Source organism: Coenobita brevimanus, chromosome 90, assembly GCF_032717465.1.
Source record: "Coenobita brevimanus isolate Jiangsu-jjx chromosome 90, ASM3271746v2, whole genome shotgun sequence".
Taxonomy (NCBI): domain Eukaryota; kingdom Metazoa; phylum Arthropoda; class Malacostraca; order Decapoda; family Coenobitidae; genus Coenobita; species Coenobita brevimanus.
In genome coordinates, this window is record NC_137043.1 from 18,577,389 (window position 1) to 18,721,567 (window position 144,179).

Genomic DNA, 144,179 nt, shown 5'->3' on the forward strand with positions numbered 1-144,179 from the left:
CTGCATGTTTGATCACGAGCGTGTTCTGCCTCAGTCCCCCCCTTCTACCGTTATAGTAGAGTAAGTCGTTCTCTCTGTTGTCCAGAGCGGGATTGTCAACTCTATGTCCCCATGGCTTCATTTGCGCGTCCTTATTACAAGTTGTATCAAGCTCTCCTGGCTCCTATATAATGAGCTCAGTCTCTGCATCATTGCCACTTAGATCTGCTCCTCATTTTGTTCACATCTCTGTCCTCCCCTGTACAGATATTATTATTATTGTGAGTGCTCAAGAAATCTCCAAACATCTAGCAGCTGTGTGTAATTTGAGTATAACTGTTGTTGCATTTTTTCTTGTACTGTATAGCATAAGTTTAATTTGTAGGCCTAGTGAAGTTTTTGTAATTCGTGTGGGGTTCTTTATGTCAGTCATTTTTGATAATAGTTTGTATCTGTAATAATTTATCTGGCATTCACTGAGTATTATCTGGTATCTCATTTCATCAGGGCTGACTTAGATAAATTTACTCTTGCTAATTTCGTGTTAATAGAGGCTATTGCAGTTAACCATATATTTAACCTGTTTATTTGCCATTACATTATCCTTATGAGTTCTGAATGTTTTGTTGTTAATTTAAGCATTAAACTTTAACTTGTAATTTTACCTAACTCTTTTGTTTTGAACCTGGAACTTTACGGGACAGTAGTGACTCTTCGTATTCTCACTTAAAGTGTACATTATCTTTCTCTGTTCCGTAACACCAGCAAGAATCGATAATCATGAAAGCCAAAATAATGATATGAAATATTTGCATCTATTTCATACCAATATTAAGTTATTATTCATGATTATGAAACATAAGTACTAAAGAATACATCAGTATACATGGATAGTACCAGGACAAATACTTCCATCTATACATCACATGTAGACTCATCACTATATTACTACAAAATAATCAAATAAATATCAAATATATATATATATATATATATATATATATATATATATATATATATATATATATATATATATATATATATATATATAAAGGAACTATTACAAATTTACTGGTCCTGAACAAAAGAAAAAAAAATACACATTTATATAAATGTAACCTCCTCCTGCGATTTACAAATATATAAAAGTGCATTGACGTATATAGATATGTACAAAATCCGTATCCCTACATACAAAAAAGTGGAATATATATATATATATATATATATATATATATATATATATATATATATATATATATATATATATATATATATATATATATATATATATATATATATATATATAAACACTCATACATACATACATATACATATATATACATACATATATATACACACATACACATACATATATATACAGGTGTATACATATATATACATATATACATACATACACGTATATAATAAATAAGGAAACCACAACCAAGTTCATAAAAGAAATCACAACTCTCTGAGCAATCTGGTCTCTTTCAGCAAAGTCATCAATTTATTAGTCACACCAACGTCCCCATCACCCAAGACAGAATCAAGTGCGAAAGGGAGTGCATTTGTCCTACAGTATGCAGCCAGAGAAGTACGTTCCCCAGCATACCTACTGCAGTACAAAAGGATGTGACTAATAGATAACACCGCGCCACAGGTGGTTCAACGCGGTGGAAATTGTCTGTTAAAATATGGTAACATATATGGCAGTAGGGTGGAATTCATGCGGAGGCAGGCTAAAACCACCTCCTGCCGCCTGTTTCCTCGGGAGGAACTGGACCAGCCACATATGGTCCTTTTGACAGATGGAATTGCCAGGTCGGTCCACTGACTTTGCCACAGAAGATTAATTGATTTCTTTCCGAAAGAGAGACTAGACTGTAGCTCACGAGGAACGTCCCAAGTCTCCTCGAGTTCTACAGCCGATTTAGCCTGCTCATTGCTGTAAATACCGCAGTGACCAGGCACCCAGATCAGAGAGAAGGATTTAGCATACGTGTGCAGCTTATTGATAATGCGGCCAAGGACCTCATGTGAATCAGTCCTACATGAATGAATTGCCTGAAGGGCGGACTTAGAGTCCGAAAAAATGACAAAACTGTCGTGATCTGAAAACAAAGCAATGTCTATAGCTTGATCTATGGCAAATAATTCAGCAGTGAATACGGACGTATGGGGGGGGCAAGCGAAAACGGATGCGGCACTCCGTAGACCACACACTTGCACCCACACATTCATCCATCTTAGAGCCATCGGTGTACAAGTGGAATGATGGTAGGTGTCTAATGAGGATCATCCGGAACAACTGTCGTACCTCCATCTCCGGCGCCTTGTACTTTGCGATGGGGAGCCAGTCAGTATTAAATGTGGTAGCAAGAGATTCCCAAAGCACTATTTTTGATGTTAAAACCTGATCCCCATTAAAAAGGTCGTACCCTAACGCCTCACAAAGGAAGTGAAGTCTCACAGCCACTGGCTTGAAGGCCGCATACAGCAGGTATTCCCACTGTAGGAGGATCCGACAAGTCGGAAAGCCAAGCGAGCGTTTACGGTGGGTGGTGATGCCGTAAGAAAATAGCAGGTGGTCACGTCGTAGACATAGGGGAGGCACATTAGCCTCCACTTCCAACTGCTTCACAAGAGTACATTGAAGGGCTCCAAGACATATGCGTAAGCACACGTTCTGAAGCACATCCAGACTACGGAGAACAGTATCCGATGCCGACCCATACACTTGTGAGCCATAGTCAAGCTTTGAGCGGATAAGGGACTTATACACCATCAATAAAGACGTTCTGTCTGCTCCCCATGATTTACCAGAGAGAAACAAACAAATGATTAATATGTGTTCTCCAGCTGAGCCTACCGTCAAAATGTAGACCCAGGAATCTTACTGAATTTTGAAAAGATATTGGCTGATTATCTAAAGTCAAATTCAAAGAAGGTACGTTAAGTTTAAAGGTAAAAACAACACCAACACACTTAGGGACGGAATATTTAAATCCCCACTCCAGGGCCCAAAGCTGAACAGATTCAAGTGCCAGTTGAACCTGCCCTGCTGAGGATTGTGCATAGCAGGAAGAGTGCCACACTGCACAGTCATCAGCATAGAGTGAGTATCTAATTGTCCTGGGGACGGAAGCAGACGACAGAATGTCATTAATGGCAATGCTGAACAAAGTAGGGCTAAGCATACTTCCTTGTGGTACCCCGTTCTCTTGGACAAATATGTTCGAAGTTACATTACAGGGTAACCTGACAGAAAATGTTCTGTTAGTAAGGAAGTTCTGAAGGAAAATGGGCAAATTACCTCTTAAACCATAAGCGTAGAGTTTACGTAGTATTCCATTTCGCCAGGTCATATCATTAGCCTTATGAATATCCAGAAAAATTCCTATCATGAATTCACAAATGGCAAAAGCCTCGGCTATGCAATGCTCCAGGTGCACTAAATGATCCAAAGAGGACCTGTACTTACGGAATCCACTCTGTTGATCATTTAACACACCCTTCGCCTCTAAAACAAAAAGTAACCTTTTATTAACCATACGTTCAAAGACCTTACATAGACAGTCAGTCAGCGCAATAGGTCGAAATGAACTGGGACTCATAAGGCGACCGTCCCGGTGAAGTATTGGTATGATATGCACGTAGTGCCATGAGTTTGGTAACGTGCGAGACACCCAAATCTCATTGTACATCGCTAACAGCTTACTCAGGTTGGCCTGAGTAAGATGCTGGATCATACCGTACGTAATAGTGGATGGACCGGGACTGGAGCCTTTACAGGATTTAAGGACAAGGAGAAGTTCATCTATAAATTTGGAGTTGTAGTTGGTATCTCCGTCTTCCGTGGCTAAGTCGATATTTTGCAGCTCAGCCGTATCCTTATGGTGGGGAAAGCAGGATCGTAGTTTGCTGAGCTGCTTACCTGGGCAAAATGGTCGGCAATAGTATTGGCAATGTCCAAGGGATCGTCAATGACATTCCCGGCAACCTCAAGTGTGGTGATTGGTGACTGGGTGTACTTGTTGTTTAGTACATTTATGGTGGACCAGACCTGACTTAGTGGGGTGGAGTGATTCACCGTGGACACAAAACTACGCCAGTTAGTCCGTTTTGCCACTTTAATTGTCCTCCTTGCCTCAGCCTTAGCTGCTTTGTAGGCAATAAAGTTTGATTCTGTTGGCTGTTTCTCAAAAATCCTGTATCTCCTATTGCGCTTTGTGAGTGCTTGTCAGCAATCTGGTGTCCACCAGGATACTCTATGCTTGTTTGGAATTGTAGATGTCTTGGGAATAGCAGCCTCAGCTGCGTGTATTATTGAAGTCTGTAGGTGTGAAACTTTCTCTTCAAAGTTACCTCCCGATATATGTAGACTGGCGACCCGTGAGTAGTACCCCCAATCTGCTTTCTTAAAGTTAAATTTAGGTAGTGGAAGAGGCCAAGAATCGTCGTGTGTATAAGAAAGACAGATTGAAAAATGATCACTACCCATCGAGTCATCATATGGATTCCAAGAGATGTTAGTGTGTATATCAGGAGATGACAAGGACAGATCTATACATAAAATGTTGCCAGTGCGGTCGTCTACATGAGTTACTCAACCATTGTTTAGAAGACAGAGGTTTGACTGTAATATTAGGTCAGCTACTTGCTCCCCCCTACCATCACTCCTCAAGCTTCCCCATTGACAATGATGGGCGTTAAAATTGCCTAAAATTAATTTATGACCCGGAAGTTGATGAACTAGTGAAGTGAACACATCACCATCAATGTGACCACGGGGAGGACAATAGACAGAACAAATAGACAGATACGTGTTATTAAATTTTACTCTGCACGCGACAGCTTCCACAGTAGAATTCAGAATCACTTCCGTTTGTGGGTGTATATGGCGACTCCGTGACCATCATATCTTCTATACGAACCGTAGTGTTAGAACTGTGGAGGATCAGGGTGATCCACCAAGCACGTCTCATGTAAACAAACAACGTCTGGCTTGTGTATACATAGCAAAATTGCTATACTGTGAAATTTATTCCCAAGAGTCCTACAATTCCATTGTAACGCAGTGAATGTGGTGGTTTAAGATTTACAAGTGGGGCCAGTGTGCTTAGCTTTTTTATGCCGCCCGCTGCCAGGCGAGTTGCTACCGGGGGACCTATCCCGGTGCTTACTAATGGAAACCTCCATACATTGATCATCAATAACTAGGCTCCCAGAGCCCCCCGAGGAAGAGCTAAACTTTTTCTCCCTCACTGGACCAGGAGCAGGAAGGACATGAGGACGTGGCTCTTAACAGAGTTGTCAGACTTCTGTTGAGGCTTTTCTGACTGAGAGGCAACAGCAACCTGAGAGTAGGAAGTTGCCATGGGGATGTCAGATTGAGAGTTGGACTGGACAGGAGGCTGAGATGGTGAGGTAGAATGCATGGCAAGAGGAACTGGTTCAGGGTCAGTCTGTGTTTCAACAGAGCACATCACGGGATGGGACATCACCACCGAAGCATAGGACCTGTTCGGCTTGGGAGTTGCATGCAACTCCTTCACCTTTTTCCTTGCTTCGTAAAAGGAGATACCCTCTGTTGCCTTCACTGCGCAGACCTCTTTCTCCTCCTTCCACTTCGGACAATCCCTAGAGGAAGTGGAGTGACCACCCTTGCAATGAAAGCAACAGACAGTAGTCTGATGTGCAGTATTCAGCATCGTGACCCTGTGTTGCACATTTGGCACACGCTGACTTTGAAGCCCGACAATGCTTATCATTATGTCCATTTACTTGACATCGCAAACACCAAAGATGATTAGGGATATATGGCCTGACGTTGATAATTTCATACCCGACTTTTACATGGGCTGGGAGATTCACTCTACCAAATGTCAAAACGTTAGTTGCAGTCTTCATCCTTCCGCCTTCCGTAAAATGAGTGATGAATTGGGCCTCAATCTCATCTTGCTGAGCAAGTTCACGTACGATCTCGTCCTCTTCCATGACCATGAGGTCCCTGCAAGTGATGACACCCTTGCAGGAATTCATGGCATGTGGGATCCTCTGCTCGACATCGTAACAATGAAACTTGCGCAGTTTCATCAAGTCAAGAACCTGGGAGGAGTTGAGAGTTTTAATCAAGAGGTCACCATTGGCAAGTTTTTTTACTTGTTCCACTTCCTCTGCCCAGTGATCAATCACCCTCTTGATAAGAAAGGGATTGAGACTGCTGAAGGGAGTGGATCCGAGAGCATGTAAGGTGACAAATTTGGCATTATTTACAGGTATGTCCATTGTACGTGTCTGGGACTGTTCAGTCTGGGGATGATCAGTCCGTGTTGATGTCTGTGGTTCCTCAGGAGCGTCCGGTATACTGACCACTTCCCCCTAACAGGGGAAGTGGGAAGGAGGAGGAAAACGAGCAAGGGAAAAAACACACCAGGACCAAACACCTAAGGCTGAAATCGCTCTCTCATACCACTCCAGGGAGGCCCGACCATGTTAATTCATGCCCCAGAGCAATCAGTGGCGGGGACCCTCCGTGGGCAGCAAGCAAAGGCAATCTCAGTATATTGGAACAGACACCTACTGTTCCTAGCTATCAGGGAGGGGAGGAAAGTGAGAAACTAGCTAGCCTAACACGCACCAGAAGGGTGAAAAAAAAAAAAAAACTAATTGCCGATGAGGCAGCCCTAGCAAGCTAGAGGAGATCTCAGATGCACACAACCTCACTCTCCACAACCATGCAAAAAAGTGCAAGGTAGTTCTGCTCGTTCCCTCTTGACCAACTCCCACTACAAATCTGTTCAGAAATCAAATGAGTCCGAACTCTCAAGCCCTGGATCCACAACCCTTGTGAACATCGCAAGTGTGCTGTAGCATGGTCCAGTTGTTTGGTCTCTGTCCCAAATGCATTCCGAGATCACAAGTGGAGGTGGGACATTACGAGTGATGATCAGGCACTTGTAGATGGTCGGGTGAGCCGTGCCATGTCATTGCCACTCACGTAACGCCTACCTCCTAAAAAGAGAAAAAGTATTAACTTTTTTTTTTTTTTTTTACCAAAACCCATAAATTCTATTATTTCATGGCTATTCTTCTCTTAGATACTTGTTATACATACCATCACCAGGAAACCAAGCACACACATTATCTTAGGGAAGGTACTGGGCAAGATTAGGTGGTCAACTGAAGAGGAAATCTTTACATAGATAACAGTAATATTGATACCTATATATTTTTTTGTTATTTACAAGCTATTTTCAGTCATTATCTGGCCTATCCTCTGGACAAAACATCAACCACGATATTTTCTTTTCCTTTTATGTGGTTAACCCTTAGCCGCTGGGGGGTTCCCGGCCACCCGCACACTCCTCCCTACGGGCGATTTCCGAGATTTTGGGAAAAATACCCTTACTTCAAACCCTTATAGCTGACAAACTATAATAGCTAGAGATCCAAATAAAAGTTCATAAGTCTCAACATCTCTTCCTCTTTCCAATGAAGGTATCCCGAGGTCTCTAGGTGGTCCCGTCGATGAGTAAGGATCAGTTGAAGACGAGTGGTTTTTCATGTTTTGGCGAGCTGCTCCAAGCACTGGCTGTGGCCTTGGCCCGGCCGGCTAGCGTTGGCAGCTCTGCCTGGAGTGGTGATTGTTACACTGACCGTGCGTCCTTGGATGGAATGCGGAAGATTCCACTCGTTTTTTCTACTCTTTCATACTCACTGCCGTGAAAATGAGTCATCACCCGGTTCATGTGGCTCACCTAAGGATTTGTGTGGGAAAGGAAATATCTCGTCTTGGAAATATCTCGTCGTTTTTCTGTACTCACTTCTTCCGTAAGGAATATTTCTCCTTTATCTCGTTTTTTTGTTCTCACTTCTTCCGTAAATAATCATATTTCTCCTTTACTATGACAGAACTACACTGTACATCACCAATACGCATAATTACACTTTGACAAGTAATGTTGTTGCTCTTTCACGCATTATTGTAGAGTACGAGGTAATTATTTGTACTGTAAATCAGACTGCTTTGTACCAATCAGGGTTGTAGTGAAAATCAAATAAATGTTTCACACAACTAACATTATTTGTACTTCACATCACAGATACACTGATGCTCATATTTGACACAATCTCCCTGAGTACTGAGTGAAATAATTTAGGTATAGCCAAGCAGGTAGGAGACTGTAAGGAGTAGACTGTAGCACCAGTCGAGCAGGGCAGTACTCCCGAGGTGGATGGAAAGCTGATGACAGGGAGTGCTGGAGCTCCCGTTTCATCAGCCCTCAGGACTAGTTCCTGACCATCCCCCTTTGCTGAACTTTTTCAGTGTCTCAGTTACACAGAGAGTAGGCCAGCATGCTCTCCAGTACAAATTTCTCTAACTATCTTCATCAAACTACATGCACAGTACACACTACACTTCCTATTCAAAATTCACCAAAAATGGCGTCGATTCATCAAGCCTCGGAGTCCCCAGGGGGGGGGGGACCATAAATGCCCCCGCCATCTGCCCCTCTCCCGGTGACGACTCGAGGTGCCTGGAACCACTGTCTGACTCTCTTCTTCCTCATTTCTGCAACATTCGCGGCCTTTCATCTAACTTTCGCTCTGTTGAGCACCACCTCTCCTCCTCTAAACCTCACCTTCTTTTTCTAACGGAGACTCAGCTGTCTGAGGCAACTGACAGCAAACCCTTTTCTGTATCCTCCTACTTTCTCTATACTCATTTCAAAGCCAAAGGTGGCTGTTGTGTATACATACGCAACGACTTATCTTGCTCTCGTGTTCCTGAACTTGATTCTTCTGAATTCTCCACACTCTGGCTTCGGCTTTCCTGTCATTCTCTGACTAAATATATCTGTGCTGTTTACTTATCCCCTAATTCTACTGACTATCAAAAATTCTTCGACTATCTTACTTCTGCGATGGAACACATTCTGTCCATTTCTCCTTTCTCTGAAATCTCGATTCTTGGAGATTTCAATGTTCACCACCACCTTTGCTCTCCTCTCCTTTCACTGATCCACCTGGAGAACAAGCCTACATCTTTTCTATCCTTAATGACCTAGAGCAGCTTGTACAGCACCCTACCCGTATCCCTGACTGCCTTGGAGAGACCTCCAACATACTTGACCTCTTCCTCACAACTAATCCTTCTGCTTACTCTGTTAATCTTTTCTCTCCGTTGGGCTCCTCCGATCACAACCTTATTACCATAACCTGTCCTATCCCTCCGGTACGGCCTGTGGACCCTCCAGGGAAACGTCGTCTGTGGCATTTTGGAGCCGCGGACTGGGAGGCCCTCAGGCAGTACTTCTTTGATTTTCCCTGGAATGATTATTGCTTCCATGGCCGTGAGCCATCTGAGTGTGCCTTGCGCATTACGGAGGTTATTCTCTCAGGCATGGAAGCATACATTCCTTTCTCATATCCTTTGACTAACGCAAGAAAGCCTTGGTTTAATCAAGCTTGTTCTAATGCTGTCCGCAACAAAGAGAAGGCCTACAAAAGGTACCGGAGCCAACCCACCCCTGAATCACATCATCTTTACGTTTCTGCCCGGAATTGTGCTAAGTCTGTTCTTCGCTCTACTAAAAATAATTTCATCCATACTAAATGCTCTCAACTCTCCAACTCGAATTCTTCCCGCTCCTTCTGGCACTTTGCCAAAAATCTTTCTAACAACTTTATCTCATCATCCTTTCCTCCACTTTTCTACTCTGAGGGTTCTGTAGCTATTTCTTCTACTGATAAAGCAGATCTCTTCGCACAGACTTTCTCCTCCAATTCCACCTTAGACGATTCCGGTGCTGTTCCTCCATCACTTCCCCCCTCTGACTTCCTCATGGCTGACATTAAAATTTCTTCAGTTGATGTATTTTCTGCTATCACTGGCCTCAGTACTAACAAGGCATATGGGCCTGATGGGGTCCCTCCTGTTGTTCTCAAGAAATGTGCTTCTGTGCTTACTCCCTGCCTAGGCAAACTCTTTCGCCTTTGTCTGTCAGCTTGTACCTTTCCTTCTTGATGGAAGTTTGCTCTCATTCAGCCAGTCCCAAAGAAGGGTGACCACTCCCAACCCTCCAGCAATCGTCCAATTGCTTTAACGTCCTGTATTTCAAAAGTTTTCGAGTCAATTCTTAATAGAAAAATTTTAAGGCATCTTTCCTATCACAACCTTCTTTCCGATCGTCAGTATGGGTTCCGTCAGGGACGCTCCACTGGCGATCTTCTCTCCTACCTTTCAGACTCCTGGTCCTCCTCCTTTCGGGACTTTGGCGAAAGCTTTGCTATTGCACTTGACATCTCAAAGGCTTTCGATCGAGTCTGGCATAAATCTTTAATTTCCAAACTGCCCTCCTACGGTTTCTATCCTTCTATCTGTGCCTTCATCGCTAGCTTCCTTTCTGGTCGTTCTATAGCCGCTGTTGTAGACAGCCATCGTTCTTCTCCAAGATCTATCAACAGTGGTGTTCCTCAGGGCTCTGTCCTATCACCAACTCTCTTCCTTTTATTCATCAATGATCTTCAAAGCTGTACATCTAACCCTATTCACTCATACGCTGATGACTCCACCCTTCACCTTTCCATTCGGTTCCAGCAACGCCCATCTCAACAGTTACTTCAAGAAACAAGGGATGAGGCTATGGCACACCTAATGTCTGACTTGGCTCATATCTCTGACTGGGGTAAAAATAATATGGTTGACTTTAATGCATCTAAGACTCAGTTCTTACACCTATCAACCCGACAAAATCTTCCACAGGTATACCCACTGATGTTTAATAATATTCAGCTTAATCCTGCATCATCCTTGAACATGCTTGGGGTTTCATTTACTCGGGACTTATCTTGGAAAGGTCATATTACATCTCTTGTAAAATCTGCTTCCAAGAGATTGGGTGTGCTAAGCCAACTCCGCTCTTTCTTTACCCCTGCACAATTGTTGACTCTATACAGGGGTTTTATCTGCTCCTGTGTGGAGTACAACTCTCATGTGTGGGAAGGCTCCCCACATACAGCTCTTCTCAATAGGGTGGAGTCAAAGGCTTTTCGTCTCATTAACTCTCCTCCTCTTACTGACTCCCTTCAACCTCTGTCTCTTCGCCGCACTGTTGCATCTTTATCTCTTTTCTGTCGCTACTTTAATGGTCACTGCTCCTCTGAACTGTCTGCTTGCATTCCTCCACCTCTACGACGGGCGCGTAGCACCCGTCTGGCAGCAAACTCTCATCCCTTTTCTGTCCAACTCTCTAATGCAAGAGTTAACCGTTACTCCCAGTCTTTCATTTATGCAACAGGTCAGCTTTGGAACTGTCTTCCTCTGTCTGTATTTCCTGCTGCCTATGATCTCCAGTCTTTCAAACGCAGTGTGTCCAGGCATCTCAAAATGATCGGATCTTGAATCTGGCTCTCTATTGTATTTTGTTTTTCTTTTGGAGGGAACTGTTACTGTGGGCTCATGGCCTTTGGTTCCATCTTCCTCGCATAAAAAAAAAAAAAAAAAAAGGTATTGTTCTTTGTGGCCCGCTCACAAATGGTTTTCTTTCAGGTAACACGTAGGCAAACGCAAAGTATTTCCAATAATTTTCAAACCAATATCCAATACACAGTATCAATTTCTGTATTGCACTTACTCTAAATCACTTATTTGCGCTTGTAGAACTTATTATAAATGACTTACATCTTAGCACTTACTATACTTCACTTATACTATCACAGTTATCACTCATTTATGAAAATACACAAACTTGTGCATTTCTGTGCATTATTTACACTTCCCCACACACCTGCTCAGTACTCACGCTCGGAGTGATACTCTGAGAAGCATTTGGGGCATAGGGGGACCTTGCATTCTGCACATTGGTACGAGGTCTCTTTTCGTGCTGGGGGACGGCGTTTGGTTGTGCGTCAGACGTGGCAACGCCTGTTTGACAGACGACCTGCTGCTGTTCTCCCGATCTCCACAACCTTGTGCCAATAGAAATACTCAGCACAGCTGAGCCTGTCTGCTGGAGCTGCTGTCCCCTGCCTAGCACCTGTCACCTGAGCAGTTGAATATTGCTCAAGGAGTTTGTGTGCAAGCTCTCTCTCAAGCTCTCATAAAGAGAGAGGTTTCCTGACAAGCTCCTTGAACAGTATGAAACTGTTCAGAACGGCGATATCAAGAAGGTGTAAGAACGCCTTCTTGAACCACCTGCAAGACTTACGTAGGCAATCGACCTCACCAATTTGCATGTCCGATTTATCAACCAACCGCATGTTGATACTGTAATCGTTGACTGCATCTGGCTTTACCACGGGATCCCTGGTCCTGTAGTCTGTTTTACCAGTTTCCTCCAGCACATCCTTATGAACTGTAGACATCATGTTAACCCGTCTCTTGTCATGCCTGAGAAGGGCTCCTTTCTCAGTAATTGCCAGAAATACTGGGAAATTCTTTCTGTTGGCCCTAACAGTTCCACAGGACCCAGTACCATGGTCAAGCAAATACATTTTCAACAACGGGGTTGTGTAATAATTATCGGTATACAGAATGTGGTGCCTGTTGAAATACCTTTCCATCAGCACTTTCACTACTGATGCAGAGAATCCATGAGGATCATCGCTAGGTATATCAACATCTGTTGCCGAGTAAACTACTACATCCAGCACATATCCAGTTTTACAGTCACAAAGTACAAAGAATTTGAGGCCAAATCTGTGATGCTTTGATGGCACATACTGAAAAAATGCAAGCCTGCCCCTGAATAACACCAGCGACTCGTCAATAACCACTTTCTGGAACGGACAGAAAACCCTGGAGAATGATTCTGTCAGCATTGTCAGGATTGGTCTTATTTTCCATAACCTGTCGTTTGGCTCAGGCCCGTAATTTCGATCGAAATGTAGGAACCTCAGGATTGCCAGGTACCTATCATGGGCCATGGACTTGCCAAAGACAGGTGTGCCAATGAGTTCATCCACCGACCAATAGTCGTGGAGCTCATGTTTTTTTATGTGCGCCATCAGCATGGTCAGGGCGAGCCACACAAACATCTCCTCCACCTCAACAAGTATCCATTCACTCATGTGCGTGCTCTCGCTTGCAGGTACATCCAGCCAACTCATGCACATGGCCTGGTGGAAATTTATTTCATTTACCAGGTATCGAATAATTGCAGTCATGAAAATTGCCTTGAATAGACTACTAATAGTCCAGGGCCTGGGGGGAAGTGCATCCTCCTGCACACCTGCACCCTCCTCATCAAATGCCGGCACAGACGGCTCAAAGCCGGCACCATTCTCCCACACAAATGTATCCACTCTACCCACTGCATTTTCCCATCACTCGCCCACGATCACGTGCACGGCCACGGGCAGGGGGGAGGGGAGGAGAGGGAGAGGGAGAGGGAGAGATAGAGGGGGAGGTGGGGGAGTAAGCGGGTGATGACTCATCTGACGCGGAACTTTCCATAGAAGACACTCGGCGCTGCGTATCACCACGTGGCTCCCGTCTAGGCAATACTACTCCTGAAGGGCCTGGTTGAGGTGATTCTGCCCTTGAAGTGGTAGGCTGAGGTGTGGGGGAGCAGTGGAGGAAGATACGTCGGCGTGCAGGTGGGGAGAATGTCGGGGAAATGGCTCTGCAGCGTTTTTTCTGCAGATGTCCGCCAGGTCCACGGTCACTTTCCCGATCTCCTGAGTCATCTAGCGCCTTCTCATCACCAAAATCATCGCTCTCATAGGCTGTCCCTTCCTCCTGTAGAAGTCGGAGAGCCCTCTCTGACGTCGCAGAGCGAGTAGGGGATGGAGGGCAAGAGAGCTCGCTCCCCATGCGGTAGCTCTCTTTACCCTCTGATGACATACTTTCACTAAGTGTCCTAGGTGACATAGTTTAGTCTAGGGCACGTCCTATGGCACTACCACTAAGCCCTTTCCCTGGCATAAAGGGCATGACTTTGGCGGGGGTCGATGAGGCGATTGGCCCTTCATGCGGTGGAACGGAATCGGACGACGTCGAGGAAGATGACATGGCTCCTCTCGCTACCACTGCCGAGTACAGATTGAACCACGCAACCACGGGGTACCTGTGGGTCCTACCTACCCTGTAGGTATCACAGAAAATGGTTCCGTGCTCAAACAGTGGCGGGAAGGTGAGTGTGGTATAGCAAGTCAACTGGCGGCCCTGCGCGCCCTGAATCCCATCGTGCATACACGTCAACCGGCGGATAAGGGTTAATATCCAAATTTTACTTTTGCAGTTCTAAACTCTATCTTAAAATCCTTTGGTTCTTCCCACTCATCTTTGCTATGAAAGTTAAAGGATTATGGTCAGTATAGATCTTCATGGGTTCTTGTGCAGGTTATAACTAGATCCAAAGTGTCTCAGGGCTAGCATCAGAGCTAATGCCTCTTTCTTTAATGTAGAATAATTTTTCTGGTGCTTATTGAATTTCTTAGAGAAATAACACACTGGGTGATTAACACCCCTGCTGTCTGTCTGACATAACACTGCTCCCGCACCAGCATCAATGTCATCAACATAAGTATAAATCCCTTTTAAAAATCAGGAGAGCTAAGAATGGGTGAGGATACCAGCATAGCTTTGATTGTCTTGAATGCATTTTCACAAGAATCTGACCAAATGAACTTGACATTTTTCTGTAATAAATCAGTTAATGAAGAAACTACATCTGAAAAATTCTTAACAAATCATCTGTAATAACCAACCATGCCAAGAAACCTCATCACCTCTCTCTTTGACTTTGGTACTGGAAACTTGTCAGTGGCATCAATCTTGCAATGTAGAGGGATTACTTGACCTTGACCCACTATATATCCCAGGCAGGTGACCCGCGCATGGGCAAAGTCACTCATAGCAAGGTTTACCGTTAGGTTTGCTCCCTTGAACCTCTCAAACAGCGCCCGCAGTCTGACCAGATGATATTCCCAGGTCTCGCTGTAGATTACTTTATCATCCAGATTAGCTTTACATCCATCTAATCCCGAAGTTAGACCATTAATTAGACGCTGGAAGGTCACAGGTGCGGTTCTCAAACCAAAAGGAATTACACAGTACTAAAAGAGACCATCTGGAGTCACAAACGCAGATATTTCTTTTGCCCTTTCCGTCAGGGGAATCCGCCAATAGCCTTTCAGCAGGGCCGCCTTAGTTACATATCTTGCCTTGCCAACTTGGTCAATACAATCGTCAATACGTGGTATGGGATATGAATCATCTCTAGTCAAAGTATTCACTCTCCTGAAATCTGTGCAGAACCTAATCCCACCATCAGACTTAGGTACCAGTATACTGTACATGGTGAACTCCGACCACTTAACTTGGCTCTATAATCCCGTTTTCTAACATGTACTGGACTTCATCCCTAATACTGTATGGATGCTGCTTCACAGGAATCATTTTTGCCAACATCAATATCATGATTAATTAAATTTGTGTGACCTGGAACATCAGAAAACAGGCAAGTAAAGTCTGATTTTAATTTAGCCAGCAGCTGCTGTTTAGTTAAATCTAGATGTCCAAGTTTTTCTTGCAGATTATTTAGTATGTCTGAATTAACTAACTTGGAGTGAGGTACAGCCGACAGCAGAAGTTCGTCCCTCTTAGCGTGCGTGATACGAGCCTGTTGATCTGGTAACATTGTATGAGATAGAGTTGACAGGTACGCTTTAAATGGCTAATATTAAAGAAATGTGTTCGGAGATAAGAACACATTCTCTAATGATAATATTAATTTGCAGCAGGTGGGATAATAAAGTTATTGTGAAATTTTTGACATTGGTGTATGAAGATTCTTCGTTACGGACACAGACGCCTAGGATTACTTGGACTGGACTGATGTTGCCAGCAAGTATTATATGAAATATTATATAACGATTGCAGTCCTAAAGGTGAGGTTGCAAGAAAACACTAATTACGATGTCAGTTACACACTAAACAAACACAGAAACTGCCAGTTCGTGTTTCGCCAGTAGCCTATACCATTTTGTTTTATAAGTTAAGTCACTTCCCTTTCCGACCTCTCTCCACACCCGTCTCTCCTCTTCCAAGTCATGCTCTGCCATCATCCACGTTTTATCGTTAATGTTGAAAATCGTATGTCTGTAGGTAAACTGTGGGAAATAATATAAAAGTGTCAATGAGCTTCTTTTCCTCCATCGCTTGAAGTGTTATCAATGACTTGAATATAAATGTTAGTAACATGAATAAATAGTCACTGTGGTGGTTAGGAGACATTTCTCGTCATCATTTATGTAACACTTACCTAACTATCGTTCTTACAGTGCCCAAAATACACTCCCTCTCCACCTTCCTCGCCGTCTCCTCCCCTCCCCCTTCCACTGTTTCCATCACTTCTCCCCCCTCCCTCCGCCCCCATTTCCAGTAACCTTTGTTTCTAGCCTGCAACACTCCGAATCCCTCCCCACCGTGTTATTGTATTGACCCTGCCCAACTTCTCTCCCTTGTCATTTCAAATGTCTTTTTCTCTCCCTTTTTCATTTTTGTCTCGGGAATCGAACAACATAACGATGTTTGGGTCATGTTTTTGTATAGTATCCTTTAATAATGTGTAATATTATAATGACCGTGACAATGGCGGTCAAGAGCCATTAACTGTTCAAAGGACGGCAGTCAGTGCCTCAGTTTAATGTCATTTTATTTCTCCTCCTCTAGCCATTAATATCTTGCTTACACTTATTTTATAAATCCCAACATACATAAAATATGAAGCACAAACGTCCTTCTTTTCACCAAAGAAAGTATAAAATGAAAAATAATCATTGCGTATGTTGTATGACTGAGGTGGTTTGGACATGTGGAGAGAATGGAGAATGAAAGACTGACTTTTTTTTTTTTTTTTTTTTTTATGTGACCGACTCTGGGCATAGGCTTCACAGCCTGCTTTCAAGGCCCAGTAGTCCTCCATACCATACACCTCTACATGTCACCACTTCGGCGCTAACACCCACCGTCCATATTGAATACATGCTAGGGCTGTCTCATACAGGACTGGTGTATTGGTATTAGCGGGGGTATTTTTACGACATGTCGGCGGGCCTTCTGGTAGATCAGTAAAGTCTGCTTTTATGAAATTCAAATCCTTAAACTGTTCCCTGCCTCAGCGGGATTTGAACCCGGGTCTGTCAGGACTGCAGGCCAACTCTCTACCGATTGAGCCACTGCCTCCCCCAAAGAGGGTGTATGTAGGTGAGGTGGAGGGAGGGAGAGGGAGGGGTAGACCGAGGATGAGGTGGAGGGATGGAGTTGAGAGGAATATATGGGGGAGGGGGGGTTGAGTTGGGGGGAGGGGGGGGTTGAGTTGGGGGGAGGGGAGTCAAATGGTGGGTGACAGAGCGACTTGGAGGCGTTTTGTCTGCGACAACCCTTTCGGGATTAGGGCGTCGGGCTATAGATAGATAGATAGATAGATGTTGTATGATCTACAAGCATCCAGAAAATATTTTCTTAAAAGTACTGTCAGTATTCTTGGTGATAATTTGTAGATCTTCAGTTACGATTAAATATAGCAAAATAGATGATAGTCACAAAAGCTGTGTCCTCATACATTTGGCTACCATAATCATCGTAATATACGATGAAGGGGGATTATACCCCTCTGGATGAGTAGATTAAGCCCTTATCGGAATATGCTTGTCATGAGCCCGGACAGCAGGCAGATGTAAGTGGAAGTATGAGATTGTCGCGGTGTAAGGGTGGAGTAGACTGTAGCACCAGTCGAGCAGGGCAGTACTTCCGAGGTGGATGGAAAGCTGTTGACAGGGAGTGCTGGAGCTCCCGTTTCATCAGCCCTTAGGACTAGTTCCTGACCATCCCCCTTTGCTGAACTTTTTCAGTGTCTCAGTTACACAGAGAGTAGGCCAGCATGCTCTCCAGTACAAATTTCTCTAACTATCTTCACCAAACTACATGCACAATACACACTACACTTCCTATTCAAAATTCACCAAAAATGGCGTCAATTCACCCAGCCTCGGAGTCCCCAGGGGGGGGGACCATAAATGCCCCCGCCATCTGCCCCTCTCCCGGTGACGACTCGAGGTGCCTGGAACCACTGTCTGACTCTCTTCTTCCTCATTTCTGCAACATTCGCGGCCTTTCATCTAACTTTCGCTCTGTTGAGCACCACCTCTCCTCCTCTAAACCTCACCTTCTTTTTCTAACGGAGACTCAGCTATCTGAGGCAACTGACAGCAAACCCTTTTCTGTATCCTCCTACTTTCTCTATACTCATTTCAAGGCCAAAGGTGGCTGTTGTGTATACATACGCAACGACTTATCTTGCTCTCGTGTTCCTGAACTTTATTCTTCTGAATTCTCCACACTCTGGCTTCGGCTTTCCTGTCATTCCCTGACTAAATATATCTGTGCTGTTTACTTATCCCCTAATTCTACTGACTATCAAAAATTCTTCGACTATCTTACTTCTACGATGGAACACATTCTGTCCATTTCTCCTTTCTCTGAAATCTCGATTCTTGGAGATTTCAATGTTGACCACCACCTTTTGCTCTCCTCTCCTTTCACGGATCCACCTGGTGAACAAGCCTACATCTTTTCTATCCTTAATGACCTAGAGCAGCTTGTACAGCATACTACCCGTATCCCTGACCGCCTTGGTGAGAGCTCCAACATACTTGACCTCTTCCTCACAACTAATCCTTCTGCTTACTCTGTTAATCTTTTCTCTCCGTTGGGCTCCTCCGATCACAACCTTATTACCTTAACCTGTCCTATCCCTCTGGTACGGCCTGTGGATCATCCAGGGAAACGTCGTCTGTGGCATTTTGGAGCTGCGGACTGGGAGGCCCTCAGGCAGTACTTCTTTGATTTTCCCTGGAATGATTATTGCTTTCATGGCCGTGAGCCATCTGAGTGTGCCTTGCGCATTACGGAGGTTATTCTCTCGGGAATGGAAGCATACATTCCTTTCTCATATCCTTTGACTAACGCAAGAAAGCCTTGGTTTAATCACGCTTGTTCTAATGCTGTCCGCAACAAGGAGAAGGCCTACAAAAGGTACTGGAGCCAACCCACCCCTGAATCACATAATCTTTATGTTTCTGCCTGGAATCGTGCTAAGTCTGTTCTTCGCTCTACTAAAAATAATTTCATCCATACTAAATGCTCTCAACTCTCCAACTCGAATTCTTCCCGCTCCTTCTGGCACCTTGCCAAAAATCTTTCTAACAACTTTACCTCATCATCCTTCCCTCCTCTTTTCTATTCTGATGTTTCTGTAGCTATTTCTTCTACTGATAAAGCAGATCTCTTCGCACAGACTTTCTCCTCCAATTCCACCTTAGACGATTCCGGTGCTGTTCCTCCATCACTTCCCCCCTCTGACTTCCTCATGGCTGACATTAAAATTTCTTCAGTTGATGTATTTTCTGCCATCACTGGCCTCAGTACTAACAAGGCATATGGGCCTGATGGGGTCCCTCCTGTTGTTCTCAAGAAATGTGCTTCTGTGCTTACTCCCTGCCTAGGCAAACTATTTCGCCTTTGTCTGTCAACTTGTACCTTTCCTTCTTGCTGGAAGTTTGCTCTCATTCAGCCAGTCCCAAAGAAGGGTGACCACTCCCCACCCTCCAACTATCGTCCAATTGCTTTAACGTCCTGTATTTCAAAAGATTTCGAGTCAATTCTTAATAGAAAAATTTTAAGGCATCTTTCCTATCACAACCTTCTTTCCGATCGTCAGTATGGGTTCCGTCAGGGACGCTCCACTGGCGATCTTCTCACCTACCTTTCAGACTCCTGGTCATCCTCCTTTCGGGACTTTGGCGAAAGCTTTGCCATTGCACTTGACATCTCAAAGGCTTTCGATCGAGTCTGGCATAAATCTTTAATTTCCAAACTGCCCTCCTACGGTTTCTATCCTTCTATCTGTGCCTTCATGTCTAGCTTCCTTTCTGGTCGTTCTATAGCCGCTGTTGTAGACGGCCATCGTTCTTCTCCTAGATCTATCAACAGTGGTGTTCCTCAGGGCTCTGTCCTATCACCAACTCTCTTCCTTTTATTCATCAATGATCTTCTAAGTTGTACATCTAACCCTATCCACTCATACGCTGATGACTCCACCCTTCACCTTTCCATTCGGTTCCCGCAACGCCCATCTCAACAGTTACTTCAACAAACAAGGGATGAGGCTATGGCACACCTAATGTCTGACTTGGCTCATATCTCTGACTGGGGTAAAAATAATATGGTTGTCTTTAATGCATCTAAGACTCAGTTCTTACACCTATCAACCCGACAAAATCTTCCACAGGTATACCCACTAATGTTTAATAATATTCAGCTTAATCCTGCATCATCCTTGAACATGTTTGGGGTTTCATTTACTCGGGACTTATCTTGGAAAAATCATATTACATCTCTTGTAAAATCTGCTTCCAAGAGATTGGGTGTGCTAAGCCGACTCCGCTCTTTCTTTACCCCTGCACAATTGTTGACTCTATACAGGGGTTTTACCCGCCCCTGTGTGGAGTACAACTCTCATGTGTGGGGAGGCTCCCCACATACAGCTCTTCTCAATAGGGTGGAGTCAAAGGCTTTTCGTCTCATTAACTCCCCTCCTCTTACTGACTCCCTTCAACCTCTGTCTCTTCGCCGCACTGTTGCATCTTTATCTCTTTTCTATCGTTACTTTAATGGTCACTGCTCCTCTGAACTGTCTGCTTGCATTCCTCCACCTCTACGACGGGCGCGTAGCACCCGTCTGGCAGCAAACTCTCATCCCTTTTCTGTCCAACTCTCTAATACAAGAGTTAACCGTTACTCCCAGTCTTTCATTTATGCAACAGGTCAGCTCTGGAACTGTCTCCCTCTGTCTGTATTTCCTGCTGCGTATGATCTCCAGTCTTTCAAACGTAGTGTGTCCAGGCATCTCAAAATGATCGGATCTTGAATTTGGCTCTCTATTGTATTTTGTTTTTCTATTGGAGGGAACTGTTACTGCGGGCTCATGGCCTTTGGTTCCTTCTTCCTCGTATAAAAAAAAAAAAATTATGGTAAAGGTTCGCTTCGTATCCATCTGAGTCCTTGTCACTCCTGTATCGATAATATCGGCAGTTGCAGAACAGATGTTCAGGGCGCTGACGGACAGCCATGCCGTTACCTTTTGTTCTAACCATGCAATGCAGCTATGGGAATGGAATGATAGGGATAATCTTGCTGACTGCATTCTCTGACCTTGTAAGATCATGCGTTGAGGGAGTTCAGATCAAAGTATGTCCATGGCATATTGTTTTAAATTATAGATAAGTAGACGTATCTCATAGGTCTCACTTTAGTGCGGAACACAATGTGTGGGGGGGGGAGGGGATTATGGAAGCAGGAATACTTTGGGTGAGGGAAGGGATTACATATATTACAAGCTGGGACACAGATAAATATGTTATAACGTGAAGGGAGGAGTGAGGGATACAGAAAGCGGGAAGGAGGCGAGGAGGGAAGGAATCCACAAGGGGGGGATGGTATTGAACACTGATAGTTACGATGGACATATTGGTATGGAAGTAATTTGGTTACTTGTGTGTAATACAGTTAGCAATATAACATGCACGAGTATTGTGTTTATAATGTCATTACAATTAAGACTCAAAGTCCTGTAAATGGTAATAACTGTATTCAAATGATGAAGAACCGATCTAGTTAGGGAGGTAAACAGAAGCAGAGTCAGTTAAATGAAATCGTTGGGAAGGGTTGGGGGTGTTGAGGGAGAGAAACAAGGGGTACTGGTAGAGGGGGACGGGAGGGGGGAGAAGTGATGGAGACAGTGGAAGGGGGAGGGGAGGAGACGGCGAGGGGGTGGAGAGGGAGTGTATTTGGAGCACTGTATTAACGATGGTTATATAAATGTCATATAATGTGACGAGTAATGTCTCCTAACCACCACAGTGACGATTTATTCATGTTACTAACATTTATATTCAAGTCATGGATAACATTTCAAGCGATGGAGGAGGAAATGAAGCTCATTTGACACTTTTATATTGTTTCCCACAGTTTATCTACAGACGTACGGTATTCATCATTAACGATAAAACGTGGATGATGGCAGAGCATGACTAGGAAGAGAAGAGACGGGTGGGGAGAGAGGTCGGAAAGGGAAGTGACTTAACTTATAAAACAAAATGGTATAGGCTACTGGCGAAACACGAACTGGCAGTTTCTGTGTTTGTTTAGTGTGTAACTGACATCGTAATTAGTGTTTTCTTGCAACCTCACCTTTAGGACTGCAATCGTTCTATAATATTTCATATAATACTTGCTGGCAACATCAGTCCAGTCCAAATAATACTATGCGTCTGTGTCCATAACGAAGAATCTTCATACACCAGTGTCAAAAATTTCACAATAACATTATCCCACCTGCTGCAAATTAATATTATCATTAGGGAATGTGTTCTTATCTCCGAACACATTTCTTTAATATTAGCCATTTAAAGCGTACCTGTCAACTCTATCTCATACAGTGTTACCAGATCAACAGGCTCGTATCACGCACGCTAAGAGGGACGAACTTCTGCTGTCGGCTGTACATTAGCTACAGGATCCTCTTTCTCATCTTCATCATCAGTCGTATCCCTTACATCATGAAGCATGATTACATCTTTACAGTTCTCTGCAGGCTCTTCATCTCTACGTTCTATATTTTTCTTTATCTGGTTGATATGACAGAGCCTTGACTCTTTACCTTTATCCGGAGTTTTAACCCTTACACCGCGGGCATGTTTCCCAATGTTTTGCGTCTCCAGCGGGGTTATTCGGGCTCCGACAGACTCTCAAAAAATATTTGCCAAAAGTCAGTTATTAGTCCTAGAGTATTAAAATTTTATATGCATATGGCACATACCTTCAGCTTTCTCCTGGGATGTTTGTTGAGCCTTCGTCGATTACCGTAGGACTTGTGGAGACCTCTGAAGTTGGGTAACGAAGTCTCCACTTTACACTTCCCGACAACCCGTAATATGATTACCACAGCCAAATACAAACACTATAAACAATACTCTATGATTATCAAGTAGTTTGGGATCCATACTCCAAATAAAAACCACTGTGAAAGCAATGAAAATTACGAGCGCGTATGACCTTCCCACTTGCGCTAGTTCGCTGTTGGTATTCTGTCATTTATTATCCATAAAACCCCTCACACTTTATATTTCTATTACTATATAACACTTATATATATCTACAGTCTTTATCCATAAGTTTCCTTGAGTAGTATTAGTTTATTGTCACTGTAGGGATTCAATTTCTTTCAGTAAAATACGTAGCATTCACTTTCTCGTCCTGTATACTAGCATTGAGAGTGAATGTCACTTTCACCTTCACTCTCATAACTCATAGTATTCAGACATGCTAGGGTATATACTCTATCTATCTATCTATCTATACCCCGACGCCCTAATCCCGCAAAGGGTGGCCGCAGACAAAACGCCTCCAAGTCACTCTGTCACCCACCATTTGACTCCCCTCCCCCCAACTCACCCCCCCTCCCTCATATACCTCTCAACTCCATCCCTCCACCTCATCCTCGGTCTACCTCTCCCTCTCCCTCCCTCCACCTCACCTGCATACACCCTCTTAGTCAGTCTTTCATTCTCCATTCTCTCCACATGTCCAAACCACCTCAGTGTATTTCTCCTAATCTTTTCAACCACATCCACATCTACTCGTACCCCACAACGTTCCTTCACTTCTTCATTCGTCAACCTGTCCCTCCACGTCACTCCACATGCTCCTCTCAAGTAACTCATTTCCACTGCTCTCACTCTTGACTTGTTCCCCTCTTGCAAGGTCCACGCCTCGCTTCCATACGTCAGGGTCGGGATCACAATACCATCATGCAGTGACTTCTTAACTTCCATACTCACCTCCCTATTTCTCATCACTGCTTTCAGTGTACCAACAACCTTTCTTCCCTGCTGTACCCTTTCACGTACTTCATCCCCCAAAGTTCCATCCTTACTCATCACACTACCCAAGTACTTGAATGCACTCACATTCTCCATATCCTCACCATCCAATCTCACTGCACACTCTGTGACTTCATTCCTCTCAAACACCATAACTTTACTTTTGTTTACATTAACTTTCAGCTTCCTCCTCCTACACACTGTCCCAAATTCATTCACCAAACCTTGCAACTCCCATTCATCTTCACTCAACAATACTGTATCATCAGCAAACAGCAACACCGGAAGCTTCCAAATCTCACCCTCATTCATTAGGGCCACCCCACATCCACTGCCCTACCTTGCACCTCCTTTACAACCCCATCCATATATATATATTAAACAGCCATGGAGACATCACACACCCTGTTTCAGTCCCACATTGAGATCAAAGAACTCACTCAGCTCACTATCCACTCACCGTAGCCCTAGCTCCCTCGTACATACTCTTCACAGCACTCAACAATTTCCCCTCCACTCCATATATTCTCAATACCTTCCACATACCTTGCCTATCTATTCTGTCATAAGCTTTCTCCAAGTCCATGAAGGCAGCATACACTTTCCTTCCCTTCTCTAGATACTTCTCCACTAAACATCTTAGAACAAATATCTGATCTACACACCCTTTTCCCTTCCTAAATCCCCCTTGTTCTTCTCCAACTAGCTCCTCTGTCATATGCCTAACCCTATCAATGAGTATTCTACCATATATTTTACCAGTCACACTAAGAAGGCAAATACCCCTATGGTTACCACATACTTCTCTCTCCCCTTTTCCTTTGTACAGAGGAACAATTATACCTGATTTCCAGTCTTCTGGAACCCTTCCCTCTTCCCAAGCCAATCTACACAACATCCATATCCACTCCACAACAATCTCACCCCCATACCTAAGCATTTCACCACACACTCCATCAATTCCTGGGGCCTTTCCCGGCTTAATCTTCTTCATCGCTTCCACTACTTCCGCCCTACTGATCTCTTCCTCCCTCCTCTCATCTCTTCTTCTCCCAGCCATTCCCCAACCACTTATACTCACACTGTTCTCACTCTCTACATTCAACAAAACCTCAAAGTGCTCCTTCCATCTCCTCAATTTCTCTCTCTTCTCCACCAACAATCTATTATTCCTATCTTTCACTCCCCTACTATTTCCCCTTTCACATTGCCTTACTTTCTTTACCTCCTTCCAAAACAATTTCTTACTCTCCCTCCATTTCACACTCAGATTCCTCCCAAACTCTTCATCCACTTTCTTCTTACTCTCCTTCACCAGTCTCTTAACCTCCCTTCTCCTGCTCACATATACCTCTCTCTTCTCTCTCTCATCTTCTCCCCTACCTCTACTCGCCAACCATTCACCATATGCCTTCTTCTTTTGTTCCACAGCTCGTTTCACCTCATCATTCCACCATGCTGTTCCTTGCACACCCTTGCATCTCCTCCTCACTCCACAAACCGCCTCACACGCTGCGCTTATCTCTTCCGTGAATATCTTACATATGTCTTCCACCCCTTCCATCTGCTCTAGCTCATACCTTCCCAATCTTTCTTCCACTATGCTCTTATACTCTGTCCTTTTCTCACTATCTTGCAATTTCTCCACTCTTCTCACAGGAGCTGCTTCTTCCTGTCTTCCCCTTCGTCTCCTCAACCACTTTCTTTGCAGCTCTACCTTGGCCATCACTAAGTGATGGTCCGAGACTCCATTCCCCCACCATCTCCACACCCTTGCATCCAACACTTGTCTTCTCATTCGCTCATCCACACACACGTAGTCTATCATTGCCTTTCGTTCAACAAGTTCACCATCCATCCTCCTCATTACTCTCCATGTATACCGGTGGATCATCTTATGACGAAAGTAGGTGTTGGCTATTGCCAACCCCTTACCAGCACAGATGTCCACCAAAGCACTACCATTCCCATCTACTTCAGCTGGCACACCCCACTGACCAACCACTCCATCCACTCGTACATTCCCAACTTTGCCATTCATGTCTCCAATCAACAGCACTCTCTCGCTCCTCTCAAACTTGTCCATACATGCTTCTACTCTCGCCCAAAACTCATCTTTCACTCTTGCCACTCGATCCTCTGTTGGAGCATACACACATACAATCGCCCATGCTTGTATACCTACTTTCATCCTCACCCATACAATCCTTGCACCCACTGTTCCATACTCTCTTATATTCTCCTTCCACTTCTTGCTTATCATCAGACATACTCCCTCTCTTGCCCTCTCATTCTCACTGACTCCCGCACATATACCTACACCGTATTCCCATTCTCTCATCCTTTCACCTTTCCATTTAGTTTCAATCAATCCACATATATCCACTTTTGCATCCTCAAGCACCTGGACAATCTCTCTCTCTCTTTCACTTCATCATTCACTCCTCTCACATTCCACGTTCCTACCCTCAGAATGTCCTTTGTCCGTTCCTTAGTCGTCAACGTATGGTCCGTCCGGGTCCGAGGCGCTTTATTTCCTTTTTTAGTTAGTTCTTTTTACGGGGTGGGGCACTAACCCACCACCAACCCTTTTAGTCGCCTCAAACGACAAGCAGGGATACTGGGGGAGTATTCTTGAAGCCCCCCTACCCCCAGGGGTATTCTTATAATACTACTCAATTACATTTCTATTTACGTTTTCTAATTTATTTACGTTATTTACATTTCTATTTTATTTACATTGTGTTATGCACTGTCACTTCTATCTATCTATCTATTGCCAGACGCCTCGATCCCGTTTGGGGTGGCCACAAACAAATCGCCTCCAAGTCGCCCTGTCCCCCGCCATTTCACTCCCCTGCTCCCAACTCACACCCCCCTCTCTCATATACCTCTCCACCCCATCTCTCCATCTCATCCTCGGCCTCCCCCTCCCTCTTTCCCCCTCCACCTCACTCACATACACTCTCTTCGTCAGTCTTTCACCCTCCATCCTCTTCACATGGCCAAACCACCTCAGTGTGTTCCTCATAACGCTTCCTATCACATCCACATCAACACCACAACGCTCCTTTATACCCTCATTCGTCAGCCTGTCTCTCCATGTGACTCCACAGGCTCCTCTTAAATAACTCATTTCCACGGCTCTCACTCTTGACTTGTGTCCTTCCATCAACGTCCAAGCTTCACTTCCGTACGTTAGAGTTGGTATCACAATACTGTCATGTAGTAACTTTTTCACTTCCATGCTCACTTCCCTGTTTCTTATCACTGCTTTCAAAGAACCAGCAACCTTTCTTCCCTGCTGTACCCTTTCAAGCACTTCACCCTCCAAACCTCCATCCTTACTCATCACACTGCCCAAGTACTTAAACGTACTCACATTTTCCAATTCCTCACCATCCAACCTCGCTGTACATTCACTGACTTCACCTCTCTCAAAGACCATCACTTTACTCTTCCCTACATTCACCTTTAGATTCCGTTTCTTACACACTCTCTCAAACTCATCCACCAAGCCTTGCAGCTCCTCTTCGTCTTCACTCAACAACACAGTATCATCTGCAAACAACAGTACGGGGAGTTTCCAAACACTATCCTCTCTCACCAGGGCCACTCCAACATCCACTAACCAACCTCGTACCTCTTTTATTACCCCATCCATGTACAGATTGAACAACCATGGAGACATGACACATCCCTGTTTCAACCCAACTTTCAAAGAGAAAAATTCACTTAGTTCACCATCCACACGCACTGCAGCCTTCGCACCATCGTACATACTCTTCACAGCATTCAACAACTTCCCATCTACTCCATATATTCTTAACACTTTCCACAATCCTTGTCTATCCACCCTGTCATATGCTTTCTCCAAATCCATGAAAGCCGCATACAACTTCTTTCCCTTCTCTAGAAACTTTTCCACTAAAGATCTGAGAATGAATATCTGATCGACACAACCTCTTCCCTTCCTAAAGCCTCCCTGTTCTTCTCCAACTAATTCCTCTGTTCTTTCTCTAACTCTGTCAATAAGTATCCTACCATACACTTTTCCTATTAAACTAAGAAGACAAATGCCCCTATGATTACCACACACTTCTTTTTCCCCTTTTCCTTTGTACAAGGGAATAATTATACCTGACTTCCAATCCTCCAGGACTCTACCTTCCTCCCAGGCCAATCTGCACATCTTCCACATCCATTCTACTACTATCTCTCCCCCATGCTTCAGCATTTCACCACACACTCCATCAATTCCTGGGGCTTTCCCTGATTTAACTTTCTTCATTGCTTCCACAACTTCTATCCTACTGATTTCTTCCTGTCTTCTCACCTCCCTCCTTCTCCCAGCCATTCCCCAGCCACTTATACTCGCATTACTTCCATCCTCTGTGTTCAACAATTCCTTAAAGTGTTCTCTCCATCTGCTCACTTTTTCTCCCTTCTCCACTAGTAATCTACCATTTTTATCTTTCACTCCCCTGCTTACTTCACTTCCACCCTGTCTTACTCTTTTCACATCTCTCCAGAACATTTTCTTACAGTCCCTCCACTTTACACTCAAATTCCTTCCAAATTCCTAATCCACTCTCTTCTTACTCTCTCACTAATCTTTTTCACCTCTCTCTTTCTTTCTACATATAACTCTCTCTTCCGCCTCTCAACTTCTTCCACGCCCCTATTTCTCATCCATTCATTGTATGCTTTCTTCTTTTATGCCACAGCCCGTTTCACCTCTTCAGTCCACCACGCTGTTCCTTGCACCCCCCTCCGTCTTCTCTTCCTTCCACACACCACATCACATGCTGCACATATTTCTTCTGTAACTATTCTACACACACCTTCCACGTCTCCCATCTGCTCCAATTCATATTTGCCCAATCGTTCCTCCACTTCTCTCTTATACTCTGCCTTTTTCTTATCCTCTTGTAACCTTTCCACTCTCCTTGCAACTACTCCTTCCTCTTGTCTTTCCCTTCTTCTATTCCTCCATCTTACTTGAACTTTAATTCTGGCCACCACCAAGTAGTGGTCAGAAAGTCCACTCCCCTAACCTCTATAAACTCTTGCATCCAATATACATCTTCGCATCCTTTTATCCACACACACATAATCAATCATTGCCTTCCTTTCACTCAGTTCACCACCCACCCTTCTCATCACTCGCCATGTATACCTGTGGATCATTTTTTGCCTGAAGAGGGTATTGGCTATCACCAACCCCCTCCCAGCACAAATGTCCACTAACGCACTCCCATTCTCATCTACCTCAGCAGGCACACCCCACTCACCAACTATTCCATCCACCTTCACATTCCCAACTTTACCATTCATAACACCAATCAAAAACACTCTCTCATTCCTTCCAAACTTTTCCATGCACACTTCTACATTTGTCCAGAACTCTTCTCTCACTCTTCTAGCACAATCTTGCGTTGGCGCATACACACACACAATCGCCCACATTTGTATTCCAACTTTCAACTTTACCCACACAATCATTGATCCAACTGATCCATACTGTCTTATGCTCCTCTTCCATCTTTTACTCACAACTATACATACTCCTTCCTTTGCCCTCTCATTCTCACCTACTCCTGCACATATACCCCATCCATACTCCCATTCTCTCACACTTTCTCCTCTCCATTTTGTTTCAGTTATTCCACGTATGTCCACTTTCGCATCCTCAAGCACCTGGACAATCTCTCTCTCTTTCACCTCATCATTTGTCACTTAAAGTAACTTATAAAACTATTTTCCACTGTTCACGTATATTTACATTCATTACTTTCACTTGCTGTTTACACATTATTTATACATTATTTACAATTCCACTTGCACTGTTTTACTCAATAGAAAGATCGTAGTCACTCTTTTATCAATTGTCAGCCCTTTACCTCTTTCCACACGAGGTTTAGTAGGGGGTAAAGGTCACAGGGCCCTTTGCATGGGGGTGAAAAGTCCCTGAAGTCAGCAAGAGCAAACAGACGTACCTCCACATTGAAAGATGAGAGTGAACTGATAAGGGTGGGCTGGGGTGGTGGCCTACCTAGGGAAATGCATTACTGCCAATGTTAGCCTCTTGACAGCAGCTAATAAACAGCAGTGAAATGACTGGCAGGAAATCTAGACAATACATTATAAATTAGGTAGTTCCAGGTGAATGTAAATATCACTTAGGCTTCTCCTTTCCCTCCTTATATGTATATTTATTACAAAAATAGATTATACGGCATATTTCAAGCGGAAATAAACAGCGAAAATTAGCGAACGAGCGCACGTGAGGTGTTGTCAGGTGATAATTAGCCAATTCCAGGTGTATGGCACTCTCACTTACCTTATTTCTTTCTTGTATATATTATTTGGTATAAGAATAGGGCATAGGGCTTATTTCAATGGATGAAATCAGTGAAAAATTCCAGGGAAGATTTACTTAGCGAAGCACAGCTGGGCAGGTGAGAGGACAGGGTAATGGAGGGGGGTAGGGAGGGGAATCAAGAACGGGGAGAAATGGCTAAATTGTCAACAATGGATGGGAGTACAGATGAGATTAGGAGTGCTGACTACTGTTGGACATTGGCAGTACTGATAGATGATACAAGCCACCACTTGGAAGCCCGGGTGAATTCAAAATAACACAGAATCACAAAAGCGACGCCCCGCGGTATGATCCCTTGCTCCCAAGCGTCACGAAAGTGACGCCTCACGGTTAAGGGCTTAACAACATAATTGAGATCACTTAGCTTTTTCTCAACCACATAGGGTCTGAAATAGCGAACCTTCAGTGATTGCCCAGGGATGGGCAGGAAGATGAGTACCTAATCACCAGGCTAAAATGTTCGTGACTGAGCATCTTTGTCGTACCACGTTTTCATCCGTCTCTGAGAATCACCGAGGTTCGCTCTTGCCAGCTCCCACGTCCTGTCGAGTTTCATGCGAAAGTCCATTACATGTTTAAACACATTAGTTTCAGAATCATCACTTAACCATTTCTCTTTTAACATCTTAAGTGGACCTCTCACTTCATGCCCAAACACCAGCTCAAACGGGCTAAACCCCAGTGTATCCTGCACTGATTCCCTGACAGCACACAACAATAATGGTATCATTTCATCCCACTGATCATCCTTCTCATGGCAGCAAATTCGCACCATATTCTTTAGAGTTTGGTGGAATCTTTCCAATGCACCCTGCGACTCTGGGTGATATGCACTTGACACACGGTTCTCTATCCCCATCTGTTGCATTGCTGACTGGAACACTCGGGAGAGGAAGTTACTGCCTTGATCAGTCTGTATTACTCTGGGCAGTCCAAACATGCAAAAGAATTTGGTTAGTGCTTGGACAATTTTGTTGCCACTGATCTTAGGTAAGGAGATCGCCTCAGGGTATCGCATGGAGGAACACATAATGGTGAGGAGATAATTATTACCAGACTTAGTTTTCGGAAGTGGGCCAACAGTCTACAATTACATGGCTAAAAGGTTCAGAAATAGCAGGAATTGGGTACAAAGGTGCAGCAGGTATTTTCTGACTGGGTTTTCCCACAACCTGACATTGGTGACGCGATTTACAATATTTTCCAACATCTTTCCCTCACCCTGGCCAATAAAAATGGTTCATTATTTTCCTACATGTCTTGTTAACTCTCATATGACCTAACAACGGTGAGTCATGTGCAGGGCTGAGAACCTGGGACCTGTATGGTGTGGGGACCACAACCTGGTGTATGACATGCCACTCATATCCTGAGGCCACTTGACGAGGGCTCCACTTACGCATTAGCACGCCTCCCTTCTTATAGTACCCTGTAGGGACACCTGACACTTCCTCTTCTGACAGAGCTAATTCAGCAATCTTACACAGTTCTTCATCACATCTCTGCTGATCTATAAGCCTGCTTTTTTTCAGCAAGAAAATTACTTAACTTGGTGTTATCACTGTCAGTCTCGTGATTAAATAATGAGGCTATCTCGTCACCTTCCACATTTCCAACTAGTCTACATACCTTGAATGGATAGGATGCACACTGACTCACATGGGCTGCCTTATTGGCTTCATGGTCCAGTGGATCGGGTCTGACATGCTCGGCCCATTGCATGACCCTCGTGACTGCACAGGCAGGGAACACCTCCGTGGCGTCCGCTTCCTCCGGCTCACCGCTGCTTAGGTCTGGAGTACTTAGAACAGCTACCTTCAATTTGGGGTTACCAATTACCATATCTCTTGCCAAGCCATTTGCCAATATAAATGATACACCTTCCATTGGTAATTTAGGCACCACTGCTACAGTTACATCTGCATCAAGGAATTTACATTCGAGATGTACTTTATATAATGGAGTAGTCATGTGCCCACACTCAGTGCCCACTAAAACAACATTAGCATTAGAATGTTTCCCAGATAGTGGTAACACACCTTCCAAGAGCAGTGATTGCACCGCCCCTGTATCTCTCAGTATAACCACAGGCTTTTTACCACTTTCATCGTCACGCAGGGACATACTTCCTTCTGAACATAATGGCTTAAATTCATCCCTTACATTACCCATCTTATATGTATCCTCTACAAGCAAATTGACATCTTCTGGAATTTTTACATCGTTTACACTTTTAATACTGGCAAGAGCTGTTGGAACATCCTTAGACTTTTTATCTTTTAAGAACCTGCAATTATTAACAGTATGACCCAGCAACTTGCAGTTAAAACATCTTACTGGCTTCCTTTTATCACTAGTAGGGTTATGACTAGGGCTGGCGGTCTCTCTTTTGTCACTTGTGAACTCATTCTTACCTGTCGGTGGTGTAGGCTGTGGTTCTACAAAGTTTTCAGTACCTTCAACACTATGTATTTTATGGATCAAGGCATAATCCTTCGCCATTCTGGCAGCATCATTCAACAGCTTTACCCAGTTATCATTGAAATATACCTTAATTCGGTCAGGTAATCACCTTTTAAATTCTCAACCAGTAATATCTGGCACAGCTTATCATAATCACGACCCACATTTTCACTCTCACACCATCTACCAAACAGACTTTCTTTTTCTCTTGCAAAATCCAAGAAACTTCGATCATCCCTTTTCATCAGATTTCGAAGTTTCAGTCGGTAAGCTTCAGGCACCAATTCATACCCTTTCAACACAGCACTTTTCATTTTCTCATAATCACGGCAGTCATCAACAAACATAGAGATGCATATTTCTTGGGCTTTGCCAGTTAACACAGACTGGAGTAGCGCTGTTCACTGTTTCTTCGGCTAACCAGAACTAACTGCGACTTTCTCAAAATATCTAAAATAATTATCCACTGCATTTTCCTGAAATGGCGGAACCAATTTCGCATTGCTAGATGTGTTAAAAGGAAGCATGGATGGTGCTGTTGCTCTAAGCTCTAACTCTTTTAATTTAATTTCTCTCTGAATCTCTAGTTCTCTCATACGGTACTGATTCTCTAGTTCGTTCATACGGTACTGATTCTGTAGTTCTAGTTCCTTTATCCTCACCATATCATCATCATGCTCTATATATCGAGTGCACCCTTATGGAGCAATTCTTCACCCACCATATACTTTATCAATTCATTCCTAATTTGAAATTTGTTCTAACTTTTCCTTAAACTAAAATCCAACTTTTCAGCATTTTTCAGTAGGTCTGCCTTCTTCAAATCAATTAAAACCTCCACTGTAGGTGACTGAAGGAATTGCTCAACATCAGAAGTCATTTTGAAAAGTTACTACTACCTCCTTTAAAATTTAAATACACATTAAGTCAGCACAGAACTAAAATAGTGCAGTAAAGTACCAAAAAGAGCAAAAGGATCCCGGAAAGGCCCCCAGTTTTGTCACGTAGCTTTAGTTCTGAGCAGACACTGACTGATCCCGAACAAGGTGCGTAACATAACCCACAAAACAGATTTAGCATCAAATAAATGGTTAGTAATCCTTGTGTTCCTTTTCCTTCAGACTACAGTAGTACCCGTATATTGTTCATCATTGTTTACCACCGATCGTTAACCAGTTTCCTTATATCACACTCACTCATCGCGTTTTCATTCTCATGTATCACCATATATGTCAAACAGGGATTTCTTGAATGAATTTGCTTACTGTGGAGTACTGTAAGATAGGGAGTCTAAAATTCCACATTCCCTAAAAGCTGTATTTACATTCACCAACACAATATACCACAATAAAGTATGAACCACATTACACACCGAATAATAAACATAACACCCTAATAATAATCACAACATAGAAATATAAATAGTTCTGCAATATGGGTCAGCAGATAATATCACTCACAAATACAAATATATAGATAGATAGATAGATAGATATAGATGTAAAACCACAACCCGGCTCCGCCGACCACCGACCAGCCCTCGTCACCTTCCCCCTTCACAGTCCAAGGTAGTTCTGCTCATTCCCTCCTCACAAGCTCCCACTACAAATCTGTTCAGAATTCGAATGAGTCCGAACCTTGAAGACCTGGATCCACAACCCTTGTCAACATCGCAAGTGTGCCGTAACATGGTCCAGTGGTTCGGTCTCTGTCCCAAATGCATTCCGAGATCGCGAGTGGAAGTGGAACATTACGGGGTGACGATCAGGCACTTGTAGATGGTCGGATGAGCCGTGCCGTGTCATTGCCACCCACGTAACATGGGTGTTGTCTATAGCCAAACGGTGCCATGTTCCTGTCACACCCAATGACCCGTGCTGTCACTTCACTGGAGCCGGGTCATTGGCTCGGCACACATCACACTGCTTCACAACTTCACGCACCTAAGTCTGTGTCACCAGTCAAGAGACCTCTCGGCACACAAAAAACAGGACGCACCAGATGCCAGGATGACCAGCGCATACATGGACGTCAGGAATTCTAGGCTCAGCGGTGTCTTGCTCGTCCATTGCTGCTGCACCAGCTACCAGTTTTTCATTCCGCACCCACTCCTCTGGGACACGCATAGGGACATCAGCATGATTTTCTGTAGACTGGACAAGCCTCACAGACAACGTCAGTCCCAACTCATTCACCAGTTGGTGAATAATTCTGACTCGGCAGTGAATCAACATCTCTCCATGAGCCTTCGTTCAAAGTCGTGCACGACCACTCAGTGCATCGTCAATCCAACGATATACTGTGGCAGAGTCTGTCCTTAACTCAATGTTCTTCATACCCCAAGCAATTGCCAAGGTCATTCCATGGACTGCTGTGTCCAGCTCCACCATGTCGATGTGTGAGCTGTCTTCCTGCCGCAGCCAGCATGCGTCTTCAATTATATCACCTTGTGGCATCTCTAAACAACTCCAGCAGCTAGAGCACTGGTGTCTGTCCACATGACTGCCCGGTCACCATACACACACCAGAGGCCATGACACAGATCTTCCCTCACCAGCTGTGCTGCCACATACTCCACCTGTTGAAGCAGGGAGTCGTCATCCACGATGTCATCCCAGCCCTGTGTCACTGCATTTGCTCAGTGTTTAATCCAAGCAGCTGCTGGCCAGAGCCACCCTCCTATTGGCAAGTACGCAACTAACTGTCCGCACCATGTGAACACAGCACAATGCGTCACTCTTATCAGTGGTGGGTCGACTGGATTGTCACGTGTCCACTTCAACTGGCCATCTGATGACTGCACGTGCAACCCTAGCAGTCGTGCCCCATCAACTGCACGGTCCAGTGGCTTGCATTCCAGGCCGAATGCAGCAAAATGTGCAGCGACCTGCTCTGCACTGGCTAGGCCCTCACTTACCAGCAGTTCGTCAACTTAAGGCAACACTGTATGCTCAATATCTGGGTCCTGAACCAAGATTTTTCTTAACAACAACCTTCATGACCAACGGAGCTATGTTGAGGCCAAAGCCAAGGGGCGTTAAACAGTAGTGCTGGCCTTGTACCATCACTGTCTGAAATGGCCATAGTTGCTGATTGACAAACACCTGGAGATAAGCCTTGCGTAGGTCCAGAACAGCCACATTACCTCTGTGTTGGCGCCACTTGCGCATTTGATCAGCACATACGTCGCTATCAGCAGTAAAGACAGTTACATAGTCATTTAGCTTGCGGTAGTCTAGCACTGGCTGTACTTTACTGCTGTTATTCTGACAAACAGCCATGAGTGGCACAAGCCCTCGTGGCGCCCCATGTTGCTGTTCGTAGTAGGGTACCAACCAACCGTTCTTGATCCATGACTCCAGTTCCTGGTCAAACTCCTAGCGCATGGATGAGGATATGTTGTACTGTGCCACAGTATTATGCAGGCACTCAGATGCTGCTCCATTCATCCATTTCCATGACACCGTCCACGTTCGATGCCTTACATCAAATCGTACACTGAATTCAGGTGCATCCACTGCCAGCAGTGTCAGAATCGATGACACAGCTCCACACAACCTCCCAGTGCCACAGAATTGGACTTCTGATGGAGACTTCGCTATGACGCCGCCAAGTGTTGAGATGCCAGTGATGCCGAGCACAACATCCACACCCAAAGGCTGCTCATGCACCACCAGCACGGTCACTCTGACGCCCTCACCATCAGGAGTTTCCACTTTCACACTGCCTGTCCCAGTGCACTGGAAAGAATTTCCACTAATCGTTGTGATGCTGGTCGTCTGTGGGTGCCACTGCATGCAACAATGGGCATGTACACCCACGCACCAAAGTTTCTGTACTCCCCTCGGTGGAAGGAAGTGGAAGTCAGGGTTAGAGAGAAGGCAGGCGAACGGACAACTGTGAGTGGTAGTTTGGAACTGAGCTACAAGGCGAATAGTGAGAAACCTAATGACATTAGATTCGAAACGTTTCCACGCTATTCACCTACAAACATTATGCGTTCGTTACATACATACCATACATTATAACATAGACTAGAGTTTTTCCTAATGCAACATGTGAGGGAAACCACCAGAAAAAGAGGACTTGATGTACCTTCAATGCTAGATCTCATATTTACTAGGCAAGAAAATGATATTGGCAGTTTCATATATCACCCTCCACACAGCAAAAGCGATCATGCAGTAATAAATTACAACTTCAGGATAGCATATGACATAGTTAACAGCAATGAAAGTTACAAAAAGAGCCTAAACTATAAAAAGGGAAATTATCAAGACCTAAAGAAGTATTTCTTAGAAGTTGATTGGGAAAATGAGCTTAGAGGACAAGATTTAAATGCTGTATATAAAAAATTCTGTGAATTTTATGAAATAGGAGTCCAGAAGTACATCCCACAGCACAAAGAAGCAGATAAGAAAATGCAGAAATGGTTCAATACAGAATGTAAAAAAGCAAAAGAAAGAAGAGATTTGTTGTGGAATAGATACAGAAGACACAATAGTGAAAGGGCATATACTAATTACAAACAGGCAAGAAACGATTATAAAAAAATAAGGAGGGAAGCCTAAAAACAGTTTGAGGAGGATATAATAAATAAAAGTAGTGATCAACCAAAGCTATTTTACAGCTACATCAGAAGCAAAACCAAAGTAAAAGATATAATACAATCCATTACGGACGAATGAATCACCTATACACAAGAGAAAGATATTTGTGAAGCACTAAATAAGAATTTCCAATCAGTTTTTACGGAAGAACAAAATTGTGAGAGGGACTATGTGGAACATGCATGTCCACACATACTACCAGATATACAAATATCAGAAAAAGTAATACAAAGAGGAGTTAAGTAAATTAGACAGAGGAAAAGCAAATGGTCCTGATGAAATTTCATGTTGGGTGCTACGAGAATCTGCAAAGGAATTAAGTAAACCATTATTTTTTATTTTCAAGAAATCCTTGAGTCAAGGTAAACTACCTGATATTTGGAAGAAAGCAAATATTGTCCCTTATTCAAGAAAGGGAATAGACAAAATCCACTCAACTACCGACCAGTATCACTGACCAGTGTTGTAGGCAAGGTATTAGAAAAGCTTATAAGAAAAGCTTGGGTAAACCATCTAGAACACAGTATGATAACAGAAAGACAGTTTGGTTTCAGTGAAGGAAAATCATGTGTTACTAATCTGTTCAGCTACTATGACAAAGTAACTGACACAATACAGGAAAGAGAAGGATGGGTGGACAGTATCTATTTAGATTTCAAGAAAGCATTTGACACAGTACCACACCAAAGACTATTATGGAAACTGTACCATCAAGGAGGAATTCGAGGCAAACTGTTTTGTTGGATGCAAGATTATCTCATAAAAAGAGAAATGAGAACAGTACTAAAGGGAAACTACTCATCATGGAAAGAAGTGACTAGCGGAGTACCACAGGGTTCAGTGCTGGCACCAATCATGTTTTTAGTGTATATAAATGATATAAACAGTAACACTGGAAATGAAAGCTATCTAAATATGTTTGCAGATGATGCAAAAATACAAAGGAGAATTACTAACACAGACTTTTGTAAAGAGCTACAAGAAGAATTAAATAAACTTAATGAATGAAATAATACATGGCAAATGGATTTCAATGTGGACAAGTGTCATGTAATCAAGTTTGGTAAAAGTGGAAAAAAACCTGATTGGGATTATACATTAGGAAATAAAACATTACACACATCAGAAAGAAAGAAGGACCTAGATGTGATTATCAATAACAGACTATCTCCGGCTGACCACATCAGTGAGAAGGTACAGAACATGTATACACTGCTTGCAAATATGAGAATAGCATTCACATACATAAATGAAGACATGCTATGAAGGATAATAACATCTTTCATCAGACCAACCCTGGAGTATGCATCAATAGTCTGGAGTCCTCATCTCAAAAAACACATACAGTAGTGCACCAACTTTCGCTACAGCAGGATTCGCGGAATCCACTTTCGCGGCATGCACCAAATATTCCCTAACTTCACCTTTCGCTTGAAAAAAATCGATTTTCGCGCACAAATTTTGGGTTTGGGACAATATTTTGAACTTTGAATTTCCTGCACCTCCCGCCCGCAACCCATCGCCATCTTGAATGACGTCATGCCAACACTCTGTCCACCCATTCCCGCCATTGTGTACGAGCGTGCTAGCTCCATTGTGTTGGATTCTCACGGTTCAATGGCCTCTACTATACCTGGTAGTGTGGGGAAAGGGCCTGGTGGTGTGGGGGGAGAGCCTGGTGGTGTGGGGGGAGGGCCGGGAGGCAGTGTTTGTGATAAAAAGTGGCCGGGACATTCAAAGTCGGGAGGAAAGGCCAATACGTCTGGCGTGGCTAAATAAGCCCGCCACGCGCCTCGGATACTTACCCCCAACATCCATTAAACACCTCAACCTGGTCTCTGTGGTATGTTTCTCCTCATATAATGTGTACTGTACAGTTTTTATTGTTTGTATCTCACAATGCAATGTACAATAGTGATTTGATGTACTGTATTGCAAGTGAAAATGAAAATCTGATGTTACTTTAGGATAACCGGGAACCAATTAGCCTTTTTGCCATAAAGACAATGCCCCAACTTTCACTAATTCCACTTTCGCGCATTATTTTTGGACCCAATTAGGCGCGAAAATTGGTGCCCCACTGTATACAAGATTGAAAAAGTTCAAAGGGCCGCTACAAGATGAATACCAAGCTTAAGGGATCTAAGCTACGAAGAAAGACTAAATAAACTGAATCTACCAACATTACAGGAGAGAAGGAAAAGAGGTGACATGGTAATGCTATATAAATGCATATCAGGGAAGGAGAAAATAGACATAAATGATTACTTAACCTATGGGGAAGCATCAGCATGAGGACACTGCAAAAAACTGCATAAGAAGAGAGGTGATAAAGACGTAAGGAAATTCAGTTTCCCAAACAGAGCAATTGATCAATGGAATGCACTATTGAATGAAATAATGTGTGCCAAAACAATTCACAAATTTAAGGATATGAACGTTAATATGGTTTAAGACACGGGACAGTACGAGCTTGACTCATTCCTGTAAAGATACAATTAGGTAAGAACAATTAGGGAAGAACACTCATCATGGAAAGAAGTGACTAGTGGACTACCACAGGGTTCAGTGCTGGCACCAATCATGTTTTTAATGTATATAAATGATATAGACAGTAACACTGGAAGTGAAAGCTATCTAAATATGTTTGCAGATGATGCAAAAATACAAAAGTGAATTACTAACACAGATTCTTGTAAAGAGATACAAGACGAATTAAATAAACTTAATGAATGGAGTAATACATGGCAAATGGAATTCAATGTGGACAAGTGTCATGTAAACAAGTTTGGTAAAAGTGGAAAAAGACCTGATTGGGATTATACGTTAGGAAATAAAACCCTACACACATCAGAAAGAGAGAAGGACATAGGTGCGATTATCAATAACATACTATCTCTGGATGACCACATCAGTGAGAAGGTACGGAACATGTATACACTGCTTGCAAATATGAGAATAGCATTCACATACATAAATGAGGACATGCTAAGAAAGATAATATCATCATTCATCAGACCAACCCTGAAGTGTGCATCAGTAGCCTGGAGTCCTCATCTCTAAAAACACAGACAAGATTGAAAAAGTCCAAGGGCTGCTACAAGATAAGGGCTGCTACAAGATGGGTACCAAACTACGAAGAAAGACTAAATAAACTGAATCTACCAACACTACAGGAGAGAAGGAAAAGAGTTGACATGATTATGCTATATAAATGCATATCAGGGAAGGAAAAAATAGACATAAATGATTACTTAACCTATGGGGAAGCATCAGCAAGAGGAGACTGCAAAAAACTGCATAAGAAGAGAGGTGATAAAGACGTAAGGAAATTAAGTTTCCCAAATAGAGCAATTGATCAGTGGAATGCACTACCGAATGAAATAGTGTGTGCCAAAACAATTCACAAATTTAAGGATATGTACGATAAATATGGTTTAAGACACGAGACAGTACGAGCTTGACTCATTCCTGTAAAGATACAATTAGGTAAGAAATAGGTGAGAACACACACATGCACACACCATTGACAAAGACATAGATAATATGACATTGACAAGTACATGCCATTGACACACATAGATAACATAACGTTGACAAATACATAGATAACATGACATTACAGATCTTTAGTGGAAAGTTTCTAGAGAAGGAAAAGAAGTTGTATGAGGCCTTCATGGATTTGGAGAAAGCATATGACAGGGTGGATGGAGTAGTTGGGAGGTTGTTGAATGCTGTGAAGAGTATGTATGAGGGTGCTAAGGCTGCAGTGCATGTGGACAGTGAACTGAGCGAGTTTTTCTATTTGAAGATTGGGTTGAAATCGGGATGTGTCATGTCTCCATGGTTGTTCAGTCTGTATATCGATGGGGTTATGAAAGAGATACAAGTTAGGGCAGTAGATGTTGGAGTGACCCTAATGAGAGACGGCAGTGTTCGGAAACTCCCTGTATTGTTGTTTGCAGATCATACTGTGTAGTTTGAAGATGAAGGGGAGCTGCAAGGCTTGGTGGATGACTTTGGTAGAGTGTCAGAAACGGAATCTAAAGGTGACTGTAGGGAAGAGTAAAGTTATGGTCTTCGAGAGAAGTGAAGTCAGTGAATGTACAGTGAGGCAAGATGATGAGGAAATGGATAATGTGAGTACGGTTAAGTACTTGGGTAGTGTGATGAGTAAGGATGAAAGTTTAGAAGGTGAAGTGCTTGAGAGGGTGCAACAAGGAAGCAAGGTTGCTGGTTCCTTGAAGGCAGTGATAAGAAACAGGGAAGTGAGCATGGAAGTGGAAAAAATATTACATGACAGGATTGTAATACCAACTGTAACGTATGGAAGTGAAGCTTGGATGTTGACGGAGGGACACAAGTCAAGAGTGAGAGCAGTGGAAATGAGTTATTTGAAAGGAGCCTGTGAATTCACATCGAGAGACAGACTGACAAATGAGGATGTGAAGAAGCATTGTGGTGTGGATGTGGATGTGACAGGAAGTAGTAGGAGAAACACACTGAGGTGGTTTGGCCATGTGGAGAGGATGGAGAGTGAGAGACTGATGAGGAGAGCGTATGTGAGTGAGGTGGAGGGGGAAGGCCAAGGATGAGATGGAGGGATGGAGTGGAGAGGTATACGAGAGAGGAGGGTATGCAGTGAGAGCGGGGCAGTGAAAAGGCGGGGGACAGGGGAGACGATTTGTTTGTGGCCACCCCGTATAAGGGATTAAGGCGTCTGGCAATACATAGATAGATAGACACTCGTGGCACATTTCAGAAACATTTCACATAAACTATAAGTTTTCTAAAAATGACTGAGCACGGTACAGTACCTGTTCACTGACGTCTGTGGTTGCCTGGCGTCCTTACATCCCCTGCCCTCCTTCCGCTAAGGTTCTGCTAACACACACTATACACCAAAAATATTTCTTCACGAACACTCGTGGCACAGTTCACCAACATTTCACATAAACTATAAGTTTTTTATTAATCACTGAGCACAGTACAGTACCAGTTCATTGACATGGTTGCCTGGTGTCATTACGTCCCCTGCCCTCCTTCTGCTAATGTTCCACTAACACACGCTATACACCCTAACTTTTTCTCCACGAACACTCACGCCAAATTTCACCCACACTTCACACTAAATCATAGGCAAATACATGACTATCACAATGAATCCATCCCTACCTCCACAATAATTCTGCTCCTGACTACGACGTACCATGTGACGCAGCTTCGCCTTCAGAGTACGATGCACCACTATCTGGCACACACCACACTTCCACATGAACACTCACAGCATATTGGACATATATTTCACACTAAATCTATCGATGTATCTACTACCAGATGCCTTAATCCCATAAAGGGTGGGCACAAACAAATTGCCTCCATGTCACCCTGTCCCTCACCATTTCATTGCCTTGCTTCCAGCTCACACCCCCCTCTCTCATACATCTCTCCATTCCATCCCTCCATCTCATCTTTGGCCTGCCCCTCCCTCTCCCACCCTTTACCTCACTCACATACACTTTCCTCGTCAATCTCTCACTCTCCATCTCTCCACATGTCCCAACCACCTCAGTGTGTTTCTCCTAATGCTTCCTATCACATTCACATCCACACAACAATGCTTCTTCACTTCGTCATTTGTCAGTCTGTCTCTCCATGTGACTCCTCATGCTCCTCTCAAATAACTCATTTCCACTGCTCTCACTTTTGACTTCTGTCCCCCCAACAAGGTCCGAGCTTCACTTCCATAGTTAGAGCTGGTATCACAATACTGTCATGGAGTAGCTTTTTCACTACCATGCTCACTTTCCTGTTTCTTATCAGTAGCTTCAAGGAACCAGCAACCTTCCTTCCTTGTTGCACCCTGTCAAACACTTCACCTTTAAACTTTCATCCTTACTCATCACACTACCCAAGTACTTAGATGTACTCACATTTTCCATTTCCTCCTCATCCAGCCTCACTGTACATTCACTGACTTCACATATCTCAAAGACCATAACTTTTCTCTTCCCTACATTCACCTTTAGATTCCGTTTCTTACATACTCTCCCAAACTCATTCGCCAAGCTTTGCAGCTTCCCTTTGTCTTCACTTAACAACACAGTATCATCTACAAACAACAGCACAGGGAGTATCCACCATTGCCCTCTCTCATTAGGGCCACTCAAACATCCACTGCCCTACCTTGTATCTCTTCCATAACCCCATCCATATACAGGTTGAATAACCATGGAGACATGACACATCCTGGTTTCAACCCAACCTTCAAATAGAAAAACTCACTCAGTTCTCTATCCACACGCACTGCAGCCTTAGCACCCTCACACATACTCTTCATGGCCTTGAACAACTTCCCATCTACTCCATATATTCTTAATACTCTCACAATGATTCCATACCCAACTTCTCTAATAATCCCTTCCCGACTACGGCGTACACATGATGCCTGCCCCATTCCCAACTACGGCTATGTCGTATGTAACGCCTGCTAATTTAATTATTTCACTAAGCCAGCCACTATATCTTTCACACAATATACAGTTTAGGCACTGGGTTCACTATATACATAATATACTCACAGCATTAGCAGCAAAGTGAAGCAGAGTGGCGAACCCTGCTATAGTGAACATGAGTCCTGCCCCTACGCCTAACAACTGATAATGGGACCCACTGCTTTACGAACAATATATAAATGTTCTATCAACAAAATTGCTTCACTGTATATTCATAGACAATATCCAATCACAATCTGTCAATAGGGGCTTCAGCCTCGGGCAGGAGGGGCAGGAATTAGAGGAGTTAAGGGGACGAAACACGCGGTGCAACCCTACAGCCTGGTTGGTCGTGACATAGTGAGATTTACTGCTGTGCACTGTCTCATAGAAGGCATGACAATGTTGCCAAATGTTTACCTCGAAGGGGAGACGCACCCGCTAGAACACATCAAAATATGACGCAAATTGGCTGAAAACTTAATTTTTGGCATTTTTTTTCTGCTTCACGCAATTTGCGTCAATGTGTGTTTACCAAGACACATGAGATGCGAATTGCGTCACCGTGCCTGAGAGGGTTAAGATAGATCCCTGGCACTGAAAGGGTTAATGAAGACTTTTATCTAATTCCTCCAGTTCAGATAATATCCAATAAATCACATGAAATTATCAGTTAATTAAGAGGTATCAACATAGTGAAGGGAACAATATTCAACAGGTTCAGCATTCTTTTATGTTTATTTCTTAAGAGATGAACAGAAATCTAAATATCGAGGTACTGACAGACATGACCCAAAGATAGGTTAACCCCTCCGTGGCCGCCAGAGTCGAATAACGTTTAGCCGATAAATGGTCACAGGTGTCATTTGAGTGCGGCCTACAAAAAATGGCAGAAATTTTTGGGAAGTGAAGAAACATTCTGAACATTTTCAGTCTGACCTACCCAACAGTCCCATGCACCCCATGCATCAGTACACTATGCACTGCCATGATGAGTGGACGTTCAAGTTCCGCTTATCTCCCTGCCCCTACCCCCACCCAGCACTGCCCTTCCCAGCCCCATAGACTGATCACCAGCCCCGAGATCAGGGTGGAGCTTTTTCCCCATGGGGATGAGAGTGGTGAGGACTGAATTGGGTCTGACCTGGAGGTGAAGAGTATGGTGGGGAGTAATGACAAGAGTGGTGATGAGTGGTATCACTCCCCTACTACCGAGGAGGATGACTGCAACATCTCCTCGGCGCATGAGGAGAAGCCACTACCATCTCGCCGTACAGCTCCACCACCACCGAAGAGACTGACTATGGTGTAGCGGCTCTTCACTGAAGGAGAAGAGGGAGGAGGAAGGGAAGGCTGGAATGCAGGTGCACTCACCCCGCACCGCCTCACCACCACATCACACCACCACGTCCACCACCTCACCACCACCCTGCACCACCTTTCGCGCCACCTCACCACGTCCTGTCACTTCACGGGCAGTGCAGTGTATATAGTGCATATAGTGTAGTGTTATGAAATAACAAAGAAGTGTAAGACAGTGGTAGTGTGTAAAGTAGATTACGTTTTGTAAGTGACTTTTGTACAAAGACTGTTTTTCCCAGACAATGACTTATCTCTATTGAATTTTGACCTGCTAGGGGAGGGTAGAGATGAGTAAAAGTTTACCTGCACTGATTCCTGTCATCGCATCATGCACTTGATGCGAGTTATTCTGCTCTGTATTTATTTCTCTGATGCCAGCCCCCATGTATTTCCTTAAATTCTGACCATGTGAAATGTAGGGAAAAATATGGCTTTACCCATTTTCCTTATCCAGGCAGAAAATATCAGTTTCCCACTCACGACACACAGACAGCGACACATATTGCGAAAATAACAAAGTGAAATGATAGAGAAATGTAAACTTGTTATTACGGAAAAAATACTCTTTTTCCCGTCTGTATACGTATTTATTTCTGTTTTGTCTCTCTGTTCCTAATAATTTGACTTCTTCATAGTTTTGAACCTGCATTACGATTCTATATATTGCAAAAATAACAAAATAAAATGACAGAGCAATGTAAACCTCTATCATTCAATTGCTTTAACATCCTGTATCTCAAAAATTTTTGAGTCAATTCTTAATAAAAAATTTTTAAAGCATCTTTCCTATCACAACCTTCTTTCTGATCGTCAGTATGGGTTCCATCAGGGATGCTCCACCGGCAATCTTCTCACCTACTTTTCAGACTCCTGGTCATCCTCCTTTCGGGACTTTGGCAAAAGCTTTGCCATTGCACTTGACATCTCAAAGGCATTTGATCGAGTCTGGCATAAATCTTTAATTTCCAAACTGCCCTCTTATGGTTTCTATCCTATCTGTGCCTTCATCTATAGCTTCCTTTCTGGTCATTCTATAGCTTCTGTTGTAGACGGCCATCGTTCTTCTAGATCTGTCAACAGTGGTGTTCCTCAGGACTCTGTCCTTTCACCGACTCTCTTCCTCTTATTTATCAATGACTTTCTGAGCTGTACATCTAACTCTATCCACTCGTACACTGATGACTCCACCCTTCACCTTTCCATTCACTTCCCACAATGTCCACCTCAGCAGTTACTTCAGCAAACAAGGGATGAGGCTATGGCATACCTAATGTCTGACTTGGCTCGTATCTCTGACTGGGGTAAAAATAATCTTGTTGTTTTTAATGCATCAAAGACTCTGGTCTTTCACCTATCAACCCGACAAAATCATCCACAGGAGTACCCATTAATGTTTAATAATATTCAGCTTAATCCTTCATCATCCTTGAACATGCTTGGGGTTTCATTCACTCGGGACTTATCTTGGAATGATCTTATTACATCTCTTGCAAAATCTGCTTCTAAGAGATTAGGTGTGTTAGGCCGACTCCATTCCTTCTTTACCCGTGCACAGTTGTTGACTTTATACACGGGATTTATCAGTCCCTATGTAGAGTACAACTCTCATGTGTGTGGAGGCTCCCCACATACAGCTCTTCTCAATAGGGTGGAGTCACAGGCTTTTCGTCTCATTAACTCTCCTCCTCTTACTGGCTCCCTTCAACCTCTGTCTCTTCGCTGCACTGTTGCATCTTTATCTTTTTTCTATCGCTACTTCAATGGTCACTGCTCCTCTGAACTGTCTGCTTGCATCCCTCCACCTCTATGACAGGCGCGTAGCACCCGTCTAGCAGCAAACTCTCATCCCTTTTCTGTTCAACTCTCTAATGCAAGAGATAACCTTTACTCCTAGTCCTTCGTTTATGGAACAGGTCAACCCTGGAACTGTCTCCGTCTGTCTGTATTTCCTGCTAGCTATGATTTCCTGTCTTTCAAACGCAGTATGTCCGGGCATCTCCAGATGATTGGATCTTGAATTTGGCTTTCTCTTGTATTTTGTCTTTCTCTTGGAAGGAACAGTATTCCGGGCTCGTGGCGTTTGGTTCCTTCTTCCTAGCATAAAAAAAAGTGTAACTTTAGGAAAAATACGTTTTTTCCCATCTGTATATGTAGTTATTTCTGCTTTGTCCCTCTGTTCCTAGTAATTTTACATATTCATAGTTCTGGACCTGCATTACGATTCTATTTTAGCCACGCAGGGGGTTTGGGAGCGGCTAAAAGCACCTCGCTCCCCTACCCCTAATCGGAGCTGACCAGGTGCTAATCCACCAGACCCTGCACTCCCCCTACAGTGCTCCCACTTCTGGGGATTTTGTCCCCAGATTGCAACTTTTTAGTGCATCTAGGGATAAATCTGGGGAAATAAGCTTTCTGGGGATTTTCTGGGGAATTCTGGTCATGCTTAGTGACAATTTAGGGAATAATGCCTAAAATGATGAATTAATTTCCACTGAAGGGCAGCACATATATGGGAGGGAGGCAATCGGCCAAGAGTTTAGTGGTCAGCTGTTTTGTGAGCTATATTTTGTATCGAGAATTTTCATTGGCTAATGAAGTCAAACATTTTGACTTCTCAGCCAATCACAGTCTATCTCTGTTCTCGGCTCGGCCTCGGTGCCGGTTTGTTTACATTGATCCTCCACATATTGGACTCCGTCATATGCTAAGTGCATGATTTATTATTGATATTATTTTGAGTTATCATCAAGGGTGATAAGTATGAATGTACTAGCTTTAGGGATATAAGTCTGTTGAGTGTTGTAGGTAAGGTGTATGGTAGAGTGTTAATTATGAGAGTTAGAGAGGGTACAGAGGGAGTGATTGGTGATGAGCAGTGTGGCTTTAGGAGAGGGAGGGGATGCGTTGATCAGGTGTTTGCTGTGAGACAAGTGTGTGAAAAGTATTTAGCGAATGGCAAGGATGTGTTTTGGGCATTTATGGATTTAGAGAAAGCGTATGATAGAATTGATAGGGAGGCTTTGTGGACTGTTTTAAGATTGTATGGACTTGATGGTAGGTTACTAAAAGGGGTGAAAAGTTTTTCTGTAAATAGTAGAGCGTGTGTAAGAGTGGGAAATGCTGTGAGTGATTGGTTTCCCGTGAGAGTGGGGCTGCGACAGGGATGTGTGATGTCGCCTTGATTGTTTAATATTTACATGGATGGTGTTGTAAGGGAGGTGAATGCAAGAGTTTTAGGTAGAGGTCTGAGTCTGGTGAATGTTGATGGTGGAGAGTGGAATCTGAAGCAGCTGCTGTTTGCAGATGATACTGCACTGGTGACTGATTCAGAGGAGAGATTGAGACAGTTGGTAGAGGAGTTTGGAAGGGTGTGTGAAAGGAGGATATTGAAAGTAAATGAGAATAAGAGTAAAGTGATGAAGTGTACGAGGTTGATAGATGGTAAGGGGATGAATATAGTTTTGAATGGTGAGTTGCTTGAGGAGGTAGATTGTTTTAAATATCTAGGGTCACATGTTGCTGTGGATGGAAGAATAGATGCAGAAGTGAAGTTTAGAATAAATGAAGTAGGAAAGGTGCTGGGAGGAATGAAAAAAGTGTTTAAATGTCGTTTGCTTAGAATGGCTGTAAAGAGAAGGCTGTATGAGGGTGTTGTGGTACCGACTGCGTTATATGGGGCTGAAACATGGAATATGGGTGTAGCAGAGAGGAAAAGTTTGAATGTAATGGAGATGAGGTGTCTGAGGAGTACGTGTGGAGTGATGCGTATGGATCGGGTGCGAAATGATAAAGTGCGAAGGAGAACTAGAGTTGTTCGGGAGATGGCTGGTAGAATTGAGCAGAGGGTGTTGCGATGGTTTGGGCATATGGAGAGAATGGATAATGAGCGATTGGTGAAAAAGATAACTAGATCTGATGTGAGAGGTGTAAGGCTGAGAGGAAGACCCAGTTTTGCTGTCGGGCCCTGCTGCAGATGTCACTGATTGCATTGCGCAGTTGACCCTTGTGCGGTGTGGTGCGGTGAGGATCTGTCCGTTCTCCCCTTTGGGGCTAAGATGCGAATGAATGTGTTTGAATGGATGAGTAAATGGGCAGTGTGTCGTCCTGTCTCGGCTACCTCCCTTTCCTTGGGAGAAGCAGCCTAGGTATATAGATAGATAGATCAAATATAGCTTCATATCAGTCCTGCATAAAAGTGAATAGAGCTTGTATGTTAAGTGTAATTGTAACAGGATGTCATGTGGTAATAGGATATCAAGAAATAAACCCACGTTAAAATGAAAGGTGTATTGTACAGCCATACACCATTTCTACCCGGCTTGGGGTCTCTCACCAGGTAGGCTAGTGACAAACTAAGTACAAAAACAGCTTATATATAATATGAATGGGTAGGTGGGGGGAGTGGAGAGTAAGGGAGGAGTTGTGGCGGCCGTTAGTAGTTGCTTCGAAAGCACACAGTGGATATTATATTTGTATTATTATGTATCTGATGATAGAATGAGCTGAAACGAAAATTACATTCGTTTCCCCCTTTTTTTTTTTTTTTTTTTTCGGGATGTACGGTGCATACAAAAACAAATTATTGGAATGCCGGGATAATATATCGTGTCGACAGCCCATTCTTCTATCAAAGAAACCATTAGTACTTTATATTAATCCATTTTTGCGGAGAAGCAAAAATATGAAATGCGGACAAAGCATACCTATATATATATATATATATATATATATATATATATATATATATATATATATATATATATATATTGTTACAGAACAGAGAAAGATAATGTACACTTTAAGTGAGAATACTAAGAGTCACTACTGTCCCGTAAAGTTCCAGGTTCAAAACAAAAGAGTTAGGTAAAATTACAAGTTAAAGTTTAATGCTCAAACTAACAACAAAACATTCAGGACTCATATGGATAATGTAATGGCAAAAACAGGTTAAATATATGGTTAACTGCAATAGCCTCTATTAACACGAAATTAGCATGAGTAAATTTATCTAAGTCAGCCCTGATGAAATGAAAACACTGGGTAATGCTCAGTTAATGCAAGATAAATTATTACAGATACAAACTATTATCAAAAATGACTGACATAAAACCCAACATTAATCAAAAACCTCACTAGGCCTAAGAACTAACCTTATGCTACACAGTACAAGAAAAAATACAACAGTTATACTCAAATTACACACAGCTGCTAGATGTTTGGAGATTTCTTGAGCACTCACAATAATAATATCTGTACACGGGAGGACAGAGATGTGAACAAAATGAGGAGCAGATCTAAGTGGCACAGATGCAGAGACTGAGCTCATTATATAGGGGCCAGCAGAGCTTGATACAACTTGTAAGAAGGACGCGCAAATGAAGCCATGGGGACAAAAGGGATGACAATCCCGCTCTCAACAACAGAAAGGACGACTTATTCTACTATAACGGCAGAAGGGGGGAACTGAGGCAGAACACGCTCGTGATCAAACATGCAGCATACTGTGTGTTAAAATTACACAAAGGATGATGAAATCATAGGCTATGTAACACCTCCCCGCAAAGAAAAAAGAAATTTACAAAGGAAATTTCTTATTACTCTAAAACAATCTGTATATGGGATTACAGAACATGCAAAAGTCTTTCCTAATGCTACAAAACATGAGATCTCCCTTGCACGTTCAGTCATAGGTACTTGCCAGTATCCCTTTAACAAATCAAACTTACTTATGTACCTAGCCTTTCCGATCTTGTCTATGCAATCTTCCACGCGAGGGAGAGGGTGTCTGTTTTGGTTATCTGATTAACACGTCTGTAGTCGATGCAAAGCCGCTGTGACCCATTTGGCTTAGGGACTAGAGTGACAGGAGAACTCCACTCGCTCTGACAGGGCTCAATCATCTTGTGGTCCAACAGGTAGCCAAGCTTCTTCTCGATGAGAGGAACTTTCACTGGGTTCACACGGTAAGGAGGCAATTTAATTGGCTTTGCATCTCCAACATCGACATCATGCATCAACACAGTGGTTCTTCCTGGAGTAGCACGGAACACTTGCGCGTACTCCTGCAGTAATGCCGAAAACTCCTGCCTTTCCTTGGGTGGTAGATGAGAAAGCTTAGTTTGGAGATCATTCATGATATCAGGATTCTTCCCCAAACTATCACTCAGGCTCATACTGCATGGGAGAGCTTCACTTGCAGACTCGGGTGGAACAGCTACAGTGCAGACTGGATTATTTTCGTCCCGCCTGTGATATAACTTTAGCATGTTGATGTGACATAGTTGCTTGTTCTTTCTACGATCTGGTGTGGCGATGACATAGTTGACATCACTGAGTTTCTTCTCCACGAAATAAGGACCACTAAACTTGGCTTGAAGAGGTTGCCCATGAACTGGTAGCAGAATCAAAACCTGATCTCCTGGCTGAAAGTGGCGCAACCTGGACTTCTTATCATACCAAGTCTTCATCTTCTCCTGAGCAGCTCCTAAATTCTCTCTCGCCAGCTGTAAAGCAGTGGACAGCCGTTCTTTGAACTTCATCACATACTCCAGCAGGTTGACGTCATCTTCCTCCGACAGCCAGCATTCCTTGAGTAACTTAAGGGGTCCTCTTACTTCATGGCCAAACAGTAGTTCAAAAGGTGAGAAGCCCAGTGATTCATTTGGAGATTCTCTTGTGGCAAACACAACGAATGGAAGACCTTTGTCCCAGTCTTTCTGATGTTCCAAACAGTATTTCTTGAGCATCGATTTGAGTGTTTGATGATATCTCTCCATCACTTCTTGGGTCTGGGGATGGTAAGCTGAAGACGTGATCTGGGTGATGCCCAACTCTTTCAGAGACTGCTTGAAAACGTTTGACATGAAATTACTTCCCCGGTCGGACTGTACCTCCTTGGGCAGACCAAACTTTGTGAAGAACCCTAGCATTTCCTTAACCACGTTCTTTGCTGAGATGTTTCTAAGTGGAATGCCTTCAGGATAACGAGTAGCCATATCAATCATGGTCAACACATAAGAAAATCCTGAAGAAGTCTTAGGAAGAGGGACCACAATATCCACCAACACACGGGTGAATGGCGCCTCAAAAGGAGGAATGGGAACTAGAGGTGCAACCTTTTCGGTCTGATTACACTTCCCCACAACTTGACAGGTGTGACAAGACTTACAATACCAGGAAACATCCCTGAAGATACCTGGCCAGTAGAAGTGTTTCAAAATGCGTGCCACAGTCTTCCTCACTCCAAGGTGTCCTGCCAAACTGGAATCATGAGCCACTCTAATGATATCCTGCCTACAAACACGAGGGATGACAACTTGATGTACAACCTCCCATTCACAGTCGGCTGAAGCTGCTGGGGGTCTCCACTTCCTCATAAGTACTCCTGACTTTACATAATAACAAATAGAAGCACCGGCTGACTCTTCTTCACTGTAAGCAGAGTTAGCTAGACCTTTCAACTCAGGGTCAGCAACCTGCAACTCAACCAACTCTTGACGAGACATATTATCAACACTACGGGGTACTGCCTCATCTGGTGAGTGGTCCAAATTAGCAAGAAAAGTGTCAGCTAGGGTAACATCATCATCATCATCATCCTCTAAATCACCAGTAACTTTAGACTTAGCCCTAGTGACAGCACATGCAGGGAACACATCAGGGACATCACAATCCTGGGTCGCAGCCACTGGCTCACCAGACAACTGAGGAGCTGGACACACTTGACTTCCACCAATATCATTTCCAAGTAAGAAAGTTACATCTGACATTGGGAGTGTCTCAACCAACCCAACCATAACGGAACCATTAACAAAACCAGACTCTAAATTCACTCTGCACAGAGGGACAGAGAAGTAATTATTCCCTACACCTTGTAAGATTACAGTTTCATCAGAGGAATTAACATTAGAGCCTAGAACACTGGTCAGCATAAGGGATTGGCAAGCACCTGTATCACGATATATTTTAACTGATTTCCTGTCATTACTGTCCAGAGGACTGACAAAACCATCAGACAGGAAATTAGCACATGAACTCTTGAGAGTGTCACCCACGTTACTGCTCAAAAGAGGAGCTCCATCATGAGAATTTAAGTTACCCCTCAAAGCAGGTTCAGTTAACTCAGTTAAAGAATTCTGGGAACTCTCAAGAATGGACACTAGACCAATTGACTGAATATTTAAAGACTCCTTTTTGTTCACATCACGCTGTCTCCTGAAACATTTCTCCGTAGTATGACCAAGCTTACTACAATAAGTACATTTACTTTTTCTGAAATCTAGAGGTGAAGCTGGTATTTACTTCCTGAGAAACATCATCTTTATTCTCTTTCCTGTTACCTGTACTCTGAGTAGAGGCAACGTACTTACTCTCAGCGTTCCCTTTTTCTCTAGAATATCTCTTGTGAGTGAGAACATATTCATCAGCTAAAACTGCAGCATCAGACAAATTATCTATTCTTTTCTCATCAAGATATAGGCTTACATCTTTATAAATACACCTCTTGAAGTCCTCCAGCAAAATCATCTGCTTAAATTTACCAAAATCAGAATCCACATTCTTAGAATTTAACCACTGCTCTAACAGATCTTCTTTGATTTTTGCATACTCAACATGGGATTGCTTATCTTGCTTATAAGTTGTCCTAAATTTTACTCTATAGGCTTCAGGAACAAGCTCATAGGCCTTAAGAATCAAGCTCTTAACTACATCATAATTATCAGATTGATCCTGAGGCAAAGATGCATAAGTTACTTGAGCTTTACCGGTGAGAACAGTTTGAAGGAGTACTGGCCAATACTTTTTAGGCCAATTAAAACCTGTAGCTACCCTCTCAAACAACTGAAAATACTTTGTTAAATCAGATTCATTAAAAGGAGGGACAAGTTTAACATTTTTAGCCACATCAAAATCATCAGAGCTAGATGATCCAGTTCCACCTTGTTTCATGCGATACTCATGGTCTGCCTGAATCCTAGCAAGTTCAACTTGTGCGTGAAACTCAGCCTCCTTAACATCAGCCTCCTTAGCACGTGCTTGAAATTCAGCTTCCTTCACACGAGCCTCCTGCAGGACTAGCTGTAACTTAGCTAATTCAATCTGCGTTTGCTCATTTGGAGGAGTTACATTAAACAAGCTTTCATTAATCATGTCAACAATTTGATCTTTAGAATGATGAGAGCGAACAGCAATTCCCAACTGTTGAGCAACAAGCTTAAGTTCATTCTTTGTTCTCTTTTCTACATCACACACTGTTTGCACATTTGACAAAAAATCTTTGGCTTCATCAAGTGTAGAAATAGTAGACATCATGAATAAATCACAGTCACAAAATATCAAACAATATCCTTATGATAATATCCTGAATATCCTGATAAGAGGTCGCCAAATTTATGTTACGGAACAGAGAAAGATAATGTACACTTTAAGTGAGAATACTAAGAGTCACTACTGTCCCGTAAAGTTCCAGGTTCAAAACAAAAGAGTTAGGTAAAATTACAAGTTAAAGTTTAATGCTCAAACTAACAACAAAACATTCAGGACTCATAAGGATAATGTAATGGCAAAAACAGGTTAAATATATGGTTAACTGCAATAGCCTCTATTAACACGAAATTAGCATGAGTAAATTTATCTAAGTCAGCCCTGATGAAATGAAAACACTGGGTAATGCTCAGTTAATGCAAGATAAATTATTACAGATACAAACTATTATCAAAAATGACTGACATAAAACCCAACATTAATCATAAAACCTCACTAGGCCTAAGAAGTAACCTTATGCTACACAGTACAAGAAAAAATACAACAGTTATACTCAAATTACACACAGCTGCTAGATGTTTGGAGATTTCTTGAGCACTCACAATAATAATATCTGTACACGGGAGGACAGAGATGTGAACAAAATGAGGAGCAGATCTAAGTGGCAATGATGCAGAGACTGAGCTCATTATATAGGGGCCAGCAGAGCTTGATACAACTTGTAAGAAGGACGCGCAAATGAAGCCATGGGGACAAAAGGGATGACAATCCTGCTCTCAACAACAGAAAGGACGATTTACTCTACTATAACGGTAGAAGGGGGGAACTGAGGCAGAACACGCTCGTGATCAAACATGCAGCATACTGTGCGTTAAAATTACACAAAGGATGATGAAATCATAGGCTATGTAACAATATATATATATATATATATATATATATATATATATATATATATATATATATACTTTGGAAGTGTACTGTACTCTTTAGTTACTCATGTCAAAACTCTGAAATCACTCAGGAGTATATTTTATTAGTTTATTGTATACCAAAGCCTGATTGAGTATTGACTCTAGTCAGAAAACAGGGTTTCATTTTACTTTACCTCTTTTTTAGTTCATAGTGAATTCACTCTGGTCAGAAAACAATGCTTTATTTGTTTTTACTTATACCAAAGCTATGTAAACCAAAAGATTACTGTATAATGAAAAATAAATGTCATAAGTATAAACCACCCATTTCGTCTTATGATTAAAAAAAATATATGATTTTTCTATTTATAAGTACGTTTAAATATGTAATTTTAATCTAGGGACTTTTTGTCCAACCTAGGGATTTTTCAGCCCAAGTCTAGGGAATTACTGATCTCTTGTGAGAGCCCTGCCCCTGTGGGAGAGCCTACCCTCGGGGGATTGGCGATTTTCTCATTTAGGATTGAATATTCAACCCTTTCACTACCTCTTCCACCCATACTCACAACGCTAATATGGAAAATAACTCGAAACTACCATAAGCATATTTCAATATAAAAAATGTGAACAAATATTCATAATATTATTTTTTCGAGGCAATCCTAACATATGTAATGAAATAATTTGATATCATCATATCTAACATATGCACAACATTTTAGCACCATTCATGTTGTTTTGGGGGGTAAAAAAAATAATAGCCTAACAACACATGTGATGTGCTGCGGCAATACACCACTGTGGCGGATATCCATTGCTGATATTTTTGCAACTTACGTGCTCTATTGCAAGCCACAGAATGGGTCTAGAAAGCTGGGATTTGCATTATTAAGTGCATCTGAACTTCCTCTTCAATATGGCAAGGAAAAAAAAAATTCAAAACTTCAGAAAATGGACCCAGCGTCAGCCAGGAGCACACGTAAAATTCCGGACCTACAGCCACGGAAGGGTTATATCCTTGAATCATGTCGGTTATCTTATTTTTACAATTAGAAGCCTCTCATGATAGAATCTCACCACCGGCATAGCCGGGAAATTTTTCCTCCCCACATAACTTGCACCACCATTTCTGATTTGATGCAAATTTGGGATGTAAAACACACACAAACAAAGCCAACCAGCCAACCTCACGACTGAAAACATTACCACTTCACTTGCTTTGCATCTCGGGTGGTAAGCGAGAGGAGGGATAATGTTTTCAGTTTGAGGTTGGTCGGCCAGCTTCTTGTCTGGGTAAACAAAACAACTCAAGAACAGCTTGAGCTATCAACATGAACTTCCAGGGTATCAAGATAGGTCAAAATCTTGGATGAGTTCGAAAATGGGCACTTGGGGTCAAGGTCACCAAAAGTCAACTAGCTGACCTTTGGGAGCCATTTTGGTGACCTTGACTCCAAGTGCCCATTTCTGAACTTTTCCTAGATTTTGGCCTATATTGATACCCTGAGAGTTTCATGTTGATAACTCAAGCCGTTTATGAGATATCTTGTTTGACCACACATACAAAGCCAGCCAGCCAACCTCACAACTGAAAACATTTCCACGCAGCCCGCTTTGCAACATGGGTGGTACCCAGGTGCTGGAGAGGAACCCTTTCACATGGTGACACCAATATAGCCTAAATGATCAGCTCCACTGCCCGGTTGTACAAACGCCCATCATTTCTCTCGCTATCCTCCTAATAATGGATGGTGGATTGCAGAAAGAGGACAACTTCAGTTTGTAGCCCATTGGGTTCACGTTTCAGATGAACTTGAGGCTACAAGAGCTACTACTAATCCTACTTCCACAACCATCACCACCACCACCACCACCACCACTACTACTACTACTACTACTACTACTACCTTCAGACATGTTTATATATGTTAGAAATCTTTTGTAGTGAAGGAGTCGAAGAAGGCTATGTCTAACCCTTCCAGTGCGCAAAGTCTTCCCGAAACTAAAAAAGGTCCTCAAAAGGTAGCAAGAATATATATTGAGTGTGTTGTCGTAGACAAATGGTTGACATCTGCTTCTTATTGTCTTGTACTATCTGTGTCAGAAGCTGACTGGTTATTTCAAATTGTCACCAAAAAGCCCACGTGAAGATATAACAATATTAGAACTGAAGGAGCTACAGTAAATACAGCCTTAAACACCCCCTTATTTCGAGAGACTTATATATACTGGAGAAAATCGTCTGGTAGCAATAAGAATAAACTAAAAAGACGTCACTCGGATGCAAGAGGTTGATTATATTGCTGGATAAATTTCTGTGAATGTAGCAGTAATAAACGGAAGAATACCTGAGCTAACTTAATCACCTCTGGACAGATTGGGAAGCGAAGGAGTCGTGCGATGGACCTCTCTTTCCACTACATCAGCCTCGGTCTCCTTGTGTCTACTGTGGTTACCGTGGCCTCCTTCTACGCTGTGCTCAGGGGCAAGATAATGTTTGGCAGCACCTTCGCAATGTTCTTTCTCAGTGGTATCTTCATCGTGCGTCTCTGCTACATGGGCAACAGGTTCAACAGAAAGGTGCGGGGAGATGATGATGATGATGATGATGATGATGATGATGAGGAGGAGGAGGAGGAGGGGGAGGAGGAGGAAGCGGAGGAGGAGGACACCATTACTTATTACATTAGTAACAACAACATCATCATCATCGACAGCATAAACAACATAACACCGAAAGCAGCAATAATAACAATAATAGTAATAATAATAATAATAATAATAATAATAATAATAATAATAATCTACCCAATGAATGGCTCTTCACACACACACACACACACACACACACACACACACACACACACACATTACTTAACATATGGAGAAGCATCAGCAAGAGGACACTGCAAAAAATTGCATAAGAAGAGAGGTGATAAAGACGTAAGGAAATTCCGTTTCCCAAACAGAGCAATTGATCAATGGAATGCACTACCAAATGAAATAGTGTGTGCCAAAACAATTCACAAATTTAAGGATATGTACGATAAATATGGTTTAAGACACGGGACAGTACGAGCTTGACTCATTCCTGTAAAGATACAATTAGGTAAGAACAATTAGGTAAGAACTCACACACACACACACGTAAGACTGAATTTATTTCTTATTTAAGGTAAAAGAAGTGACAGACGCCTTGAGAGATCTAAGATGCTGCAACAGACGCCAAGCCATCAGGACCAGGGTGAGAGTTTGGGTGAGGGTAGGGATAAAGGTGAGGGTGAGGGTGAGAGTGAGGGTGAGAGTGTGGGTAACAGGGAGGATGAGGGTGAGAGTGTGGGTAACAGGGAGGATGAGGGTGAGGGTGAAGACTGAGAGTGAGGTAGAGAACTGAAGCAGTAAAACTCAGGGTAAGAGGAGGTGTGAGAGTACGACTGTGGAAAGCAGACAAAACGTTCTCTATTGTATGTCTGTCTCAACAAAATGCACACATCTAATAGTCTCAGTTAATATATGGTCCTCTTCACTTGCTGGGTTCCGTAGAAATGATATTCCACTATGATTTTTGTTGATTATCATAACAGTTCCTCACTAGGCTTTAATATAGTTTCGAGACATTGCAAAAGTAGCCTATATATGACCGGAGCTATAGCTGTTAGAAATTCGTATGTATCTTAGTAATACCAAGTCGTCAATATTCTTAGTAAAGAGCACATTCAGCAATGAGATTTTAGACTTATTTTCAAGTATTTGCAGCAAACAGTGTAATATTCCATTACTTTTAAATGTAATATGAGACTGAATTACTAATGATTTGGGAGTCAGGTGAGCACAGGTGACTGATAAATAGGTGTCAGGTGAACACAGGTGACTAATAAACAGGTGTCAGGTGAACACAGGTGCCTAACGGAAAGGTGTCAGGTGAGCAAAGGTGACTAATAAACAGATGTCAGTGACTAATGAAGGAAAATCAGGTATACACAGGTGGCTAATGAACAGATGTTAGGAAAACACAGTAACTAGTGGACAGGAGTCAGGCGAAGACGGGTGACTAATATTCTGGTGTTCCAGATAAGTCAGGTGATAGCGTGTGTGGAGGAGCTGCAGAGGTTCAGTGTGTGTGGATGGTACGACCTTGACTACTCCACACTGATTACGGTAGGGTTATGGCCTAGGTACATGAGTATTTTTCTGTGTACAGTAGTAATGATTGTAATTATGCACGGTACCTAACAAGATGATGGTGAAGACAAGGGTGTTAATGATGATGATGGTGATGATGATGGCGATGACGATGAAAAAGGTAATGATGATAAAGATGATGATTAATAACAGCATAATATCCACTAACAATTAACACCTTTAACCCATTCCAATTATCCCTTTTCAGATCTTCAGCACTGTGATCACTTACCTCGTCATTCTAGTGCAGATCGGAGGGTCGCCCACTTCGAGGAATATTTAAGGGTACTGTAGATGACCAGCCTACATCCTCTAGTGGCATTACGTGGTTGACAGGCTTCTAGGTCACCTCTTAGGGATTTCACTACTGTATGCAAGATCATCACTCTGACTGGAGTGTTGTGACTGTTAACCACCAGGATAACAAAACCACTCAACTGCCTTGGCCACAAACTCCCAGAAGTTGCTAATTCTCACCTGATAATTGAATAAGTTGAAAGTCCGTCTGCTAAACTACTTTCTTTTATGTGCTTCAAGTATCACTATAGTCACAAGTACAATATTATTGACATATTTACTCATTACAGTGAGGAAAAGACCCTCCATTACGATAAGTAAAAGGAAATCACCAAAGTACGTTAGCACACTGTCTCATTTCCGGGACCAACCTTGTTCTTAGCTCAGTCCAACCATGTTCATTGTCTCATTATTTGAATGAAATGACTAATTCATATCCATCTATCTGCATTACAGTATATATGAAAGTAATATAGTTTGATTGCAAAATGTTAGTAGACCTAAGGTGATGACCGTATGCAATGACCCGTTCATCCCACGACTGAGGGCCCGGATTCACTAAAGGTGGCGTCACACTAGACCAAAAGTGACTAACATGCGAGCCAGTTTTGAGAGCCAAAACGGCTAGCACAGTCGAGTGTCCGTCACACTCGTGTGTTTTTGCGAGCCGAAATGGCTAACAATGTCGTCGGCCTTGGATCCTCGTGGTTAATTGTAGACAAGCCACCACGGAGTACCCACTCCCTTTTCCTCAGCTTCTACAACCTCCTAACGTACTTTAGCAACTCCAGAGCCACAAAGCAGTCTACTAGAGTTTTCCTTGCCAAGGATCCATATCGAAATCTGATTTCTACTTGTTGTTTGGAGACAAAACAGACAGCCTCCGCGGGCTGGTCACCCGAGTGTCTGAATATTTATTTCATGTTACAAGAAAAAAATAAAAGTGAATAAAAACCACATGAATTAAATTGTACTAATGTAACAATTTTAGTTAAAGTTTCCTTCTGTGAATAACAGAATATTTTCTCACCAATTACAAAATTAATACAGGCTCATTTGATTTCTAATCTCACCAACAAGCTGCGAGAATTGTTATCCATTTCGCCTCATAAGCAAAATCTCGCTCACCGTGAGTCAGCTTGGCTAGCGGGTCGCAAAATTGGCTAGCATGTTTGCCACTTTTGTCCCAGTGTGACGCTGCCTTAACGTTCACTGGGCGATAGCGATGCACGACGTCATACGGAAGACAACAACCATTCCTCAAGGGCTATTCACCAACGCTGTGTTTGGCTCCCTTCCAAATCTCATTTGCGGTGAGTAGGAATTTATTTCGGAGAAATTTGCTCGACCAGTCAGCAGCAACCAATCTATTACGTGACTGAATTTAAGCAGACCACACCCTCCCCCTTTTTCCTCCCTTCCCCCTCCTCCTCTCCCTCCTGCTCTCCACAGAAGAAGCACTTAATTTACATAAATACATACAGATTCATTTAAGCCCGGTGTCACGTACAGTACGTCCTTTGGGGCAAGTGTATTCTGAGAGGGATTAAAGTATTTACATACATAAGTGTTCATATACTTACCCACGTACGTAAGTGAATATTTCCGTACTTATGTAAGTACATATATACATACATTTCCAAGTACAGGTGCGTACGTAAGTACGTTCGTGAACGCGTAAGTACGTGCATAGGTGTATATCTATGCACTTAGATGCGTATGTAAGTACGTGTATAGATGATACGTAAGTACTTGCATAGATGCGTACATAAGTACGTACATGGGTGCATACATAAGCATGGACATACGTTCATACGTAAAGGTGCGTACGTAATTAATGTACGTGGATATGTATAGACGTCGGAAAAAGTTCGTTTCCTTTTCCGTGTTTGTAACACTGCTCGATAGAGGTATCCCCTCCTCCTCCCTTCCTTATAGTTCCACACTCCCACCCAACCTCCCCCCCACTTTTCTCTCCGACCCCATAACCCCACCCGGTACTCTCCATACTCTCGCTCACAGCCAACTAGGGGTTTCCATATTCTCATATTACATGCAGTCCGAACACTTAATAAAGGATTAGTACAGTATATATCATAAACCAAGTTAGGACAAGGTTTACTACACTCTGTGTGTGTGTGTGTGTGTGTGAGAGAGAGAGAGAGAGAGAGAGAGAGAGAGAGAGAGAGAGAGAGAGAGAGAGAGAGAGAGAGAGAGAAGAGAAATCTGCTGTGATTAAATATTGGGGTAATAGACACCTCTTTTACGCACACACACACACACACACACACACACACACACACACACACACACACACACACACACACACACCTCCTGGCTCAGTGGTAACGTTCTCGCTCGCCATCTGGTGGACGGGAGTTCGCGCCTCGCTCACTCAGGTTGCGAAAGTTTCATTGACGAAGTGGGTGGTTACTGTCCCCATTGAGCAAGGGAACGGGTGTGTGCGTGTGTGAAGGTCAAAGCCTTGCCCTTAGATGGACTATATGAGCTCTCAGCTCCCTTCCGGGAGTGTAAAAGCTGACGATCACGACCATCAAGTGATCTTGACCAATCCAATGAATTACAAAGAGAGAGAGAGAGATAATAAATCTGTTGTGATTAAATGTTGCGATAATAGACATCTCTTTTACAGAGAGAGAGAGAGAGAGAGAGAGAGAGAGAGAGAGAGAGAGAGAATAAATCTGTTGTGATTAAATATTGTGGTAGTAGACACCTCTTTTAGAGAGAGAGAGAGAGAGAGAGAGAGAGAGAGAGAGAGAGAGAGAGAGAGAATAAATCTGCTGTGATTAAATGTTGCGGTAGTAGACACCTCTTTTACACAGAGAGAGAGAGGGGAGTTACAAGGAAAAGTTAAGATCTTAATGACTATGTAGCCCATACTGTGGAGATACTTCTTGTTTGCCTGGGAATGCATATCCAATTCACATTTATTCTAGTGTAAGATCCTGCCGATAAATCCCTTAAACTACTGTAATGTAGTGTTAACAACGTCCATGTTGAGTCAGGTCCATGTGGAGCAGATCTTGCACGTGAAAAATTTTTCACGTAATTCTGCTGGTAAATTTTCTCATTTACAGCTTCCAACCATGGTTGTGTGCCGAGTCCGTGTTAAGAGTAAGCAACTTTGTATGGAATGATTGTGAAACCCATTCAGATTTTAAACACTTTAATGAGCTGACCTCGTAGTCTACGACTTTCTACTAAAAAAGTCCCACAGCCCTAAGGCAAACCTGATACCTTAGTCTCCTGAACTGTTTTTAAGTCGACGTATATCTTTTTCAAACAACCAAAATTCCACAGCAGCTCAGGAAGTGGCCGTATTAAGGAGATATACAGTAGACTGTGAGAACAATCTCTTTATTCCTAGAAAGAGAGAGAGCGAGAGAGAGAGACTAGGAATGGTACGAACAATCAGGAGAAATACTGATTTAAAAAGTGAGTGAGAGGAGAAACAGAAGCAGAGAAGATGAAAACACACAGGTGAAAAAATGGAACAATGTTATAGAAGTGACACAGGGACGGAAGCATGTGCGCGCGCGCGCACACGCACACACACACACACACACACACACACACACACACACACACACACACACACACACACACACACACTTTCTGAATATTTGTCGACGGATCTGTCTGTGCCTGTCTGTGTACTGTCCCCTCCCCCCACTCTCTCTCTCTCTCGGATCCTTTGTCTCATCCCCAGTTTCCTTTTCCCTCCTTCCCCTTTCTTTATAGGTATCTGCCCATGCCTTACCTTTCTCCCTCTCTCTTTCCTTTCCTACGTCTCTCTCCCCCTCTGTCACTCCCTCCTTACCTCACTCTTCTTTCTCCCTTCCTGTCACAACTTTGTCTTATTTTTTTCATCTATCTCATGTGTTACCTTTTTTTCTCCATTACTCTCTCCGTGTTTCTTTTTCTTGTACTAAATCCATTTTCTTCATTGCTTCTTTCCCCAGTAATAACTGCATGCTTTTTCTCTCTCCTCTCTCCGTCTCTCCCTGTCATCCGAAATCTCTTCTTTCATTCCACTCTTCCCACTGTCTTTCCCTCCCTTCCTCCCTCCCTCTCCCCCTCTTGTCTTCCCTTCTTAACATCCCCCTCCTCTTTCTTGCCCTAAAAATAAAACTATTTTCTTCCCATCCTTAATCTCTACTATCTCTACTTTCTCCAGATTTCTCTAATTTCTCTGTTTCTCTCCCTCCCTTTTTACTTGAATCTCATTTGTTCTACTCAGCCTCGATGCTCTCGTCTTATCCTGCTTAGTTCTTTCCCTGCGTCCTTGCCAGAATAACACACTTTCTTCCTCCTCCCTGTTACCTTGCCTCTTTTTCTAATTTTTCTCATTTTCGTTCTCTGTATTACGTCCCGTAGCTGTCTTTCTCACTTTCTCCTTTTGTTATCCCTATTTCTATGTTTGCACCATTCTCATTTTCTCTCAGCTGTCTCCCCTTGTCTCTACTTCTCTGTCTCCCGGCCTGTCGATTCACACCTCCCTTTTCTCTTTCCCTTTCACATTGCTTGTATCTCATTTCACCTCTCACTGTCTCTTCTTACTCTGTCTCTTTTACCCTCCGTGGCCGAAGGCTCGGAATTTTCCGTGCATGCCAGGCCGACACCGGGGCCATTTTTTGACGTTTTGAATTTTTTTTTCTTGCCATATTGAAGAGAAAGTTCTGATGCACCTAACAGTGCAAATCCAAGTTTCCAAGATGCATTTTGTGGCTTGCAATGGAGCGCGGAAGTTGCAGAAATATCGGCAACCGATATGCCGCCCAGGGGTCTGCCACAACGCAACTGGGCAGGTGTTATTTTTTTTTTTTTTACCTCCCAAAACAATGTGAATGGTGCTGAAATGTTGTGCATATATGAGATATGATGGTATCGAATGATTTTAGTACATAATCTGTTAGGAATGGCTGGAAAAAAAAATTGTAATGAATACTTTTTCACCCTTTTGATATAAAATATGTTTATGGTAGTTTCGAGTTTTTTTTTTACGTTATCGTTGTGCCCATGCTTGGAAAAGGGAGCGAAAGAGTTGAGTTTTAGGTCCTAAATGAGAAAGCTGCACGTCTTCAAAGGCTAGGCTCTCCCACGGGAGAATAAAGTGGTGGGTCAGATCCGATTAGCAATACGGAAGTTGAGTAGCAACTTCGAGCCCCCACACCACGAGCATGGCTAAAAATAGAATCGTAATGCAGTTCAGAACTAAGAATAAGTCTAATTATTACGAATACAGGGACAAAGCAGAAATAAATACGTTTACAGACGGGGGAAAACGTATCTTTTCCGTAATAACATGTTCATCTTTCTCTATAATTTTACGGTCATCTTTATCATTTTACCTTGTTATTTTCGCAATATATATTGCTGTCTCGTAAAAAGGGTGGTTGTGTGTGTTTTGCAAGGGAGGTAAAGGATTGTATTTTCTGTCTGGGTCGAGATATTGGGTGTAACTGTGTTTTTTAGGAATGGCCACGAGCGAAAAAATCATACTTCCACTCATCACGACAGCAGGTGGTGAACTGACAGACAGTGTGCCAAGTTGCCAACCAGTGACAACCAAAATTCCCTACAGCTCCAGGCTAAAATTCCCCAGAATTCCCCATTCAGTAGTAACATATAATCTCTAATTATCATTGTACATGTTCAGTATAATAGACAGAATATTGTAAACATATCAAGAAGAAATGGTTATTCACAACTGACTGATTAAAATACAGGTTTTTCTAATTGTGTATCCTATTATTTTGAAGGAAACAAAATCAGTGGCTATAAGAGTAATCTACTTTTTGAGTTATGACGAACATTAAGCATACAGTACCAACAGTATACTCTTGGGTAGTATTACACTTCATTTAATGGTAGAAACAATATCACCCATATTGCTTCTGGGTTAGCCTTGCAATATGCAATCTAATGCTTCATCACGGTATCCTTGAATTAGGAGGTAAAACATTACACAGACTAACATCACTCAAATTACTCTTAACTCAGGGTATGTCTAATTTCATTTTCTGTACAGTTACTTCTGGACAGAAAAAAATAATAATGGTTACGGTTGGTGAAGGCATCTTTATCATTATTATTACTCAGTTGATCTCTGCTACTGCTGCTGCTGTTGTCACCCATTTTCGTTCATTCGAATGCACACGAAATATTGACTTTATTGATGAAGAAAAACAGATGCACTTTTTTTTCATGTTTGAAAATATAGTCACCCTGAAATTAGGAAATATATATATATATATATATATATATATATATATATATATATATATATATATATATAACCTATTTCAATTTCTACAGCTCAGTTTATGGGTTACGCATCCTGCCATTGGCAAAAAATCCCCAAACTGAAAACCAATTTCCCCATTTCCGCATTTGTACCCCGAATTCCCTATATCTGGGGATAATTCCCCATGGTTGGGAACACTGCTGACAGATGATATGTGAGAGGGTGAAGTCAAGGTCACTCTCATGTCCCAGATTTTCGTTCACTTCCCGAAAGTTTTCACAGTTTTCTACAAGTTGCACTGCATCAAATGATCCAAGCCATTACAGCAAACCTGAGCAAATAGGTAAAGATACCAAGAAAAAAATGTATTTTTCACTTATTATCATGTCTTTTTTGTATGTGCCTGTGTTACTTTATAATCGCAAATAGGTGGTTGTGTGTTTTGCAAGAGAAGACAAAAATGATATGTTCCTAAGTCTACTAATACCAAGTCAGATCACTTCCATCTAAAACGGGTCCAAGCTGGCGCAGGGGGCGGAGCATCAGAGTGACGTCAGCTGGCACGAAACCTAAGTTTAGTTGACGCCTGACCGTGGTGGTGAGTGGATGTATGCTCCACTCTCCAGATCATGACACATTTTCAGTCCAAAATGAGGGAAGGGACTCAAATGTGTGAGGGAAGGCATAGGGGTGTAAGGGAACCTACTGTTATGATATATGGTTAAACGAGTCCGCACTTCTTCCCCTTCTTCATTTTCCCTTATTATAAATGTTTAATTTGAGTCTGCCCTTTTATACATTTTCTGTTACTTAAGCCAACTGACGTCACACACAAGCCACGCCTCCCTGTACCCTGAGGGAAAATGAACCGACTTGGTGTTAGTACACTTAGATATGTTCTGCCTGCGTCGAGATAATGGGTTTAGTTGTGCTTGTTTAGGCATGGCCAGGAGCGATAAAATCGAAAATCCACTCATCACAGCAGCAGGCTCTGAACTGCTTGATGAGGTATATGGAAGTATAGTGTAGGTCAGTGTGATGACATTCAGAACGTTCGTTCACTTCCCGAAAATTTTTGCAGTTTTTTATAGGCCACGCTCAAATGACGCCTGCGGCTATTTATCGGCTAAACCTCATTTGACACTGGCGGCCATGGAGGGGTTAACTCCCGTTGTTCTCTCCTTGCCTCTCCCCTTTTTATTTTCTCCGTAACTGCCCTCTCATTTCTCATTTTTCCACTCGCTCTCCCTCTCCACCTGTTGCTCCCTGTCTTTTAACTCTCTTTCTCTCTCTCCTCCTTTCCTCTTAGTTTACATCCTTCTACCTCCTAGTCCTCCTTCACATTACCTAACACGATTAAGTTAATTTCTTCCTTAACCCTAAGACGATGGGAATTTTCTTGTGGTCTCTTTGATCGTCTGGATCAAATTCAAACCGTAATTTATGGGTTGCTAGACTTTATCAAACCTTTAGCCTCTGGACATCACTAGTGCTTGCGTCACTCGAGAAAAATCGTCTAGAACTAGTCAGGAAAAATACAAAAGATGTCAACCATTTTCTAAGTGGTAACGATGGATTATGGCTGACATCTTTAAGAATTCTTATAATTATCTCATACATAATAATAATAATAATAATAATAATAGTAACATTACTAATAAAACACCCGATGTGCCAGTTACCATCGCCACAGGCTCCCTCCAGTCTCGTTGCCTCCCTACCCCTCTCACTCTCCATCTCAACCCTTCTCCATTATGGCGGACGAGTGCTGCACCCTCTATGGGCTAAATTTGAAAACATATGCCTGCCAACGGCTGTCGGCGAACTTTTGCTCGTGGGTATACTTACGTAGATGCGTACATAACTACGTATCAGTGTTGCCAGACGTACGATAATTATCGTATATGTACGATAATATTGCCCCTTGTACGATGTATGATACCATTTTCTAGTATCGTACGGTTTGTACGATAATTCTGGGTTGAAAGCTAGCATGGTAGTAAATTTTGTGGCACACATAGTTGATTATGTGTGTGTGGATGAAAGGATGCGAAGATGTGTAAAGGATGCAAGAGTGTATAGAGGTTGGGGGAGTGGACTTTCTGACCACTACTTGGTGGTGGCCAGAATTAGAATGCAAGTAAGATGGAGGAATAGAAGAAGGGAAAGACGAGAGGAAGGAGTAGTTGCAAGGAGAGTGGAAAGGTTACAAGAGGATGAGAAAAAGGCAGAGTATAAGAGAGAAGTGGAGGAACAATTGGGCAAATATGAATTGGAGCAGATGGGAGACGTGGAAGGTGTGTGTAAGATATTTACAGAAGAAATATGTGCAGCATGTGATGTGGTGTGTGGAAGGAAGAGAAGACGGAGGGGGGTGCAAGGAACAGCGTAGTGGACTGAAGAGGTGAAACAGGCTGTGGCACAAAAGAAGAAGGCATACAATGAATGGATGAGAAATAGGGGCGTGGAAGAAGTTGAGAGGCGGAAGAGTTATATGTGGAAAGAAAGAGAGAGGTGAAAAGATTAGTAAGTGAGAGTAAGAAGAGAGTGGATGAGGAATTTGGAAGGAATTTGAGTGTAAAGTGGAGGGACTGTAAGAAAATGTTCTGGAGAGAAGTGAAAAGAGTAAGACAGGGTGGAAGTGAAGTTAGCAGGGGAGTGAAAGATAAAAATGGTAGATTACTAGTGGAGAAGGGAGAAAAAGTGAGCAGATGGAGAGAACACTTTAAGGAATTGTTGAACGTAGAGGATGGAAGTAATGCGAGTATAAGTGGCTGGGGAATGGCTGGGAGAAGGAGGGAGGTGAGAAGACAGGAAGAACTCAGTAGAATAGAAGTTGTGGAAGCAATGAAGAAAGTTAAATCGGGGAAAGCCCCAGGAATTGATGGAGTGTGTGGTGAAATGATGAAGCATGGGGGAGAGATAGTAGTAGAATGGATGTGGAAGATGTGCAGATTGGCCTGGGAGGAAGGTAGAGTCCCGGAGGATTGGAAGTCAGGTATAATTATTCCCTTGTACAAAGGAAAAGGGGAAAAAGAAGTGTGTGGTAATCATAGGGGCATTTGTCTTCTTAGTATAATAGGAAAAGTGTATGGTAGGATACTAATAGACAGAGTTAGAGAAAGAACAGAGAAATTAGTTGGAGAAGAACAGGGAGGCTTTAGGAAGGGAAGAGGTTGTGTAGATCAGATATTCATTCTCAGATCTTTAGTGGAAAAGTTTCTAGAGAAGGGAAAGAAGTTGTATGCAGCTTTCATGGATTTGGAGAAAGCATATGACAGGGTGGATAGACAAGGATTGTGGAAAGTGTTAAGAATATATGGAGTAGATGGGAAGTTGTTGAATGCTGTGAAGAGTATGTACGATGGTGCGAAGGCTGCAGTGCGTGTGGATGGTGAACTAAGTGAATTTTTCTCTTTGAAAGTTGGTTTGAAACAGGGATGTGTCATGTCTCCATGGTTGTACATGGATGGGGTAATAAAAGAGGTACAAGGTAGGGTAGTGGATGTTGGAGTGGCCCTGGTGAGAGAGGATAGTGTTTGGAAGCTCCCTGTACTGTTGTTTGCAGATGATACTGTGTTGTTGAGTGAAGACGAAGGGGAGCTGCAAGGCTTGGTGGATGAGTTTGAGAGAGTGTGTAAGAAACGAAACCTAAAGGTGAATGTAGGGAAGAGTAAAGTGATGGTCTTTGAGAGAGGTGAAGTTAGTGAATGTACAGCGAGGTTGGATGGTGAGGAATTGGAAAATGTGAGTACGTTTAAGTACTTGGGTAGTGTGATGAGTAAGGATGGAGGTTTGGAGGGTGAAGTGCTTGAAAGGGTACAGCAGGGAAGAAAGGTTGCTGGTTCTTTGAAAGCAGTGATAAGAAACAGGGAAGTGAGCATGGAAGTGAAAAAAATGGGAGAAATGGAGTTCCCCTGAGCTAAGCCCTGTATTGGACTATATAGCCCCGCTAGGGTTACAGGAGGGAGCTACCCTCCCGGCACGGCAGCCCGGGCGAGGCTCGAACTTGCAATCCCCCGATCACAAGTCCAGCGCGCTACCACTGTGCTACCGCGTCCCCCACATGGAAGTGAAAAAGTTACTACATGACAGTATTGTGATACCAACTCTAACGTACGGAAGTGAAGCTTGGACATTATTGGAAGGACACAAGTCAAGAGTGAGAGCAGTGGAAATGAGTTATTTAAGAGGAGCCTGTGGAGTCACGTGGAGAGACAGGCTGACGAATGAGGATATAAAGGAGCGTTGTGGTGTGGATGTGGATGTGATAGGAAGCGTTATGAGGAACACACTGAGATGGTTTGGCCATGTGGAGAGGATGGAGGGTGAAAGACTGACGAAGAGAGTGTATGTGAGTGAGGTGGAGGGGGGAAGAGGGAGGGGGAGGCCGAGGATGAGATGGAGGGATGGGGTGGAGAGGTATATGAGAGAGGGGGGTGTGAGTTGGGAGCAGGGCAGTGAAATGGCGGGGGACAGGGCGACTTGGAGGCGATTTGTTTGTGGCCACCCCAAACGGGATTGAGGCGTCTGGCAATAGATAGATAGATAGATAGCATAGTTAATTATGCACAGTTGTTCCACAGTTTGAAAGATGAGTGATCTTAAAGGCTAATGTAATGGTGATCACTGAAAATACTTCTTTTATGGTCTTGCTGAGTTATCATCTGGAAGAGGAAGCACATTTCTAAGAGTTATCTATTAAAGTTCTATGGACCGCATTCTGCTGCTAGTCAGATTGAGTTTCTAGAGTGGCGCAAAGGGTATTTCTTCTGTAATTATATTATTATAATTATGAGATTTTCATGGTATGCCCTAATTCTGATACAAAATAAAGTGACAAAAATACACCACAGAAAACATCAGTATCTTACAAAATTACAGTATTGATGAAGATATTTGTAATGGGTAAATGTTCAGTAATTACACCAAGGTATCGGCGACAATTTTAAAATACTTCAGATTATTAAACACTGTAAAAATGAATTTAATAGTGTACGATAATTCCGAAGAAAAAAAAGATAATATTGAAGAGCCGGTACGATAATTCCCATTTAAAAGGGTGGCAACACTGCTACGTACACATGCGTACGTAAGTGCGTACTGTACATAGGTGCGTACATACTATACATTAGGAAATTCCCTCCACGTCGTAGATAACTCACCATTTTGGTCGGGGATCATTTAATCGATATTCTGTACCTCTATTTACGAATCACGATCCTGTAAGGATGGTCTGTAGGTCCCTAAGTGAAAGGGAGACTCTACGCCACAAATAGACGGCCGACACAGGTATTGCATGTCAGTGTCTATTCTTCGGGCCTTGAGTAACACCGAAAGGGATCGACGCGGCCGATAAGGGCGGTGCCGAGAGCGTGCTACTGCTTGTCAGTCTTTGCCTAGGGAGTTTCAGATTCAAAGTGCCCTCACTCTGACCTAGCTGGCAAGATTGATAGTGAAATATTACCATACCGTCTCATTTTCGGGACTAATAATTTTCTTAGCTTAAACGCCAGTTAATTACTCTGTCTCATAATCTTTCCCTACTACTGTATTTCACTATGAGAACAATTTACATTTATATTTACATTCTTATATCTATATATAAAAGTAACAGAAAGGCGTTTGAATGCAAAATATTAGTATAAACAAGTTTAAGATCATCTGCACCGACCTCAAAATGATGCCCGCGATTTCGGCAGGCGGTTTCGTCTTCCCGTGTTTCCAGTTTTGATAATTATACCGTTTTCATAAGCAAAGCTGGGAATAGCGCCGCTACTATTTTAATAGCGATGGTGGTAACGCCATTACTTTTTTTAGCCAGAGCGGAACTGAAAGCGCCGCTACTTTTTGGCTGTACTCACGCGTTACCGCGCTCCTCACTACTCACTGGACGAATATAGGTCCAGAGTCGGTGAGTACATATAGATATACCGACGGTTTGGTTGTATTTATTAATGACGAAATTAAATACTTTCATCAGTTCTGTCAGTTAATGATGTTTGTTCTACATTACATCAAGTTTATTAATTATAATTTATAAGTAATGTGCAATAATTAGACAGGAATTTGCTAGTTAATTATCAATCATTTAAATTAAGTAAAGATAAATAAGGATGTTAGCTAGATGTAGGCAACACACACACACACACACACACACACACACACACACACACGTCTAACTATCCCCATCTCTAACTCCCACTCTCTCTCCCACTCTCTCAGAATAATTCTTACTCACTACGTTATTATTTCGTAACAGTATGTTATTTTCAGTTTAAAGTAATGGAAAACAAACATTGCTATTGTATAAATAGCCTTTAAAAGAAAATCCCAGTTCATTTTTACTTTCGTTTTCGTATCTTAAATAGGTATAATTGAAAATATAATAAATCTATATACAGTAATGTGTATCAATGGTAGGCCCCATTTTTTTGCCTCTTGTTTACGTATGTTACTTTCAGTAGGTATACTAGATAATATTGTAGAACATTTGTTACATTTTACAGGAAATAGCTTTTTCCTGTACCTTCGGCTCTAAGCTTCATTAAAGTGACACCGACATGTATATGATTTTTTTTTTTTTTTCAGTATAAGTATATACTGACATTACTGGTACACAACATAACCACTCACACTGACTAATATTATCGAAAACAGTATATAGTGTATTGCTATAATCACATATTTTTGTTAATCTTTCCTTCGTCTACCTTTTTCTTATCCAAGGTAGCCGGAGCGGGAGCGCCGCTACATTTCGTATCAAGTAACGAAATCAGTAACGCCACTACTTTTTCAAGCTAGTAACGGGGATGAGAGCGCCGCTACTTTTTATTAGTAGCGTTCCCAGCATTGTTCACAAGTAACATTCGATATATTCACTTCAGCATTTGCCAGATGTAGTATTAATCTGTTTCAAAACTAACTGGTAGGCGTTCAAAATAAACATGCAGCGAGACTTGTACCATTAAGTGACGAATGCTATCACTCCACTTATCGTTTTACGTATTTTAGTAACAGTTCTCCAATATTTTTCCCGGTAAACCATGTCTAGAAAATTGGTATAATAACTAATGAGTACATTATTGAAGAATTTATGTATTGTTCACTAATAATTACAGTATAATGGAAAGGATTTTGGAAAGTACGCAACTGTGTGAGCTAGGAAGTGGTGACTGACTTCATTATCAGGTGAGCATTGGCAACTTTTGGGAGTTTGTGGCCAAGGCAACTGGGTTTGAGGTGCAGAGCAGTGATCTGTGTGAAATAGTACTTGAAAGGTAAAAGCAATTTGGAAACCGGTGAAGTAAGGCTACTTTCAGAGAATTAAATTCAGCCTAGTAATGTGTGATTTTATTTAGCCTAGGAATGTATGATTTTTTTAACGCTAGGAATGTGATTTTATTTAGCTTAGGAATGTGTGATTTTATTCACACTAGGAATGTGTGATTTTATTCAGCTTGGGAATGTGTGATTTTATTCACGCTAGGAATGTGTGATTTTATTCAGCTTAGGAATGTGTGATTTTATTAAGCCTAGGAATGTGTGATTTTATTCAGCTTAGGAATGTGCAATTTTACTCAGCTTAGGAATGTGTGATTGTTTTTATTCAGCTTAAAAATGTTTGACTTGGATTTAGCTTAGAATTTATTTAGTTGTGAACCACTTGGCCTTGTCATAACAACACACATCAGTAGCTTCGTCCGTCACACACACACACACACACAAAATGATATCTGGCAAGGACTGGTGACTAATGTTATGCTTTTTTGCTTTTTCTTGTACATAATTAATTATTGCTTTATTCTTAATGGGTCGAGACGCGCTTAATACATGACCTTGTGCTCTAATACTTTCTGAACACTTTTGTGGCCGCTTTCTTATCTCGATATTGTATGTTTCAAATGCTGGAGTAAAAATTAAATAATTTTTTTATAGTTTGTAGTTCATCTTCATAGTAGTACTGGAAACACTGGCGTCGCTTGGCTAATATCATGGCGATAACCGTATTAGTTCCATAATAACACTCTGTTTCTTCACTGCACTGTTGCATCTTTATCTTTTTTATCGCTACTTCGATGGTCACTGCTCCTCTGAACTGTCTGCTTGCATCCCTCCACCTCTACGGTGGGCGCGTAGCACCAGTCTAGCAACGAACTTTCATCCCTTTTCTGACCAACTCTCTAATGCAACGGTTCACCGTTACTCCCAGTCTTTCATTTATGCAACAGGTCAACTCTGGAACTGTCTCCCAATGTCTGTATTTCCTACTGCCTATGATCTCCAGTCTTTCAAACGCAGTGTGTTCAGGCATCTCGAAATGAACGGATCTTGAATTTGGCTCTCTTTTGTATTTTTTCTTTTCTTGGAGGGAACGGTTTGCTGGCTCCAGGCCTTTGGCGGCTTCTTCCTTGCATTAAAAAAAAAGAAAAAAGAGCCAAATGAATAATAGTACTGTAAATGTAAATCAACTGACAATAATGCACGTAAAATCAGCCTTAATAAGACTGTTACTTGCATACCCATTTTAAGCTAAGAATTGAGAAAAACAATTTAGTTCTGTAGTCGCAGCACAAAGAATGGTGTACAGTTTGACGGAAAACAAGATCCTTTACAGTGCCTTCCTCCATTAAAAGTCTTTCCCCCATCTCCGGCATCCTACACCCGCAACACAGAAGACATCATTTTACTAATTGACGAAACACCAAAATCGGGTTATAATACAGTACCTCCAGTAGCTACAGTACTGGTCTGCCTGCCTTCTACCGGGACCAAGATTCCTGAAGATGCCTACCTAATGTCTAGTGCCTTGTACGGTCACAACACATTAGTTTACTTGTTGACAGAGGACCAAGATCCTTCAGTCACTTACATAGCTCTACATTGAAACCTGAAATGTTTCTGATAGTGGGTATGGAAATTATGTCCTTACGGAATGCACTGAAAAAGCCTGTAGGGGTTCAGTGAATCTATGAATAACTGCATAAACTAATTCTGCTAATTGGATATTGCTTCTTTTATATATCTTTAGGTTTACCGCACACTCCATGAGTCTCATATCGAGGAGTCGACGGATGAAAGTGACTCAGAGCTGCTTCATACTGACTACTGCATCTAATGAAGCTATTGTATGACGTGGAAGAATTCTTTATTTTTGTTTTTTTAGTGTTATTATCTTATTCCTATGGGATAACTGTATTTTCTGCGTTCTCTTGGTAGACAACAAATGGATTTTCTGGTTTAATGACCTTAGCTTGTGTCATAACTGAGACACACACACACACACACACACACACACACACACACACACACGCATATGTATCTATATATATATATATACATATATATATATATATATATATATATATATATATATATATATATATATATATATATATATATATATATATATATATATATATATATATATATATATATATATATATATATATATATATATATATATATATATATATATATATACAGTATATATATATATATATATATATATATATATATATATATATATATATATACTGTATATATATATATATATATATATATATATATATATATATATATACAGTATATATATATATATATATATATATATATATATATATATATATATATATATATATATATATATATATATATATATATATATATATATATATATATATATATATATATATATATATATATATATATATATATATATATATATATATATATATATATATATATATATATATATATATATATATATATATATATATATATATATATATATATAGTATATATATATATATATATATATATATATATATATATATATATATATATATATATATATATATATATATATATACAGTATATATATATATATATATATATATATATATATATATATATATATATATATATATATATATAGATAGATAGATATGTATATATATATACAGTATATATATATATATATATATATATATATATATATATATATTGTTACATAGCCTATGATTTCATCATCCTTTGTGTAATTTTAACGCACAGTATGCTGCATGTTTGATCACGAGCGTGTTCTGCCTCAGTCCCCCCCTTCTACCGTTATAGTAGAGTAAGTCGTCCTTTCTGTTGTTCAGAGCAGGATTGTCAGCTCTTTGTCCCCATGGCTTCATTTGCGCGTCCTTCTTACAAGTTGTATCAAGCTCTGCCGGCCCCTATATAATGAGCTCAGTCTCTACATTATTGCCACTTAGATCTACTCCTCATTTTGTTCACATCTCTGTCCTCCCCTGTACAGTTATTGTTGTGAGTGCTCAGGAAGTCTCCAACCATCTAGCAGCCGTGTAATTTGAGTATAACTGTTGTTGCATTTTTTTCTTGTGCTGTGTAGCATAGGGTTAATTCTTAGGCCTAGTGAGGTTTTTTTGTGATTTATATAAAGGTTCTTTTTGTCAGTCATTTTTGATAATATTTTGTATCTGTAATAATTTATCTTGCATTAACTGAGCATTACCCAGTGTATTTTCATTTTATCAGGGCTGACTTAGGTAAATTTACTCTTGCTAATTTTGTGTTAATAGAGGCTATTCCAGTTAACCATATATTTAACCTGTTTTTGCCATTACCTTATCCTTATGAGTCCTGAATGTTTTGTTGTTAGTTTGTGCATTAAACTTTAACTTGTAATTTTATCTAACTCTTTTGTTTTGAACCTGGAACTTTACGGGACAGTAGTGATTTTTAGTATTCTCACTTAAAGTGTACATTATCTTTCGCTGTTCCGTAACATAAATTTGGCGACCTCACCAGGATATTCAGGATATTTTCATAAGGATATTGATTGATATTTTGTGACTGTGATTTATTCATGATGTCTACTATTACTACACTTCATGAAGCCAAAGATTTTTTGTCAAATGTGCAAACAGTGTGTGATGTAGAAAACAGAACAAAGAATGAATTTAAGCTTGTTGCTCAACAATTGGGAATTGCTGTTCGCTCTCATCATTCTAAAGATCAAATTGTTGACATGATTAATGAAAGCTTGTTTAATGTAACTCCTCCAAATCAGCAAACGCAGATTCAATTAGCTAAGTTACAGATAGCCCTGCAGGAGGCTCGTGTGAAGGAAGCTGAATTTCAAGCACGTGCTAAGGAGGCTGAGTCTCAGGCTAAGGAGGCTTGTGTTAAGGAGGCTGAATTTCAAGCAAATGCTAAGGAGCCTGAATCTCAGGCTCGGATTCAGGAGGCACAGATACAGGCACAAGTTGAACTTGCCAGGATTCAGGCAGACCATGAGTATCGCATGAAACAAGGTGGAACTGGATTATCTAGCTCTGATGATTTTGATGTGGCTAAAAATGTTAAACTTGTCCCTTCTTTTAATGAATCTGATTTAACAAAGTATTTTCAGTTGTTTGAGAGGGTAGCTACAGGTTTTAATTGGACCAAAAAGTATTGGCCAGTACTCCTTCAAACTGTTCTCACCGGTAAAGCTCAAGTAACTTATGCATCTTTGCCTCAGGATCAATCTGATAATTATGATGTAGTTAAGAGCTTGATTCTTAAGGCCTATGAGCTTGTTCCTGAAGCCTATAGAGTAAAATTTAGGACAACTTATAAGCAAGATAAGCAATCCCATGTTGAGTATGCAAAAATCAAAGAAGATCTGTTAGAGCAGTGGTTAAATTCTAAGAATGTGGATTCTGATTTTGGTAAATTTAAGCAGATGATTTTGCTGGAGGACTTCAAAAGGTGTATTAGTAAAGATGTAAGCCTATATCTTGATGAGAGAAGAATAGATAATTTGTCTGATGCTGCAGTGTTAGCTGATGAATATGTTCTCACTCACAAGAGATGTTCTAAAGAAAAAGGGAGAGCTGAGAGTAAGTACGTTGCCTCTACTCAGAATACAGGTAACAGGAAAGAGAATAAAGATGATGTTTCTCAGGAAGTAAATACCAGCTTCACCTCTAGATTTCAGAAAAGTAAATGTACTTATTGTAGTAAGCTTGGTCATACTACGGAGAGATGTTTCAGGAGACAGCGTGATGTGAACAAAAAGGAGTCTTTAAATATTCAGTCAATTGATCTAGTGTCCACCCTTGAGAGTTCCCATAATTCTTTAACTGAGTTAACTGAACCTGCTTTGAGGGGTAACTTAAATTCTCATGATGGAGCTCCTCTTTTGAGCAGTAACGTGGGTGACACTCTCAAGAGTTCATGTGCTAATTTCCTGTCTGATGGTTTTGTCAGTCCTCTGGACAGTAATGACAGGAAATCAGTTAAAATATATCGTGATACAGGTGCTTGCCAATCCCTTATGCTGACCAGTGTTCTAGGCTCTAATGTTAATTCCTCTGATGAAACTGTAATCTTACAAGGTGTAGGGAATAATTACTTCTCTGTCCCTCTGTGCAGAGTGAATTTAGAGTCTGGTTTTGTTAATGGTTCCGTTATGGTTGGGTTGGTTGAGACACTCCCAATGTCAGGTGTAACTTTCTTACTTGGAAATGATATTGGTGGAAGTCAAGTGTGTCCAGCTCCTCAGTTGTCTAGTGAGCCAGTGGCTGCGTCCCGGGATTGTGATGTCCCTGATGTGTTCCCTGCATGTGCTGTCACTAGGGCTAAGTCTAAAGTTACTGGTGATTTAGAGGATAATGATGATGATGATGTTATCCTAGCTGACACTTTTCTTGCTAATTTGGACCACTCACCAGATGAGGCAGTACCCCGTAGTGTTGATAATTTGTCTCGTCAAGAGTTGGTTGAGTTGCAGGTTGCTGACCCTGAGTTGAAAGGTCTAGCTAACTCTGCTTGCAGTGAGGAAGAGTCAGCTGGTGCTTCTACTTGTTATTATATAAAGTCAGGAGTACTTATGAGGAAGTGGAGACCCCCAGCAGCTTCAGCCGACTGTGAATGGGAGGTTGTACATCAAGTTGTCATCCCTCGTGTTTGTAGGCAGGATATCATTAGAGTGGCTCATGATTCCAGTTTGGCAGGACACCTTGGAGTGAGGAAGACTGTGGCACGCATTTTGAAACACTTCTACTGGCCAGGTATCTTCAGAGATGTTTCCTGGTATTGTAAGTCTTGTCACACCTGTCAAGTTGTGGGGAAGTGTAATGAGACCGAAAAGGTTGCACCTCTAGTTCCCATTCCTCCTTTTGAGGCGCCTTTCACCTGTGTGTTGGTGGATATTGTGGGCCTTCTTCCTAAGACTTCTTCAGGATTTTCTTATGTGTTGACCCTGATTGATATGGCTACTCGTTATCCTGAAGCCATTCCACTTAGAAATATCTCAGCAAAGAACGTGGTTAAGGAAATGCTAGGGTTCTTCACAAAGTTTGGTCTGCCCAAGGAGGTACAGTCAGACCGGGGAAGTAATTTCATGTCAAACGTTTTCAAGCAGTCTCTGAAAGAGTTGGGCATCACCCAGATCACGTCTTCAGCTTACCATCCCCAGACCCAAGGAGCGTTGGAGAGATATCATCAAACACTCAAATCGATGCTCAAGAAATACTGTTTGGAACATCAGAAAGACTGGGATAAAGGTCTTCCATTCATTGTGTTTGCCGCAAGAGAATCTCCAAATGAATCGGGGGGCACGGTAGCACAGTGGTAGTGCGCTGGACTTGTGATCGGGGGATTGCAAGTTCGAGCCTCGCCCGGGCTGCCGTGCCGGGAGGGGTAGCTCCCTCCTGTAACCCTAGCGGGGCTATATAGTCCAATACAGGGCTTAGCTCGGGGGAACTCCATTTCTCCCATTTCCAAATGAATCACTGGGCTTCTCACCTTTTGAACTACTGTTTGGCCGTGAAGTAAGAGGACCCCTTAAGCTACTCAAGGAATGCTGGCTGTCGGAGGAAGATGACGTCAACCTGCTGGAGTATGTGATGAAGTTCAAAGAACGGCTGTCCACTGCTTTACAGCTGGCGAGAGAGAATTTAGGAGCTGCTCAGGAGAAGATGAAGACTTGGTATGATAAGAAGTCCAGGTTACGCCACTTTCAGCCAGGAGATCAGGTTTTGATTCTGCTACCAGTTCATGGGCAACCTCTTCAAGCCAAGTCTAGTGGTCCTTATTTCGTGGAGAAAAAACTCAGTGATGTCAACTATGTCATCACCACACCAGATCGTAGAAAGAACAAGCAACTTTGTCACATCAACATGCTAAAGTTATATCACAGGCGGGACGAAAATAACCCAGTCTGCACTGTAGCTGTTCCACCCGAGTCTGCAAGTGAAGTTCTCCCATGCAGCATGAGCCTGAGTGATGGTTTGGGGAAGAATCCTGATATCATGAATGATCTCCAGACTAAGCTTTCTCACCTACCTCCCGAGGAAAGGCAGGAGTTTTCGGCATTACTGCAGGATTACCCGCAAGAGTTCCGTGCTACTCCAGGAAGAACCACTGTGTTGATGCATGATGTCGATGTTGGAGACGTAAAGCCAATTAACCCCTTAACCGCGGGTATTGTTTTGGTCTGACTGTCCTCTCCCGCGGGGGTTTCAGCCAAATGTAAACAAACCTTTAAACCTTAATAACTCTGCACAGAATAAAGCTAGAGAAAAAAATAAGGTACCATTAGAAAGTACAAACCTTCAGCTTTCCATTGATGTAGGTTTCATGACTTCGTTGACTTTCACAGGACGGGGAGAGCCGTTAGAAGTGAGAGGTGTGAAATAACTATTTTACGCCCCACACACCAGTACCAAATGCCAACCACTCTCTCATAATAGTAATATAAACATATATGAACACTGTACATACGATAAACACCCACTCTGTGTTCACTGAGGTAGGTAAAAGGCACTTCCCTGCGGCTGCGCCCGCTCTTCACTGCGGCTGCGCCTCACTTCACTGCGGCGGCACCCGCTCAGTGACGTTTCCTGCGATCTTTTCATTATTTCTAACTTCTAATATTATTTTACATATAATATGGGCAATGTACATTATATTTACAATGCACTTATTACTATATTGCGTCACTGGCGCATCACAGAATTACATAAGTGCCGCAGAATTCCACAAGTGCCGCAGATTCTCTTATTACAATATCACTTATTATACTGGCCAATATTTCCTTTATTTTCTAGGCAAAATATCCCTTATTACTACATTATCCATTATACAATTATTGGCAAAGCACGTCACTGTCGCATCACTATATATCACTGTCACTTTCAGTATTTACTCAGAGAGTGGTACTCGGCAAAGCACGGAGTTACACATAGAGCGACTTGGCATTCAAGGCACTGGTGTGTGCTCATTTTTCTCGTCGTAGGCCTTCGTGTGGTGGTTGAACATACTCTGCAGCGGCCCTGTGACAACCTGCCGCCTGCTTTAGGAGGCAATTTCACAAGCTGGTGCCGGCTCATGTAATTGCGGCACTCAAGACGGTCAGGTTGTGTGTCAGAGTGTCGCCTCGGGATCAATGCCGTCACCTGACCAAATCGTTCAAGTAGCTGCTGAACGACAGTCTTGGAAAACTGTCTCAGTGATGGTTGCCTTATGCCCCCGACTTGTGTCTTGTAAAGAATGAAGGCATTGAGCATGCACATATCGAGCATGTGCAGGCAAGCCTTCCTGTACCATCGGGTGTTTCTCCTGAGACAGTCTATTTCGCCAATCATCATATCAGACTTATCAACGAGTCTCATATTTACATTATAATCAATGACGGCATCAGGCTTCATGATTGGCTCTCCCGTCCTGTAGCTGACCTTCCCAGTTCTCTTCATTTCCCCCTTGTGGATGGTGCTGATCATATTGACAACCTTCTTGTCATGCCACCTGATCGCAAGAAGCTTTTCTGACTTCTTCAGGTGAACATCTCCCCTGGATGATGATGATGCTTCGGGGAAACTAGGCCACTCTTTCCTATAGCTCCGTACAGTGCCAACAGTGCCAATGCCGTGTTCAGCAAGGTATTTGGAGAGTTTCGGTGCTGTGTAATAATTGTCTGTGTACAGCACATGATTACCACCAAAATACCTCTCCATCAGCACTTTTACAACGGAGCCAGAGAAGCCAAGGGGGTCTTTCCTGTTCACATCCATTGTGCTAGCCGAGTAAATGACAAAATCCATTATATACCCCGTCTCACAGTCACACAGCACAAAGAACTTTATCCCAAAGCGGTGGCGTTTGCTGGGGATGTACTGCCTGAATTTGAGACGTCCTCTGAACAATACCAGGGACCCGTCTATGACGACTTTCTGCATAGGCCTGAAAAATCGCATAAATCGATCCCTAATCTTGTTGAGGAAATCCCTCACTTTCCACAAAGGGTCAGTTTGGGACGGGTTGTCATTATCAGCGAAGTGCAGGTATCCAAGCAGCTGTCGGAACCGATCCCGTGACATATACTTCCCGAATATGGGGATAGTAGTTATGTCATCCACGAGCCAGTACTCCTCCAACTCATGTCTCTTTATATGGGCCATCAAAAACATGAGTGCAAAAAAAACATACAGCTCTCTGATCCCGACAGGCAACCACGACACTTGCTTTGGCGAGCCAATAGGTCCCAGCCCTTGTGCTGCACACTGAGTTGCATACCTATTGGTCTCATCGCTGACATGCTGCACAATTTCATCATCAAGGAAGGCCAGGAAGTAATCAACAAACTCATCACCTGCGTTGCATGGGAAGGCAGGCTGTATTCCAGCATTTGTCATATCAAACGGTGGATTGTGTGGCTGGAAATCTCCACCGTCAGTCCAAACAAATGCATCAACTTGCCCTGTGCGTGGTTCAGTGGCAGGGGCATGTTGCATTTCACTCGTTTCCCCGTGAGGAAGGAGCTGGTGTAGAGGCAAGGGGTGGGGGAGGAGGTGAGGCCGGAGGCACGCGGGGGGTGGGTGAGGCAGGAGGCAACAGGGAGGGGGTGAGTGCGGGGGCGGTGAGTGGGGGTGGCGCGGGTGAGGGAACTGAGCGAGGGGCAGGCGGGGGGTTTCTGACCTGGTGCGTGGTGAAACTTGACCCTTTCTACCCCGCTTATCACCTCGCTTATCGCCTCGCTTATCGCCCAGCTTTGCCCTCCAACTGCCACGCATCCCCTTTGTTCTAGGCCTGCCTGCACGGCCTGCACGGCCTGCCTTCCCTCGCTTTGCAGGCTTTGGTAATTCGTACTCCTCAGATGATGTAGACTGAGGAGAGGGCACGACAGATGATGATGATGATGATGTGAGGGCAATTGGGCTAGGGGAACGGGAAATTGATGGGAAATGCGTACTAGGGCCTGGTGTGGGAGACGTGAGCCTGCGCTTCACTCCCTTCCCACGTGCAATACCAGATTTGCCCATAGGAGCCTTTCCTTTCCCAGAGTAAGTTGGGGGTGGTGGGGGGAATCAACACGATCACTTTCATCACTGTCACTATCAATGGAAAATGGTTCACCACCAATCACTGCCAAATCATCACTGCTTGCTGTGAGTGTGTCACTTTCACTGCCACAATCAAGAGTAGTACTTACTGTTTTGTCCAGCTCAGTTCTAATTTCAGGAGTGCTCAACCCCTTCTGCCTCGCCGTCGGCAGTTCCTTTACCGGTGTAGAGGTAGAGGGAACACTAGCACTAAACATTGTAGAGGAGGAAGCGAGCGACGATGAGTCGGGACGGAGCGCCATTATCACGCAGAGCTGGACAGATACTGACTGACGCGGGTCAGGGCAGGGGTGGGGGGGGTCCCCTCGGGGTTGGAGGAGGGAGGTGTGGGATGGCTGGCGTGAAAGAACTCGACAGCTACTCTTGCGTGAGAATATTTGCGCGCCGGGAAAACGCACGGTGTTCAAAATATTCACGATCATTCCAGAATGCCACCCGCGGTTTGGTCCAGTTTTGTCGCCGTCATTCTGGAATGACACCCGCGGTTAAGGGGTTAAATTGCCTCCTTACCGTGTGAACCCAGTGAAATTTCCTCTCATCCAGAAGGAGCTTGGCTACCTGTTGGACCACAAGATGATTGAGCCGTCAGAGCGAGTGGAGTTCTCCTGTCACTCTAGTCCCTAAGCCAGGTGGGTCACAGCGGCTTTGCATCGACTACAGACGTGTTAATCAGATCACCAAAACAGACACTTACCCTCTCCCTCGCGTGGAAGATTGCATAGACAAGATCGGAAAGGCTAGGTACATAAGTAAGTTTGATTTGTTAAAGGGATACTGGCAAGTACCTATGACTGAACGTGCTAGGGAGATCTCATGTTTTGTAACACTAGGAAAGACTTTTGCATGTTCCGTAATGCCATATGGTATGAAGAATGCACCAGCCACATTTCAGAAGCTCATGAATGTTGTAACAGAGGGTTTGGCAGGGTGTGTTGTTTATATTGATGATGTATTAATCTTCAGTGACAACTGGAAAGATCACCTATGCCATGTCAGTAAATTTCTTGAGCGTTTGGTTCATGCTAATCTTGTAGCTAATTTATCAAAGTGTGAGTTTGGTCAAGCTAAAGTTCAGTACCTTGGGTACGTAATTGGTGATGGACATGTTGCACCACCAGGAGCTAAGGTTCAGGTTATAAGTGATCTTCCCAGACCTAAAAGTAGGAAAGAGTTACAAAGATTTTTGGGAATGGTAGGTTATTACAGGAGATTTGTTCTTAACTTTTCAATTCTTGTATCACCACTTACAGACCTACTGAAAAAGGGAGTTAAATTTGTCTGGACCGATAACTGTGAATCCTCTTTCAACAAACTTAAAGCTATTCTATTAAGTCAGCCAGTGCTCGCTACTCCAAATTTTGCTAAGCCTTTTAAGATGAATGTTGATGCAAGTGATACAGGAGCTGGGGCTGTTTTGCTGCAAGAGGATGATCAGGGTATTGAACACCCTGTATCTTATTACAGTAAGAAGTTCACTCCACCTCAAAAGAACTACTCCACTATTGAGAAAGAGCTCTTGGCCTTGATTTTGGGTTTACAGCATTTTTCATTTTATTTGTGTTCTGGTTTTGACCCCATAGTCATTTATACCGATCATAACCCACTGAAATTCCTTAGTAAGTTTAAAGATAAAAATCAGAGATTGACAAGATGGAGTCTACTTCTTCAGGAGTATTCATTAGACATACAACATGTCAAGGGGAAAGAAAATGTTATTGCAGATTGCTTATCTAGACTTTAGACAGATTGTTTTAGAGTAATAAGAAATTTCCTTGTAAATTTCTTTTTCTTTGTGGGGAGGTGTTACATAGCCTATGATTTCATCATCCTTTGTGTAATTTTAATGCACAGTATGCTGCATGTTTGATCACGAGCGTGTTCTGCCTCAGTCCCGTTATAGTAGAGTAAGTCGTCCTTTCTGTTGTTCAGAGCGGGATTGTCAGCTCTTTGTCCCCATGGCTTCATTTGCGCGTCCTTCTTACAAGTTGTATCAAGCTCTGCCGGCCCATATATAATGAGCTCAGTCTCTACATTATTGCCACTTAGATCTACTCCTCATTTTGTTCACATCTCTGTCCTCCCCTGTACAGTTATTGTTGTGAGTGCTCAGTAAGTCTCCAACCATATAGCAGCTGTGTAATTTGAGTATAACTGTTGTTGCATTTTTTTCTTGTGCTGTGTAGCATAGGGTTAATTCTTAGGCCTAGTGAGTTTTTTTTGTGATTTATGTAAAGGTTCTTTTTGTCAGTCATTTTTGATAATATTTTGTATCTGTAATAATTTATCTTGCATTAACTGAGCATTACCCAATGTATTTTCATTTAATCAGGGCTGACTTAGGTAAATTTACTCTTGCTAATTTCGTGTTAATAGAGGCTATTGCAGTTAACCATATATTTAACCTGTTTTTGCCATTACATTATCCTTATGAGTCCTGAATGTTTTGTTGTTAGTTTGTGCATTAAACTTTAACTTGTAATTTTATCTATTTTGTTTTGAACCTGGAACTTTACGGGACAGTAGTGATTTTTAGTATTCTTACTTAAAGTGTACATTATCTTTCGCTGTTCCGTAACAATATATATATATATATATATATATATATATATATATATATATATATATATATATATATATATATATATATATATATAGATATACATATATATATATTCGTTTTCGTTTTTAAAGGCTCCAACATGCTTGCATGTGTCGGCCTTGGTCACCTAATGGCGGCTCTCCACGCTGCACGATCCATTGCAGCCTCCCTGTTCAGTCCCTTAACCCTAAGGTCACACTTAATGACCTCGTCCTATGTCTTTCTCGGTCTACCCCTCATAACCCCACCCCCAATATTAACACTTCTCACCTTCTTCACCCAATTATCATCCCCCATCCTCTCCACATGTCCAAACCACCTCAATCTACCTCTCCTCATCACAACACCAATACACTCTAGTCCCATCCTACCTCTCAACTCTTCCATTGTAAACCCAGTCCATCCAGGCCTTGGACGCAGGGACGCACTGCACATCCACCTAATCATTGTCGTTTCTATACGTCTGAGCCGGCGAATATCTTCCTCCTTCACTGCCCAGGTCTCACTGCCATACAGCATTACACTCCTAACACATGCTGCATACAAAGACCCTTTAGCACGTAGGGAGAGCCCTCTCAATGTCAGGAGAGGCAAGAGCTCCCTGAACTTCTTCCAACCACTTCTCACCCTAGCCACAGAGCTAGCTCCAGCCCCACCTCCAGCACACAACATGTCTCCCAAATAACAAAACTCTTCCACACACTCAAGAGATTCACCAGCAAGTTCAAGCCTTTCACGTCTGACAATGTCCACCTGCTCACCCCGGCACGCCGTACACATAAAATCAGCATTATCTCGCAGTCTACCTCTGATACCACTACATCTCTTATGCACCCATTTATCACACACACCGCACAAGATGGAATTACTTCCCACGTCTTTGTGGCAAACTACACATGGCCATTCTCCCTCGTCTTTGACAGTACTGCCACCAACCCTAGATATCATCACTTTTATTTTATCTGCATTTACCCTTAAACCCTTTTGCCCCATACCATCTCTCCACTTCCTAAACCTTTCCTCCGCCTCCCTTTCATTCTCTGCAATGAACACCAAATCATCAGCATACAACAACTCCCACGGGAGTCCGTTTCTAAAGTCACGTGAAAGGGCTTCAAGTACCATGATAAACAACATGGGACTCAAGACTGACCCCTGATGCACACCAACATTCACGGAAAACTCATCACTCAAATCTCCATTCACTCTCACCTGGGTGTGAGCACCCACATACATGGCCATAACCACCCTAACCAGCCACTCCTCTAAGCCAAGCTTTCTCATTGCCCACTTCACCACCTCTCTAGGGACTCTGTCAAAGGCCTTTTCCAAATCAACAAAAACAAAATAAAGATCCCTTCTCCTACTAATATATTTTTCCTGAAGCTGTCGAACAATGAATATGGCATCAGTGGTCCCTCTACCTGGCATAAATCCAAACTGCATCTCATCAATATTCACTCTTTCTCTAATCGTACCTTCTAAAACTCTCTCCATTACCTTCATTATCTCATCTAAGAGCTTTATACCTCTATAATTTCCTCTTTCCAGGGCATCACCCTTTCTTTTATACACATTTACAATTACACTCTTCAGCCAATCTTCTGGGACAACACACTCATAAATAATCCTATTTATCAGGTCAGTGACTAAACTCACCCCTATATCGCCTGAGGCCTTCAACATTTCGGCAGTCAACCCAGACACACCTGCTGCCTTCCCCACCCTCATCCTCCCTATTGCCTCACTCACAGTAGTAGTATCAATCAAAGGCCAAGGGCCAGACACTGGATCGGCTGGCTCCAAACCTTCCCTGTCCCAGTCAAACTCCTCATTCAACAACCGACTATAATGCTCTCTCCATGCATCTTTAATATCCTCACTGTTCACCACTACCCTTCCTTCATTATTATTCACACACTGCTCACCTATGATATCCCGATTATCCCTCTTCACCTGACCTGCCACCCTAAATATATTTTTCCTTTCCCCATGATTTAGGTTATCAAGTAATTGTCTCTGTGACTCAGACTTTGCCCTTTATACCTCTCTTCTAGCCCTACGCTTGGCAGCCAAATATTCCTCTTTGCTACCACCCTTCTTCCATTCCCGGAAAAGCCTTCTTTTGTCCTTAATTGCAGCTTCTACACCCTCATCCCACCACCAAGTTACTTTATGTCTTGGTGGTCCTCTTGTCCAGCCGCATGTTACGTCAGTAACTCTCAAGAAATTGTTCTTGAGGGCTCTGTACTGTTCATTAACGCCTCTGTCTACAGCTCCCTGTTCAGCCACCACTCTCCTCAACTCGCTATAGAAGGCATCCCTTACTACTTGGTTTTTCAGCTTCCATATTTTCCTCCTAGGTACATAAGTCCTCTTTTTCATCACTTGTTCTTTAAGCACCATATCACAAATCAATAGTTTGTGCTGCTGCACACACTCCTCACTTCCTATAACTTTAACATCCCTCACTAACCTCCTATCGGCCTTCCTAACCAGAAAATAATCTATCTGACTGCTATTTCCCACAGGCTCATACGTAATTAACCTACTGTCTCTTTTCCTAAAATATGTGTTGCACACAATCATGTCCGTTGCCTCCCCAAACTCGAGTATCCTTTCCCCTTCTGCATTCCTTAGACCATACGCACATCCCCCATGCACTCCTTCATAACCTTGTGCTGCTTCACCTACATGACCATTTAAGTCCCCTCCCAAAATCACTATCTCATCATCCCGCATGCCACCCACTACACGTATTAAATCATTCCAAAATCTATCTTTCTCTGATTCATCCAATCCTGCCTGTGGAGCATATGCCGATATAATCGCAGCTATCTTTCTTCCCAACAGAATTTTCACTACCAATATCCTATCGCTTACTCTCAAAACATTCATAACATATTCCACCCATTTCTCCGCAACCATCACACCAACACCTCCATATTCGTCTGTCCCCCCCTGCCAAAACAACTTATAGCAACAGTCCTTCCCAACAATCTTTCTGGCTGATCCACCCCTGTACCGGACTTCCTGCAAACATGCCACATCCACCCACCTCCTACTGAATGCCTCAACGACTTCCCCTGCTCTTCCCCTCAAACTTCCCACATTCCATGAACCCACCCTCATCCCCATGGGTGATTTACTGTCCTCAGGCTTGCTTTGAAACTTATTTTGTTTTGTCATCTTCAGTATTAATAAAGGGGGACAGACACAGCACAGGTCCCACTCACTGCACAGTCCCAGGTCCAGGCAATGGATCTGGGACCCCTAGCCCACCAGCTTACCAGTGGCTGTGGTAGTGGCCTCGGGGCACCCTGCCAGGACAGCTGCAGGGACACCCTCCAAGCGCGTCTTGGCACTGCAACTATCCCGCCATTATACACCCACTGATAGGGCACCCTCCTGGGGCGCTACTCCCAGGTTCGGGCCCCTCTCTCTCTCTCTCTCTCTCTCTCTCTCTCTCTCTCTCTCTCTCTCTATATATATATATATATATATATATATATATATATATATATATATATATATATATATATATATATATATATATATATATATATACAGTATATATATATATATATATATATATATATATATATATATATATATATATATAGAGTATATATTGTTACATAGCCTATGATTTTATCATCCTTTGTATAATTTTAACGTACAGTATGCTGCATGTTTGATCACGATTCGCCTCGTGGCTTCCATAGTGACCAGGCTTGCGTGTTCTACCTCTCTCCCCCCTTCTCCCCCTTATAGTAGAGTAAGTCTTTCTGTTGTTCAGAGCAGGATTGTCAACTCTTTGTCCCCTATGGCTTCATTTGTGCATCCTTCTTACAAGTTGTATCAAGCTCTGCCGGCCCCTATGTAATGAGCTCAGTCTCTGCATTAATTGCCACTTAGATCTACTCATTTTGTTCACATCTCTGTCCTCCCCTGTATAGTGTATTATTATTGTGAGTGCTCAGGAAGTCTCCAGCCATCTAGCTGCTGTATAATTTGAGTATAAGTGTTATTACCATTTTTCTTGTACTGTGTAGCCTGAGGCGTTAAATCGCGGGCCTGGTAAGGTTTTTGTGATTCATGTAGAGTTTTTGATGTCAGCCAGTGTTAATAATATTTCGTTCGTTCGTTCGAAGATTTCCTGAACATATAGTGCAGGCCGGGCCATACGTTAGCCCGGTCAGTGGGGTATAGGCTGGTTAAAACATTGTAAGTGGGGAGGACAGGACCTGGGGATTGCCTAGCACACATGTCCTGTCTCCTGACTGGCTTTGTGGTGTGTGTGTAATAATATTTTGTTTCTGTAATAATATATCTTGCTTTAACTGAGCATTATCCGGTTTTCTCATTTATCGGGGCTGACTTAGATAAATTTGCTCTTGCTAAATTCATGTTAATAGAGGCTATTGCAGTTAACCATATATGTAACCTGTTTTGCCATTACATTATCCTTATGTGTCCTGAATGTTTAGTTGTTAGTTTGAGCATTAAATTTTAACTTGTAATTATACCTAAGTCTTTTGTTTTGAACCTGGAACGTTGTGGGACAGTAGTGATTTTAGTATTCTCACTTGAAGTGTTCATTATCTCTCTCTGTTCCGTAACATAAATTTGGCGACCTCTTATCAGGATATTCAGGATATTATCATAAGGATATTGTTTGATATTTTGTGACTGTGATTTATTCATGACGTCTATTATTACTACTCTTGATGAAGCCAAAGATTTTTTGTCAAATGTGCAAACAGTGTGTGATGTAGAACACAGAACAAAGAATGAACTTAAGCTTGTTGCTCAACAATTGGGAATTGCTGTTCGCTCTCATCGTTCTAAAGATCAAATTGTTGACATGATTAATAAAAGTTTGTTTAATGTAACTCCTCCAGATGAGCAAACGCAGATTGAAATAGCTAAGTTACAGCTAGCCCTGCAGGAGGCTCGTGCTAAGGAGGCTGAGGTTCAGGCTCGTGCTAAGGAGTGTGAGTTTCAGGCTCGTGCTAAGGAGTGTGAGTTTCAGGCTCATGCTAAGGAGGCTAAGGCTAAGGAGGCTGAGTCTCAGGCTCGTATTCAGGAGGCACAGGCACAGGCTCAGGCACAAATTGAACTTGCTAAGATTCAGGCAGACCATGGGTATCGCATGAAACAAGGTGGAACTGGATCATCTAGCTCTGATGATTTTGATGTGGCTAAAAATGTTAAACTTGTCCCTCTTTTTAATGAATCTGATTTAACAAAGTAATTTCAGTTGTTTGAGAGGGTAGCTACAGGTTTTAATTGGACCAAAAAGTATTGGCCAGTACTCCTTCAGACTGTTCTCACCGGTAAAGCTCAAGTAACTTATGCATCTTTGCCTCAGGATCAATCTGATAATTATGATGTAGTTAAGAGCTTGATTCTTAAGGCCTATGAGCTTGTTCCTGAAGCCTATAGAGTAAAATTTAGGACAACTTATAAGCAAGATAAGCAATCTCATGTTGAGTATGCAAAAATCAAAGAAGATCTGTTAGAGCAGTGGTTGAATTCTAAGAATGTAAATTCTGATTTTGATAAATTTAAGCAGATGATTTTGCTGGAGGACTTCAAAAGGTGTATTAATAAAGATGTAAGCCTATATCTTTTGAGAGAAGAATAGATAATTTGTCTGATGCTGCAGTTTTAGCTGATGAATATGTTCTCACTCACAAGAGATATTCTAAAGAAAATAGGAAATGCTGAGAGTAAGTACGTTGCCTCTACTCAGAGTACAGGTAACAGGAAAGAGAATAACGATGATGTTTCTCAGGAAGGAAATACCAGCTTCACCTCTAGATTTCAGAAAAGTAAATGTACTTATTGTAGTAAGCTTGGTCATACTACGGAGAAATGTTTCAGGAGACAGCGTGATGTGAACAAAAAGGAGTCTTTAAATATTCAGTCAATTGGTCTAGTGTCGACCCTTGAGAGTTCCCAGAATTCTTTAACCGAGTTAACTGAACCTGCTTTGAGGGGTAAATTAAATTCTCATGATGAAGCTCCTCTTTTGAGCAGTAACGTGGGTGACACTCTCAAGAGTTCATGTGCTAATTTCCTGTCTGATGGTTTTGTCAGTCCTCCGGACAGTAATAACAGGAAATCAGTTAAAATATATCGTGATACAGGTGCTTGCCAATCCCTCTGACGAAACTGTAATCTTACAAGGTGTAGGGAATAATTACTTCTCTGTCCCTCTGTGCAGAGTGAATTTAGAGTCTGGTTTTCTTAATGATTCCATTATGGTTGGGTTGGTTGAGACACTCCCAATGTCAGGTGTAACTTTCTTACTTGGAAATGATATTGGTGGAAGTCAAGTGTGTCCAGCTCCTCAGTTGTCTAGTGAACCAGTGACTGCGACCCAGGATTGTGATATCCCTGATGTGTTCTCTGCATGTGCTGTCACTAGGGCTAAGTCTAAAGTTACTGGTGATTTAGAGGATAATGATGATGATGATGTTATCCTAGCTGACACTTTTCTTGCTAATTTGGACCACTCACCAGATGAGGCAGTACCCCGTAGTGTTGATAATTTGTCTCGTCAAGAGTTGGTTGAGTTGCAGGTTGCTGACCCTGAGCTGAAAGGTCTAGCTAACTCTGCTTGCAGTGAGGAAGAGTCAGCTGGTGCTTCTACTTGTTATTATATAAAGTCAGGAGTACTTATGAGGAAGTGGAGACCCCCAACAGCATCAGCCGACTGTGAATGGGAGCTTGTACATCAAGTTGTCATCCCTCGTGTTTGTAGGCAGGATATCATTAGAGTGGCTCATGATTCCAGTTTGGCAGGACACCTTGGAGTGAGGAAGACTGTGGCACGCATTTTGAAACACTTCTACTGGCCAGGTATCTTCAGAGATGTTTCCTGGTACTGTAAGTCTTGTCACACCTGTCAAGTTGTGGGGAAGTGTAATGAGACCGAAAAGGTTGCACCTCTAGTTCCCATTCCTCCTTTTGAGGTGCCATTCACCCGCGTGTTGGTGGATATTGTGGGCCCTCTTCCTAAGACTTCTTCAGGATTTTCTTATGTGTTGACCCTGATTGATATGGCTACTCGTTATCCTGAAGCCATTCCACTTAGAAATATCTTAGCAAAGAACGTGGTTAAGGAAATGCTAGGGTTCTTCACCAAGTTTGGTCTGCCCAAGGAGGTACAGTCAGACCGGGGAAGTAATTTCATGTCAAATGTTTGCAAGCAATCTCTGAAAGAGTTGGGCATCACCCAGATCACGTCTTCAGCTTACCATCCCCAGACCCAAGGAGCGTTGGAGAGATATCATCAAACACTCAAATCGATGCTCAAGAAATACTGTTTGGAACATCAGAAAGACTGGGATAAGGTCTTCCATTCATTGTATTTGCCGCAAGAGAATCTCCAAATGAATCACTGGGCTTCTCACCCTTTGAACTACTGTTTGGCCATGAAGTAAGAGGACCCCTTAAGCTACTCAAGGAATGCTGGCTGTCGGAGGAATATGACGTCAACCTGCTGGAGTATGTGATGAAGTTCAAAGAACGGCTGTCCACTGCTTTACAGCTGGCGAGAGAGAATTTAGGAGCTCCTCAGGAGAAGATGAAGACTTGGTATGATAAGAAGTCTAGGTTACGCCACTTTCAGCCAGGAGATCAGGTTTTGTTTCTGCTACTGGTGCATGGGCAACCTCTTCAAGCCAAGTTTAGTGGTCCTTATTTCGTGGAGAAGAAACTCAGTGATGTCAACTATGTCATCGCCACACCAGATCATAGAATGAACAAGCAACTTGGTCACATCAACATGCTAAGTTATATCACGAAAATAACCCAGTCTGCACTGTTGCTGTTCCACCCGAATCTGCAAGTGAAGCTCTCCCATGCAGTATGAGCCTGAGTGATAGTTTGGGGAAGAATCCTGATATCATGAATGATCTCCAGACTAAGCTTTCTCATCTAGCTCCCAAGGAAAGGCAGGAGTTTTCGGCATTACTGCAGGAGTACCCGCAAGTGTTCCGTGCCACTCCAGGGAGAACCACTGTGTTGATGCATGATGTCGATGTTGGAGATGCAAAGCCAATTAAATTGCCACCTTACCGTGTGAACCCGGTGAAAGTTCCTCTCATCCAGAAGGAGCTTGGCTACCTGTTGGACCACAAGATGATTGAGCCCTGTCAGAGCGAGTGGAGTTCTCCTGTCACTCTAGTCCCTAAGCCAAGGGGGGTCACAGCAGCTTTGCATCGACTATAGACGTGTTAATCAGATAACCAAAACAGGCACTTACCCTCTCCCTCACGTGGAAGATTGCGTAGACAAGATCGGAAAGGCTAGGTACATAAGTAAGTTTGATTTGTTAAAGGGATACTGGCAAGTACCTATGACTGAACGTGCTACGGAGATCTCATATTTTGTAACACTAGGAAAGACTTTTGCATGTTCTGTAATGCCATATGGTATGAAGAATGCACCAGCCACATTTCAGAAGCTCATGAATGTTGTAACAGAGGGTTTGGCAGGGTGTGTTGTTTATATTGATGATGTATTAATCTTCAGTGACAACTGGAAAGATCACCTATGCCATGTCAGTAAATTTCTTGAGCGTTTAGTTCAGGCTAATTTTGTAGCTAATTTATCAAAGTGTGAGTTTGGTCAAGCTAAAGTTCAGTACCTTGGGTACGTAATTGGTGATGGACATGTTGCACCACCAGGAGCTAAGGTTCAGGTTATAAGTGATCTTCCCAGACCTAATGGTAGGAAAGAGCTGCAAAGATTTTTGGGGATGGTAGGTTATTACAGGAGATTTGTTCTTAACTTTTCAATTCTTGTATCACCACTTACAGACCTACTGAAAAAGGGAGTTAAATTTGTCTGGACCGATAACTGTGAATCCTCTTTTGGTAAACTTAAAGCTATCCTATTAAGTCAGCCGGTGCTCGCTACTCCAAATTTTGCTAAGCCTTTTAAGATGGCTGTTGACACAAGTGATACAGGAGCTGGGGCTGTTTTGCTGCAAGAGGATGATCAAGGTATTGAACACCCTGTATCTTATTACAGTAAGAAGTTCACTCCACCTCAAAAGAACTACTCCACTATTGAGAAAGAGCTTTTGGCCTTGATTTTGGGTTTACAGCATTTTTCATTTTATTTGTGTTCTGGTTTTGACCTCATAGTCATTTATACCGATCATAACCCACTGAAATTCCTTAGTAAGTTTAAAGATAAAAATCAGAGATTGACAAGATGGAGTCTACGTATTCAGGAGTATTGATTAGACATACAATATGTCAAGGGGAAAGAAAATGTTATTGCAGATTGCTTATCTAGACTTTAGACAGATTGTTTTAGAGTAATAAGAAATTTCCTTTGTAAATTTCTTTTTCTTTGTGGGGAGGTGTTACATAGCCTATGATTTCATCATCCTTTGTATAATTCTAACATATAGCATGCTGCATGTTTGATCACGATTCGCCTCGTGGCTTCCATAGTGACCAGGCTTGCGTGTTCTACCTCACTCCCCCCTTCTCCCCCTTATAGTAGAGTAAGTCGTTCTTTCTGTCGTTCAGAGCAGGACTGTCAACTCTTTGTCCCCTATGGCTTCATTTTGCGCGTCCTTCTTACAAGTTGTATGAAGCTCTGCCGGCCCCTATATAATGAGCTCAGTCTCTGCATTAATTACCACTTAGATCTACTCCTCATTTTGCTCACATCTCTGTCCTCCCCTGTATAGTGTATTATTATTATTGTGAGTGCTCAGGAAGTCTCCAGCCATCTAGCTGCTGTATAATTTGAATATAAGTGTTATTACCATTTTTCTTGTACTGTGTAGCCTGGGGCATTAATTCGCAGGCCTGGTAAGGTTTTTGTGATTCATGTAGAGTTTTTTATGTCAGCCAGTGTTAATAATATTTTGTATCTGTAATAATATATCTTGGTTTAACTGAGCATTATCCGGTTTTCTCATTTATCAGGGCCCACTTAGATAAATTTGCTCTTTCTAAATTCATGTTAATAGAGGCTATTGCAGTTAACTGTATATGTAACCTGTTTTGCCATTACATTATCCTTATGTGTCCTGAATGTTTAGTTGTTAGGTTGAGCATTAAACTTTAACTTGTAATTTTACCTAAGTCTTTTGTTTTGAACCTGGAACGTTGCAGGACAGTAGTGATTTTAGTATTCTCACTGGAAGTGTTCATTATCTCTTTCTGTTCCGTAACAATATATATATATATATATATATATATATATATATATATATATATATATATATATATATATATATATATATATACAGTATATATCCTCTAATTCTGTGTTGCCCCATGAGGAGCGTAGGAGCCCGGGGCTAAGCAAGTTGGACCTGAAATTTAAGATGAGAGTGAACAGCCTCACTCATCCTTGAGTGGCAATACGTGAGCAATAAACCCCAACCACCCCTGGAAATAGAAACCTTCACAGGCTCAATCCGATTGGAGCACCTGAATTACCCACTAAACCACCAGGCGCCATAATTTATTTATATGGTTACCATCCAGCATAGTAAATGATTTCCTGGTGTACAGGATATCATTTGGCTTGTCACTCAGTGTAGAGTGACGCATGGGCAGAAAGAAGAGGAAAGAAAGAAGAAAAAAAAAAGGTGCAATAGGGAGTGTAGAGTCAGTCAAAGGCATAAGCATCAGAAAATAATGAAGGAAAGAAGGATAAAAGAGGACGGAAGAAGAGAAGGAAGGAATAGAGGAAAGGGCAGTCACCTTATAGCAGCACTAAATCGAGTGAGTAGGTGGTGAGCGCCCCGTCTATCACTAATATATATGCGCGTATATATATATCCCATTGGATCCCAGGGTTGCTGGGCGAGGCATTGTTCAGGGAGGGCCCTAAGTGTACCGCCCTCCGCCTATCGGCTCATAGTCGCGAAGTTCATAGGTCCCTACCCGGAGGTTCCCTACTTTATAAAGAATTGAGAATTCCCAGTTATGTCCAGTACTGTGGACAATGGGTTGCAATGGGATATATATATATATATATATATATATATATATATATATATATATATATATATATATGCAGTAGGTTCGCACAGTGCACATCATCACAGTGCGCGATTCGCATTGTGCGCGAGTGACCAAAAATCATAACCAAAAACCCTTCAATGCGCGAGTTTACCGCACAGAACGCGAGGCAGAGGCAAGGAATGGCTCAAAAATGACATTTTCTACTAGTGCACGACCACCCCTCACACAGTGCGTCACGTGTCGTCATGTTGATGCGCAGAAATTCCCATGCATTCTACTGCGCAGCTTGGGGTACAAGGGAGCGGGCGCGCCATAACAGTCCTGGCTCGTGCACTGTGCAGATCCGCTTTCTACAGCTAACCTGTCGTGTACAACATGTGGTGTTTTTTGTGCTGCTCCATCCTTGCCTGTACTTTGCCGCACCATGGCTCCAACCCCAAGAGTTATGAAATTTCTGACGCACGCCACCAAGTTAAAGATCATTAAGATGAAGGAGGGTCAAGGAAACACTGCTATCGGGAGAACCCTGGGACTGGCTGAATCTACACTGAGAACTGTGTGGAAGAACCGTGAAACCATAAAGGCTGTAGTGAAGACGTACGGTGCCTCTGACCTAGACGGCCATTCGCCGGTGGGAAATCGTGCTGTGATACTAATGGAGTGTTATCTTGCCACCTTCATAATGAGGAAAGAAAAGGAAGGTGTTCCACTGAATGGAAGATTTATCCGGAACCAAGCCCAGCTCTTTTACAAGGCAGCAACTCGCAGGTTAAAAGTGGAAAAACCTTTCAGGGCATCAGTTGGATGGTTGGACCGTTTTCTCAAGTGCAAGGAACTCCATTACGTGAAAGTGTCGGGTGAACGTGCCTCTGCCGATGAGCTGGCCGTGAGAGACTATCCTGTGATATTTCGAGCGATTATTGAAGAGGGACAGTACACCAAGGACCAGATCTACAACGTCGATGAAACGTCATTATATGACAAGGCCATGCCCAAATCAACTTACATCGCTAAAAGACAGAAACAAGCCCTTGGTCACAAGCTCCAGAAGTGTAAGATGACGGTAATGTTCCCTGTAAACCTGTCTGGGAGCCACAAGATGAGGCCAGTTGTTGTACACACAGCTTCACACCCAAGGTGCTACAAAAACCTCACGAACATGGATGCAAGTGGCATGTACAAGTCCGCAAATGGTTGGATGACCGGGAACATTATGGCAGACTGGTTAACGAGGCGGTGTGTCCCTGATGCCAGGGCCAAGTGTCTGGAACTGGGCATTCCATTTAAGAAGCTCCTTGTGCTTGATAACGCACCAAGTCACCCTCCATACCTTGAAGTTCTTCATAAGTAATGGCCAGGGCCAAGTGTCGGGAACTGGGCATTCCATTTAAGATGCTCCTTGTGTTTGATAACGCACCAAGTCACCCTCCATACCTTGAAGATCTTCATAAAGATTGTCGTATTGTGTTTCTGCCGCCCCGCACGACGTCACTAGTGCAGCTACTGGATCAAGAATTAATCGCCACTGTGAAACATTTCTACCATAAGCAAGTGTATGACTACCTACGCAGGAAGACCGACACACAAGAGGAGCTTCATGCCCTACAAGATCACAACGAAGACCTTGATGAGGCATCTGCTCCCGTTCCATCTCCACCAGCACCTGTATCCCGACCTGCCAGATACCATGACTATTGAGGCATTTTGGCGTAATTTTACGGTGAAGGACGCAGTTGAATTTCTCCTACAAGCCTGGCACCAGATTACACCTGCAACGGTGAACCATGCGTGGCGAATGCTCGTGCCTCACTTATGCATCACTGAGGAGACGGCCATTCAACCACTGGAAGAGGCTGAGGCAGCAACATTGACAGCAGCACAAGCTGTACCAGGTTTCGAGGACGTTACGTTGACAGACATACAAAAAGTGCACACTGCTACTGAGGAACAGCCTCCCGAGGAAGTGTTGCAACGGATAGATGAGGCTGATGCAGAGCCCGATGCCAGACAGGGTCAAGTTGAGCAGCCTAGCGTGATGGAAGGCAGGACTGAGCTGTGTATGTCAAACATTAGCAAGATCCTTGCTGCCGTGGATAAGCTCAACGAAGAGGTAAAGGAACAGGAAGTGAGCAACCTAAGAACGGAGAAACTTCTGGTTGGTATTGACAGACTCTTCCGTTTCTACACAGACAGGCACAGGGAAGAAATAAACAGGAGAAGACAGATGCTCATAACAAGCTACACACAGCGGGCTCAAGTTGGTGAAATTGCGGAACCAGTGACATCGTCTGCTCCTGTTCATGTTGAGGATGAAGAGGATGCAATGTCAGAAGTGTCAGCATTGGACTTTGAAGGGTTTATGGCCGAAGTGAGTGACTTTGATGCTCCTGGGGAAGGTGATCAAGAGGAGACTGTGAAGTGTTGGTGCGGTGGGAGGTGTGGTGGGGAGTGCTTCGCTGTAAGTGTTGCCACGCCTCAGAACCCCTGTTATTTAAGGTCATCAGGCCTGTTGTCTACTGTTGTTAAGGTGACTACCCATATTTTTGTTATTGTAGCTATAGCTTTAGTACAATGTCTGAAACATATGACCTTTATTATGTCTCTAAGGGCCAAAAAATGTCCAGGTATGAGGGGGTACCACCCATATGTAATTATTCCCATAAGATTATGTATTCCTAGTACGAAAATTCCCAGTGCGCGAGGTCATGGACCGCCCAATCTCTTGCGCACTGTGCGAGCCTACTGTATATATATATATATATATATATATATATATATATATATATATATATATATATAATCTCATAAGCCGTTTGAGTGTCCACTGCAGGACCGGCCTATCCTGATTGAAGTGGGGACGATATAGCCAGTGTATCTCTACCAAGTGGCTCAGGCTGTCTGCTAGAGACTGTATGTAGGGCGAGAAGTGCTTGTAAGTGTATTTGTAGTGTTGGAGTGGGATTGGATGTGTATGTAGTCTGTGAACCAAGTGTAATCGGCCCGCACAAGCCGACTGGGTGCAAGCATACTTTATAGTATGCGACACTGGTTCATCCACAGCACCCCTTATGTCCACCAAGCAGGACGTGGCCAGAAGAACGTTCCCAAAGTTTATTACCCTGGAGGGGCGCGAACCCTCGTTCTTCAGTGTACGAAAACGCACATTTTACCACTGTACCACAGAGGCTCCATATATATATATATATATATATATATATATATATATATATATATATATATATATGTGTGTGTGTGTGTGTGTGTGTGTGTGTATAATACTCAGCTAGACTCAGTCCTAACTTTCATTGCAAACGGCATATGAGGAAGCTGGAGGAGCCAGATTTGCTTTTTGTAACTTAAATTTTAGATAGTCGTCAGATTTGAACCTTTTAATTGTTACGAGTCAAGTCACAAGGTCCTATACGAGGCATTAAGGACAGTTATGTGCAGAAAAACAATATACTCAACGTGCAGCGTAAATATTGTCTTCTACCAGAGGACCTGCTTGTTTGCTGCTGTGCAGCCATGACACCTTTTATAACTGATGATAAATGATGGCTACTCGAGGTCCAACTGCGATCACTGTAATTTTCTGTTTTGTCAGTATTACCTTTAAATCTGGTGTTAATCTCACTGATATTACCTCCACTGTCTGGTATCACCTTGACCTTCTAGCTTCGTATTAACTCGTTGGCATTATTTTCACTAACTGGTATTACCTGCCTCACAATTTTCTTATATTATCAATGGTTCTTTTAAACCTTGTTGACATTGCTTTCACTATCTAGTATTGCTTGATTCATATTTTATTTATTTATCTAATGATATTTATTTTCACCGGGATCAGTTTCACTTGCTGCCATCATTTTCTAAGTACTATTATTATTTTTTTTTCTTTTTATAACTGTTACAGCAGGAGTAAACTGTAGCACCAGTCGAGCAGGGCAGTACTCCCGAGGTGGATGGAAAGCTTATGACAGGGAGAGCTGGAACCCCCGTTTCATCAGCCCTCGGGACTAGTCCCTGACCATCCCCCTTTGCTGAACTTTTGCAGTGTTTCAGTAACACTGAGAGTAGGCCAGCATGCTCTCCAATACAAGATTCTGTAACTGTCAACATCAGTCTACATGCATAGTACACACTGCACTACCTTTAAAAAAAAAAAAAAAAAAAACATGGCGCGCTATAACCATGCCTCGGAATCCTCAGGGGGGGCACCATAAATGCCCCCACCATCTGCCCCTCTCCCAATGAAGACTCAACGTGCCTGGAACCACTGTCTGACTCACTTCATATCTGCAACATTCGCGGCCTTTCCTCTTTCTCTGTTGAACACCACCTCTCCTTCTCTAAACTTCACTTTCTCTTCTTAACCGAGACTCAGATGTCTGAGGCAACTGACAGCGAACCTTTCTCTGTATCCTTCTACTTTTTCTATCCTCATTTCAAAGTCAAAAGTGGCTGTTGTGTATATGAATGCAACTACCTATCTTGTTCTCGTGTTCCTGAACTTGATTCTTCTTAATTCTCTACTCTCTGGCTTCGGCTCTCCTGTCATTCTCTGAAAAATATATCTGCGCCGTTTACTGATCTCCTAATTCTACTGATTATGAAAAATTCTTTAACTGTCATACTTCTATGATGGAACACATACTATCCATTTCACCTTTCTCTGAAATCTCCATTCTAGGAGATTTCATTATTCACCACTACCTTTGGCTCTCCTCTCCTTTCATTGATCCGCCTGGTGAACAAGCCTATATCTTTCCCATCCTTAATGACCTAGAGCAGATTGTACAGCATCCTACCAGTATCCCTGACTGCCTTAGAGAGAGCTCCAACATACCTGACCTCTTCTTGACAAATAATCCTTCTGCTTACACTTAATCTCTTCTCTCCATTGGGCTCCTCCAATCATAACCTTATTACCTTAACCTGTCCTATTCCTCTGGCACAGCCTGTGGACCCTCCAAAGAAATGTTGTCTGTGGTACCTTGGAGCTGCGGACTGGGAGGCCCTCAGGAAATACTTCTTTGATTTTCTTTGGAATGATTATTGCTTCCATGGCCGGGAGCCATCTGAGTGCGTCTTGTGCATTACGGAGGTTATTCTCTCAGGCATGGAAGCATACATTCCATTCTCATATCCTTTGACTAATGCATGAAAGCCTTGGATTAATCACGCTTCTTCTAACGCTGTCCGCAGCAAGGAGGGGGCCTATAAAATGCACTGGAGCCAACCCACCCCTGAATCACATCTTTCTTATGTTTCTGCCCGGAATCATGCTATGTCTTTTATTCGCTCTGCTAAAATAATTTCATCCGTACTAAATGCTCTCAACTCTCCAACTCGAATTCTCCCCGCTCCTTCTGGCACTTTGGGAATAACTTTTCTAACAACTTTACCTCATCATCCATCTCTCCTCATTTCTACTTTGATGGCTCTGTAGCTATTTCTTCTACTGATAAGGCAGATCTCCTCACTCAGACTTTCTCCTCCAATTCCACCTTAGACAATTCCAGTGCTGTTCCTCCATCACTTCCCCCTCTGACTTCCTCATGGCTGACATTAAAATTTCTTAAGCTGATGTATTTTCTGCCATCACTGTCCTTAATATTAACAAGGCATATAGGCTTAATGGAGTCCCTCCTGTTGTCCTCAAAAACTGTGCTTCTGTGCTTACACCCTGCCTGGGTCAACTCTTTCACCTTCGTCTTTCAACTTGTACCTTTCCTTCTTGCTGGAAGTTTGCTTTCATTCAGCAAGTCCAAAAGAAGGGTGGCCATTCCCAAGCCTCTAACTATTGTCTAATTGCTTTAACGTCTTGTGTCTCAAAAGTTTTCGAGTCTCTTCTTAACAGAAAAATTTTAAAGTATCTTTCCAATCACAACCTTCTTTCTGATTGTCAGTATGGGTTCCGTCAGGAACGCTCCACTGGCAATCTTCCCACCTACCATTTAGACTCCTGGTCATCCTTCTTTCGGGGCTTTGGCAAAAGCCTTGCCATTGCACTTGACATCTCAAAGGCTTTCGATTGAGTCTTGCATAAATCTTTAATTTCCAAACTGCCCTCTTACGGTTTCTATCCTTCTATCTGTGCCTTCATCTATAACTTCCTTTCTGATCTTTCTATAGCTGCTGTTGTAGACAGCCATTGTTCTTCTCCTATATCTATCGACAGTGGTGTTCTTCAGGGCTCTGTCCTATCACCAACTCTCTTCCCTTTATTCATCAATAATCTTCTAAGCTGTACATCTAATCCTATCCACTTGTATGCTGATGATTCCATCCTTCACCTTTCCATTCGGTTTCCGCAACGTCCATCTCAGCAGTTACTTCAACAAACAAGGGATGAGGCTATGGCACACCTAATGTCTGACTTGGCTCGTATCTCTGACTGGGGTAAGAATAATCTTGTTATTTTTAACCCCTCCCATCTGGCAGATGTTGCAAGCACTCCCCACAGCCGGGCATTCCTGACAGAAATTGGCAAAATCATCTATCTTTAAACTTTCATGTCTCTGTTGATACTTAACACGCCACATTGTGGCAAATTTTTTACCAATGACCCTCCCCGCCCCAGTCCTGGCAGACTTTCGAAAAGATTTTTTTGGTGGGTATAACCTCCGCGGTTTATGAGAAACATCGAAAATTCAGAGAGAAAGTGCTCAACTGAGTTTAGAAATACGGAAGAAGTAACAGTACCTTCACAGAGGTACCGTGTCCTCTCAGGTCAGACTCCAGAGAAAACATTTTCTATGGAAGGGGTAACTATTCCAAACCATTCATAGTTGGTTAGATATTTAATTATTTGTATGGATTTATATGTAGTACAAGAGTACCGTATATTAGCTTTCAGACAATAACATAGGCTATATAAGCATTGTTCACTCACCAGACACATCAACATATGGCACCTTCTTTTACGACGTTACCGCCTCATCACTTCTGCTTCTTCCTTCCTCTGGCTTGTTTCTTCCTTTGTCCTCCACCTCAGGAATCACTTTCGCCTTGAATTTCGTCATTGGAGAGACCATGGTGTGACATGTCTTTACTGGCCAGGTCACTGCTAACAGGTGAGTTGACGAGAAAATGGCATGTGGGGGGGAGGGGGGCCAGGTGGGGCCAGGCTTTATCCCCGCCTGGCGTTGGGTAGAGGAAGATCTCCAACATATGTCTACCAAAAATCACCCGTGGAAGTTGAACAATGTGCAAATGACGGACCTCACAATTGTAAAATGTATGGATACGATGTCGGGTGTCTCTGTGACAAAACGTGGCAATGTATCCATACGTCGTCAGGACACCTCGGGTTAACCAATTGCAACAGATAAGGTTTCATATTACTCACCAATCCTTCGACTTCAAGTTGATGGCATTAGATGGTCCATGAAGTGCAGATAGGAAGAGTGAGTGAGTGGGGAATGATGGCAATTTTTGGTCATTTTTTTGTCGGTGTCTGTATGCATGGCAGAGGTTTGGTGACACAACAAAGGCTTACTCTAGCCCACCACACTGATATCACTTCGATGACACTTCTAGGACACCAAAATACACAATAAACACTGTTTCCGTGAATATTTTTCCATAATCGATCGTACTGGGTGAATGAAGGCCGGTCAAAATAGCAACGACCTTGAGCTCATGCTGCTATTCTTCCTCGTTACAGACAGACAGACAGAAACTCTCTCACTCTCACACACACACACACACACACACACACGGTAATGTATGTTTGGCTAGGATTGTTGCTTGATTCTGGCATTGGTGATTGAGTAGAGGTCTGGGTATTGCAACTCCTAGAAATAATACTATTACTACTAGAAGTACAGGTACAACTACCACTACAACTACTACTAATACTACAGCTTCCATTACTACATGTACTACTAGTATTACAACTACCACATCTACTACTATTACTACCACACCTGCAACACATACTATCACTACTACTACCACTACAAGTACTTCTGAAAGAAAAAAAAATAAATAAAAAAAATGTGAACCAAGTACCGGTAGTCATTTACATACCGCCCACAAACGAAATATTTACCACTGTGACTTTCTCTTTCCTTTGAGTTATAATTTTTCATCATAAATATGTATAAACATATGTTTTCCAAATAAATAAGGCTGCGAGTTTATCATGAAACGTACTTTCCACCTCCATTATTCACATAAATATACGCAGAGCAGTGAAATAATATTTTCTATTTCAACAAAAAACAACATACCGGTATGTACAACACTAACTTATTCATAATACCCAGACTCCTACCACTCGGTCTTTGCGTGGAAATCAAAGAAACAGTCAGTACACAGTACACAGTGCAACCTCACATTCAGCACACTAACGCTTTGTCATACGGCGTTGCTGTGGTCGGCGCGATGAATTGGAGCAAACATAGCAACACCAGAAGGCTTCTTTGCTTCCAGGTGTGCGAGATAATATTTCCATGAAATGCCTGCTGGGGTAGTCTCTGCACCGCAGGCGGTCAGGCAGCTGCTGCACACTGTGCCTAAGTTTCACGGAAGGATTGACCTGTCCATATCTCTCCAGAAGGCCGTAAATTACATCCTTCTCGAACTGAGGGATGTGCTGGTCTGTGTTACATCCTTGTACAGAATGAAGGCATTCAGTACACAGATGTCCAGTACATGTAGGAATGCCTTCTTATACCACTTACAACACCTCCTCAGTCAGTCGATTGTGCCGATCTGCATAGCTGATTTATCAACGAGTTGCATGTTCACGTTATAGTCCAGGACAGCATCAGGCTTGAAGACTGGCTGCCTCGTTCTTCTGTCAACCTTGCCTGTGTCAATCAACTTACCTTCGTGGACCGTGGAGAGGACTTTCACCTTTCTCGTATCGTGCTAGTGAATTGCCAGGAGTTTACCTGATTGCAAGGTCATGCACTCCCCCTTCACGGTGCCTTTGGGAAAGGATGGCCAATGCTTCCTCTTTGCACGGACAGTGCCACACGATCAAATTTGGTATTCTTGCAGATACTTTGCAAGACTTGGTGACATGTAATAATTATCAGTGTAAAGGATGTGGGTGCCACCGAAGTACCTGTCCATTAGTTTCTTGACCAGAGAGCCAGAGAAACCATGGGGATTGTCCTTTGACAACACCACTTCACTCGCTGTATACACAGTGATATCAAGCATGTACCCAGTCTTGCAATCACACAAGACAAAGAACTTTATTCCAAAATGATGTCTCTTTGATGGAATGTACTGAATGAAGGCAAGATGTCCCCTGAACAGAACAAGTGACTCATCGATAATAACTTTCTGAAATGGCCTGAAAAATGATAGAAATTTTTCCTTCATCATCTCCAGAATTGAGCGAATTTTCCACAGCCTATCATTTGGATGTGGACCCATATTCGTGGAAAAATGTTAATACCTAAGGATGTCAAGATATCGGTCACGTGACATATACTTACCAAATATTGGCGTTGTAGCAATATTGTCCACGAGCCAATAATCGTGTATGTTATGTTTCCTAACATGAGGCATCAACATTATCAGTGCTAACCAAGTATACATTTCGCTAACACTTGTTGCAGTCCATTCCTTCATTTTTGCACTCTCACATGCGAGGTTTCAGCCCAATTGCAACAAAATTCCTGAAACTGTTCACTTCTTTCACAGTGACCTCCATCACTGCTGTTGCGAAAAAAGCAAGTAAGAAGTCCACTGCAGAAGAAGCTCTGTTGCAGGGAAATTCTGGCTGCATGCCTGTGTTTGTGTCATCAAACACAGGTACTTCAGGCTGAAACCCCGTCCCTTCCTCCCACATCTGCCCTGCACCCTGCCACGGCCCCTAGCATGGTAGCATGGTGGCGATTCCGCTGACTCACCACTAGATGAGGCAGGTGATGATGCTGGTGATGGTGATCGTGGTGGTGATGGTGTTGGTGAAAAGCGTCAGCGAGCATATGCCTGCTGGCATGCACCTGCACCAACATAAACAGCTGGGCCAGATTGCGGTGAGGTGGCACGTGGTGAGGGAGACCGGCATGGTGAGGCATGTGGTGAGGCCTGAAGTGAGGCAGGTCGGCGCGAAGAGGCACTTGATGAGGCAGGTCGGCGTGGTAAGGCACATGGTAAGGCCTGAAATGAGGCAGGTCAGCATGGTGATGCACGTGGTGAGGCCTGGAGTGACGCAGGTCCGCGTGGTGATACACGTGGTGATGCATAAAGTGATGCAGGCCATATGGGTGAACGTGGTGGTGATGGTGTATGGGTGGAAAATTCCACTCTATGCTGCTCTTGTGCCCGGCAGTTCAGCATGCGGCGTTTTCTCCTCCCGCCAGCCTCCTTGTTTCCTTCACTCTCTACCTCCCTGCCACCTACTCCACTGTGCGTATATCACCCTCTGCAGGATCATCAACTACATCTGATCCTTTATCATCAGAAAAGGCTGATGATCTTGCGGACGGAAAATATTGCCGCACAGTGGAGAATTCACGGTCACTCTCCTCCTCTGATATGTATTTTTACATAGTCAGCATGGCTAAATCTGGTTCTTCAGAGGAGGAGTCACTTTCCCCACTCACAATTGGTGGTAATGGTACATCTAACTCCCTCCCTATTGCACTATCATTTAGGCCTTTCCTCTGAGGGCCTTTGGACTTCATAAGAGTGGAAGTCAGAGGGTGTGGGCAGGCGGCCGAGAGTCGGGACACGGGAATATCGATGCATAGGCCTGTCCATCATGGAGGTACACAAGCAACTGAAGCATGACTGGGATGCGTGTGGGGGGTTGCCAGCGGGGGCGGGTGGTGAAAATAATCAGCTGAGTATTCAAACAATGGCACGAATTACTAGATCATGTATACATGACCCCCGGACAGCCCCGGGAGGACATGTATACGTGTCACCTGGATGGGATGGGTTAATGCATCAAAGAGTCAGTTTTTACACCTATAAACCCATCAAAATCTTCCCCAGGAGTACCCACTAATGTTTAATAATATCCAGCTCAATCCTGCATCATCCTTGAACATGCATGGGATTTCACACACTCGGGACTCATCTTGGAAAGGCCATATTGCATCTCTTGTAAAATCTGCTTCCAAGAGTTTATGTGTGCTAAACCAACTCCGTGCCTTTACCTCTGCACAGTTGTTGACTTTATACATGGGTTTTATTTGCCCCTGTGTAGAGTACAACTCTTATGTGTGGGGAGGCTCCTCACATACTGTACAGCTCTTCCCAGTAGGGTGGGGTCAAAGGCTTTTCATCTCATTAACTCTTCTCCTCTTACTGGGTCCCTTCAACCTCTGTCTCTTTGCTGCATTGTTGTCTCTTTATCTCTTTTCTATTGCTACTTCAATGGTCACTGCTTCTCTGAACTGTCTGCTTGCATCCCTCCACCTCTACAACCGGTGCGTAGCACCCGTCTAGCAGCAAACTCCCATCCCTTTTCTGTCCAACTCTCTACTGCAAGAGTTAACCGTTACTCTCAGTCCTTCATTTATGCAACAAGTCAGCTCTGGAACTGTCTCCCTCTGTCTGTATTTCTTTCTTCCTATAATCTCCAATTTTTCAAACGCGCATCCAGGCATCTTGAAATGAACGGATCTTGAATTTGGATCTCTTCTTTATTGTTTTTGTTTTTTTCTTGGAAGGAGCTGTTTTTCGAGTTTAGTCGTTGGTTCCTTCTTCCTCACATAAAAAAAGGCATTAATAGTCAGTCTCATACTACTCTTCTGGAATGTAGGGTCCCGAGGCTAGGCATTCTTGGCTCTTATTCTCGTAAGGTTGCTACTTAACACCTCTTCCTTAGCGATTTATTTCACGATATGGGCGGTTAACATCCTTTTATATGTTATTTATGCAAAGTACGGCGATAGTTAGAAGAATTTACCTAACACAGATTCGGAGAGTAAGGTGTAAGAGACATAAATTGCTAAGGGGGTGTATGAGAGAGAGAGAGAGAGAGAGAGAGAGAGAGAGAGAGAGAGAGAGAGAGAGAGAGAGAGAGAGAGAGAGAGAAAGATTTAACAATTCTACAGAAGTTGCGGACTATCAGCTCCCCCTTATTGTGATAAATACAGAGACATTGAGCAATGACTTTCTAAATTGAATACTGTAGTTCTTGGAACCCAACATATGGGTGACCATGACTGGGAAAAAAAAAAAAAAGTAACGTGTGTAATATTTGATTGCATGTCACAATTTAACTTCTTTGCCTGACAGTAATGGATATCCTATACAACGTTAAAAAGCACCTTCTTATTAGAGATAAAAGTTTCATCAAATAACTGAAGTCAATCACCAGTCAATCTATTAGTCCATGCAATGAATGAACAATAAAGAGCTTTGGATAAATGTATTGCCAAGGGATTAATTTCCATAACAAATATTACAGTCTTAGAGAGTTATTATATACTGTCCTCGAGAGTCTTACCATATGGTACACATTTACTATATAATGTCTTGTGCTTACACTCTGGGGAATGCAGTCGCTGAAAGTAAAGCAAGGAAGGGGTACTGTACACCCACGAAAATAATTATCGGCACCCCTTTGCATCGATACTCTTTGCAACTGTCACAAGCACAGAAGCCGTGAATATGCAGTGAGAGTTGGTACAGTCATAAGAAAAAGTATCGTTACCCCCAGGACTGCTTAATTCGAAACGAATGTTAGCTGGGCTATGTGGGCGGGTCCTTGCTGTTTGCCCCACCCCTATCTGGTGTTGCCATATCACAATCCCATTACAAGAGTTTTAATAATGAGCAAGAATGAGCCATATGGCGGGGAAATATATAAGACGTGTTTGCATTACCCTGAGCGCCCCGCCGGTGATTAATGAAACTCGACACGTTTATTATTTTCCTACTACTCAACACTTACTATATATAGAATACAACAAATAAATTATTTTGAATGGTATTAAATCTATAGGCATCGACTGTGTGTGTGTGTGTGTGTGTGTGTGTGTGTGTGTGTGTGTGTGTGTGTGTGTGTGTGTTTAATGATAGTCTAGCAGGGGTGCACTAGTTCATTTGTTTGCATTAGATGGGTGGTTGAATGCTTCAGATGGATGCTTCAGTCGTCTAGAGGCTGTTTTCGAAGCAGGGGGTAGGTATACAAAATATTAAAGCAATGAGACTGAACATGTATTATTATTTTCCTTCTACTCAGCATTTATTATATGTAGAAAGCAATACATATCATTATTATACTAAAATTTACTAAGTTGGCTTGTATGAGCTGAAGTATTATCATACGTCTGGCATAGGTGCACATACTCATTGCCCATCTGCATGTGTGTTGCCGACTTCAGAATATTCGGTTATATTTTTATTTAATGAATTCGGTGCCGGATAATAAAACGCACTGTCTCTATGCACAGAGGCCAAACGATCTAATTAGTTTTTATTACCTCTAGCACAAATTCTAATAACTGTGTCTCACATAACCGACATGGACGGGTTTGAGGTACAAACTTTCCTGTCCCGTCATTCCACAAAACTTCGTCGTTGTGTCGTAGTGCATAGCTCTGAAGGGTAACGATAGTTTTTCTTATGATTGTACACCTGATTCTGCCTCCCAACTCTCTCTCTCTCTCTCTCTCTCTCTCTCTCTCTCTCTCTCTCCAGCTATATTGTAACTCCTGTAGCTTCATGTCTTGTACAGTATAATGACTAATTCATAGCAATGGACATAATGCTCGAAGGTCTCAAAACACAAAAGCATTAGCCACTAGATAATATAATAATCAAAGTGTTATTTGTCTGCTTGGCACCCATCGTATCCAAGCTCACCACCTAAGGATTTTCTTACATGTTGTGGCACAATCACTACACCCATTAGCATGAATGGATTGATGGCAAACTCTCTAGACCTAACTGCCCAGTATATACAACACCCCACTAGCAGTGCATTTAAAATATATGCAGTATTTATATATCGTAGTATTGCTGTAATATTAATCACATCAGTGACACGGGAATGTAGTACTGGATGGATTACGAAACTGAGAACGGTATATCACCAGTTTGAAGAAGATATCGCGGAGGGGTGATTGGTAGGGACATTCGTTTATTTCTGGATAGGCTTTTACTTCAGACGGTTCTCGATTTGCATATAATGTGAGGAATATGTTGCCTACAGAACTGCTTCAGCATGGACAATTTGAGCTTTGAATTAGCAGTGTTCATATGCAAAGTGGCTTCGGATTCTTTTGTAACACTTCTTTGATAGTGATTTATTCTGCACATATCCTCGTTTATAATTTTGATGAAAACTATGTTGATACTCATACTCTCTAAGTAACGTAAAAGGCAGTGATAATAACATTGTATAACAAATTTCAGGGTCAAGAAAAAACCATAGTCCTCTTTAGGACGGTACCTCGAGACCAAGACCAAGACCAGACCCTTGCAGACCTAGACCAGATCCTCCGAGACCAAGACCAAGACCAAGATCAGACCCTCCGAGACCAAGACCTAGATCAAGATAAGGGTCCACACCAGGACTGTGACAATTTTGCTTCTTTTTCTGGACCGTGTCAAATGTTTTCCAGGCACCCCAGAGCGCGTTCATAGTTCTCTACGGCCCAGCACACCACTGTTACGGCTTTTGAAAGGTTTTAAGTTTTTAAACTTTTGAAAGTACGGGTTTGGAGTTATAATGTATGGTGTTGCATACTTGTTGTATCTTCCTCATGCGAAAGCTAGTTTTCGGAAGACTAATTTTCGCACTTCTCTCTGAGCTTTACCCGTGCCCAAACGTTCCATACAAAACATATTCATCTTTCGTTTCTCGTCAACGGTCAAGGGGGACTACCTATTTTTCAGGATAATTACACAAGAGACCGAAGGTGTTTCGAAATACAGAGGTGAGAAGCAAAAAATTTTCATAAATATAAAATATATATTTTACTTCCATAAGTGCTCCAGATACTTCTTAAGGTCGTACCCACTATTTGTTTAAGAGAACAGTTTTCACTAACTTTCCTTCTTGCAAGGGGCCCTCATTTGAGTCTGCTCACTGCCCTTCTTGCTATTACAGATGATTTGTCGGCCCCCAGATGGCCCCTCCCCCCCACTTTGGTGGGGCTAGAAACGCCACTGGGCCACATGGCCATGGTCCTCTGCTCATAAGTGAATAAGTTGTATGCAATACGAGGGTGGCTGTGAAACACTAGAAAATATTCTGATTTCTTCTAGAAAGGTCACAGAAGTCACTGCAGGCCTCCGTGATAGCCATTTGGAAGATCTGAAGTGTCATAACTCTAAAGGCTGGAAGCCACTGATGTCTGACTTGGCCCCCATCGCTTCAAAATCCTGGCTACGCCCCTGTAAGGGAGGAAATATATTTACAAAATTAAATATATGTGAACAACTGAACATCTGTGCAAGATATTTCTGCTTTCATTGCTTCACTGGCATGAAGGAACAAACATAGGAAAATAGAAATTTTTGTGGTTACATTTTCCGAGCGAACTAGCTGAACCTGTGGTGTACGTGTACGAAGCGTGCTGGGATTGCATACACCATACACGTATATGAAGCACACGAAGGTGAACAGAGCTGCAAACATGCGTGCGTGCAAACGGAGAATATCACTGCAAGAATGGCCACGTCATGCATGCTCTTTCGACTAGCATGCACTCCATCGGCGCTCGCAGGGCTCAGCTCATGCATCATCACCGTAGCACTAGCCAGGCAGTATCCATAGACAGTACAACGATGTATGGCGCACAGTGAATCGAATCAGCCATGATTTTTCTTTATGTATGATCATAAATTCCGACCTCTCCCACTCTGCGGTGCACTTTGTAATGATGGTCTCGACCTGGTCTCGAGCCAAAACTCCGAGACAAGAAGCCTCGAGACCAAGATCAAGACCAAGTCATGCGAGACCAAGATCAAGACCAAGACCACATCAAACTCGTCTCGAGGCCAAGACCGGTCTCGAGACCTACAACACTGATCAATTCAAGTGTGCTGAATCTGAATCTGAGAGCCAAATACCCCTATCACGTCACATTTTCTCATAATATGCCTACAAAACATTCGTACATTCAAACTGAAAAAATGAAATAATTATATTGTCATTGGCAAATGAAATGTCATCACTGTTAATATTCCATACCCATTAAAAAGTAAGCACTTAAAAAGTATTAAAGAAAGAGTTTCTGTACTTATTAGTATTTACATCTGCGTTTGTGTGATGTCTCTTTGTTGGTCACCCTTCAGATTCAAGCAGAAATCGGCTAGCATGGCTTGATTCCATTTCCCTTTGTACCTGCTCTCCGTTATTGATATATTTTGATGAAACCTCTCTCCTTGTTCATCACTTACATGCCCTGCATTCTCTGGGAAAAAGGATAGATGAGAATGTAAAAAATGAAGCTTCAGTGAAGTGTTGCACCCAAGATCTTGTTAACACCTTATTAGTTCATCCACTAAAACATTACGTTGGCTATCTTTATGCTTTCCAAGTAGTCCATTGTACACATCTTTGAATGCACACCATGCAGCTAACTCAGTTTCATCCATCATTAATTCAAAATCCTTGTCAGTCATAAGTTGACGAATCTGAAGGCCGAAAAATATTCCTTCTTTAAGTTGAGCATCACATATTTTGGGAAATTTCTCCTTGAGGTACTGGAAACATGGCTTATAATGCTGCAGAGCTTTCATTAAGCCCAGTTTTATATGGAGAGGTGGCAAAATGATCTTTTTCTTCTTTACTAGTGGTTCATGAATAACATTGTGGGGACCGGGTATCAATAAATCCCGAGGTGGCCATGCTGAGCGTACTATCGTCGACATAAGTTTCGAGCCCCCCACCTGATCCAGAATCGCGATTTGGGTTGGTAACATTGTTGCCCTCCCCTCCTCCCTCTCTCAAGTCATGCCCCTTCACCTCCTGTCTCACGCAAGTCACGTCCCCTTCCTCTATCTCTCCTTGTTTCCCGTTCTGCATCTTCTTATAAGCACCTTCTCTTAACCTCTACCACCATAAGAACGAGACCACAAATCACACCATATTGTTAATGTTTTCTTACCATAGCCTTCTCTGGAAAGGAAGTATTAATTCGTTACATTAGCATTACGTATTTCATGTTCACATTTGCCACTGTATAAGAAGTAAAGAATATGAAGCTTCATGAACCATTCAAGGATGAACCTTTATTAATCTACTATCCTTTTATCAAAGTCGAAACCTACTAACATGACGATCTTAGTATTATGCCTCACTGATGTATTTATAAACTGAACAAGTGTTCAAAATCACAGAAGTAAAAAGCTTCCAATGAAAAAAAAAAAAAATCCGCTATTGGTAAACGAGGTTTACAAGTCTTCTTTATATTCACCTGCCTTCTACTCAGCCGCTGTTACTCAACCCACCTTCCTCCTAACTACACCCACGCTTATCTAATCACACATCGTAACAAGTCTGACAATTTAATATGTTCCTCAGATAGTGTGATTTCACGATTCATATTTATAGATGATTTGTTATTCGACACAAAGGAAAACAACATTATGTGCAATTAAACTAATACGTTTGTGAATCATGAAATATGTTAAGTAATGGCTGCGGAATCCTGTTTGTGTTGTATGGACAAACGAAGAGTTATGTAGGGCCGAACCTGTTATGTATTCTTTTATTAAAAGTATTGGTATTTTTTTTTAATGTGAGGAAGAAGGAACCAAAAGCAATGAGCCCGCAAAACTGTTCCTTCCAAGAGAAAAACAAAATACAAGAGAGAGCCAAATTCAAGATCCATTCATTTCGAGATGCCTGGACACACTGCGTTTGAAAGACTGGAGATCATAGGAAGCAGGAAAAACAGACAGAGAGAGACAATTCCAGAGTTGACCTGTTGCATAAATGAACGACGGGGAGTAACGGTTAACTCTTGCATTAGAGAGTTGGACAGAAAAGGGGTGAGAGTTTGCTGCTAGACGGGTGCTATGCGCCCGTCGTAGAAGTGGAGGAATGCATGCAGACAGTTCAGAGGAACAGTAACCATTGAATTAGCGATAGAAAAGAGATAAAGATGCAACAATGCGGCAAAGAGACAGAGGTTGAAGGGGAGTTAGTAAGAGGGGGAGAGTTAATGAGACGAAAAGCCTTTGACTCCACCCTATTGAGAAGAGCTGTATGTGGGGAGCCTCCCCACACATGAGAGTTGTACTCCACACACGGGCGGATAAAACCCCTGTATAGAGTCAACAATTGTGCAGAGGCAAAGAAGGAACGGAGTCGGCTTAGCACAGCCAATCGCTTGGAAGCAGATTTTACAAGAGATGTAATATGATCTTTCCAAGACAAGTCCCGAGCAAATGAAACCCCAAGCATGTTCAACGATGATGCAGGATTAAGTTGAGTATTATTAAACATAAGTGGGTATACCTGTGGAAGATTTTGTCGGGTTGATAGGTGCAAAAACTGAGTCTTTGATGCATTAAAAACAACCAGATTATTTTTACCCCAGTCAGAGATACGAGCCAAGTCAGACATTAGGTGTGCCATAGCCTCATCCCTTGCCTGTTGAAGTAACTGTTGAGATGGACGTTGTGGGAATCGAATGGAAAGGTGAAGGGTGGAGTCATCAGCGTATGAGTGGATAGGGTTAGATGTACAGCTTAGAAGGTCATTGATGAATAAAAGGAAGAGAGTTGGTGATAGGACAGAGCCCTGAGGAAGACCACTGTTAATAGATCTAGGAGAAGAACGATAGCCGTCTACAACAGCGGCTATAGAACGACCAGAAAGGAAGCTAGAGATGAAGGCACAGATAGAAGGATATAAACCGTAAGAGGGCAGTTTGGAAATTAAAGATTTATGCCAGACTCGATCGAAAGCCTTTGAGATGTCAAGTGCAATGGCAATGGTATATAGGTATCGTTATGTAATTTTTGTTGATCTCCTGTATCCTCTATATCATAATAATTTCACACACGTTATGGCTTAAGAATGAAGCTTTCAGCGCAAATGTTTGCTATGTTTTCATTCGACATGTTATAATTCCATATCTTAATCACAATAATATTTTTCCCGTTGGTAGGTTGTACTAAAAATACAAATGTATTAAAATATGGGCAATAATGCGTTTAGAGTTCAACAGAAGATAATAGTAGTAGTAGTAATAATAATAATAATAATAATAATAATAATAATAATAATTGTAATAATAATAATAATAATAATAATAATAATAATAATAATGCTCAATAACATTATTTATGTTTCCTCTCTCCAATGTCTGGTTCCTGCGAGCCACTGGCATTGGCTCCAGGGTAAAATATTTCCCTGCCTAAGAAATCTTTATGAACTCTGGTGACGAAGCAATGGCCCTCAGTTCCGTGCAGCCCTTAAGTGGGCAGGGGGTGCTAAGAATCCCACGATGTAAAAATAAGTTTATACATCCAAAAAGAACCTTAAGAATAGGAAACTGGAATGTTCGAACTCTCAATCAGGCTGGTAAAATGGAAGAACTTATTTCAGTGTTCAAGGAATACAAGATGGATATTTGTGCTCTTACAGAAACAAGGTTGCCTGGAGTTGATAAAATGAATTTGGAAGATGATATTACTATGTTTGTTTCTGGTAGGAGTGATGGAAATCATTACCAGGGAGTAGGCCTACTGCTGAGTAGAGATGCTTGTAAGGCACTATGTGAGTTTGAACCAATTAATGAGCGCTTGCTTTATGCTCGTTTAAAATCTGACCATGGTAATATCAGTATGGTTGTAGGGTAAGCTCCGACAAATGAGGCTGCTGATGAAATGAAGGATGACTTTTATGAGAAGCTGCAGGATGTATTGAATAGAGTGGCAAGACATGATGTGTTAGTTTGCATTGGTGATTTTAATGCGATTGTTGGCAGTAGTAGGGATGGCTCTGAAGATTGTATGGGTAAGGAGGGTGCTGGTATGAGAAACGAAAATGGGGTGCAATTTGGAAGCTTTTGTTTGGCAAATGACCATATAATTGGTGGAACTATCTTTGAGCATAGAAAAATACATAAGACTACTTGGATTTCACCATGTGGTAAATACTGTAACCAGATTGACCACATTGCAATTAGCAGAAGGCATAAGAGTTATCTGCAAGATGTTTGCGTAAGGAGGGGGGCAGATATATGTAGTGATCATCAACTTGTTGTGTCAAAGATTGAAATAAAACTTAAGAGAAACGTTAATGGTAATTGTACAGGAGGTAATAATTATGATTTTGATGAGCTGAGAAGTGATGAGAGCACGAGGGGAAAGTTTCGGTGGGAATGTAGGAACAGGTTTCTAGTCCTGCAGATTTTGATGGAAGCTGAAAACAATGATATTAATCAAATTTGGAGAGAGGTAAAAGAGGTTTTGCATGAGAGTGCTCAGGTTACTATTAAGAAAAAGGGAAAAGCGAGAAGGAAAAAGTGAATGCAATTCAGAAAAGGAAAGAGGCTAAGTTAAGAAGTGAAGAACAACATGCTGATGGCCAGGTAGTTGAAGTACTTAGAGCAAAGTACTGGAGTTTACATTCTGAAGTAAAAAGACTCGTTAGACGTGATAAGAGGAGACTATATGATGAAAAGGCAACGGAGACAGAAATTAGATTAAGTAAAAATGACGGTCAGAGCACAAGAGCAGCGTATCAGGCCATAAAGGAGTTAACTGGGACTGAAAAGAGAAGGAAGGAAATACCTGTACGATAGAAATGGTAATTTGATGACTAAAGATTTGGATATAAATGGAAGGTGGAAAGAGCACTTTGAATCTGTTCTAAATAGACCAATCCCAGATGAAGAGGACATTTTGCCAGCCGAGAGAGATTTGCAGATAGAAACAGGGGATATAACTTTGGAAGAGGTAGCAAAATCTATAAAAGTGTTAAAGAATTTTAAGGCCCCAGGAGAGGATGGGATATTCCCTGAAATGATTAAGGTGGAAAATGACGAGTTGATGAATGCGCTTTTGAAACTTTTTAATGTGGCTTGGGATAATGGTGGAATTCCAGAAGAGTGGAAAAATGGAGTGATTATAAAAATACCAAAAAAAAAGGAGATTTAAGTGTGTGTGGCAATTGGAGGGAGATAACTTTGACACCTGTAGTTGCAAAAGTCTTTTCCAAAATCTTGTTGAACAGAATAGAGCCAGTAATTGATAAAATTTAAAGAGAAGAACAAGCGGGATTTAGAAAGGGTCGAGGTTGTAATGATCATATTTTTATTGTAAGGCATCTAATGCACCAAGTTAATGAGATGAAAATGCCACTTAGTATGTGTTTTGTGGATTTTGAAAAGGCGTTTGATAGTGATTCACGTGGAGCTATGTTGAAAATTATGAGATTCTATGGTATACCAGAAAAGTTTGTAAATATTATTAGAAGCCTGCATGAAGGTACTTTTTGTAAGGTAATGGTGGGTGGTTCTTTGAGTGATCCATTTCAAGTTAGGTCAGGAGTGATTCAAGGAGGAGTTCTTTCGCCATTGTTGTTTGTTTTGGTTATGGATTATGTTATGAAAAAGGTTGTAAGGAGAACAGGTGCAGGAATTAACTGGAAAGAAAATAAGAAGCTGATGGATTTGGACTATGCTGATGATATTGTACTGATTTGTGGAAGTATTTACGAGATGCAGAGGGTGCTTGATTGTCTGGTGGAGGAAGGAGAAAATGTGGGATTGGTAATAAATTGTGGAAAGACTGAAATTATTAACATGAACATGGAGAACCAAATCGATTGTGTAATTGGGAATAATGTGGTGAAGAATGTAGAAAACTTTAAATATCTGGGAACGATTGTATCATCTAATGGATCATTAAAATGAAATTGAGGAGTGGATTAGACAGGCTTGGCGAGCTGTTGGAATGTTGAAATTTGTTTGGAATAATAATATGCTTTCGGTACATACTAAAGTGAAAATTTACAAGTCCATGGTTAGACCAATTTTAATTTATGGGCATGAGTCATGGTACAGTACAATTGCAACAGATCAGAAAGTATTAGGATTTGAGAGTAAAATACTGAGAAGGATTCTTGGGGTTAAGTGGCATGATAGAGTTACAAATGCAAGAGTAAGGGATATTACGAAAGTAGAACCAGTTAATGAATATGTGAGACTGTCTTGCTGGAAGTGGCTGGGACACATATACAGAAAAGAAGGTAGTTTAATACAAGATGTGCCAGAGTGGACTGCTAGAGGAAGAAGAGGTAGAGGTAGGCCGAGGGAAACCTGGTTGAGGACAATGAAAAAGAAAGCAGGAGAGGAGTGTTGGTGAGACCTGAAGGAGATGGCAAGAGACAAATATTGGTGGAGAGAGTTCATCGAGGCCCTATGCATCCCGTGGGGTGTCACAGGAAATGATTGATTGATTGATTGACTGGAACAAACACAGCAAATATCATAACCAAAAATCTTTTACATATGGTTAATTCCATATAGCTTTATGCAAAATATATGAGGCGTCTGGTGGCAGAGAGGCAGGTTGACTATAATCCCGAACTTAAGATTCTTGTTGTTTCGTTCTGTTCTAATCTCCCTCTTTCTCTTGGCCTGAAAAGCGAAGCGATATCCGAACTTCTATCCTCTACCGTAGAGCTCAAAGTCATGTGGCTTGTGGCTTTAGCCATAAACCACAAGAATCTGGGCTCTACTGTTTTGGGGAATAAGGTCAAATGTTGCTTGGCTTTTCAAAACAGGAGAAGGAGGGAGACTGGAACGGAACGAAACAGCAAGAATCTCATATTAAGATTTATGGTAAACTCGCCCCTCTGCCACCGGACGCCTCATATTTTTCCGTTCGCCTTGAAAGGATTTATTGTGCCCTGTGAAGAATTTCATGACCTTGAATGAGAGAAACGTTCGAAGGTTTGAAGGTCCGAATGAATTTTATGCTTACGTCATTCCTCCAGCACAGTTGTTTTATCATTCTCAAGTCTAACAGCAAGATGGATAGACGCCAACACGACGCTGTAGCTGTACGAGCAAGGATACTTGGCATGCGTGAGGCTGGACAAAGCATTGGTGCTATTGTCAGAGAGTTGGGTGTTGCCAGGTCCACTGTCAAACGATGGCTGACCCGGTGGCAGCAATCTGGAAATCTGCAAGATCTCCCGAGAACTGGCCGGCCACTAGGAACAACCAGAGATGAAGACGAGAGGATCATCAACGATATTAGCGAACACCCTTTCTCCAACTCTGTGGCCTCAAAGGAACGCCTCCAGCTTGACATTTCGGCCAGATCGTTGAGACATCGGTACCACGAGCCTGGAATCCACCACAGGTGATATAAATATGCATTTATTGAAATAATGCTCATATATTATAATGGGGCATAGTTATTAATTTAATCCAGTGTGTGTTTCATTAAGATTTGGTCCACCGATAAAATCAACCTTGTAATATTTAATTAATTAATGTTAAACATGCTTTGATGCCATTTATATGGGTATATCCTTTTAGTAATATAATATTCAGTGGACTGAAACAAATCCTCCAGGCTTGTTTTCCCTATAGCAAAAAAATACTTTCGTAGGATATCAGCTAAGAAGGAGATGTTAAGGGAGCAACACCGACAAGGGCGTCTTCAGTTTGCTAGGGAGCATGTTGACAAAGACATGGACTTCTGGGGGCGCGTGATTTTCTCAGACGAGAAAACCTTCCAGTCTACCAACCATGGACAACTGCACTGTTGGAGGCCTAATAATACCCGTTATGACCCGCCTTATGTCTACCAAGAAGCAAGGAGTGGTCACGTGACGGCGAACGTGTGGGGCTGGGTAAATCTGAACTGTATCGGGGAGTTAGTGAAGATAACTGGTCGATTTACTGCCGACCAATACCTCGAAATTTTAGAGGAAGTGATGCTCCCAACGGTGCGAGCATATACACTACCATTTCCAGAACAAATAATATTTATGCAGGTATGAATAAAAATTCCGTAATAATTGAGCATATATAATGCAAATATAAGTCTCTGACATGCAGTTTCAATATATCTTGAAGTAATGTAGTTCTGACTTAATAATTTACTCAAAAATTCTTGGTTAGTGTTGGTATCCCATGTAATGAAACAAATAATGTCCAATCGCAAGGTCCAAAAAGAAAAAGATACCTCTAACGGTAGACAGAAACTTCGATAGGATAGTTTCCACTAGGAACAGAGGGTCACTTGCTTCGTTTTTGTTCTGACTATGAAATTTAGTGACGTTACCTCCACAGAATGAAACATCTTGTCTTCAGCGAGAAAGCAAGCAATGTAAGCGAAATCGCTGACTTCAGAATAAGGAAATTATGCTGTAGGTAATGATCATAATTGCATATGTTGCCTTTTTTGCCCTTAGGACCGTTGTCCAATCCACACTGCCCAAATCGTGAGAAACTGGTTTGATGAGCACCGAGAAATTGATGTCTTACACTGGCCAAGTAAAGCACCCGACTTGAATCCAATCGAGTCAGTGTGGGCAAAAATGGTCAACTCTTGGGAACCGGAGATGAAGCGAACATGGCAGCAGCTTCTGGAACACAATACACGAGTGTGGGAGTCACTGCGAGGGAAACCACATATCATATCCGACCTTGTCTTATCAATGCCCAACCGACTGCAAGAGGTCATAGAACGTGAAGGATGCCGGACTCATTATTAACAGAGTTTTTTATGCATAAATTTCAGATTTCATGTTGGGTAACATGATAAATGAAATTGGATTTATATGTTAATGTTAAATTAAATAAACTTATATATGCATGCCAACGATGAAATTATACATACTACAATTTTATGACAAAAATAACCACAAAGTTAGATAACATGGCACAACCCATTTCCTAAACTTGTTTACTGTATTCTTTTACATTAAAATTTGATAATAAATAATTTTTTCCACTTAATATTCATTTGCCAACATTGTATGGACTACATTGATTTCATATGATGTTACAAAAGCATATTGCATTAGGTGTAACTTAAGTTACATAACATACTTCTTAGAAGTTCGCGGCCGTAAGTAGCTGAAATAAAATAACCAAAACTTTAGAGTATTGTCTCGTTTCCATTATACTTCTATGCTACACATTTGAAAAACAAGCTGACTGGGGAATTCAGTATGTTATGACCTGACCCAGGAATTGAGTGTTGGGTGTAAAATCATATCTGACCCATGGAACACAACAACGTTGAGCTTCTAGGGAGGCAGACTTCCACTCTACTACAAGTTCAGCGGGTTTGATTCCCAAGGCTCAGATATGATGTTTTTAGTGTGATATATTTACAAACAAGACCTTCGCTGACGACATATTAGTGCATATGAAGAGAAAAAAATATATTGGAGATCAATGAAAATGTCATAGCGATGCCTATATTATATAAAGGATACATAACAGGTTCGGCCCTACATAAGTCTTCGTGTGTCCATACAACACAAACAGGATTCCGCAGCCATTACTTAATATATTTCATGATTCACAAACGTATTAGTTTAATTGCACATAATGTTGTTTTCCTTTGTGTCGAATAACAAATCATCTATAAATATGAATCGTGAAATCACACTATCTGAGGAACATATTAAATTGTCAGACTTGTTACGATGTGTGATTAGATAAGCGTGGGTGTAGTTAGGAGGAAGGTGGGTTGAGTAACAGCGGCTGAGTAGAAGGCAGGTGAATATAAAGAAGACTTGTAAACCTCGTTTACCAATAGCGGATTTTTTTTTTTTTTCATTGGAAGCTTTTTACTTCTGTGATTTTGAACACTTGTTCAGTTTATAAATACATCAGTGAGGCATAATACTAAGATCGTCATGTTAGTAGGTTTCGACTTTGATAAAAGGATAGTAGATTAATAAAGGTTCATCCTTGAATGGTTCATGAGGCTTCATATTCTTTACTTCTTATACAGTGGCAAATGTGAACATGAAATACGTAATGCTAATGTAACGAATTAATACTTCATTTCAAGAGAAGGCTATGGTAAGAAAGCATAAACAATATGGTGTGATTTGTGGCCTCGTTCTTATGGTGGTGGAGGTTAAGAGAAGGTGCTTATAAGAAGATGCAGAACGGGAAACAAGGAGAGATAGAGGAAGGGAGGAAGGGGGCGTGACTTGCGTGAGACAGGAGGTGAAGGGGCGTGACTTGAGAGAGGGAGGAGGGGAGGGCAACAATGTTACCAACCCAAATCACGATTCTGGATCAGGTGGGGGGCTCGAAACTTATGTCCACGATAGTACATGATGTTCTGATCTTGCTCGGCTGTCCCACTTGAACAGAAAGCATATAAATGTTGTATAGTCAGTTGGTAACCCATTAAGAATGGCCACAACTTTCAAATCTGCACAAATAAGCCATTCATGCTCACTATAATTTATGCGATCTAGAATGAAAGATTTTCATGTGACCCTCTTAAAATGTCTGAGTGAGAAATTGGAACGGATGACATGGTGTTTCCAATGTGTGGTAAAACAGCTTTAATGCTGCAAAGAGATGCATCAACAAACAACCTCCAGTGGCTTAGTTCATAGCTCAATTCAAGAGCATCGAAAAGTCCGTTGATATCACTGCAAAAACAAAGGTTGTTTTCCACTGAGTAGAATTGCTGCAAATCTGACGAGTGCTTCCTGAATGCTGTAATCCGTGCAGCTTTATCTAACAGATTCCGTTCTTGCTGACGGGAGGCCAGGAGTACGCTCTGTTGTTTAGTAAGGGTTAGATCACGGACCAAATCACTGGGTTGAGGGTGGGTGATGAGATGCGGTTTCTTGTCAGATTCAGGTCGTGGCTCATACGTGGAATCATGTGATCCTGGTTCGTCCGAGCTGTCCGTATCATCACTTGGTATTTCAGATGGTGGCTGAGGAACAGGTATATCACTTGAATGTCTGACAGGGAGAATAGCAGACTGAAGATCTGGGTAGACAATAGCTCTTTTGCCCTTCCAGTTGCAACCTGTAGTGAGGAAAGAAAAACATCATATAGCACTTATTTTGTATTTAGAAAAAAAAAAAATGAGATGCGAGAAAAACCTAACTGACAAGGAACATAGAGTGAAGAATACTTACCCGCGATATCTGTTACACAGAATTAGCAATCAGTTGAATGGTCCGTCGGCTCTCCAGACCATTGGCATACCAAATGTGAGACCAGAACCGGTGCCTTTGACCTATGCCGAGTGAACTTGTGTACCTGACACAGCAAATAAGAGGTGCCCATCGTTTGTCCTGATCACCAACTTTACATCCGAAGTACAGCTCATATACTTTCTTCACGTGTGGAGTCAAGCTTCTTTTATATTGTTTCGGTGTCAGCGATCGGCATAAATAGCAAAAGCTGTCTGGAGAATTCTTACATTCTCTAGGCATTATTGCTTAAGTAAGATCAATGTCACCTGTAAAAAGAATTAAAAATTAGATGATCTAAATCTAATTAGAATTTTGCACAAAAAGATAGGAATCATTCGTGACTTAGCACACAAGGTACACTCACGATCAATAATTTCTGCTCGGGGGTGCCCCCTTCCTGCTCCTGTATACCCAGGGAAGAGGGGAGGGCGGGACGAAACAAGCTCCACCCCCCTCTACCCCAGCTACCAACCCTCCCCGAAACCCCAACCCCTCACCTGTCATTCTTAACTGGCAGTTACATCTCAAGCTGATTTCATACTTAACACTCTTAGTCCCAATCCTAATACAAATATAGAATACTGGGATATGTAAAAAGTATATATAACTATCAACACGCTGCAGCAAGAAATTGATGCATTAAACTATCTATCTATTGCCAGACGCCATAATCCCGTAAGGGGTGGCCGTTTGACTTTGAGTTATTTGTTTTACAGGGAGGGGCACTAACCCTCCACCAACCCACTTGTTGGCACGTAGGAAGCACGTATGGTTTGGTTATATGGTTACCATCCAGCATTGTAAATGGTTTCTTGGCTTACAGAAAACCGTTTGGCTTGTCACTCAATGTAAAGCGACCTGTAAAGGAAAGGAAAGCAATAAGAAGTGACAGGAAAGATGGAGGAAATAGGAAGAGAGAAGGGCACGCACAGAAAAAGAATAATGAAGGCTAAGGAAGAAGTAGGCAGCACTACATCAAGTGAGTGGATGATGGTCGCCATCACCTACCACTAATACATTAAACCTGACAGTAAAATAAAAACGTTAACAACGGTCACCTCAGGTCTCATGTGTTGGGTGCACTGCTATGCAAACACACACACACACACACACACACACACACACACACACACACACACACACACACACACACACACACACACACAGTACATACTCTGTTCTTTTAGTATTGCAATATGGATACATACTTTAGTAAAGCAAATTTGGAAAAGAAAAGGGATAAAAGTAAAAAGCAAAATGATGATTTCTTCTATGAACTGGTTGAAGTGGAGACTCACAATAGACTGGTTGAACGTGTACACAAACTAGAAATGGCTTTCAAAAATAAAATTGATGAAATAAAGAAGCAAATGCACTTGCAAAAGGAAGAGATAGAAAAACTAGGAAGGGAGGCCAATAAGAAAGACACAACCATCAGTGAACTAACAGTGGAACAGATTACGCTTAGGAAGAAAGTGAGTGAAATGGCAAGTACAGTAGTCAATCACGAGAGTGTTATGGAAGAGTTCAAAAATGACACAGAGACAATTAGGCAAGCAAGCAGTCTTATGGACCAGAGCAGTGATATTGAGGAGAAGATAACACACGTGAATGAAGCTGTGCAAAGCTACAAAAATGATGTAGAAACCACGTATGCTGAAATGGTGAAAGTAAAGAAAGACTTAGAAACAAGGGTGGAGGAAAAAAGCATTAAAAAGGAAGTGAAAAGAATAATCGAAAACAATCCAAAGTTAGTCAGAGATTCAGTAGATTTAAACAAATCTAAGTAATCACTGGTATAGAAGAGGAAGAAGTAAAAATCAAGATCTCAAGAGACAAAAAAGAGATGGCAAATGTAATGAGCTTACTGAAAGAAGTATCAGAGGAAATCTGTAGTAAAGACATAGAGGAACACAAAAGGTTAGGGAAATACGAGAAAAGCAAGACAAGACCTCTAAAGGTGACTTTCCAGAGTGTAAACACTGCGGAAGAGATACTAAAAAATGCCAAGAATCTTATGGAAAAAGAGGAGTTCAAAAATGTATGGATAAAAAGATGCCTAACACAAGAGGAACTGGAATTACTGAAAGAGAAAAGGGAGGAAGCAAAAACAAAAAATGAGGGAAGATCAGAAGAGGAGAAGAAGAAATTTTTTTTACAAAGTAATAGGATTGCAGGTACGAAAGTGGTACACAAACAGGATGGAAGAAAAAGGAGGAAGGTAGTAGAACCATGTCATGACAAGTATATAAACAAGACGATAAAGTTGATGTACTCAAATGTGGATGGAATGGTATCTAAATTACTAGAGATGAATGATTATGTCAGAGAAAATGAACCACAAATAATATGCCTAACTGAAACAAAATTAACACCAAGGATATCCAATGATATACTAAACTTTGAGGAATACAATATATGGAGAAGAGACAGAAATTTGAAAAAGGGAGGAGGAATTATAATATTAACTAAGAAATATCTAAAAGTCAATGAAATAAAACTAGATATACCATCACAAGTAGAACTGATTGCAGTAGAGATCAACACATCTGAAGGTAAAGTAATTGTAGCCAATTTGTACATGCCACCCAGATCAAACACATGGGAAAGAGACGAATATGAGGACCTGGCACTGAGTACAATTCAGAGTATAAGATCATTACTACATAAAATGGAAGAGAAATCGGAAAGAATTATACTAACTGGGGATTTCAATACAAATATAAATTGGAATACTCTAGATATAATTAGCCAAGAAAGCTGTTGGGACCAAAAGCTCCTGGATCTCGTGCAAGAGTTTTTCCTAACGCAACATGTGAGGGAAACCACAAAAAAGAGGACTTGATGTACCTTCAGTGCTAGATCTAATATTTACTAGGCAAGAAAATGATATTGACAGTTTAATATATCACCCTCCACTCGGCAAAAGCGATCATGCAGTACTAAATTATAACTTCAAGATAGCATATGACATAGTAAACAGCAATGACAGTTGCAAAAAGAGGCTAAACTATAAAAAGGGAAATTATCAAGACTTAAAGAAGTATTTCTTAGAAGTTGATTGGGAAAATGAGCTTAGAGGAGAAGATATAAATGCTGTATATGAAAAATTCTGTGAATTTTATGAAATAGGAGTCCAGAAGTACATCCCACAGCACAAAGAAGCAGATAAGAAAATACAGAAATGGTTCAATACAGAATGAAAAAAAACGAAAAGAAAGAAGAGATTTGTTGTGGAATAGATACAGAAGACACAATAGTCAAAGGGCGTATAATAATTGCAAACAGGCAAGAAACGACTATTCAAGAATAAGGAGGGAAGCCCAAAAACAGTTTGAGGAGGATATAATAAATAAAAGTAGTGATCAACCAAAGCTGTTTTACAGCGATATCAGAAGCAAAACCAAAGTAAAAGATATAATATAATCCATTACGGACGAGGGAATCACTTATACACAAGAGGAAGATATTTGTGAAGCACTAAATAAGAATTTCCAATTAGTTTTTACAGAAGAAAAAAAATTTGAGAGGGACTATGTGGAACACGCATGTCCACACATACTACCAGATATACAAATAGCAGAAAAAGTAATACAGGAGGAGTTAAGTAGATTAGACAGAGGAAAAGCAAGTGGTCCTGATGAAATTTCATGTTGGGTATTACGAGAATGTGCAAAGGAGTTAAGTAAACCATTATTTTTAATTTTCAAGAAATCCTTGAGTCAAGGTAAACTACCTGATATTTGGATAAAAGCAAATATTGTCCCCTTATTCAAGAAAGGAAATAGACAAAATCCACTCAACTACCGACCAGTATCACTGACCAGTGTTGTAAGCAAGGTATTAGAAAAGCTTATAAGAAAAGCTTGGGTAAATCATCTAGAAGAAAACAGTATGATAACAGAAAGACAGTTTGGTTTCAGAAAAGGAAAATCATGTGTTACTAATCTGTTGAGCTACTATGACAGAGTAACAAACACAATACAGGAAAGGGAAGGATGGGTGGACCGTATCTATTTAGATTTCAAGAAAGCTTTTGACACAGTACCACACCAAAGACTTTTATGGAAACTGTACCATCAAGGAGGAATTCGAGGCAAACTGTTTTGTTGGATGCAAGACTTTCTCATAAAAAGAGAAATGAGAACAGTACTAAGAGGAAACTACTCATCATGGAAAGAAGTGACTAGTGGAGTACCACAGGGTTCAGTGCTGGCACCAATCATGTTTTTAGTGTATATAAATGATATAAACAGTAACACTGGAAATGAGAGCTATCTGAATATGTTTGCAGATGATGCAAAAATACAAAGGAGAATTACTAACACAGACTCTTGTAAAGAGCTACAAGAAGAATTAAATAAACTTCATGAATGGAGTAGTACATGGCAAATGGAATTCAATGTGGACAAGTGTCATGTAATCAAGTTTGGTAAAAGTGGAAAAAGACCTGATTGGGATTATAAGTTAGGAAATAAAACCCTATACACATCAGAAAGAGAGAAAGACCTAGGTGTGATTATCAATAACAGACTATCTCCGGCTGACCACATCAGCGAGAAGGTACGGAATATGTATACACTGCTTGCAAATATGAAAATAGCATTCACATACATAAATGAAGACATGCTAAGAAAGATAATAACATCATTCATTGGACCAACCCTGGAATATGCATCATTAGTCTGGAGTCCTCATCTCAAAAAGCATATAGACAAGATTGAAAAAGTTGAAAGGGCCGCTACAAGATGGATACCAAGCTTAAGGGACCTAAGCTACGAAGAAAGACTAAATAAACTGAATCTACCAACACTACAGGAGAGAAGGAAAAGAGGTGACATTATAATGCTATATAAGTGCATATCAGGGAAGGAGAAAATAGACATAAATGATTATTTATCATATGGAGAAGCATCAGCAAGAGGACACTGCAAAAAACTGCATAAGAAGAGAGGTGATAAAGACGTCAGGAAATTCAGTTTCCCAAACAGAGCAATTGATCAATGGAATGCACTACCGAATGAAATAGTGTGTGCTAAAACAATTCACAAATTTAAGGATATGTACGATAAATATGGTTTAAGACACGGGACAGTACGAGCTTGACTCATTCCTGTAAAGATACAATTAGGTAAGAACAATTAGGTAAGAACAACACAACACAAACAAAAGCACGCACAGGCACACACACACACACACACACACACACACACACACACACACACACACACACACACACACACACACACACACACACACACACACACACACACACACACACACATAGACACACCCAAACACGTAGACACAGACACACACGCACTTAAGCGCAAGCAATCATGAGGCCTGAGATGGCTGTTATTAACGTTTTTTTATTACTGTCAGTGTATTAATTTCTTGCTGCATCGTGTTGATAGTTATATGCTTATTACATATCCTAGTGTTCCGTATTTGTATTAGTACTGGGACCAGGAGTGTTAAGTGTGAAGTCAGCTTGAGATGTACCTGCCAGTTAAGAATGACAGGTTGGGGGTAGGGAGATAGAGGAGGGTTGGGAGCTGCGGTAGAGGCGGGTGGAGCTTGTTTGCCCCCCACCCATTCCCCTCTTCTCTTTGTATATGAGGATAGGAAGGGGCATCCCTGAGCAGAAATTAGTGATCGTGAGTGTACCTTGGGGTAAATAGCGTTACAAATAGGTGGATCATTTACAAGAAATTGGTGGGTCACACAAAATTGGGTGTTGTTTTTGTGATCTACGTATAAAATTGCCTTAGGAAAGGCCACTCTTGCTTTCGTTTTTTTTTTTTTTTTTCGCTGTTATACAGCGTAATCAAAACAAATTGCTTTGTAAGCGGTGCCACGAAGTCCCGGATGCCACTATAAATACGGACTTAAAGCTCAGCAGTTCAGGGATACCAACCGGGCACGTTGACTGGAGTTTACTTCAGAGTCAGGTGTAAATTTTACTACGCTGAAAGAGTGCCGATATTTTTTTTTTTTTTTTAGTGGGTGTACATGAGAGCAAAGGGAGACAGCGAAACCTTCATTTTGTTTTAGTTCCCCATACCATGCGACGAACACCGTCTTTGAAAATTGGATAGGTGTGTAATTTTGTCATTTTGAATCACCTGTGTAAGTCATAATATAGTTAATCCTTGTATCATCTGTATCGTAATTACTGTCTATCTGTTGCCAGACTCCTAATACAGTAAAGGGTGGCCATAAATAAGTCGCCTCCATGTTGCTCTGTCCCCCGCCAGTGCACTAACCTGCTTCCAGCTCACACCCCTCTCTCTCACATACCTCTCCACTCCATCCCTCCATCTCATCCTTGGCCTCCCCCTTCCTCTCCCCCCCCCTCCACCTCACTCACATACGCTCTCCTCGTCAGTCTCTCACTCTCCATCCTCTCCATATGGCCAAGCCACCTCAATGTATTTCTCCTCTGCTGTTATATTCAGTCTTAGGTGACCTTCAGTAAGATCTTCCAGTGGTGAAACTTGAACACTAAGCATTTCGTCCCTAATGACTAAGAGTGTATGGAATTTATGTAGGTGGAAACCATATATTAAAATCACCCTATCGCCAAGTGTGAGTAAAAGTCAGGATGATGCTTGTGACGACGATGATCAGGAGGAGGAGGAGGAGCGGAGAAAGGTTGAGAATGAAAACTATAGAAATTTCATTCCATCTTTAGATGTGGGGTCATGACGATGAGTTAATGTCTGTATGCTAATATTCCCTGCTTGTCGTAAGAGGCGACTAAAAGGGACACTTTTATCTACATTCTTTTTGCTGTCTCTCTTTCTCTTGTACTTTGTCTGTCCTAACCCTCTGCATTTCATTTTCTTTTAGTTAATTTCCTCTCTCCACTGTGTGGTTCCTGCGAGTCTCTGGCATTGGCTCCAGGGTAAAATATTTTTCTGCCTAAGAAATTTTGATGAACTCTGGTTATGAAGCAATAGCCCTTAGTTCTGTGCAGCCCTTAAGTGGACAGGGGGTGCTAAGAATCCCACGGTGTAGGAATAAGTTTATACATCCAAAACGAACCTTAAGAATAGGAAATTGGAATATTCGAATCCTCAATCAGGCTGGTACAATGGAAAAATTTGTTTCAGTGTTCCAGGAATACAATACAGATATTTGTGCTCATACAGAAACGAGGTTGCTTGGTGTTGATAAAATGAATTTGGAAGATGGTATTACTTTGTTGGTTTCTAGTAGGAGTGATGGAAATCATTACCAAGGAGTAGGCTTATTGCTGAGTAGAGATGCTTGCAAGGCACTATGTGAATTTGAGCCAATTAATGTGCGTTTGCTTTATGCACGTTTAAAATCTGACCATGGTAATATCAGTATGGTGGTACGATATGCTCCGACAAATGAGGCTGCTGATGAAATGAAGGATGGCTTTTATGAGAAGCTGCAGGATGTAGTGAACAGAGTGGCAAGACATGATGTGTTAGTTTGCATTGGTGATTTTAATGCGATTGTTGGTAGTAGTAGGGATGGCTCTGAAGATTGTATGGATAAGGAGGGTGTTGGTATGAGAAACGAAAATGGGGTGCAATTTGGAAGCTTTTGTTTGGCATATGACCTTATGATTGGTGGAACTATCTTTGAGCATAGAAAAATACATAAGACTACTTGGATTTCACCATGTGGTAAATATTGTAATCAGATTGACCACATTGCAATTAGCAAAAGGCATAGGAGTTATTTGCAAGATGTTTGTAAGAAGGGGGGCAGATAAAGGTAGTGGTCATCATCTTGTTGTGTCAAAGATTAAAATAAAACTTAAGAGAAATGTTAATGGTAATTGTACAGGAGGTAATAAATATGATTTTGATGAGCTGAGAAATGATGAGAACACGAAGAAGTTTCGGTGGGAATGTAGGAACAGGTTTCTGGTCCTGAAGACTTTGATGGAATCTGAAAACAATGATATTAATGAAATGTGGAGAGAGGTAAAAGAGATTGTGCATGAGAGTGCTAAGGTTACTATTAAGGAAAAGGGAAAAGCGAGAAGGAAAAAGTGGATGTCAAATGAAACATGGAATGCATTTCAGAAAAGGAAAGAGGCGAAGTTAAGAAGTGAAGAACAACATGCTGATGGCCAGGTAGTTTAAGTACTTAGAGCAAAGTACTGGAGTATACATTCTGAAGTAAAAAGACTCATTAGACGTGATAAGAGGGGGCTTTATGATGAAAAGGCAAAAGAGACAGAAATTAAGTTATGTAAAAATGACGGTCAGAGCACAAGAGCAGCGTATCAGGCCATAAAGGAGTTAACTGGGACTGAAAAGAGAAGGAAGGAAATACCTGTACGAGATAGAAATGGTAACTTGATGACTAAAGATCTGGATATAAAAGGAAGGTGGAAAGAGCACTTTGAATCTATTCTGAACAGACCAATCCCAGATGAAGAGGACATTTTGCCAGCCGAGAGAGATTTGCTGATAGAAGCAGAGGATATAACCTTGGAAGAGATAGCAAAATCTATAAAGGAGTTAAAGAATTTTAAAGTCCCAGGAGAGGATGGAGTATTTCTTGAAATGCTTAAGGTGGAAAATAATGAGTTGATGAATGCACTTTTGAAACTTTTTAATGTGGCTTGGGATAATGGTGGATTTCCAGTAGAGGGGAAAAATGGAGTGACTGGTGCGTTACATGCGGAGTTCACTGAGAGCGTGTTGTGTTTCACGTTACCTTACTGAGGTAATAGTGATCCTTAAGAAGCCGGTAATGAAGGTATTGTCCCCTTGTTCGACTGAGGGAACTTAAACTCGTTGGCTGAAAAAAAACTCTAGAGATAAACTGAGGCAACCGCTTTTTATTAACTTCTGGCAGGAGAGAAGAGCCTCTTGTGAGTGGCTGATCACGTGTATGAGCAAAAAATGAATCCCTTGCGCGTGCCACGACTAGCTTCCGATGCATTATGATTCAGGGTACATATATGAATTCAAGGTTTTGAGGTGAGAATTTAGTACATCCACAGCCAGAAAATTAAAGTCAGTGAATGTACGGTGAGGTTGGATGAGGAGGAATTGGAAAATGTGAGTGCATTTAAGTACTTGGGTAGTGTGATGAGTAAGGATGGGAGATTAGAGGGTGAAGTGCTTGAAAGGGTACAACAAGGAAGAAAAGTTGCTGGTTCCTTGAAAGCAGTGATAAGAAACAAGGAAGTTAGCATGCAAGTGAACAAGATACTACGTGACAGTTTTGCGATACCAACTCTAACGTATGGAAGTGAATTTTGGACCTTGTTAGACAGAAATCAAGAGTGAGAGCACTGGAAATGAGATATTTGAAAGGAGCCTGTGGAGTCACATGGAGAGACAGATTGACAAATGAGATGTGAAGGAGCATTGTGGTGTGGATGTGAATGTGATAGGAAGCATTAAGAGAAACACATTGATGTGGTTTGGCCATGTGGAGAGGATGGAGAGTGACGGACTGACTAGGAGAGTGTACGTGAGTGAGGTGGAGGGTGGGGAGAGGAAGGGGGAGGCCAAGGATGAGATGGAGGGATGGAGTGGAGAGGTATATGAGAGACAGTGTGAGTTGGGAGCAGGGCAGTGAAATGGCTGGGGACAGGGCGACATGGAGGCGATTTTCTTTGTGACCACCCCTTACGGGATCAGGGCGTCTGGCAATAGATAAACATCTGGAGATTTTAATACAAATATAAATTGGAATACTCTAGATATAATAAGCCAAGAAAGCTGTTGGGACCAAAAGCTCCTGGATCTCGTGCAAGAGTTTTTCCTAACGCAACATGTAATGGAAAGCACCAGAAAAAGAGGACTAGACGTACCCTGAATGCTAGATCTCATATTTACTAGGCAAGAAAACGATATTGATAATTTAATATATCACCCTCCATTCGGCAAAAGCGACCATGCAGTACTAAATTGCAACTTCAGGATAGCATATGACAGTTAACAGCAATGAAAGTTACAAAAAGAGTCTAAACTATAAAAAGGGAAACTATCATGACCTAAAGAAGTACTTAGAAATTAATTGGGAAAAGGAGCTTGGAGGACAAGATTTAAATGCTATATATAAAAAATTCTGTGAACTTTATGAAATAGGAATCCAGAAGTACATCCCACAGCATAAAGAAGCAGAAAAGAAAAGAAAGAAATGGTTCAACACAGAATGTAAAAAATCAAAAGAAAAAAGAGATTTGTTGTGGAATAGATACAGAAGACACAATAGTGAAAGGGCATATAATGATTACAAAAAGGCAAGCAAACGATTATACAAGAATAGGGAGGGAAGCCCAAAAACAGTTTGAAAGGATATCATAAATAAAAGTAGTGATCAACCGAAGCTATTTTACAGCTACATCAGAAGCAAAACCAAAGTGAAAGATAAAATACAATCCATTACGGACGAGGGAATCACCTAGACACAAGAGAAGGATATTTGTGAAGCACTAAACAAGAATTTCCAATCAGTTTTTCCAGAGGAAAAATTTTTTGAGAGGGATTATGTGGAACATGCTTGTCCACACCTACTAGCAGATATACAAACATCAGAAAAAGTAATACAGGAGAAGCTAAGTAAATTAGACAAAGGAAAAGCAAATGGTCCTGATGATATTTCATGTTGGGTGCTATGAGAATGTGCAAAGGAGTTAAGTAAACCATTATTATCAATTTTCAAGAAATCCTTGAGTCAAGGTAAACTACCTGATATTTGGAAGAAAGCAAACATTGTTCCATTATTCTAGAAAGGGAATAGACAAAATCCACTCAACTACCGACCAGTATCACTAACCATTGTTGTAAGTAAGGTATTAGAAAAGCTTATAAAAAAAGCTTGGGTAAATCATCCAGAAGAATACAATATGATAACAGAAAGACAGTTTAGTTTCAGAAAAGGAAAATCATGTGTTACTAATCTGTTGAGCTACTATGACAGAGTAACAGACATATTACAGGAAAGAGAAGGATGGGTGGACAGTATCTATTTAGATTTCAAGAAAGCACTGGACACAGTACCACACCAAAGACTTTTCATGGAAACTGTACCATCAAGGAGGAATTCGAGGCTAACTGCATTGTTGCATGCAAGATTTTCTCACAAAAAGAGAAATGAGAACAGTACTAAGGGGAAAATACTCATCATGGAAAGAAGTGATTAGTGAAGTACCACAGGGCTCAGTGCTGGCACCAATCATGTTTTTAGTGTATATAAACGATATAGAGAGTAACACTGGAAATGAAAGCTATCTAAATATGTTTGTAGATGATGCAAAAATAAAAAGGAGAATTACTAACACAGACTCTTGTAAAGAGATACAAGAAGAATTAAATAAACTTCATGAATGGAGTAATACATGGCAAATGGAATTCAGTGTGGGCAAGTGTCATGTAATCAAGTTTGGTAAAAGTGGAAAAAGACCTGACTGGGATTATACATTAGGAAATAAAACCCAACACACATCAGAAAGAGAGAAGGACCTAGGTGTAATTATCAATAGCAGACTATCTCCGGCTGACCACATCAGCGAGAAGGTATGGAACATGTATACACTGCTTGCAAATATGAGAATAGCATTCACATACATAAATGAGGACATGCTAAGAAGGATAATAACATCATTCATCAGACCAACCTTGGAGTATGCATCAGTAGTCTGGAGTCCTCATCTCAAATAACACATAGACTAGATTAAAAAAGTTCAAAGGGTCGCTACAAGATGGGTACCAAGCCTAAGGTATCTAAGCTACGAAGAAAGACTAAATAAACTGAATCTACCAACACTCCAGGAAAGAAGGAAAAGAGATGACATGATTATGCTATATAAATGCACATCAGGGAAGGAGAAAATAGACATAAATGATTACTTAACCTATGGGGAAGCATCAGCAAGAGGACACTGCAAAAAACTTAATAAGAAGAGAGGTGATAAAGACATAAGGAAATTTAGTTTCTCAAATAGAGCAACTGATCAGTGGAATGCACTACCGAATGAAATAGTGTGTTCCAAAGCAATTCACAAATTTAAGGATATGTACAATAAATATGGTTTAAGGCACGGGATAATACGAGCTTGACTCATTATGTAAAGATACAATTAGGTAAGAACAATTAGGTAAGAACACACACACACACACACACACACACACACACACACACACACACACACACACACACACACACACACACACACACACGATTACACCGTACAGTTTCGTGCCAAGATCAACATGTATACAGATCAGTCGGTTAATTAAAAGCAGATGAACGCTTCACAGTTATATTCCTTCTAAGCACAGATGAGGTACTGTTGCAAACACATACTTCTCTCTCCCTTATTAACTCTGTCCTTCACTCACTAATATTCATTCACTTGCAGAAAATCCCTCACCTACTGACTCTGTCTGATTACACTGTCCTTCGCTGTTACTCTCATTGTTTTAGACACTAATTCTGTGACTGGTTCACTGACTGTTCACCGATGAAAAACTGAACCCTTGCACACAACCCAATCCGTCTCTTATTCGTGACTAACTAATTAAAACTTAACTCACACATTGCCCGAACCGAACTTAATTCCTGCTTTCCTACTGGCCGTCATGCACATGCATCCCCATGCGTTACACCTGGCTGACTGACTCTCAGGAGGGAGAGTTGAGTATTATACCCCCAACTCCTTCTACTAGCAGTCCAGAATGTTCAATCCAATGACTCATATTTCTTGACACAATAATGTACATTATTAATCCTAGGAGAGAACTTTCATTTTCATGTGCAACAACACACTTAAATTAACAGCACACAATAGCAATAATGACCAGAACTAATTCCTACAGCAAAATAGAAAGAAAACAAAACACGTGCCTTAATCTCCTGAATGTTTCTCACATCTCCAGATACAAACACTACCCTAATCCTACCAGCACAGAACTAAATTTCTAGAATGTTTCCGACAACTCCAGATATAAAAGAGTACCCTGATCCTACCAGCACAACACTGCCCCTCCCTCAAAACTGTCCTCCCTGATACAACCACCTAATCCTGCCTAGGAGATTTCAGTGTTCATCACCACCTTTGGCTCTCCTCTCCTTTCACTGATCCACCTGGTGAACAAGCCTACACCTTTACCCTTAATGACCTAGAGCAGCTTGTACAGCACCCTACCCGTATCTCTGACCGCCTTGGAGAGAGCTGCAACATACTTGACCTCTTCCTTACACTAATCCTTCTGCTTACACTGTTAATCTCTTCTCTCCGTTGGGCTCCTCCGATCACACCCTTTTCACCTTAACCTGTCCTATCGCTCCAGTACGGCCTGTAGACCCTCCAAAGAAACGTCTTCCGTGGCACTTTGGAGCTGCGGATTGGGAGGCCCTCAGGCAGTACTTCTTTGATTTTCTCTGGAATGATTATTGCCTCCATGGCCGGGAGCCATCTGAGTGTGCCTTGCGCATTACGGAGGTTATTCTCTCGGGCAGGGAAGCATACATTCCTTTCTCACATCCTTTGGCTAATGCAAGAAAGCCTTGGTTTAATCACGCTTGTTCTAATGCTGTCCGCAACAAGGAGAGGGCCCATAAAAGGTATTGGAGCCAACCCAACACTGAATCGCATCTTTTATACAATTCTGCCCAGAATCGTGCTAAGTCTGTTCTTCTCTCTACTAAAAATAATTTCATCCGTACTAAATGCTCTCAACTCTTCAACTCGAATTCTTCCCGCTGCTTCTGCCACCTTGCCAAAAACCTTTCTGACAACTTTACCTCATCATCCTTCCCTCCCCTTTTCTACTCTGATGGCTCTGTTACTATTTCTTCTACTGATAAAGCAGATCTCTTTGTTCAGACTTTCTCCTCCAATTCCACCTTAGAGGATTTCGGTGCTGATCCTCCATCACTTTCCCCCTCTGACTTCCTCATGGCTGACATGAAAATTTCTTCAGCTGATGTTTTTTCTGCCATCACTGGCCTCAATATGAATAAGGCATATGGGCCCGATGGAGTCCCTCCTTTTGTTCCCAAGAACTTTGCTTCTGTGATTACACCCTGCCTAGGCAAACTCTTTTGCCTTTGTCTGCCAACTTGTACCTTTCCTTCTTACTAGAAGTTTGCTATCATTCAGCCAGTCCCAAAGAAGGTTGACCATTCCCAACCCTCTAACTATCGTCCAATTGCTTTAACATCCTGTATCTCAAAAGTTTTCGAGTATATTCTTAATAGAAAAATTTTAAAGCATCTTTCCTATCACAACCTTCTTTCTGATCGTCAGTATGGGTTCTGTCAGGGACGCTCTACTGGCGATCTTCTCACCTACCTTTCAGACTCCTGGTCATCCTCCTTTCGGGACTTTGGCGAAAGCTTTGCCATGTCACTTGACATCTCAAAGACTTTCGATCTAGTCTGGTATAAGTCTTTAATTTCCAAATTGCCCTCTTACGGTTTCTATCCTTCTATCTGTGCCTTCATCTCTAGCTTCCTTTCTGGTCGTTCTATGGCCGCTGTTGTAGACGGCCATCGTTCTTCTCCTAGATCTATCAACAGTGGTGTTCCTCAGGGCTCTGTCCTATCACCGACTCTCTTCCTTTTATTCATCAATGACCTTCTAAGCTGTACATCTAACCCTATCCACTCATACACTGATGACTCCACCCTTTATCATTCCATTCGGTTCCTGCAACGTCCAACTCATTAGTTACTTCAACAAACAAGAGATGAGGCTATGACACCTAATGTCTGACTTGGCTCGTATCTCTGACTAGGGTAAAAATAATCTGGTTGTTTTTAATGCATCAAAGACTCAGTTTTTACACCTATCAACCCGACAAAATCTTCCACAGGTATACCTACTAATGTTTAATAATATTCAGCTTAATCCTGCATCATCCTTGAATATGCTTAGGGTTTCATTCACTCGGAATTTATCTTGGAAAGATCATATTACATCTCTTGTAAAATATGCTTCCAAGAGATTAGGTGTGCTAAGCCTACTCCATTCCTTCTTTACCCCTGAACAATTGTTAACTCTATGCAGGGGTTTTATCCTCCCCTGTGTGGAGTACAACTCTCATGTGTGGGGAGGCTCTCCACATACAGATCTTCTGAATAGGGTGGAGTCAAAAGCTTTTTGTCTCATTAACTCTCCTCCTCTTACTGACTCCCTTGAACCTCTGTCTCTTCATCGCACTGTTGCATTTTTATCTCTTTTCTATCACTACTTCAGTGGTCACTATTCCTCTGAACTGTCTGCATGCATTCCTCCACCTTTACGACGGGCACGTAGCACCCGTGTAGCAGCAAACTCTCATCCTTTTTCTATCCAACTCTCTAATGCAAGAGTTAACCGTTACTCCCAGTCCTTCATTCATGTAACAGGTCAACTCTGGAACTGTCTCCCTCTTTCTGTGTTTCCTGCTTCCTATGATCTCCAGTCTTTCAAATGCAGTGTGTCCAGGCATCTCGAAATGATCGGATCTTGAATTTGGCTCTCTCTTGTATTTTATTTTTCTCTTGGAAGAGTGCTGTGGTGGGGTATGCAGAAGAGGTGTGTGATGTGAGACATGTGGGTGGTGGTGTAAGAAAAGGAAGTGAATGGTGGTGCGAGGAAGTAAGTATGGCTGTGGCTGAGAAGAGACGTGCATATGAAGTGTGGCTGCAGAGGAAGGATGAGATGCCATATGAAAGGTATAAGGAAAAGAGGAATAGGGCGAGAAGGGCTGTGTGTGATGCTAAAGTGGCAGCAGATTAGAGGTGGGGTAGGCGGCTGACGGAGAATTTTCAACAGAATAAGAAAATATTTTGGAAGGAGGTGAAAAGGGTGCGAAAGGGAGAGTCTGGGAAGGAACAACGAGTAAAAGCAAAGGATGGAAGGATGTTAATTGAGATGGATGCAGTAAGGAAGAGATGGGCAGAGTATTTTGAAAGATTGTTAAATGTAGAGGAGGAAAGGTTGGCTGAGATTGTGGCAGATGGAAGGGTGCAAGGAATAAATGTGTTGGGAGAGTTGAATGATTCTTTGATCATGAAGGAGGAAGTGGAGAAGGCAATAAAGATGAAAACAGGGAAAGCTGCAGGTATGAATGGGTGTGCTGTGGAATGCCTGAAGGGTGGTGGAGTGACTATTGTTGACTGGTTAGTAAGATTGTTGAATGTGTGCTTTGTGAAAGATATGGTGCCAATTGACTGGGCAAGTGCTTGTGTGGTCCCGTTGTATAAAGGCAAGGGTGATAAGTATGAGTGTACTAGCTTTAGGGGTATAAGTCTGTTGAGTGTTGTAGGTAAGGTTTATGGTAGTGTGTTAATTATGAGAGTTAGAGAGGGTACAGAGGGAGTGATTGGTGATGAGCAGTGTGGCTTTAGGAGAGGGAGGGGATGCGTGGATTCGGTGTTTGCTGTGAGACAAGTGTGTGAAAAGTATTTAGCTAAAGGCAAGGATGTGTTTTGGGCGTTCATGGATTGAGAGAAAGCGTATGACAGAATTGATGGGGAGGCTTTGTGGACTGTTTTAAGATTGTATGGACTTGATGGTACGTTACTAAAAAGGGTGAAAAGTTTTTATGTAAATAGTAGAGCGTGTGTAAGGGTGGGAATTGCTGTGAGTGATTGGTTTCCCTTGAGAGTTGGGCTGCGACAGGGATGTGTGATGTCGCCTTGGTTGTTTAATATTTTCATGAATGGTGTTGTAAGGGAGGTGAATGCAAGAGTTTTAGGTAGAGGTCTGAGTCTGGTGAATGTTGATGGTGGAGAGTGGAATCTGAAGCAGCTGCTGTTTGCAGATGATACTGCACTGGTGGCTGATTCAGAGGAGAGATTGAGACAGTTGGTAGAGGAGTTTGGAAGGGTGTGTGAAAGGAGGAAATTGAAAGTTAATGAGAATAAGAGTAAAGTGATGAAGTGTACGAGGTTGGTAGATGGTAGGGGGATGAATATAGTTTTGAATGGCGAGTTGTTTGAGGAGGTAGAGTGTTTTAAATATCTAGGGTCACATGTTGCTGTGGATGGAAGAATAGATGCAGAAGTGAAGTTTAGAATAAATGAAGTAGGAAAGGTGCTGGGAGGAATGAAAAAAGTGTTTAGATGTCGTTCGCTTAGAATGGATGTAAAGAGAAGGCTGTATGAGGGTGTTGTGGTACCGACTGCATTATATGGGGCTGAAACATGGAATATGAGTGTAGCAGAGAGGAAAAGTTTGAATGTAATGGAGATGAGGTGTCTGAGGAGTATGTGTGGAGTGACGCGTATGGATCGAGTGCAAAATGATGAAGTGCGAAGGAGAACTGGAGTTGTTCGGGAGATGGCTGGTAAAGTTGAGCAGAGGGTGTTGCGATGGTTTGGGCATATGGAGAGAATGGACAATGAGCAATTGGTGAAAAAGATAACTAGATCTGATGTGAGAGGTGTACGGCTGAGAGGAAGACCACAAATAGGATGGATGGACAGTGTGAAGAGAGCGCTGGATGCGAGAGGGATGTCTGTTGAGCAAGGAAGAGTCGCTGTGCGTGACAGAAACAAATGGAGAGAAATTGTGAATAAGTGATGACGCAGCCCTGAGGGGATATTCTCCCGCATTTGGTCTGATCAGCTAGGCAGGTCAGGTGCGAGTAAGGGGATGGGTCTGTTATGATATGGCAGGGGTAAACCAGCTCTGCTGTCGGGCCCTGCTGCAGATGTCACTGATTGCATTGCGCAGTTGACCCTTGTGCGGTGTGGTGCGGTGAGGATCTGTCCGTTCTCCCCTTTGGGGCTAAGATGAGAATGAATGTGTTTGAATGGATGCGTACATGGGGAGTGTGTCGTCCTGTCTCAGCTACCTCCCTTTCCTTGGGGGAAGCAGCCTAGATATATAGATAGATAGATTGTATTTTATTTTTCTCTTGGAAGGAACAATGCAGGCTTGCAGTCTTTGGTTCCTTCTTCTTCGCATAAAAAGAAAATAAACTACCAGACTGGCACGTCTTTACTGTCGCCTCTGCTGTCTAGATCCCACTGTATGAAGAACTGGATTGCCAGTGTTATCAGCTTTGTCATTCTCCTGGGCCCTCCTTTCATCTGTTGTGTCCAGCAGGTTCTCAGCTCCACTCCGAGTGCACTTCCCAGGTCCAGGTCTCCTGTGGAAAATATATTTGCATGCCTCACGAAGAGCCCCTCCGACTGCTTTATGTGTGGCTTCTTCAGACAATGGGCAGTTTTGACAAACAGATCCAACAAGCAGTTAGATAGTTCTTCCTGGACCTAAGCCATCCTCCTCTTCCATGCACTGTTTGGTGGCTCTTGATCGACATCCTGGAACAAACCTGCAACTGTACCCCGATTCATCTTCTTAGGGTAATGTGAAAAGTTGGCTATGACAATGGGTACTTTGCCTGTCAAAGGGACAACTAAGATCCTATCTACCATCACTCCCCAATTAATCATGCCATGGATCCTGTGCTACACCAATCCCAGGGAAGGGTGCAATGTGTCGATCTTGCAGGGCAGCAGCATCTCTGACTAAAGGGGGGAAAATGTGGTTCATCTGGTCATCAATAGCATACTTCCATGCTCCATGGCCCTCAGTGGAACACACCTTCCTCCTTGCCACATTTTCATCGAAAGAAAGTCAAACAGGCAGTGGCAGGACACCAGACAAAGCAAATCAAAGATGCAGGGGTTCCCAGTGTCGACAATACACATGCCTAGGGTTTCTTATCTTCATACCGCATCCTGACACCAACCAGTCCCCCACACCCAGTGCAATGCCCCGTAACTCTCCACAGCCACTGTGGAGTCTCTGATAGTTGCTTATGACTCACTACTTCCAGTTGCCACTCTGATCATGTGTCAACGACCAGTGGGCATGCTACATCCTCAGTCTCACCCTGCACCTAAGGGGTGTGCTGGATGCTGACCCTCATCCAAACACTGTTCAAGGACTTCGACCCTATCGCATATTTCCTGTATTTCACTTCTCACTTTATCTTTCACTGTACAGGAACTCTCTTCCTTCATTTCCATTACCTGGTTGCTAATTCTATCTACCTTGCTGAATGCCACCTCTTGTTGTGGTTCCACATGTTTATTTTATTCTTCATAATAGATCTTTTGTTCTTTTTGCTGTGCTATGAACACTGTAAGTACATATTTCTTTAGTTCTTCACACTGTGCTTCTTAATTTTTCATCATTTCTTTGAGATTTTCTCTCAACGTTGGGAGTATATCATTCATATGTTTTTCACGATCTGCCCTCAACACTCTAAATTTGTATGCCAGGGATAAGTCCAACCCCGTACATTGCATGCTGCTATCCCTACCATGTTTGTCTCGTCCTTGGTCGTCAACTGTTGGTCAGTCCTGGTCTGAGGGATTTTGTTTGCATTTTCAGTTAGCTGTTTTCCGGGGTGGGGTACTAACCCTTCACCATATCACTTGTTGACTTAAGTGTTGGTTGGTTATAAAGTTACCACCCAGTGTATTAAATGGTTTCCTGGTTTACAGGAAATCATTTGGCTTGTCACTCAATGCAGAGTCACCCTTAAATAGAGTATCACTACACTGAATGAGTGGATGATGGGTGACCCCACCGATCACAAAAACTGAGCTCCGCGCACAATTTACTCCATCTGTCACTTGTGGCCGAATGACTGAACTCATTCACTGCCTGAACCGAACTGAATTCCTGCTGTCTTGTTGGCCGCCATGCACATGCTCCCCCATACGTTACACTTGACTGACTGATTCCCAGCAGGGAGAGTTGTGGATGCCTTCCCGCCTCCCCTTATTACTGCAATCCAAAATGTTCTAGTACAGACCTCACAGTTTTTGACACAATAATGCACATTATAGATCTAAGGAGAGTACTTGCATTTGCTCATGCAGTAATACACTTAAATTAACAATGCACAATACCATTAACGGCAAGAATTAATTCCT